We start from the raw sequence: 144,179 nt of genomic DNA, 5'->3' as shown, positions 1-144,179 counted from the left end.
CTCTGAGCTGTAGACAGGAGGTGATTGGACAACAAAAGTGAGTGAGGAAGTTGTCCAGCTGCTAAGTCCTCCTTTCTCATTTAGTTTCATTGACAACTCAAGTTATTTTCTCAATAGCTATTGGACTGGTACATCAGGAGCCAATCTGAGACATGGGATTCTTTATGCCAAGTTCTCAGCATCCATTTGGTAGGAATTTAGAGGTGTTATCTTGGTTTCAATGTCCATTGGCAATTGGAGTGTTAGCAGAGCCCATTAATTGGAGGATATGAAGCACACATTCTGGTTTAGTCTCACTAGAGCCTATGCATCATCTTCATAAGGGTCTTAAAAAAAAAAAAAAGAATGACTCATGCAGCCTGAAGGTATCAAATTTCTTTTTTGTGACTGAGCTCTCTGAGAAGCTGACAGAGAAACCCAGTTCATGAGACAATACAAAGAAACTGTATTAAGCAAGAATAAATAGAATTCATTTGAAAACTGCACTCTCTATCCAAAGTAAAATACTCATGCAGACACATCCTGAGTCTCTTGACCTCTGAGTAACTTATTTTGCTTTGTTTTAAAATTTAAAGAATACACTAAATCACAAAATAATTGCAATATTTGTATTTCTTTCAGTCATTTAATATCTACAGAAGACTTGGGAACGTTGCCCCGTGTGTTCTGAAAACAGAAAATAGTTTTCACAAGAAGAAAATTTCTTTCACAAAAAGTTGCACTGCAAAAGAATATGTGACGGTTGTAAAATATGTATCATTGAGATAATCCTAAATAATGCACTATTTCACACTTTTAATAACATAAAAATAATAAGAAAACACACCTCACTGACTAATTGCTTTATTTCACTAGCTCTGTAATACAAAGTGTTTAATGAAAATATTACTTTTTGCACAACATAGAACACAAAAACAATCAACATCACTCAGCTTAAATCACAAGTCTGTGACCTTTTTATTACTATTTTATGTAATCTGTTCCTTGAATCTTGCAATAATCTGTTCTTATATAATAAATACTTACAGAACATCAACTAGATCATCTTGATATTTGAAATAATAGAAATGCATTGAAGGTTCATTATCAGTGATCCAATTTCTAAATTTAGTTCAGAAGCAACAGCTGCCTCATTGGGGACATCAATTAACTTGCAGGAAGGCACATGGTTCTTGGAGTTATTGCTCACATTATAGTAACATTTGCTATACCCTAATGGAATCTGTTAACCTCCAAAACACTTGCTGATTTATCCTGGAGTAAAGAACCTCTGGTTTGTGAACTGAGCTGTATGGATCTATTTCCAGATCTGACCTTACATATGGATGTTTTTGTATATAAAAAATACTCTAAAAATATATATCAAAAATACAATAATTTTTTTGTATATAAAAGAGAAAATGCGATTAATATCTAAGTGTTTCAGGTCAAATGAAGCCAGGTTATCTAGTCCTCTGAACTGTGAAATAGGATGCTAGAAGTCCTCCTGAAGGCTGCAGGTAGACAAAAACATCTCAATCTTCAGGAAACTATACTGGGTGATTACCATTAATAAAGAGCAATATCTAAGTCCTGCCAATAACCTAATCTTCTCCAGAGTCTTAGGAAATTAATTTTTTGAGATAAACTGAAGAGGTCATATTTTGGCAATCCTTATCATAAACTCCAAATTGTAGGAAAAAAAAAAATCTTTAGAGTCACTGTTATTGTAAAGAAGGAAAAAACTCATCTGAATATGTGGGTATGCTGATCCTGCTATGATATTAGTGTCTACAAAAGATTCAAGATGATTTTATACCTTTTTTTTTTTTTTTAACGTCATAGCTTGTTCTTCTCAGTATAGTGTTCTCTGACTATCCAAAGCAGGTTTCAGAGGAAGCTGGGGAGAAGAGAAAAAAAATAAAATAAAACATCTTTTTTTTTTTTTTTCCCCAGGGGTAAAAAACAAAAATTAATTTCTGAACGCTTTAGGAAAGCTCCCTCATGCTCACATGCATTAAATTCAAGAGAAACTAGTGTAGTACTTTCTGCATGCTGAGAATAACACAGGCAATTCCTCTTTTTCTCTGGACATCTAGAGGAAAGAGTGAAGATGAGCTTTTTGTGTGGCACCCAGACTTAACTGCTTAGAATAATTATCATGGAATATATATTTCTAATATACACTTCCCTATTCCCTAAGAATAATAATGATAATCCATTTATTTATTTATTTATTTCCACAGAATCTGGAAAACAGCATACCTGTAAAGTATGCAACTGCACGTTATGAAGCGTCCTGGTGAGAGAGAGTGTGTACCACATCAGTTCAGAGTTTTTAACTCTTCTCATTGATACCTTATTTCTAGGCTGTACTAAACTCAGAATTACAAATAAATACTGTGTTTCACATCATCTATATACATTTGGAAATCACTACTTTATTAAGGAAGTTTGCATGTGTTCATACAGTAGAGGTATAGCTTTACAAAATCCTGTTTGATGAGGCAAAAATCTTTAAATGTGAAAATCCTTATTTTTCTTTCAAGTGTTTCGTTATTCCCTTTTGGGGTCTTTCCAAAAGGGTAGAACACATGCATATCTTTTATGAGATGTGATTCCCAAGCCTGAATAATATTTTCATAACATTGTTCTCATTGCTGTCTGTTGAGAAAGGGTAACTATCATATTTCTAACTGATATTCTTTCTTTTATATATCCAAAAATTTCACCTGGCCATTTCACTGCAACATTGCACTCAAAAGTGATGTAGTGATGATTACTCAGGATGACCTATTAATTGCTTTTCTGAATCACTTCTCTACCACCTGGTAGGTATAATCAGCATTCTTTGTTCCAAATATATGCCCTTGTGCTTGGCTCTAGTTCTTTTGGATTAATATTTATTAATTAAGATTTGCTGAACATTTTGAAATTCTTGGAGAAAAGAATTGTATTTACTCCATAGGTTACTCTACAGGACAGTGCATTGCTAAATGTAACTGATATGCTGAATAAAATGGACTTTATAAATTCTAAATATTTCTCTTTTTAACACATTTTTAATATTTTTAACAAATATTTTTTTAAAAGGTTACATCAGGTGGCAACAACTCAATGCAGCTGTATCAATAACGGCATTGCTTTCAAAGTAATGAGACTGAATATTGTAGGTATTTGATGAATATTGATGTTAATACAGTTAAGCAAATTATATGAAAAAAAACGAAAATAATATTATGCTAGGACTTAGTTGTATGACCTTTCACTTGTGTTTTCAGCACCTTGGTTTTCTGATTTCCTTTAATGTAATCAGCTTTATGTACCACTATAGATCAGATCAGATACCTGTAGGCATAACAGGAGGGTCAGTTTATATAGAAAAATATTTATTTTTCAAATTAACAGCAAGACAGATATGATGTTAAAGATGGTTCCAAAACACTTTTTTTTTTTAATCTGGATTTCAAACATAAATTCTGAAGATGAACAATTTTTATTTTTTTTTTAAATTTGATCTGGCATTAAGCACCTGGATATGAAATTCAGCTCTGGATCTGGGAGATGGGATTCCTACCCATAGCTTAAGAGTGTTCTTCAATGGAAATTGGAAGTCCAAGTTTATATAGTTCTGCCTTTTCCTTTACATAAGCACCAGGAAGCAAAATAGTCCTGAAAGTTTTGAAAGGAATATAATTATACATAACTGACTTTAAACATCCAGACTGCTTTCAGTAAATTAGAGGAAAAGTAAAACAATGTTATTTTCATCTTCCTTTTCTTGACACTTCATTTTCTCTGGAGAAAACTCTAAATAAAGTATGTAACTGTGTCTCACTGCTGTCTTTGAGTAATCTTTATGCTCATACTGTTTTTCATCAGGTTGGACTACAAAATAAAAGTTACGTGGGGACATTGACATTTCTAGTACATGGAGAAATAGTTATGCATTTATAGAATTGCATGAATTTTAGTCCCATTAATCTGTTCTAGATACTACTGGATTTCATAATCATGTTTTTAATACTTATTCTCAAGTTTGCTAGTGAATGGGTATGAAATGAAGAACAGAAGAACAAACATCATCCTTCTGAAAAAGCTGAAAATTTAAATCTCAGATGTTATTCAGGAAAAGTTAAATGACAGTCTTTCTCTTCTTGTGACTTGGGACAAATTTTCTTACCAAAATCAAGAAATTAAATATTTTCTGTATGATGAGGCAAGTGAAAAGCAAAATGGTGCTACTAAAACAGAGAACTATATTAGATGCTTTTATTAGAAAATAAAAGACTAAATTACTAAATGGGACAATAGGGAGTAGAAGTAGTTTTTGAGTTTAGGGAATAGTCACTGCCCTTAGTATGGGAAAAACATTGAATTACAAGTGCAGAACTTTTACCCTTCTCTCAGTTCCCTACATGCACCTGAAAAAACAACAATATAATTTTACATTAAAAAATATTGTTTTCAGGTTGTATATATTGTAGTCACCAGTTTGAAATTTCTGTAAACGTCTGTAAAAAAGATCTGATAAAAGTGAAGAAAAAAAAAAAAGGATTAAAGAGAAGGATGGGGAATTGGAAAGAATAAAAGTTGGAAAGAGATCAAGAGATCACTGAAAAAAATCCAGACTTCATGAGCTTTACATTACTAATGACAGCATCAACAACAGTTCGATTTTTAGCCTCCCTCATGTCTGAATATCAAACTAATCTACTCTGAAAAAAAAAAAAAAAAAAGCCTCTGCTTTTTGTTATGACCAATAAATTATTTAGCACTGTGCATCATAATTTTAGATGGGCTTTACATGAGGTGAAAAGTGTCCATTAAAATAGCAAATCTTTTCTCACCGAGAGAATGCCATAGTTGAAATTATGCTCAGTCATTCAGTGAGAACTTTGTCAAACTTCTCCAGCACTTTACTAAGCTTTGCTAGAGATCTTGCTAAAAAATTTGCGAAGAATTTGTATTGTGAAGTTACTGGGACAGTCATGCTTAGACCTACATCTATGCTTACATACTTTGCTCAACGGCACATTTAAATTGATATATCATTATTTCTGTACTCTCATCTTTTTCATATTTCTATTGGACTCATCTCTTGAATTAAATCATGTGTTTTCAATCCTATTAGCTGGTAAATTATCTATCTACAGCTTATGATTTTAAGTATTTTGACAGCTAAAAATAATTGTGTTCATTTCATAAATTTATCACTGCTTTTCAGCCATGTAAGTACATTTCAATTAGCTTTTTATGGAACTGCTGAATTGCAAATCCTTTTCAAATTAAAGGGAATGGTCTACCATTTCAATTCACTCTATAGTGATAATTTCATTGATTTGACTTAATACACATGTAAGCCCAAATGTATTTGCATACAAAATGCCACAAGGCCTGGAGGCCTAATACAAACAATTAGTTCAGTGTTTTTATCTCCTGGTAGCACAGGGCTTCCACACAAGTTATTTTGGCAACCTTATAGTTCAATATGTGTCATGCAAGCGAGAAAGCCCTAAGTACCGAAAAAAAAAATTTTGGATTTTGTCCATACACTCAGCACTGCTGCCCAGTTGTTGATACTGCACATCTCAGGATAACCAACAACAGCATATCATTGACACTGTGGATGGCTTCCATTTAAATCCCTTCATTTGGATTTTATTAGAATGGTACTGAGAACAGGAAAGTGGTTTAGCGTAAGGAGCATTAGTGCCTGGATTTTTTAGCCACAGAAGTGATATTAACTCTAATGGGAACTGCAAATCCCTTGCATCTTGTTACAAATAGTCTTCAGTGATTTGCAGTGACTGAAAAACATAAGATATGTTTTTCACTCTGTTTTATTTTCAGATTAGAGTGGTTTGGTGTCTGATGGTGATATACAGTCAGTGAACACACTCTGCAAGCAGTCATCATGCTCAGCTTCATCAGAGCTTTGCCATGAACATTAACCCTGCTCCTGGAGCATGCTCAGCTGGGTTAGATGCACAGGGCTATTCCGCACATCTGTTATCTGACGACATGCAAGAGACTCTGACAGGTTTGGGGAACGTAGATCACTTGGCTAGTGCCATAAAGAAGTCTTGGGGTCACAATGGGGAAGGGAAGGTTTGAACTGAAAACGTGAGTGAGGGATACCAAACATTCACCCAGGGCTCTGATGATAGGAGCAGTGTCTACAGAAATATTTCTGCTGATTATATTCAGCTGACATCTGGATTCTGTTTTTAGCACAAAGATTTATTTCTTGTGTGACCTTGGAAAAGACATCTCAGATAAACTTGCTGCCCCATTGAAGCTGACTGTAAAATATCCAGTCATTTCAATGTATTATAGTGTGAATATGGAGTGCTATAGACTGACTTGGTTAGTACACGTGAAGTACAAATATAACTCCAGGGAGCAAAATAGTGCTAGTATGGCACTAATGTAGTATTATAAATGTTGACAAATAAAATAACTTTAGTTGGTGAGTAGAAGCTCTGAATGATTAATATTTTTGTTCATTTCATAACAGCTGGCATTTCTCCAATACTCTTTCCTCAATAGCCCTTGTATGAATCTATTGTCACTACATTAAAATAATTATCCATAACTGAGCCATTTTGGCATGCAGAATAATGCAATATGCATTTAAAATGCAAGCTAATTAAAAAACATTTTGTACCTGTAAGGTTTGCTCAGTGACATTTCCATAGTGGAGATCTTCATGTTGTTTTAATCACAAATGATGATCACTACAACTCCAGAGAGAGAACCAGCTGGCTGGGAAAGCACATGGAGCTACATGGCAAGAGAAAGTACTTGCCAAACTGCACAAAATCCTTGGTAGGAAAGCAGAAAGGGGAAGAAGAGAAATACATAGAAGGTTAAAAGTGACAGATAGAATAAAAATAAATGGATAAGCTTGATGGTAGCAGTGAAAACCAGTTATGGCTTTAACATGAAAATTATGAGACTATGAAAAATAAGGGCAGCTGCCTCATAACACAAGGTATGGTGGGCTTGGTGGTGGAGTCACATTTCTTGATTTCCTTGTATCTCGTTCTAGTTCAGGTAGTCCACAAAAATCTGTGTATTTGTTAGATATAGATAAGGTGCAGTGTTGAACAGTGTCTTTTACAACTACAAAAACAAATACAGTTTACCATTTTTACCTACTTTTTTTTTTTTTGGAAACAAGTCAAAGAGCAAATACAGTACTCTGTATCTGATTTCCCTACTGAAAACAGCCCTGTAGTCTGCTTGTCTGCTTTTCTGAATTAAGCTCATAAAATACTCTCTTTTCCTCTGTTTTGAAAAATTCATTCATTCTCTGAAAACCCGCTGGAGAAAGCAGGCTTTCATACAAGAGCTGCTCAGACAGACTGTGATTTCCAGTAGATAGAACAGTGTTAGCCCAAGAAAAAAAAGAGCACAATTTGGCATTTTGAACAACATTTTTCACAGAAATATATGCACACACAACCATCAAACAAAATTTTGAATTCCCCCAAATTAGAACATGAGATAATTTGTGTCTTGACCTTAATCCACCTGAGGGATTTTATTCCATTTCTGTTTCTGAAACATCATTTCTGACCCTTTTGACAATGGTGCTGTCTTTCTTTTCTGCCTCCCTTACACAGCGTCCCCAAGGGGAAAAAAAAAAAAAAGCAAACGAAGAAAACAAAACAAATAAATGAAAGAAAGAGAGAAAGAGAGAAAGAGAGAAAGAGAGAGAGAGGAAAGAAGGAAAGAAGGAAAGAAAGAAAAAGAAAAAGAAAGAAAGAAAGAAAGAAAGAAAGAAAGAAAGAAAGAAAGAAAGAAAGAAAGAAAGAAAGAAAGAAAAAGAAAGAAAAGAAAGAAAGAAAAAGAAAAAGAAAGAAGGAAAGAGAGTAAACCCTAATCAAACAATTACTCTTTTTTTTTCTTTACACATGAATCTTGTGTTTTAGGATGATACATAGCAACAAATAATTGGACTTTTTCATTCTTCCCCCCCCCCAAAAAAAAGAACAAAAAAAAAACAAAAAACACACACACACAAAGCTCTCAAAAAATAAAAATACAATTAAATAGTAGTGTACTAGAATTAAGTGAGCAGTTAAGTTTAAAAAAAAAAAAAAGAAAGGAAAAAAAAAAGGGATATTACCTTACCCACTAGACAGAACATCTGCTCACGATTTCTTTGGAAGGTCAAATTCTGAGTTAAGTACTGTGAAAGACTGTTTATATCATGCTAGCTAGCCACATGTGCATCTAAAGAAGTAAGCATAATCAAATCTCATGCCTTAACAAACAGATTGCATATAAAGTTGGGATATAATTTTATAGGTGAAATATTTCAATCTGCTGTAGTAGGTATAAGCAAAACCAGAAGTATTAATGTACTGTTACAAGTTATGGATCCTCTGCTTGGCCTTCATGCATTGTTAATGCACTGTGTTTATTATATATCCCATTAAATTTTATAAACAAATCCTTTTGTTTCCCTTGTTAAAAGGAAGTAAGTCCATCATTAGCTTAATTAAATATACGTTTATTGCTGTTTGTCTATAGCTAAGTTAATGAAACATTTGGCAATGGAAATTCTGTGATGACATTGAAATGATCACTCACTACTGGGAAACTTTAAGACAGAAAAATAAAACAGAAAAATATCCATCTCAACAGTTCTGTTACACATACTTGCTGGTATCTTTCCACTTCTGAAACATTGCTGGCAATTTCCTTGCCAATCACTTAGCATTTCACAGTTTCAAGTAAACTTTTCTATATTTACCTTGGGATTCTTTACATATTGAAGCATAATAATGAAGACAAATCATTTAAAAATATTTATACTAACAGTCCTTGTCAGACATCATAAAATTTTGATTCTCTGATATATAATAGTAATATCAGTCTTTGTATTACACAACCATTTGTTCCAAAAAAACCAAGAACATATTATCTGAAAACAGATAATATGAAGTGGTTTTTTTTTTTGTTTTTTTGTTGTTGTTTTTCTTTGTTTGTTTGTTTTCCCCAAAGAATCATAGAATCATTGAATGGTATGGGTTGGAAGCAATTTTAAAGATCATCAAGTTCCAACCCCCATGCCATGGGCATGGACACCTCCCACTAAATCAGGTAAATCAGGTTGCTCAAAGCCCCATCCAACCCGGCCTTGAACACTTCCAGGGATGCGGCAACCACAGCTTCTCTGGGCAAACTGTTCCAGTGCCTCACCACCCTCACAGTAAAGAATTTCTTATCTAATCTATCTATCTCTTATCTATCTATCTTATCTATCTATCTTATCTATCTATCTATCTTTCTTATCTAATCTAAATCTACCCGTCTAGTTTAAAGCTGTTACTCCTTGTGCTATCACTACATTCCCTGATGAAGAGTCTCTCCCTAGCTTTCCAGTAGGACCACTTTAGCTATTGGAAGTCTGCTATAAGGAGTCCATGGAGCCTTCTTTTCTCTTCTTAAAGAAAAAAAAATTCAATAAACTCAATAAACATATTTTCAGTTTTATCAGTTTACAGCCAATAGCTCAGTTTCTTAATATTTTTTTTTTTTTTAAAACCACCAAAATTATCTGCTTTAATTTAAAGATTATTTCTTCTGGTCTCTCAATCATCTTCTGCTTCGACATCAAACTGGAGAGTGCAAGGAGTATGTAGCACTGAGACCCAGGGCTGGTTTGGGAGATGATGCTCGCTGAATTTTACTGAAATGATGAATTACTGACATTAGAGAAAACACAAACACCCACTAACTAACAAATAATTTCATGAAATGATATCAAGCATGTGATGTGTTCATCTTTGCGCTTGAAGACAGAAACAGGCTAATGTGAAACTGGAGTTTTTGTAAAAATACATCTCCCAGGCATCTTTTTGCAGTTACTGCAGTAGAAAATCTACAAATGTCAATACCAGAAAACTGATCAGAACAAACCAGATGTTCTCCATTCATCTGGTTATTGGTTTTGCATTGTACTCTGTGAGATCTTTGGAAAAAAAAATGACATTATAAAATTTAAAAGTAATTGAGGACAAATATGCTAGGATTCAGGATTTTTGCTTCCCTGAGACCTGTGTGCAGTTTAATAAATGAAATACCACTCCTACATTATTATTAACATACAATATAACCACATTATTTATATTGGTTATTAATAGATAATTTATGAAAATGTGTAACAAGTCATTATTAATGAACCATGTATGTGCGTCTGTATTTATACATGCATATCTTTTTGGAATTCTACTTCCAATAAATGTGGTATAACTAGTATTTGTTGCTGTTGCAGTTAAAGCCTGTTATTTATTTATTCATCTCCCTATCATGTCTCCATCTATTGTTCACCCCACAGCATATTTCAAGGCAGTTTGTATCTCTTGCTAATTTCAGTTTTATCTGCTTGTCTTTGGCTGTCTGATCTGAGTATTTTATTTTTAATTGCAGTTAAATGGCTCTTTTCTCAAATCCAGTATAATATGCAGTATGATGAATAAGTAGTAGTAGTAAAGTAGTACACTGATGGTAGTGGTCCTGCTGAAAGATTTTGTAGGATTTGTTTTATGGGGTAAAGACTTTTCTAATTATATTTCAAAAAAAAAAACATGGAAAATACAATATTAATATTTAGATGTGGTATTTAAATTATGTGAGTTTTCAACTTTATTTTTTTTCCTCCAAAGATTAAATGTCTATTTGAGATTTTCCACGCATTTTTTTATTTTGCTCCTGTAAAATACAGTTGAACTTCTCTTCATGGAGATGACACTGTTTTTAAAATGTTATTAATTTCTATGATCATTAAAGCATAAAATTAAAGATATAAAGTATAGCTTATCAACAGCCACACTGCTCAGTTTAAGTAACGCACTCTTAAATCTTCCCCAAATTCTTCTTAAAGATTTTAATTTAATTTCAGCTTTTCCCAGACTGCTACTTGAATTGATTTTCTAAACAGATCAGCTTCTTCAAAATGTCTCCCCCTCCTAAACTAAGCACTATATACTTTGTATTGAGAGCTACAGTACAATAATATTTCTTAATTGGATCAGAATCTCTCTTAATCCAATAAATGGATTCTAAAGACAAGGAGGGATCCTGGGTCCCATTACAGCTGCTTAAAGACCAGTTCAAATGGAGGTGATCTCTACCAGTTTGATGTGTCATCAATAAAACATTCATTCTTATTTATAAATGAAGAATATTCAACTATTCATATTTCAAAACAATAATTCATTGCTAAATCTATATCTGTATTATCTGGTTGTATTATTTTTTTTCCAAGACATTAAATAATCTTACTTTATCTTTTAACTGCCCCGTTGTTATGTTCATCTCATCACATATTGTGATTTCTGTCTGTAGTTCAAATATAGGTGTTAATTTTCTTAAACTATTAAACAAAGAAAAGCACTTTTGAAAACATGGTTCCATCTGGAGTAAATATAATAACAAAATAACACAACAAATCTAATTTTCAATACAGATATTCAGGATGTATAGTTAGTATAATTGCAAGGAATAGCAAGTATAAATTGAGAAGGATGTCCTGTTTGACAGTTACCTGAAAAATTATTTTCTTTTTAAGGAGAACAGTAAAAAAGTAATAGCTTTAATAACTGGGTAACTACTTTCAATTATTTGATAAATATCAATAATATGCTAATAATTTTCAAAATATATATTGGACAATACCGAATCATATCTCAAAACTTCTTTCTACCATCCTATGAAACAAAGCCAGTTTTGTAGTGTGCCATTTGCAATTTCTCTTTTTCAGTTTAAACGGGCGAGCTTTTCTGCCTACCAATGGACACTATCATACTTCTAAGACAAAAGGTAGTCTGGGAAATGCATTGCATAAACACAGCATTGCAGCTGTCAATTTTGTTTTATAAAATTTCAGGTTGCTTCTTATGGACATTCATCGTGGAGAGACAGGGAAAGCTGCAGTTAGTTTCATGAAACATTATTGTAATAACAGCAATGCAGGATGCTATTAAGGCGCTATGCTATTAATGTTAAAATGTTGTACATCATTTACAAGTGGGAAGGTAAATAAGGAATAATTCTTGCTGAGGACTATCAATGAGTAGTAATAATACTGGCATTCTGAAGTGGTACAGTGATTTTAGTCAATTGCAGATACAACTTCATTCTCTATGATGTATAGAATATTGTTTATTTTGTTTTGCTTTTGAATGCACAACACATGCTGCTAAGGAAGCTTGCATGGGTGTCCTACTCTTCATCTGTGTATTGAAAGAAATAGAATACCAAATATTTCTCTGCAGAAAACACTTGGAATGTGTTTTCGATCAGACTGTTGAGATACAATCCCTCCAGCTATTTTGAAGAACAAGGCTTCAAGAAAGACCCTAAGCCCAATAAAAGTAGTTTACTCAGCAAGGAAGCATCTAGAAAATTTACTGAGATGAGTGTTCCATGTTTTCAGTACACTGTATGACATGTTCAAAAGAGTCCTCTGAGAATGAGCATCTTGAACAAGACAAAATTTTGAACTTCTTTGATGGTACACAATGAATGGAAATTACTTCAAAGAAAAAAATTGCCAAATGAAAATCAGCTTTGGCTTGTAGCTATAATTGCCTTTAAGGAAGACACCAGTGCAAATGTGGTAAGGCTTTCTACCTGGTCAGTGAGACCCCCTGCGTCTCATAGAGTTATGAGAAAAACTAGAGATGAGTCTTCAGTTAAAAAAAATCTAAACCATTAACAACAATGTAACATTGTTCAGTTCCTAACTTTTCTTAGGAAACTCCAACAAGCGTGAAAAACGTGATGAATGTTCCAGTGAGAAACACATTTATCTTCAACATTTTTTGTCATCCAATTAATGTATAAATTGTACATTCTTATACAATCCTAGAAAAAAATGAAGTAACCAGCAGAATTCTTTCACTTTTGTCATATTTGCTTGTCTGTCCTTGCTACCTGTCTGTTCAATAAATATCCAGTAATAAAGCTACTGGTACTGTCTCCCTTTTATATGGCCTATGCATAGAATTTGCTCTTTCTGGCAACTTCGGATTTATTGCATTTAAGCTTAAAAAGTAACATATAATGTAGTTTGGAAAATACTTTACTTTCTTAGATGAGAATAGAAAATGAATAGTTAGACTTTCAGAACCTGATTTCTCTAAGGATGAGACAGATATCCATAAAAGACAGTCAGTGTCTAGTTTTCAGTTACATATATGTTCATAAATATTCTGATAAAAGTAGTCCTCACCTAGTAGTCATCACTACACAAAGAATGTATCTTTTTTTAAAAAATAACTATTCAAAGTGTATATATTTTAACTTTAAAATATGCACCCATGAGAAAATAAAAGCACACTCTTCTTACTGTGACAGGGATTTAAAAAGCATGCTATTCTTCTGTGATCATACTTTAAGTACTACACAACATTTGAAAACATCACATTCAAATTTATTTTAAAGGACGCAATCTTATATGGAATTTATCTCATCTGGTTAAGTCTTTTTTTCTAGCAGATTTTCACTCAACCTCTTGAAAATTCCACTGCTATAAAATATCTGTATTTCAGCTTTAAATATCCACAGAAGAATATCTGTATTTATTGTGACTTGTTTACAGTACAAATATTTTTACTTGAGCGAGACAATTCATGATGTTTAATACTAAATGAAAACAAATCTTAACAGGATTAAGGCCTTGGCTATCACAAAGTGATCCCACAGATATTGGAATAGCTCTCTGTTGTGCCATTTCAAATTTTGGTGTTAACATAGTGACTGGATTAAACATATATGAAATAATAATAATAACAATAACTATAATAACAATAATAGTAATAGTAATAATAATAATAATAATAAAGTAATTAATATACTGGTGGATAAAGATCAGACTTTATATGTAGGATAAATTGCACTGATATGCAGAGGTAGGTATTATGGATATTAGCTATGATGATCAGTCAGATAAGGTTGACGCCTTAATATATTTTCCCATTTAGATGCTGAGAAAACATTAGGTATAGATAAAGATAAGGACAGTAAAGGTAGTTCACTTTGAGATGTTTCTACTCAATGAATATGGTTCTAAGTATGTATTATGTACAAAACTTATACTGTTAAAAAACAGATTCCTTAGAAATGTTCACTTAGTGTTATATAAATACTCAAGGAAACACACAATTTATTTATATTTGCCATCTCAATCTCAGTTTTGGTACAGAGGATAAAATATATAGATATGTAGATAGCATCTGTGTGCTACCAGAAAGAACAGCCACTAGCTGTTTCCTAATATTGTTCACTTTGATGAATGCATTGAGGGAAGGATGCTCTATTGTTAGAAGACAAATTCTCCTAATGCTCTAATAGAGAATGAAAGGAGATTGCTGAGCTTTGTCTTTCCATTCAAATAGGAAACAAAAACTACCAAGAGTTTGCAAGCTGATAGTTACTGAACTGCAATCCGAACTTTAGCCATGTTTCCAGATAGTCCTCTGCAGCAAATCTCCAACATTACGTTTATGCCACAAAAAGGTTGACTTCCCCTCCACAGAGGATAAGGATAACATAATGGCTTGAGAAAGGGCATGTTAAGGGAGAATGGGGGAGAATAGTTTTCATTCTTTTTATCAGCTTCTGAATCCTAGTTGTATTTACAGATAAGTTCAGCAAGGAAATCCCTAGATTTTTATGTTGAGATCAGCAGGTAATTGTCTTTCTCTGACCAGTGTCTCAGAAAAACAACAAACAACAACAACAAAAAACTTCAGAGGCATCATTCAGAGTTCAGACCACCTAGCAGTTACACTGGTGTGTTTTGTATCTGCCAGTACTAGCTGACACGAATGTGCTATGTGTATATATCCAAAAATAGCTGCTGGGGATTTATATTTGCACTGAGTTTCCTTAACTCCCTGGCTGGAATTTTGAAAGCCAGCTTTATCCTGCAAGAGACTGATTGCTTTGCAAGGCAAAGCTGGTCTTTCATATGTATGTGTATATGTACTGTGTATGTCTTCAGACATTCTACAGTAACAGTGTTTTCCTCTCCATTTCTCTGGAAAATGAAAAATGATGTAAGCCTAATCCAATGGTGTCACATATCTGGCTAGAAATTTGTATTCTTTCCTATTGTTGTATTAATTTCATTAATCTCTGCAGGTTTGTGCCAAATAATTGCTAAGAATACATTAACAATGGCCTTACTTATTTATACTGCACCAGTGCAGAAAATATAAAAGCTGAGGGAGTTTTTAACCCACATCACTTTTTGATGATGTGGGTAAAGTTGTCAAGCAATGGCAAAGGGGGAGTTCAGAAATCGGATGCAGCCAGCAAGGAAGTAGCATTGTAACAGTTCTGTGGACTTATAAGTTAAAAGACATGAGACCAACACTGTTTCCTTCAGACATAGTAGAATGAATTAATGACGGAGTTAACATGGGAACTGAATGTGAAATGGCCATGGTTTGGCAACCCATGCTCAATAAAACACCCAGGGAACTGTTCCAGCCTTGTTGATGCGGAAAATACATAGAAATATCTTTGAGGTGTTCTCCACCTTAGAAACAAGGGTAGATTTCATGACAAAAAGAGGAGTGTCCTTACATGGGGAAAAGTAGAATTATGCAGAATTTTTAGGATCAAAGCATCCCTTAAATTTGAACAAAGCAGCATTTACTAGAACTGAGAGGTAAAGATGTTATAATGGGTGACATGAATGACTGAATTTGTCTGGACTAAAGAAATGAAACTATGCATAATACAATTAGGGTAGATGTTGCAAGAACACCTGAGCACTGGATACCTCCAAAAGCATAACAATTGTGAATGTGTAGAATTCTCTCTTCATGCTTACTTCCACAGCAAGAATTTTTCATTTTCTGCGTCACTTGTTATTGCATCTGTAGGAGGACCAGTTTTACATTTTCTTTGTATTTCTCTCAAGTTTTTAAACAACACCTTTAAAATACCAATTCAGGTCCTGACATCAGCACAAAGATTAAGAAGGACAAATTCTATCTAACAAAGGGTATGAGATTTCAGAAAGCCTCAGCAAATTTTGTGTAGCATGTAGTCAAATTGTTTTTGGTATGGCAGGCTTTTCTCTTTTTAGGTGGTATTCATTTTAACATTTATTTTTGTTTTACAGTACTCTGTATTTTTAGGTGTTAAGTTCAGACATTAGTCTTTCACCAAGGTTTTTTGATGTGGCTACACTTAAGCACATCCGAGTGATTATTTACAGTTTTTAGTAAAGCCCAAACCTTTGGAGGTATGCTCTAAAATGGGAAAACAACTTTAATATGTCCCTTTTGACCAGAACTTTGGAAATAAAATTTGGGTTGTAAAAAATCATTCGAACCATTGCAATTTTGCAGTATTTTACCCAAAGTACTGTGCTCTTACTGGTACAAAACTGTAAAATTCTTGCATTAGACTTTTGAGAATTAATATTGAAAGTGCAATCAAAACAGCTTTGAACAAACTATTTACAGCAATTCCGGTACATGTAAAGTTAACCATAGGTTATCTTTAAACCTTGCTTTTCTATCTTGCTTTTACTTTGTTGATAAATCCAGCCTCCAACAAGCAGCTGAAAAGAACTGGGAAAAGTATATTGAAATGATATCACTAGTACTTACTGCTGCATTTTTTTGAGAATCTCATTCGCACACATGCAACTTCTGTGGATCTGTTATCAGTAACTTTGCTACTAAATTGAAGTTTACAAGAATAGATCTTTATTGTTTGTGCTTCTTGACCCCTTCTGGCCTGTACAGCTTGTAAAGCGAAAGAAAGATTGCCCTGCTCTTATAAACAGTATTTATATTGAGTTTATTTTACATTTTTCTACATCTTAGCTCAGAGCACTACTATCTAAAGTGCACATATTTGTGAATGTGTGAAGTTTATTATTAAGATATAGAGCTATTTATATACTGGTTCTCTCACTTTATTTCTAAAGCTTAAATTTTGAATCAACTTCTATCTCACAAAATTATGCTGTTAAACACTACATACGTTCTTATCATTCACCCAGAGCATTTATTTACCAGATAAATTTTTTCTAACATCTGAAATTAGACATAACACACTGAGACTTATGCAAGATGCAAACATATTTTTCTGCAAAGATAATCTATATTTATGCAAATAAAATGATTTGAGTATGACAAGTTTAATCACTTTATATGAAAATGTGTTCATGCAACAGCATAATATCCTTTAAGAATAGCACTATTTCTTAGAATTAACAAATAAAATAAAAATGAAAATGGTGTTGAGTTTAAAGTTTTGTAGTATAATATTAAAGCATAAGTTTGTGTGATTTTACTAAACCAGTGCAACCTTGTAAGGCAAGAAAAAAATATGTGCGTTCCAGTGACTTTGTAAGAGGGTCTTAACTTAACAGTTCATAGTAACTGGTGAACATGATTTTGTCCTTCTTTATTTTATTTTATTTTATTTTATTTTATTTTATTTTATTTTATTTTATTTTATTTTATTTTATTTTATTTTATTTTATTTTATTTTATTTTTTCTTTATGATATCGGTATCTTAAAAAAGTCACTGGACAGACTCCCATAAAGATCCATTTTCTATCTCTGTCTCATAACTTCTGATGTCTGACCTTGACACCTAAGTACAGTCAGACAGGACAGCCTTTAGAATAATGCTGTTCTTAGTGGGAGGACAGAAACATGGGACTGCACGAGTTATTTTATATATATTTATATATATATATATAAATATATATATATATTTAGTCAACCGACTCAGGCTAAGCAAGTGCAAGAAATTCAAAATATTTTTCAGTTAGAGAGAATATCCAAAGCAGATAGACAAGAACCTCTTCAGGAAAGCTGGAGAGCTCTGTGATCCTCCCATTCAGCTGTCATTGTGCAAAGATGCGGAACGAGGGTACATTAAGCACTGACATGAGGAGACATTTTTAAAAAAGCACCAAATGAATATCTAGATTTAACACTGGATCATGTCCAATTATTATCATGGTTCACTTATAGGCATGGTCTGGCTTGCCTCTTTTTCATCTCACATTCCTGGCTGCCTTTCAATCTCTCTCAATGAAGATTCCCGTGAAGTAAGTGTAGAGGTACATGAACATCCCAATCTGACATCAAAATAGGAAACGACAAAAAAATCACACTGCAGAGAGAGAGCAAAAACCGGAAGGACAGATGTCACTAATGCCAGAGGCAATACTTCTTCATGCAAGTTAAATCCTTTTCATAGTGTCAGCTTGACTGTAAAACACAAAGACATTGAGTAGGGCAATCTGGGAAGAAAAAAAAATCAGGAAAATAAATCACTTTTATATGATTTGGTTACTAGTTTGAAGATGCAGAAGTGAATGAGTAAGTTGTATAATGCTGGCTAAAAATTGCTTTTATGTATATTTTTGTTTGAGTGAGAAGGTGTATTTCAGAAAAATTGTCATTTTAATTTTCAACGTGCTTGTGATGGAAAACTATACCACATCTCAATAGTGTGCATTGGGATGTAATTTGAATCCTTTGAGTTTTTCTAAGAAAAACAAGAAATGATAGGCAGACACCCTCAAAATCAAGTAGTTTGGGCAGTCAGATCTCTTTTACCTGGACAGTTGAAATGATAGGTTCAAAATCACTCTGTAAGCTGGGAAGAAACATGCAAAGTCTTTCTGCTTGTGTTGTTTGTCAGAACTGTAAGGGATATAAAATCACAGAATATCTTGACTTGGAAGGGTCCCACAAGGGTCAACAAGTTCAACTCCTGGCTCCACACAGGACCACACAAAAAATCAAACCGTATCTCTGAGAGCATTGTCCAAACACTTCTTGAACTCCCACAGGCCTGGTGTTGTGACCACTTCGCAGGGAGCCTGTTCCAGTGCCCAAGGGCGCTCTTGGGATGCTAGGAACCTCTTCCTGACATCCAGTCTGAACCTTCCCTGTTGCAGCTTCATTCCATTCCCTTGGGTCCTCTCTGTTACCAGAGAGCAGAGCTCAGCGCCTGTCCCTCCGCTCCCCTTGTGCGGAAGCTGCAGGCAGCCATGAGGCCTCCCCTCAGTCTCCTCTTCTCTAGGCTGAACAATCCAAGTGCTTTCAGCCACTCATCATATTTCTTGCCCTCTAGACCTTCACCATCTTTGTAGCCCTTCTTTGGACACTCTCTATTAGTTTTCTGTCCTTATACTGTGGTGCCCAAAACTGCACATAGTACTCACGGTGAGACTGCACCAGTGCAGAGTAGAGCTGGACAATCACTTCCCTCAAGTGGCTGGCAGTGCCGTGCCTGATGCACTCTGGGATAGTGTTGGCCTTTTTGGCTGCCAGGGCACGCTGCTGACTCATGCTCAACTTTCTGTCAACCAAAACCCCCAGATCCCTTTCCACAGGGCTGCTCTCCAGCCTCTCACTCATCAACCCCTCCAGGGCTTCCCCTATCCAGAACTTGATCTTTTTAAACGTAATATTGCTGGTGATTTCCCAGCTCTCTAATTTATCAAGATCTCTCCACAGGGCCTCTCTACCCTAGATGGAACCAACAGCTTCTCCCAATTTAGCGTCATCCACAAACTTACTCAGTATACCTTCAAGTTCTATATCCAAGTCATTTATGAAAAGATTGAAGAGAACTGGCCCTAAAATGGAGTCCTAGGGAACCCCACGAGTGAGTGGACACTAGCCTGATGTAACCCCATTTTCTATAACTCTTTGAGCCTGACTTGTCAGCCAATTATTCACCCATCATATTATGTTTTTATATAGCTTTATGCTGGACATTTTATCCAGAATGATATTTTGAGAAACAGTATAGAAAGCTTTACTGAAATCGAAAAAGATGATATCAAATGGCTTCCCTTGGTCAACTAGATGGGTGACCCTGTCATAAAAGAAGTTTGTTAAGCAGGACCTTCCCCTCTTGAACCCATGTTGTCTGTGACCAGTGACCGCATTGTCCTTCACGGGTTTTTCAGTAACTCTCAGAATAATGTTATCCATAATTTTACTTGTAAATTACTTATTTGAAAATGAGTAATTACCTTGATATATTCCCTTTCTAAGGACATCTGCACTAAGCAGGCATCCAGAACTTTCCCTGGATGCAAATACCAAATGTTAGACAAGACAAATACCAAATATTAGATATGTATAGTAAGAAAAAAATTAATCTCTTAAAAATTAATATGTTCTGGTAATTAGCCATTCAAAAATCTTTATTGCTGAAGGAGATATTTTTTCCTTTTCTGATTAATGGGTTACATAAATATTTAAATATATCTTTTATTTATTTATTTATTTATTTAGCAAGAATTTTAAGATAATGTCATTGTGTATGAATAAAATATGTAGTTCATCTTCTGAAATATTTTATCACACCTCTAACTTGTGTGGTTATTCTAGATTTCACCACATAAAAATGTTCTATATTGCATTGCTGCAACATTTTGTACATCTTAACTTGTAAAAATACATCGTATTCTTTAAAAAGTCTAGTATTTAGTGATTGTTTTTTTGCTGCACCTCACCAGCACAACACAATTCAATCTCTCAGATGTCATGACTCTTCCAGTTTTTGAATGACATCTTTATTTTCCTTGAACATCAATCACCAGCATTTCAGAGAGTAAAACCTTCTGACCAAGCTGTCAGTCATATGTTTAACATTTCAGACCTGGGGCCTGAGAGGTACTGATCCCAGTGACAGAGGGTCATCCAGTACTTCACATCTCACTTGGCAGATAGTTTTCAGAGCGTCATGGGGAAACCTGAAGAAGCCTATTTTACTAGGCTACTAAGAGATTATTTTACAAGAAACATGTGATGCTCAGCAGATTCAGTAATACTAAGCCAGTGATTTGTGACTCCACATGCTGAATAGAGCCCATAGCACTAGTGGCAGGTGGAGAAGCTCAGCTGCAAATCTCACCATAAGAAAAGATTCTTTGCCACCACTACTAACCAACTAGAGTATCTCCATTAAGGTTGTCTGATACCACAACTGTGTGGTGAGGCATGTCCTGAAAGAGGTGGACAGGAGCTTGGCACAGGTCTTTTCTCTCCTGATCAGGTTGGAAGGTAGAGAGTTGAGTAAAATCAGAAAAAACGTGGTCATTTTGTTGTGTACATAAGGGACTAAATTTCTTTCCACATCAGCTGAGCATCCTTTGCTTGAGTAACAAGTTTAAAAATATATCATGTTAAAAATGGACTGAAAACCATATGGAAATTTGAAAGGAACTATTTTTTATGGTCAAATCATGGTCTTTGTGAAGTTATGGCTGAGTAAGTTAATTAGGTAACTGTAAATCATTTGTCTTTCACGTAGTATGTGTTTTTATTTAAAGTAGGTAGAACAGCTTATAGTTATTTCTATAAATAAAGCAAAAGGAAATATTTTGCAGAAGCAAAGACTGTTTTTGACATTTAGTGCAAGTGTTTCAGATTGTTTCTTTTAGCAATATATTGTTGCTGAAATGAGATAATTTGGCACCGACAAAGAGTGCTTTTGACTCAAGATGTAGGTTGAGGAATTTTGAAAGTAAACTCTTCTGCCTCTAATATAAGTAGGAAAATTCAGACATGATTTGAACTTGAATTTGTAACAGCTAAAATGACCACTAATTCTTATAGAAATTAATTTAAAACTTTATTTGCTGGTAACAAACTGCATAATTTCATGTAGTGTATGAAATAGAAATGAAAAAAAAATCTGAATTTTATTGTTGGTACATATAGAAGATTTTGTGGTGTTGCTGTTTTTCTTTTTTTGATAATATTTTCATGTAATCCACATGAACCCATTAGACTCATGTTTTTTTTCACAACCTCTGCTAAAGTAACAAGTCCTGGTACAGCTGTGCACATTCTAGCATCTGCATAAGGAAAGAGAGAAAAATAAATAGCCTTTGGTGAGTTAGAGGGTACAGTCTCCTCTGCCAGAGGATACATGCAGAAGTGAAGTGATCCAGGTTTCTGTCTTCTCTATGAGATATACCATTTCCAGGATGATAAAGCAAGCAGCAGTCACAACAGCAACTTAAAATGGGTATACCCATTGGCTCTTTTTCAATTTCTGTTTAGCTAGGCCTTTCTACCAGACTGCTTAGGGAGATGTCTATTCAAGACCCATGCCAGTTTGCTACCACTCAAAGTAATGAAATTAAAATACAGTCCTTGGCAATAACATTGTCACAAAGCCAGGAATAAATAATGACATCTTTTAGGCACAAAAGGTGAAATAAATAAATAAATAAATAAATAAATAAATAAATAAAACCAGAGCAAATATTTTCTGCTTTCAATAAGAAAAATATTTTGCAGGGAATTAACTATATTTTCTGAATCACTATCTCTCATAGCTTGGCTACCTTTAAGAAACAGAGCTCCATGCTTCAGTGAAACCAGGCACAACATTTCACAGTATGGTAAATTCTTAGGAATATTTTAACAGAAAATTCTGTTACTTTGCACACGTGAATTTGTTTAATCTCTGAGGACTGAAAATGATAACCTATTGATCGTTTCACATTGTTTCTCTTAAAAATGATGGATCTTGCCTGACTTGTCTCACCTGACTTGCCTGAGCTGGCTTACCAGGATTGTGAAGGGGACACCCAGCCAGCTCCTCCACAGAGCTGTACACCCAGAAAAGTAGCATAGCTCTGAGCCTACTTTATTTCTTTTCCTCAGAGAAGACTCTAGAAAGGAGTCATTATGGTGCTTCAGCTAAAGGACACAAACATCTTTGCACCAGCAGACAGCCATATGTTTTTATCTAAGTTCTTGAAAGCACAATGGTAACATGAAGCTAAATTTGTTCACCTACATCACATAATCTTTACTTTCAGTATCATTCCCCCTCGAGCAGACAGTTAAGTCAAAGAGCTCTATTCTGGTCTGCAAAACTATTTTATTGCTAAGTGCCAGATTTCTGGAGCAACAAGATGTCTATGCAACAAACACTTAGCATAACAACACAAAAATAACTGATTTATTATTCACATGTAAATATTTGCACAACATTCAAATATACTACGCGTGTGTATATTTCCAAAAATCTAGTCCTGAAACCATCCATATTTTAAAAGGAAACTTCTCCCAGATATTCTAATGTAATTTCCAGGCAATGGAAATGCTAACTGTATTGGGCAGCTTTCCCAGCCCTGGAGAAGAAAAATTGTTTCTTAGTGAACCTTTTTAATTCCTTAACATTGATTCATTTATCTCTGGAAGTCCACTGTTCTCTGCTGGTCCAAGCTCCCAACCCTCTTGTTGTCCACCTCAAATGTGGAAGGTGAAAAGGTTCCAAGAGCAGATATGTATTTTATATAGCTGTCTTTCCCTGACTTCAGAGACTTCTGCATCCTTAAAGACATTAACATATGACCCGTACTGCTTTGTCTTTTGTTAAGACAGTTACGTGAAGAAACCTCAAAAAGAGAAGGGAGGGAGAATGGAAAGGTGCAAAGGAGTGAAGAATTTGGACTACATATACATCACTGAATGCACATAGTTCAAATGTTGTTTTCAGCTCTGTTATCCTCAAATAAAAGCTTTTCTAGAATCTTTGGTTTTACCAGAATAACATCACATTATGGAATTAATGGACATCAGCATGACAACATGAGTATTTTTATTTATCTTATTTTTTCTCATGTCTTATTTGATGTTGAGTTCAACAAAAATATTTGAGGTAGCACAGTAAAGTCTGCTTTGCAGTAAAAACTGGAAAATATCAGAGTAAACATGGTCTGCTGCTATAGATATTGTTTGAACTCAAGTAGCTACTAACATTTCTAGCGTCCTCCTTGTATTCTTTGCTGCACGAACATCCTGAAAGGATTTATATTCTATGTAAAGATCGCAGATGGCTGTATAGGAATAGAAGATAAAATCTGGAGGAAAAAAAGGAAGAAAAGCAAACACAAAGTCAAAGATGTTATTAAATATAGTTTCTGACAGTAACATAAGGTTGTCCTTTTTGTAACTGTTTCTTCCATTTTGATATATGTGCAACAAAAAGTTGTTCTGAATTGGTAATAGGATTTATTATTATTATTATTAATGCAGCATTCATGATCATACAGTGGTGGGGAGCACCTGGCAAGAGAAAGAACACTACAACCCACTGCAGAATCAAAAGAAATGAAGAAGGGAAGTACGGCTTAATGAAGAGTTTTGTTAGGGAAGGAAAGTCGTTATATTAGTAGTTTAATTAATGCAAGAATTCACAGAAACCTTATCTCATCAGAAAAGGAGAAATAAAAGCTTTAAGAGATGAAACTCTTCATCTCTTTTATTTATCTTTAATTAGATTTTGTCACTGTTGTTTTCCTTCTTGTCCTAGCTGCATGGGAGATTTACCAATATGCTAGAAATCTTTAAGCAACAGATGAGTGTCTGAATTGATGCTTACTGTCCAAAATTCTGGGAATAACTCTGTCTTTTTCCATGTTCATGCCCTAGAATAATCTAAACAGAGATTTCCACTTCCACTCTGCCCTAGTGAGGCCCCACTTGGAGTACTGCATCCAGGTCTGGAGCCCCCAGCACAAAAAGTATGTTGATCTGTTAGAGTGGGTCAAGAGGAGGACCACAAAGATGATCAAGGGGCTGGAACACCTCTCCTACAAAGAAAGGCTTACAGAGCTGGGTCTGTTCAGCCTACGGAAGAGAAGGCTCTGGGGTGACCTCATTGCAACCTTTCAGTACTTGAAGGGGACTTAAAAAAGATGGAGAGCAACTCTTTGCTCAACCAGATAACGACAGGATGAGGTGGAAAGGTTTTAAACTAAAAGAGGGGAAATTTAGATTAGAGATTACAAGGAAATTCTTCTCTGTAAGAATGGTGAGGCACAGGAACAGGTTGCCCAAAGAAGCTGTGGTTGTCCCTTTCTTGGAGGTGTTCAAGGCTGCATCGGATGGCACCTTGGGCAACTTGATCTAGTGGGTGGCATCCATGCCTATGGCAGGGAGGTTGGAACTGGATGGCTCCTTCCAAACCAAGCTGTTCTATGATTCTATGATTCTATAATAATGTACCTAGCAATCCTAGCATATTTTTCTAGGTTTTGCGTTTAAGATTCTTTTTTTTTTTTTCTTTTTTTTTCCCCTGGATCATTGTCTTGGTGTAGGAAACCATCGTTGTTCTTCTGCTATAAATTTACTAAGACTGAAGAGTGTGAGAAGTTTTTAAAATAGCTTCAAGTGACTATTTTTATTCATGCTTTAGGATGGTTTTCAAGATTACTTTGTTAAGATGACAGACTGAACTCTCCTTGAGTTGGCCTAACTCAGTGCTTGGCTCTCTAAAGCCTTTTCCTAACTACAGAAATCTCATTCTCCATTAATGACATTGTGTTTCCACATCTGTGTTTAAAGCAATATTCTTGGTTTATAACCAAAAGGTAGTGTAATAGTCCTAACCAATTCATATGTAAAGCATTACGGTAGAGATAAGAGAAAGTCTATCGTCTGCCTTTACTCATCCTCAGCGTCACTCAGAATCATGGTTGCTTTCATGATGAGGTGTCCAGAAATAACAGACTGACCTAGACTCTATCCTGTGGTGTTTGGGGCTGGATTATTTTTCAGTGTGCTCTTTCTGCTCCACGTACCATGCAAACAGCTGTTCCACTGAAGTCTGAGTAATGGCCAGATAGCTTGAAAACAACTAGGGAATAGAGGTGAAGGGACAAAATTCAGGAATATGGGTAGAAGCAAACAGAGAACAGAAAGAAAAAGGCTATGCTAAAATAGATATGGATGAAATAAGTAACACTCAGGAAGAGACAAGGTATAAAAAACAGCAAAAAAGATAAAAAAAGTCAGAGAAAATGGGAAAATCTAGCCAAAAATCTACTCAATAAATAAACTAAAATTAAAAAAAAAAAGAAAAAGGCAGAAAAACAAAAGACTACACAAAAATAAGAATAAACCTCTTACCTTCATATAAAAGTAGCAAAAGTATAATTTAAATAGCTATTTATTATTTGACTTTATTGAGATTCTTTGGAGCTGATGTACCAGTTTTGTCAATATAGAATAGAACTAAATAGAATAGAACAGAACAGAACAGAATAGAATGTGTTATAACTGTAGTTTTAATAATCTTAATCCATGTAATCCTAGTTTAATCCAATACAGGATTCAGATGTATAATTCACTTAACTAATTCAAGAGAAAATCACATCTTCTGTATAAAGCCTATTTATGTACTCAGGAATCAGATTGCACATTTAAATAACTAGAAAGATAGACTACGTTATTGAGGGAACTGGAGCAAAAGGCTGAACGTGAATAAATTAGAATCATTATTATGGTTGAAAAAGATCATCTGGTCCAACCATCGATAAATAATAAAAAACATGAACAAGAACTGAAGATTTTTATTTTTTTTTCAGTAAAACTATTCAAGAAGGTATTTCTCCCAGTAACTCAAGTCACTTGAGTCTAAATTGGCAGAATTGTTGTGAATTAAATGCAAACTCTATACATGTAAACTCAATAAACAGAAGGGAAGTAAATACAGTGCCTTTAAGTGCTTTGCAGGAAAATGTGCAGACTGAAGTTTTTAATCAAAATTCAACACTAGAGAAAGGACTAATTAAGCTACTCAACCTATTATAAGACATTAGGCTTTGTCTAAATTATACTTAGTTTCATATTAGTCTTGAAACATTTAGTTATAGTATGATAAAACACAGGGTATCTATAGGGCTAGATCTTAGGTTTCATAGAACAATAGAGTTCTGGTTGGAAAGAAATAAATTTCCTCTTTTAAAACTTAATCTTTTCTGGTCCAAAATATAAAATAATATTGAAATAGCTTCCACCAAATGAAGAAAACACAGGAAAGTATAGAACTCTGCCAGGAATTCACAGTGTCTGGATCTCACCTCTCATGTAACAAGAGAATACTTACCTTAGGGAAGCTAATTTTTCCTTATGAAATTGGGCTATAATTGTAAGAGCCAAAAATGTAAAATAAGTGTGACAATTCCCAGTAACTGAAGAAATTATAGAAAATCACATTGCCAGGATCAGACAGACATGGAGGCTGTCGTGTTTTTCCTTTTTTTTTTTTTTTTTCATAACTAGCAACCTCACTAAAACAGTACTATTATTCAGTGATCTTAAGTAACAATGTTTTCAAATGAATTTTGCTAATCTAAAATGAACTTGATAATGTGTGTTAAACTCGGTGATTTAGATACACAGGAAAGACACCAGGTGACTTGCCTTAAATACACTAGTGATAGAAAACTAGATGTCTCTTTTTCTCTTTTAGCAAAGGATTAATTCTGGTACTGTTAAACAGCCTTATACAGATTTCAACATCTCACAGTATATTTTGAACAGTTTGTTGGGGTCTTCATTACAAGGCCATTAGAAAGACATATTAAACAGATAGGTTGGCAACATATTATATCCTTTAAGAAATAAAACAAAAAACAAAAACACACATTAGAGTTAAATAGGTACGGTTTTATTGAAAGACTTCTGAATGACATTGAATATTACTTTCTTCTCATGTATAGAGATTTTAATATATTAATCAAAATCTTAATTACATGCTCTGTAATTAGGTTCACCTTAAAAAGAAAGCCCACTTGATCCTTTTTTTTTTTTTTTTTTTTATCTGACTTGTCCATTGCCCCAGAATATTTTAACCTTCATCACATATCTTATGAAGGGCACAGGTGTGTACAGTAATTAAAATGTGGTACTAAAAGATCTTCAGTGACTGAACCATGACAGAACACTACTGTATATATATGAACACCTAGTTCAAGGAGAGGTTTGTAAAACATCATTTCTTTAAAACAGCAACTGGAACATACAATCATGGTGATATTATCAGCTTTCTATTTGTCCCTGGAAAGCTATGATGCTATGGTTCATCTCCCTACAAGTTAATTCTTTAAGATAGCCAGAGTCCGTAGGAGGACTTGAGTTTGGGGAAGGGAGGAATCCAACAGTAAATTCAGGTTTAAAGAAATTATATGACCTACAAATGATGTTACTACTAAATAAAAATTATGTCTGTTTTTCAAAACATGTAAAAGTCCAGGAGTCCTACCATACTTGCAAGCTGGTATTTAAGTCACATATGCTCCTTCTTTGGCAATACATGTTTAAAACAAATTACGGAAGTCTTCTGGTAAGAAATTACCTTATACCAATAAAACATAATTCTTATTAATTACATTTCAGTTTATGAGAAAATTTCTAAGACCTGTAAAATATAAACTCCATGACAGCTAAGCTTACACAAACCCCAGTAATAATAAAAAAAAATAGTTCCTTTTCAATTTAGATAGTTTAGTCATTACTTTTCTTGTCTTTCTGTGCTTTCCTAAAATTTCAGGATCACTGCTAGACAACACAGACACAGTTCATAAGCTGTGATTGTCAGATTTGTCAGTCAGTGCATCTCTTCTAATTTCGTTTGTTGTTCAGCAAATCCTGATACTCTCTTGCAGAAATGCAGCAATTTTTATGCCACTTCAAACTAAATTCTGTCTTATGGAATAGCATAAGTGACTTCTGTGAAAGCTTCTATTGACTTTTTATTGAATATGCATGGAAAGTGACCATAAGGGCAATTCATTTAGATTATTAAACAAAACAAAACAAAACAAAACAACAACAAAAAAACTTTTTCTCACTTGTGCAATGTATTTCTGAAATAAAAATATATTTAATGATAAAAATGGAATGAAAAGATGAAATCAAAGCTTTATTTTCTTCTTTTGAAAAAATGTTAATTTAATAGGCGCATATTATTTAACTTCTGTTAGATCTTCTCCAAAATATAATTTTGATGTTTATTTTCTATTCGTTTGAAAAAAATACGAGTGGAATATTACAATAACATTTTTATGTTTTGTTTGAATCATAATTTATTAGCAATCAACAATTACAATTAAAGATATTATTGAATTTCAAAACTTTGTGCAATTAAAAATGTTCTGGTAAAAATTTTCTTGTTAGTTTTTTGGCTATGTGTTGTGGCTCAGTTTAAAGAGGGAAAATACACAAATACAAGAGCTTAGGCGTTGTCTTCAATTTTTTTTTTTTAATTGTTAAATAATATCTTAAAATTACGTTTTGGTCACTAGTAAGGTTTTCTTTTTTTTCTTTTTTTTTTTCTTTTTTTTTTCCAGAACTGCTTAAGATCAAACAATTGCGTATTGCTAGGTTTCCCAGCAACAAAATCTACTCTGCTACGAACATGCCTTTTAGCAATAGAGTTCAAAATATCAAGTCAAATGCCACAAATTGGTGTCAAAACTTTACATCTTATCATCTGCTTGTTAATAAGTCCATCCAGACAGCAGATGATAGTCTAAACATTAATAATTCATTTTTTGTTCTGCTTCATAATTCAATTCATCTTCACAGTAGACATCACAGAGATCTTTATTGTATTTTCTTGAAATGTGGAAAAGATGGAATAAATAAAGGATTTAAACTATCATGTCTAAGGAAAATACAGAGACTGAAATATTGTTCTAGAACATAAATTTAAACTCTCTGAAAGTTTCTGTAAACTCTCTTTCCGAACCTGATGTCAGGACAAGAGGAAGAGAAAAAAAAAAGAATATTATTTGTAACCTTTTTAGTTTCCTTCTGCTGGGAGCTGAAAGTACAGAAGTAATTTACCTGTCTTACTTTTACATAATTAAATGATGATGAAGCAGCATTCCTGATCAGGTCTTGTCTTGAACAGCTTTTATGATTTCATGGCATTATGCGGAGTTTAGTAAAATATTCCTGCAAGTTGTGCTCTCAGAAGCTGGTGCTTAACTGGACTTTAGTTTTAAATTAGCTAGAGGCCTTTAGGCACAAAGCCTAACTATTTTAATGATTCTTTTTTTCTTTTTGAAGATCAAGATCAAGTAAAACTTTTTGTTCAGACAAAATCCCACTAGTGACCAAAACTAATTTTATGACATTAAAAAGTGCATTCTAAATCCACTTATTAGACTTACAGCTTCTCTTGTCAAGTGTCCTTAGCAAATAGTATCTCTAAGCAAAAAGCTCATACAAAATGAACTGATCCAAAGATGGAGACATTTCTTCTACTAATGAGAACCCAAGGCACCATTTAAGTTTAGGAAACCATCACATGGTTTAAAACTATCATTTTAAGCATGAATAGAAAAGTGTTTTAAACCAATCTATTTCACTGTAATATCAACTTTTTCCCTGTCCTCCTGACAATATTTACATTAAAATTTAAGCTTTATATATCTTACTTTTGCACAGGGTAGAAGTCTTTAATGTTGATCTTGTCAGTTTTCTGGAATTTCACTGGATGGCTTTGCTAACCTTCCCTTCTGCCGTCCTGTCAAACTTTTAAAAGGAATTAAATTGCTGGCATAGTAAAATACAGAATACCTGAAAGGTTAATGCAGTACAGCAAGTGCATAATATATTGTACTTGAAAAGTTTAATGTCCTATTCACAGAACAAGAATTGTAACAAGGACAAAGAATGACAAATAATTAATCAGTTCTCATGATGATGCTCATAATAAGAGCAGAAATGGTTGCTGAAAACATAATACTTTCAAAGGGCTCATTTAAAATTGCAATCCTAAGCTCCTCCTTGTATTGTGGAAGAGTAGATGATGGTCATTATCAAACGAAAACAGAAAAAAAAAAAAAAAAAAAAAAGGAAAAACTCAGTGCTTTGAAAAGTATTCATTATAAGTTATGAATCATTCTAAGAGCTTGGCTATTGTGGCAGAACTTTATTTTTATAAGAAACTTACCTTTTGGTAGGTTTTATTATAGCTTAGCATTGATGGATCCTATGCATCTTACTCTGAAAAAGAAAACAGACAATGTCCATTTTAAAACAGAAAAGTAAAATAAAAGTTAGAATTTTCTGTCTTTGTTTCTAAATTTGAGTAGATGATGGTGTAAACCCTATATATGAAAACTGGTAAAAATATGATGTTTTATGGGGTGCTTGCTTTTTCTCTCCAAAATGAGCAGAACCTCTTTGAAACTTTGGATGCATTTGAAACAACACCAGAAGTCCAAATGCAGGAGGGAGAAAAAATGTTATCCCATTAATTGTAGAGGAGTAACATCATTTTACACACAAAGCTGACCACAAATAAAAAAATTATATTAGAATCTTAGAATTACTTCCAAAAGATCTTTTACTCCTGGTCAAAGTGTTTAGTCCCTCTAAACAGTCCCTCAGTAGTAGTTGCTTTTTCTGAACCTGAAGGCACTACCAAATCTTAATGATACAATCCATTTTTCTTTAATCTTTGTTCCTAAATTGTCAAGTCTAAAACTGGGAACTAATATCAAAATTAAAAAAAAAAAAAAAAGGCTTTATCTTTTCCAACTCATTCACTGAATTGAACCTTCTTTGAAAGGCAGCAACTTATCTGTACCTATATTCAGTGGAAAACCGCAGTGCATATGAAAAATCAGTCACTGGTTTGGTTCAGCCATGAAAAATCTTCCATCACAACTGCTTATGGTATTCCACTCCCAGTGGAGAAATAAACAAAACTGATAGTCTATTCAAGGATGTATATTCAGCATGCCGATGTAGTTTGTGGTTTCCTGAACATCCTTTTCATCAATAATGAAAAATGAAATAACAAGAATTTATCTAGCTTTTACAGTGTTTTTTTTTGTTTTTGTTTTTGTTTTTTTTTAATCAATGTTGTGTACCTCTTGCCTATACTGAAGAAAGGACCAAAATAAATTTTGGGTTTCTAGACCTCTGACTTAAATTTCTAGCAACCTGCTACTCCGAAGGTTAAAGAATATACTTAAATAAGGAATGAAGAAGAATGATGGCTTTTTCACATCTCTGGCCTTGAGTGGGAAAAGGATATAATTATACAAGTGGAAATAAGAAATCAGAACAAATGTAATTTGCCTGTCTTGCCTCTCAATTTCTATTGCAAAACAGCTTTAGCTGCCTTGAGGCAAGTGAGAAGATCCAAGCAATTAACTGTCCCTGCAAGACAAGGGAAGGCAGAACATCTTGTTTTTCAGTAAAACTGAAGAAGTAAGTTTCTCTAAATTTACAGTTTTATGCAAAAATAGCTTAAAGCTGTAAACAAGGTTGAGTATTGCATTTGTCATAAATGCTTACTAGTAGTATTTAGCAAAGCCAAATCTGATCTCTGGATTTAAGGGTATTAGGTTCTGCTGGAGATAGCAAAAGAAGAAGTTCTCTAGTCAAAATAGCATGTACAGAAACCTTGCTATGTCTTTGTAAATGAGATTAATAAAAACCTACCCTGCTTTCCAAAATTATGTAACTCTATATAATTGCATATATCTCTTTCTACAGTGTTGGCCATAAAGTCTATCTAGAGAGTTCCTAGAGTCATTTCGACTCTTTGTAGCAAAGTCAACTTAAACATTTCTTGCAGCTTACCATGTCATTTTACACAGAAAAAGACATGACGCACTCTGGGGACACCAGTGATGCTTAATGACTTATGAAATGGGAGATCTACAGTATTGGTTGGCCACATGGTATAAACTTCTCCTGTAGTGTTGGTGTGATACACCAATAAATTAGGATCACTTGTTAAGATTCTGTAAATCTGTAATATCTTGAAAAAAAGCAAAGAACAGGTAAAGTATGTCTTCAGATTACAAGTTATAATCCAAAACTTCAAGAATTTGAGAATGCAAAAAAGCTTTTTGTCCCTATATTTGATGAATAAATTGAAGTATAACTACTGGAGGAGTTAAATTTGTATAATTTTCCCTGCAGTACTGCTGCAATGCTTCCCACATACACTTTGACTAGTTTGGTGAAGGAATTGTATCAAATGAGTATAAAGTCATCATCAGATGGATGTACTGTTCACTGAGTAAAAAGCTGGCTGGATGTTAATCTGCCTGAGGATAGGAAGGCTGTGCAGAGGGATCTGGATAGTCCAGATCTGTCTAGAATACCATCCAATTGTATGGTATTCAACAAGGTTAAATGCCAGGTGTTACATTTGGGACATAACAACCTAATGGAGCAATATAGGCTCAGGGAAGAGTGGCTGGAAAGTTCAACTAAAATGACTATCTTTTGTCTTCTTTTTATGAATTATGATTTTCAGATCAAAATTTTATATTGAAAATGAAGAGATATATATATATTGAGTTACAGTAAAACTATCTTTAATACAAAAGATTTCATTGTGACACTATTGGACAGGTGCTGGAGTAGAAAATGCAATGGTTCAGTTGTAATTCATGTTCTGAGCCAGTTTTTTCCAGGGTGTAGATTAATAACAGTCTTGGGGAAAGTACTTTTTGTTTTGAAGTAAAGAGAAATAACAGCAAAAAGTAGTGTCTTATTTGAAAGCAAGTTCTTAAGAAAATGAAGGATCCAAAGGCATTTGTGACGCAAATTCCACAAATTCTGAGGGAGAAAGAAAAGGGGTTAGACAAAAGGGTAAAGATAACAATAGTCTTTTCTTATTAAAAATCTTTAGGAAACTTGAATCATAGCCAAGATTTGGAAAAAAAAAAAAAAAAAAGAGCTGGAGGGGGCCACTGGAGGTAATCTGGTCCAACACTCTGGTCATCGAGGACTAACTAGAAAGTGGGACCAGGTAGAGATAGCACAACCTCTTTGGGCACTTGCTCCGTGGCTTGACTCTCCTCATGGTGCAGCCACTCTCTTACAGAGACAGGCTCTTGTAGGTGCAGATATGATAAGAGGCAACAGTCACAAATTGCACTGGGAGAAGTTTGGGTGGGCCCATGCGAACCTCATGAAGTTCAACAAGGCCAAGTGCAAGGTCCTGCACCTGTACTGGGGCAATCTCAAACACAAATACAGGCTGGCTGAAGAATGCATTGACGGCAACCCTGAGAAGGACTTGGGAGGGTTGGCTGATGAAAAACTCAACGTGAGCTGGGAATGTGTTCTTGCAGTCCAGAAAGCCAACCGTGTCCTGGGCTGCATCAAAAGAAGTGTGGCGAAAAGGTCGAGGGAGGTGAATGTCCCCCTGTACTCTGCTGTCATCAGACACCACCTAGAGTACTGAGTTCAGCTCTGGGGCCCCCAACATAAGAAAGACATAGACCTGTTGGAGTGAGTCCAGAGGGGGGGTATGAGGATGATCAGAGGGCTGGAGCACTTCTCCTGTGAAGACAGGCTGAGGGAGTTGGGGTTGTTCACACTGGAGAAGAGAAAACTCTGGCTCCCCAGAGGCCGAAAGGGGGCCTACAGGATAGCTGTTATTAAAAGGTTCCCAGGCACAGCAAAGCAAGATGATAAAGAGTAGAGCAAACAGCAGAAGGTAAAGCCACTAACAAGCACTGGACTCCAACATACAGTAAGGCAAGCAAGCCCTGTGGCAAGCACAGGAGCCTTCCAGTTAGCAACAGCTGTAACATCTATAAATTTGGTCTAGCAAACTCCACACTGCAATCAAACCTGTCACCATCTCGAACCCTTTGGGCCTCATATTCAGTGCCAAAAAGGACTGTTGTGGTTTAGCCCCAGCAGGTAGCTCAACACCGCACAGCTGCTCACTCACTCTTCCCAGGTAGGAAGGGCAAGAAAATTGGAAAGGTAAAAGTGTAAGAACTCATGGGTTGAAATAAAGACAGTTCACTAGGGAAAGCAAAAGTCTCACGTGCAAGTAAAGCAAAACAAGGAATTCATTTGCTATGTCCTATTGACAGACAGGTGCTAAGCCACTTCCAGGAATGCAGGGCTCATCACATGTAATGGTTTCTAAAAAACATTTGTTTTACACTACAAAGAAATGCCATTAAACCTACATGCCTCTATGAAACCTGTGAAGGTTTGTTGTTGTTGTTGTTTGTTTGTTTGTTTGTTGTTTGTTTGTTTTCCTGTTTTTTCTGGCTGTACCAATATGGCCAATCCAGAAAGCCTACAATTTAAGAAAGAATTCTGGCAAATTTCATATTGGAGATGATGATCTTAGAACGGAGTAGAACTGTGAACTGTATTTAATTGTCTCATTTATTTTACTGGAGGCTTTACACAAAGATTAAAGGGAGAACTTGCACTACCTTGTTGCTGCATTCTGCAGCTTTTACTGAGAAGCTATTCCCTACCTTACCACAATTGATATACTTGCCTTTCGTTTACTTTTCCCAAACCACTTTGCCTGTTTAAACCCAATCTTGCCTGTGTCTATTGTTGCTGCTTTCATTTCCCACTTGCCTCTTTCTTTTCCTACTGCCTTCATTTCTGCCCATTGAAATGATCAGCATTTTAATAGTCTGTATTGATACTGCAATGTTATCTTTGGGTTCTAAGCTCTTATACCACTGAGATTAATGGGGTAAAGGTGAGCTTGTTGTTTAACTGTTAGACCATGTTTGTATTTGCAAGCACTGCATGAAAGAAGATGTTAGAAATTAAGTTATTTGGGACAATACGAACAAATTCTTTTGTCAACATAAGTATACTATTGGAATATATTTTTGACACTTGCCAATTCTGCCAGCTGATAGCTGACAGAATCATTAATAAACAACATCTGTAGAAAAATGAAATTCTCAGTAATTGACTAATTTTTTCTTAAAGACACTATTTTCTCTATTTGATGGAACCACCAAACAACATTACAGCCTGAAAAAGTGGTACAAATATTTTAGACTCCCTTTAGACTCCCTTATTTTTCACTGTTTTTCTCCAGAAATCAATTTAAAACTAAAGATTTCAGGTGAATAATCCATGTGACTAACTCTGAGAAGATTGTCTTCATTATTTTGCTGTGGAGCCAGATGATTTTCTATTCCCATTTCCTAGGGTCTGCTTGAGTCCTTGCCCTAAAATTAAATGTTACTTCAACAATCTACTTTCTGAAATACTCTTTCTAATAATTCCATACACACACTCAGTTTATACTCATATCTAGCAGTACTGTGCATTTGTATTTAGTATGTACATAGGATTAAATGTAGTTTATTCCAAATTTTGCCAAACTATGTGCTGTGTTATTCATGACCATCAATGTTAAGTGCTGTTTTCTGGTAACATTGACCTTGGTGTGAAAAGCATCACATTTTCTCAAAGTAACAAGTAAACTTTCATCTAAATTCTAGGGCCAGTCTTGGGGGAAAATAACAGGTATGTTTTTCATTGAAATAAAACTTTTTGTTGTATATATGCTTCAGCTCATTTTCATTTAATGTTCTCAAAAAGAACTGACTCGTTTTTAGCCACATTTCTCCTATTGACACTAAAGGGAGTTGTGCAACTACTGAAGTTTACAACCCATTAAATACCCAAATGAAAATGTAAAACGCTTTGGTTTCCTACTGCTGTACCTCAATTCAATAAAATTTGCTGAACTTTTGCTGCACTGATGACAGTGAGAGTTTTGCCACTGGTGTCAAAGAGGTCTAAATTTTACTCAGTATATCAATTACCTTTGCAGAAACAGTTACTCTGTTTTTGGCAAGCTCTTTAGTTCTTTAGAAAGAAATGAACTGGACATGTAGACCTTTGAGCCAGGAAGACCATGCACTAACCCTGTTGCATGGTAGGCAAACTTAGCCTTACTTTGGTCAGAATGCTTTCAGCATCAGTTTGTGCTTACCTTACTGAAGACGTAGTGAGACCACTGGGCAAAACGGGTGAAAACAAAAGTGGCCATGCTGGACAGAAATACTCAGTGTTTCCATGGTGCCATGTTACTTACGATACTAAGATGGAGTTGCTATACATTCCCAATAGGGGGGTATTCTTGCTTTAATTGTCCTTTCTCTGGTTGCACTCCACAAATTGATGAAAAGTATTGTTAAAGATGAGGTAAAATCTTGACATTGTCCTAAATGCTCACCAATGCTTGCTGATCAAAAGAAGATAGAATATTCTTATATATGTTTTTGAATTTATTTATTTATTTAATCTCTGCCTTACTCTTTTCTTTGTCCCATTTAAAGGTATTTGCATTCAGATAGGTAGTAAGGACAATATGTTCTCACGCATACCTGTGATCTTCTCTGTTTATCAGTATCAGCAATAATACCCTACCAAGCTAAAAGAATGGAGTGATTATTTTTCCATTTTGACATTACATCCCGCCAAATAGAGAGAAGTTGAATAGAAGAGAGTTACTGTTATACTTTATTCACCAGAAGGGCATAAGTCATTTTTGTTGGTATAGCCATATTATAATTGAAGACTAGAAAACAATTTCTTTTTAAATAATTATGAACTCAGCTTAAATCATTTCAGGTTCAAGAGGAAGATGCATTTTAGAACAATGAAGCATGCATTTGTTAAGTAAAGATGACTGTCATATAAGATACATCTTAAAATGCACTTATTATCATAGTTTTCAACACAAAAATATGTCTTTTATCACCTTTTCTCCTTTTAAAAGACAGGACTTGCTTCATACATTGATATATAAAAAGAGACACCAACAGAGACAATGTTTAAATTTCAGTAAATATTACATGACAGATGTAATAAGTAAAAAAGACTTCTCTCTTTTCCTCAATAGTGATAACAATAGCTCCCAAACCATCCTCCAGTTTGTCTATGTATACACATAACTAGTGAAATTCAAAGGTTAGAGATTAGATGAATCCCAAATGAAATCATAAAATAAAAAAAAAAAAAAAGGAAAAAAAAAAGTGAGTTTTACACAGTGGCATCTTGATTATCCTAGAAGACATAGACATTAAATGTTGATTGATCTTACAGTGGGTGGAAGTAGAAAGGAAAAGCTGCAAGTGACATAATAGCTAAGTAACTTTCCAAATTTATAAATCAGCTTTACAGATAGTTTACTCTCCTAGCCAATTTAAGCAGTGATTGTTTGATGACTTACTGGTATTTTTTGTCTCTTTCTCTCTAATACTTGAAAACATTTATCTTTAGATTGCATTAATTCCTTTATTATTATTATTTTCTGTGCTTTTATTCTCCTGGAACAAAGATAAATTTTAGGTGAAACAAGAAGAGAATCCTGGAAATGGTTAGAAATATAACCCAGAGGATTCATTTTACTCATGAACTAGAAATAAGTATTAAAATATTTTCTGCTGTGATACCCATGATACTTGGTGTTCACAGTGAGGAATCTTCTTTTTAATCTGAAGTAACATTTTGAAAGATCTTTTCCTAAAGGAAATCTGAGAATTCATTTTGTTGCGTGCTAGGTCACAGTACTGGGTGAACACTCAGCCTTTCATTGCAGTGCCAGAGGAATGCAAGAAAAAAATCTAACCTGAAACCTTTTCTATTGCAGGCAGGCTTATTGATTTTGCTTCTAAATAGGCCTGGTGATCCATGGAAAATACACATATTTTATCTTTCACATTCTCCATCTGTACTATGGTGAAATGTCAGCTGCAGAAAACTTCACAATACACCACATCTTCAAAATAAATAAATAAATAAATAAGTAGACACTTTTTTTTTTTTTTTTTAATTTCTGAATTACAGTGTTTGCTCAAAGGTAGAGAATTAAAGTACCTCTAAGCCACTGGCCACCACAGAGTGTGGACAGATCAGGGATTAGCACTGAGCTGTGGCATCTCCATGATTTTTAATGCCTTCTCCCAGTCCAAGGCCATGAGCATGGAGAGACCAGATACAGGTCAGGTGCTCTGTCCCACACTAAAATGTGAGTAAAGAGTTAGGATGTCTAACATTATCACATTACTGAAACCAGACATGAGATTTGTAGAGAGGTAGATGAAAGAGGGCAATTGATTCTGATTTTGGTTAAGGACAGCCCTGGAACTGTCCCTGTGAGGAAACCAAACCAAACCAAACCAAACCAAACCAAACCAAACCAAACCAAACAAAAACTGAAGGTAAAGTTTATGTGCTCTTCAGAGTTGTGGACTCCCTGTGCCTCTATGTCTATACGTCTGTTCTCTGATATAGAAATAAGACATGCTAGGTTGCTGTTACTGAGTGAAAAATTAAACCAAGACAGGTTTTAAAACATTATACAAAATATACACTACAAGATCCCACAGAGAAGTAAAGAATAAATCTTCAATTGTATGCAAACTTTTGTACAAATGTAGATATTTTCTGTCTGTGTAGCACCTCTAATCATCATGCAGTCACCAGCCAAGGCAATCTCAGAAATTTTTCAGTGGAACTGAACTGAAGATAGTATTAATTGTTGCCTGTTGTTGGCTTCTTATTATTTAGGGCAGAAAGCAACTATGCATTGTAATATAATGAACATATTTCAAATCCATTGCTTTTCTCTAACAGGCAGACAATAGATTTAATGTGGTTTCCATTCATTTTAAGTGAATTCTGTGTAGTTAGCTAAAATTAAGTATTTATATCACAATACCTGAATAGCTGTATTTTTAAAACCTACTCTGCATATATGGAGTATATTTGAACTATTTAGTAATATAAAGTTATCAATTTTCTATGTTCTTTCAGTCTTTTTAAAAGTTAAATATGCATACATATACCTATATACACCTTCCCATACTTACAAAAACTCATAATGTACAATCATATGGCATAGAACATATGCAACTGTGGGTACACAGGTAATATATACACACACAGAATCCAATGCATACTAAGTAATTATTTATGTATTTCTATGATGCATATTTACTACTTTGTACAAGTATAAGCATATATGACAACTGCACATCTATCTGTACATATTTAGAAAGATTTTATCAATCTGTAAATCCACAGCCACATAACAGTTGTCTAATATTAAAGAAACATTTGTAACAATAAGAAAACAGTCTGATTGTATTTCCCAAGCCCTTTGGACTATTTCACTTGGACTTTGCCACACAGTAATTAAGTGGCAGTCTGGGATTACCATTTAGGTTTTGGTGCTAAGAATGTGTAAGAATATGACCGAGCTTGTCACTTACTACACTATTCTGAATCTCTTAAAACAGACAAGTTATTCGGTAGTCTAGGCTTGTATCTTCTTATCACAATTTATGGGAACACATACATACTGTTTTAAAAGATGAAATAAAAATAGTAACATTACTAACATTTTATATCCTTCTTGTCTCTTTTGCTCTTTTTATTTCCTTTTCTTTTCTTTTTTCTCCTTCTGGAAAAATATTCTGACTCATTGCCAAACATCTTATGTTTGTTTATGCTTTTATTTATTTTTATTATCCTTCAATTTGCCTCTGTGAGTGAGAGTTTGTATGGTTTCAGAAAAAGGATGAGAGAGCACGGTTGAGGAAATAAGGCCCATTCTGCAAATAATGAAAGGTATAACCACTCCTTCCCCACACAGGAGCAAATTCATCAGTTTTGACTAAAATACAGTGACAATTCTGTCCCTTCCATGGTGCCAAGGTCAGGCAGTGTTTCACAGAGGAATCATAGTTGTTGAAAAAACAGTTCCATTGTCACTAATTTGGTTTGGCTATCAGGAACAACATTAGAAACTGAGCTTTCCTGAAAGTGGCTGTGCTTAGCAACTAACTATTAAACTGTATGGCCTGCATTTTCCACATGCCTTTCATATTTTTCCTATTTAATATGTTCTACAGCTCGGAAAAATCTCATCTTCTCAGCTCACAGCTACAAGCTACTAGTCTGGAACCAAGATTAAATCTAAAAAATGTTAAATATAATGAAAAAGATCAGAGGAGGAGACTGGATGGCTTAGTGGGATGGAAATGTTTTATGAAGTCTTTCACCTTTAACTCACTGTTCTGAATCATCTGCAGTCAGTAGTCACTGAGACTTTTGAGCATTTGTTAGTTGTTAAGTGACCTATGCTAAATAAGTTGTTAGTCTCAGCTGAGTTCCTCAAGACTGGTGTCCATACCATAGAAAAACATAACATCTGACATTGATATAATTTTATATCATCATTAGTAAATTATATTAGTATTATACTAGTAAAGAATGTAAAGGTTGAAGAATTATGTATATTTCCCTAAAAGAAACTTATATTTCCATTTCACTAGGACATTATTAATGATTGCAAATTACTGATGTTATTGTGCAGACATTTTCTGCCCTTAACAAATTAAGTTAAAAAGAGCTGGCAGCCATTTTCTGAATTCAAAAAAAAATTCAAGAACTATATCAGATGATGATGACTGTTTATTTGTTTTCCTCTGACTCCCTAAGCAGTTTTGAACAATACACAGAAATAGAGGTAGGCATTGTCCAGAATCTCTGGAAAAGAGATTTAGTATAATTTACCAATGATTATAATGATTCACAGCATTTATTTCAGAAAAAAGACTTGGTGATCTGAAATGTTTTCTGACTTAGCTATTCTAATTTCAAACTTTACAAGATAAGAAATATTATTGTTCTAAATGGGAAAACAGATTCTTCAGTAGATATGAAATGTTTTCATCCTTTAACTAGGTTAAAAAAAAAATTAACCAGAAAGTAGTAGAAATGTCTCTTGACTCTACAGAATTTTCCACTGCATTTAGTTAAGTTAAGGAACAGGAAAGAAGACTGATGCCTGCATGACAATTTTTTAGCACTTTCAGAAACTTACCAAATATCCAAGGCATGCAAAGATTACTCCTTCCTTCCTTCCTGCCTCCTTTACTCCCTTCATTCTTTCTCTATATATATACTAATGCCAGGACTTCTGTCCCTGTTCTTCCTCACACTATCTTCCTTTCTCTTTTGGTAGTTCTCCAAAGATGTCAAAATGAATCAATTTCTAAACTTTACAAACAAATAAAAATTTACAAGGGAGTTAATACAATTCTCTGCTATATGCCCAGGTAAATCTCTTTATTTACTCTGAGATTTTAAGAGGAAGTGTTTAGCAAATCTGTAGCATAAAAACAGGAAACATTTTATCAGGCAGATATTAGTGTAGTTTCATCAAAAGGATAATAGAGACATTTTTTTTTTCTCCTTATTTTAACAAAAAACAAATTTGCTGTGTGCATTCATCCACTTTAAAGTCTATTTGTTTCAGTAATTGAAACAGATCTCTGGATGTTATGATAAGCCCAGAGGCCCTCTTAAGGAAATTAACCTTTAAATTGCAGTTCTGTCATGTTTTGCTGTCATATCTGGTGTGTCAAAACAAGTTAGAAAATATTGTTATTGTTGTTGTTGTTGTTGTTATTATTAATAATTATAATAATTATTAATAATAATATTATTATTAATGGACAAGAAGAGGCTGAAGGTCAGGAAGCCAAAAGTACTGGAAGCAACTGCAAAAAGAATTTAATGCATGTATGAAGTTAAATTAAATACACCCCGTAAAATATGTATATTTATATACTTTTTTTTTTTTGGAACATATAATGTAAAAACTTATCATGTTGGTGAAAAAATGTAAAAGATAGTGTTTTACACATCAACATGTGTTGATATCTCTAATATGTATCCAGAAGAAAGGCTTTCCCATTTTCCTGGGGAAAATGTCTTCAAGAAGTGGCTATCAATTATACCTATAGAGATCAGATTTAAAAAAAAAAAAAAAAAAAAAAAAAAACTTCATGTCTAAAATAAATACATAAAAAAATTATTCACAAACGTTAAGGAAATACTGCACATCTCTATCACACAATCTATCATTCACAATTTGTTAAAGCAAGACTGATATCTGAGTTATGCAAAATCCTCATGTGGTCTGTAAAAACAGCACTGGGGATAGCATCAGTTTTCGAAGGCAACATCATTTCAGAAGTTAAAATCCAATCTTTCTTTTCTCCTCTTTTCCCTTTCTCTTTTCTCCCTTCTATTTTCCTCCCTTTCCTGTTTCCTTCTGTCTTTGCTTTCCCTTTTTCCCTTTTCTTCACGCATTCAACTCATTAGTTGACAGGAGAATAGCTCCCTGTATTTTGCATCTCTTTCATAAGATTAGCACCCCCTTGTTGGCTTCTCCTGAACATTAAGTGTTTGTTCTGTGTGTTTGTTTGTTGTTGTTGTTTTGATTTTATCTTGTTTTGATTTTGTTTGTTTGTTGTAGGAGAACTGTAGTGTTTTATCTCCAGCACTACCAATTTTATTATTTCTCTCTTGTGTTTCAAGTTATTTTCTGGTCTATTGTTAAAAAGATAAAGGGGTTGACCTTAAGAAAAAGTAAGAAGTAGAAAAATAGAAAACACCCATTGAAGAATTAGCTCTGGTGGACCTTGCACAGTAGCAGTAGGAAATAAGTCACATATAATGAAATATAAAAAGAAGGTCAGGAGTTTTTCCTACCCCCGAAGATTAATATGTAGGAGAGCATTAAGACAGCCAGGACAGCTCCTTTTCTTGCTGAGTTGGTGTTATTGGTTGACTTCTTTTCTTGCTGGTCTTTAATCTTTTCTTTCTTGCAGATTGCATACTTTTTTCTACTACAGATAATAAATATAATTATGCAATATAGAATATACATACTCTAACCAGGTCCTTGCAAAAATTCTGATCTAAGAGCTTCTGAAAAATCTGTAATTTACAAGAAACTCTTTTTACAAAGGAGAATAAACAGGATGACTCATCATAAATGCTAGAGTACAATTCATTCCCGTACTTCAACAAATGCAGGGCAGTTTAGAGAATATATAAACTAAGCTAAAGGATCAGTTGTATCAGCTTTTAATGCCAAGGCTGGTCTGGAACACAGAGTGGAATATGGAATATTAAAGTTATTTGCATCTATATTAATCCTTGGTCTATGTGTTACTGTATATTCCCTGAAGAAATCAAGGGTAAATGAAATAATTTGCCCAGAAGTTTATACGTTCACATTTGTGCATGTGATATTTTTCAGTCTATTAAATTCTCTTGCGTGTTTCTTTCTTCAAACTTATCATTTGTAGAAAATATTTGACTAAGCTTCATTAAGTAGAATATTCAAGAATCAATTAACATGACAGTTAACATGACAATAACTTGTGAAATGAAGCAGAAACATCCTTTTTGAATGAAAAAGATGATCAACTCTAACAGTCAACTCACACTATTTCAACTCACACTATTTCTTATTCCTTGTATTTTACATTGTCTCATCACTTCCATTCCTCTTGTGTTACTGAAGGATTCAGAGATTATCTCAGTATTGTGATCTGGAATATTCAAAGAAAATGCATGATGCTTTGCATGCAGAAAACAGAATATTGCTGACAGGTTGTAGGTATTTATGTGATGCTGTGCTAAGAACTAACATTGAGCATCTATCTATAAGTAAAATAAGCCATAAAAACTGATAATTTATATCACAATATTTTAACATTATAATATCATCTTGTGATGTAGAAATAGACTGTTACATATTTAGATTGTGTTATGTGCATTTAGCTTTTAATCTTCACATGACAGCTGACATATCAGAGCCATCCATACCCCTGTGACAAAGAAAAAATTGAAATTCTAGTTAAGTGCTGGGTGAACACTTCCATGTGGCCTGACTCCAATATCAGCACTTCATTTTAATGATAACGGCAGCTCTGGTGTTCATTCTAAAATCCTTAAATGTACTTAACAACCTGTTTATGCTTGGAGTGTATTGAGTTTATGGGGACAGCCAATTGAAACAGATAAGTGTATTATGTAAAACCATATTCTGAACTGCTTATTCTAGTGGTTAGTATGCATCCGGAGTAAATCCATAGACTGTTATTCTCGGGTTTCATGCATTTTAAATAAAGCAGATTTATTTTAATTTAGAAGCAGACAACTATGTGGGAAATAGAAAGGTTTTGAAAGCACAGTTGTAGAATAAGCATTGTTTGAAAAGGTATAGTCATCTTAAAATCATCATTAATATTTAATGTGTCCAAATTTCTCTTGCATGCAGGTTGTCTGCTGTTTCAGCCATGGATCAGCAGCTGCAGTTATTAAGGCTCTCTACTCATTCATATATTAAAACTTGGTTTAACACAATAGCACTATTTCCCCTGTTATTCAACAAAACACTTTCTGGAATGACATCAAAGAATCAAAGTCTGGCTTATTCTGAATATGTATGTGTGTAGCAATGCATCTGTTTTCTTTTTGTCACCTGTAGCACTTCAAAATAGTCTACCACTATTGCATTTGCAAATGCTATTTTAAAATGGCCAGTCCCTATTAAAGGCACCGTCAGTCTCATTTTTCTATATGTGAAATCATTTCTAGATGATTTATAATAATATTTGGAATCTCATAAAAGAAATTGTTTTTCTGTGTAAATGATTTCTTTACACAAGACATTTACTACACCTGGATTTCTCTAGCAGATACATTCAGCTCTTCCGATAGCATTTTTTAACAGTAAAAAAATAGATATACATTTACCAAAAGAATATTGTGAAGAGATATAAGGAAAGGGACTGGTAATATCTGTAATACTATTTTCCTAGTTCAAGTGCCTTTAATTGTGGGGAAAAAAAAAATAGTTTTTAAGACATTTGGACTCAAGCAGGAGGTTTCAGACTACATTTTATTATCAAGTCCAGAGTTGTACTTCTTGATGTGAGCAGCAGACTGATTAAAAACCAACAAGCAAGCAAACAAACAAACATACAAACAAAAATAAAAACTTGCATTGGTACAAAGAAACAAGTCTCCCATCTCTCGCTTTCATCACTCTGTCCAAATCTTACTACTTCTATCATTTATATATGTGTCCAGATAAAGTAAGTTTAAGTTACTAGCACTTTAAAGCTGGAATCAAATATTATGCTCGTTAAACCCTGTTATAAAACAAAACCACTAATCTTTTGTCAATATATCCTGTCCTGAAGCCAGTAGAAGGAATTTTATTGACTAGATTTTTTTATTTTTTTTTTAAGGAAGCAGATTTATGACCTTCAATAAGAGCACAGAGAAGTCTGAAGAAATTATAGATGCAGGTATGTTACCTGGGGCATATTTACATGGTAAATATCTGCACAAAAACAATCATGTGAGCTAAACAAGCAGTAAGTAGAGAGAATCATGAGAACACAACTTTTGATTCACAACTTCTGCTTCCCTTTCACAAGAGAACTAACATGACAAAACTAAAACTCTCTTTCTCACTCTCTCTTTCTCTGTTTGATTTTATGGTACAGAAGCTGTGACTTTTACCCCTTAGGCACAAAACAGTTTTGATACACAAGAGAAAATACAAATGCTGAAAGGGAAGACCATCAAGTTCCCTTTCATTAAGAAACTGGCATGCATACCATGCAAATCTCCTGCAGGTTTGAACACATCTTGTTCTCAATGGGGAGAAAGTGTGCAAGCTCCTTTGAATGAAAAAAAAAACAAAAACGAAAAAGAAAAAAAAAAGAAAATCAGAAAATCTGAGTGTAATGATGTAATGATGGGTAGCAGAGACAGCTCATCAGCAGCCATAAATTACAAGACAAACTCAAAAATTTAAATCAGCCTGACTACTTTCCCTTCTAACTAGGATTGGTGCTACTCACTACCCAACTCCACAATACCAGAAATAAAAATAATAATAATAATAAAAATACTTTTACTCCCCCAGTTATGTATCCATAGCTTTTATTTGCAAATCATCCATGGATTTCAGTAAGGTTACTGTTATCAGGATTAAGAGAAACACAACCTGTTCCAAAGCTAAAAGCAAAAAACAAGCCCTTTTAAAACAAAAATCCTTTATGCACTCGACTGAAGTAAATTCTGATTCCACTTTCAGGTTCATAAAATAATTCAGTGGACAAATTCTGGAATTCAGCTTCAAGTAAAATCATTGTGTGGAATCAACAAATTTTAACAGATTTTTGTAAAACCAGATACTGTTATTTTGATTATCAGATGTACTTAATTTAAAATCCTGACTTCTTTTAAACAAACAAAAAAAATCAACACAACAACATCAACAGAACACTCTTAATACCCTATGATTTGGGAGGGATCAGCTAAGGATAAAAGTTTCAAGAAGGTTTGGGACCAAAGCTCTTTAATGTTCAATGTTTTCCAAATGTCACAGATTTTAGGAAACGTTTTATGAACTCACAACATGAGTTTGAATTTTGTGAATCTTTTCCTACATGAATAATACCCTTGTTGTGTTCCAGGGATATTGAATTGAAAAACACGCTGTACACCCAGGAAAATACATGTTATGCAAACAATGAAGAATACCAAGAAAGAAAACTTTGCATACTGTTGTTCTTCCCTCCTGAAACATAAATAATCCCAGGCTATTCACCAGTTACCTTAGAGATGAACTAGCCACTAAACCGACAGGGAAATTAATTATCCTCTTGTAGGAAGAAAGCACCGGGGGGAAATGTACTACAGCATCTGGAGTGGTGAGACAAGTTTCCTACCTGCTGCATTAAAAGAAAACAAAACAATTTTCTAGGTTTTACTATTCGAGTATGGGATGCCATATTTTCTTCATACAGTAAGGCCAGGGAACAACAACTGGCTTCACACAGGAGACTTTCTGTGGCTGATTCAAGCCAAACACCTGTAGTAGGATAGCACCTACAACACTGTTCTGGTGCAGTATGAAAGTAGAGTCCAAAGAAGAGAATATCTTGCTGGTCCAGAGTATATTTTCCTACCTTGATATTGAAAAAGCTAGCTTGAGTTTATGAATTACAGAAGGGAAGGAATGATTTGGCTCTTTACCAGTGACAAAGCAAACAAAACACTGACAAAAAGAATCTAAACCTGGTAGAAATTACTGACATGAATCAACTGCTGCTCAGCAGTCAATTAAAGTTACTTCTGTAACTTTAACCAAATGCTGAGAAACATAATATTGGACTTGGCCAAAGTTATTTCTCCATCCTTAGTTTGCATAGAAGTAACCTTGCATTCTTGAAGGTAGGGCACACCATGGGCAAGCAGGCCTTGATTCAAAATTGCACATAAATATATTTGTACAGGAACACAACATCAGACAAACTATCTATATCTATTAGTACCATTATAATGTTCTAGGTTAAAATTAAATTATAATTTAGAAAATTATGTGTATCTTCTAGTTTTCTCTGATTTTTGATGTTGTTCCTACAGAATCCTGCAGTTCATGAGAATTTTTCCTTCAATTCTTAACCTTTGTTGTGAACACTAAATTACTGTGTGGAAATCTAGTGATTTAAATCAAGAAAACAGGCAGAAGCCAGACTGACCTTTTCCCTCCAATGTAAAATGAATACATCCTTAAGAATCTCAAGTTGTTCACTGAGATAGGAGAAACACTGAAGGATGTAATTGCTTGAGCCCTTGACTGCATTTCTAATTTCTCGCACAAGCTCTTCAACTTTCCTAAACAGTCAAGAACCAAGCTGCAACTTGAGCACCCAGCAATTGTTCTGCCTTAAAACCTAGAAAAAATAGGTGTTTGCTTAGTGCAATATACCACTGAGAAGGCATCATACACACATATAATACTGTGCCACCACCACCCCTTCCTTATTTTTGTGATTCAGGAAGATATGGAGAGTGGGTAATTTGAAGACAGGCAAACAGTAGTAGTGTTGAGCTAGAAGAGATGTGTGGCCAAAGGTTATTTTTAGGGATCATCTTTTCCTTAGCATCATCAGTCACTGCCATTCCCCTTATCTTCTCCAACCACAGCAGGAGTGATGGGTCTGATTCCCAACCTTATAGTGCAACTTGGCAATGGCCCAGATTGTTTTGTCTGTAAGACAGAAATTTGTGGTTCAGGAATAAAAGAAAGAAGGGTAGCTTTCTGCATATTGTTGGAAAAGCATGTGGATTCGGAAAAAAAAGGATCTTGCACCTGGAGATCAGACAGGTGTAGCAGGGGAACATAAGAAGGTTACTGGGGAGAGGATATAAAAAGGTCTCCAGTTACTCTGTACTCCAAATTTCAAATTTCTTTTCTTTTCTTTTCTTTTCTTTTCTTTTCTTTTCTTTTCTTTTTCTTTTCTTTTCTTTTCTTTTCTTTTCTTTTCTTTTCTTTTCTTTTCTTTTCTTTTCTTTTCTTTTCTTTTCTTTTCTTTTCTTTTCTTTTCTTTTCTTTTCTTTTCTTTTCTTTTCTTTTCTTTTCTTTTCTTTTCTTTTCTTTTTTTCTTTTCTTTTCTTTTCTTTTCTTCCCTTCCCTTCCCTTCCCTTCCCTTCCCTTCCCTTCCCTTCCCTTCCCTTCCCTTCCCTTCCCTTCCCTTCCCTTCCCTTCCCTTCCCTTCCCTTCCCTTTCCCTTCCCGTTCCCTTCCCTTCCCGTTCCCTTTCCCTTTATTTCCTTTCCTTTTTTTCTTTCATTTTCTTTCTTTTCTCTTCTTTTCTTTTTTCTTTTCTTTTCTTCTCTTTTCTTTCTTTTCTTTTCTTTTCTTTTCTTTTCTTTTCTTTTCTTTTCTTTTCTTTTCTTTTCTTTTCTTTTCTTTTCTTTTCTTTTCTTTTCTTTTCTTTTCTTTTCTTTTCTTTTCTTTTCTTTTCTTTCCTTTCCTTTCCTTTCCTTTCCTTTCCTTTCCTTTCCTTTCCTTTCCTTTCCTTTCCTTTCCTTTCCTTTCCTTTCCTTTCCTTTCCTTTCCTTTCCTTTCCTTTCCTTTCCTTTCCTTTCCTTTTCCTTTTCTTTTCCTTTCCTTTTCCTTTTCTTTTCCTTTTCTTCTTTTCTTTCTTTTTCTTCTTTTTCTTTCTTTTTCTTTCTTTTTTTTCTACCTTTATTCTCTTAAATTACTGATTTCTCCCAGTCCCCCGTTTCAGTCTTCAAAAACCCAGCACTTTCTTCTCCCATCAGTCTCCACTGACTTCTTCCAGTCCCTTGCTATCTCCACACTGACTCCTTTGAGTCTGCTTAGAGTCAATCTCCCATTTTCCATCTCAAACCACCTACTCTAACAAAATTATTTTTTATTATCCTATGGACACATTGTTTTATCTTGACTTTTGGAATAGTAGAATTCAACTTTGGTTACTGTTGAGAACCTTGAGGCCTTCTTTAGTTAGAAAATACCAAATGCCACATAAGACTTTAACTTCTAAGAGTATACGGTGGCAGAGAAAAAGGAAAATTCATCAAGATATAGATAAGTAACTCAAAATGGTTAGGGATGCCATGCAAGTGGATCTGGAATTCCTTGTGCAGGGAAGATGAATTTTCATCTTTGACAGTATCAGAGCAGTTAAGTTTACCAGGGAAGAATTTATGAAAATGAGTTATAAGGCTGTGAGATCATAGAAACATAGAATGGCTTGAGTTGGAAGGTACCTTAAAGATCATCTGACACCAACCCCCCTGCCATAGGCAGGGATGCCACCCAATAGATCAGGTTGGGCAAGGCCCCATCTAGCCTGGTCTTGAACAACTCCAGGGATGGGGCATCCACAACTTCTCCTGGCAACCTGTTCCAGTTCCTCACTACCCTTACAGTGAAGAACCTCCTCCTAATGTCTAGTCTAAATCTATCCTCTTTTAGTTTAAGACCATTCTCCCTTGTCCTATCATTATCTATACGAGTAAAGAGTCTTTCTCCATCTTTTTTTTTATAAGACTCTAACAGGTTCACATCTTTCTTGTGCTGGGGTCCCCAAACTTGGATGCAGTACTCCAGGTGGGGCCTCACAAGGGCATAGCAGATGGGGACAATCACCTCCCTTGACCTGCTGGTAACACCTCTTTTGATGTAGCCCAGGATGCAGTTGGCCTTCTGGGCTGCAAGTACACATTGCTGGTTCATGTCGAGCCTTTCATCCGCCAGAAACTCCAAATCCTTCTCCACAGGGCTGCTCTCAGTGAACTCTTCTCCCAGTCCATACTCCTGCCTGGGATTGCCCCAGCCCAGTGCAGCACCTTGCACTTGGACTTGTTGAACCCCATGTGGCTCACATGGGCCCATGTCTTCAGACTGTCCAGGTCCCTTTGAATGACATCTCTTCCTTCTTTGGTACCAACCACCACTCAGCTTGGTATCATCTGCAAACTTGCTGAGGGTGCATTCAATCCCATTGTCTATGTCATGAATTAAGATATTGAAAATCTCCGGCACCAAAACAGACCCCTGAGGGACACCGCTCATCACTGACCTCCACCTGGACATAGAACCATTGACCACTACTCTCTGGACGCGGCCATTGAGCCAATTCCTTATCCTGGACGGTCCACCCTTCAAATCTGTATCTTTCCAATGTGGAGATTAGGATGTGTGGTGGTTTTACCTTGCTAGGCAGCTGAACTCCACCACAACTGCTCTTTCACTCCCCCTCTTCAGGAAGAGGAGAGGAAGAAGAAAAGGAAAGAAACATCTCATGCAACATGTCTACACGAAGTTGTGTTCAAGTAGCTGAGCCAAGATACAGCAAATAGGAACTGACAGTCTGATTGAAAGTTAGCTAACGTTGAGCCTACCCAGATAAGTTTCTCTGAAGTTCTGTAAGTAAATTACCTTGGATTTTCTCATTTGCTTGTGTTATTGCACACATGCTCTAAATGTTCTGAATATATTTTCTAAATACATGTTCTACATCTTCTGGAAACTAATCAGTCTTTTGTCTTAGAGTACCATGAAAAATAAAGAACATGGTCTTTGACCTAAAAGATAATTTTGCCTATTCAGTGTGAATATGAAATAGCTTAAGTTCCTCGCTGTTTTGTTTGTTGTTTTGTTTGTTGTGTTGTTTTGTTTTTAATCCAGTGTTCCAAATGAAACACTGTAAAATAAACTTTAATCTCAGACTCATGGAAAACATTTTTTACAGTTCAGAATATAGAGTACATACTGATGAAGTGACCATTCTTCATTGCTTTGAATTGCTGAAGGGAATAGAAATAAAATGAGAAGACATTCTATGGTTTTATTGTAATTGCAACTCAAGATGGTCTTACCACAATCAAAATAAGGCCAATATGATGGAATTTCTAGATAGGCAATATTGAAAACATATTTCAAGCCTCATTTTATGTCAAGGTACAAAAATCAGATTTCAGATCAATGGCATAATAAAACAGTACAATGTAGCTTATGAAAGCTAACTTTGTTCCAACACAAGAATTCATCATGATAAACATATCTCTCATTTCCACATGTCATCCATTTTTAAAACCAATAAATCATTTAAATATGGATTTAACTAGTCCTACAAGCAGTTATAGCAACATGCACTGCACTGAAGAACTTTAACAATAATGCACTTATCTGAATTTTGAATTATAAAAAATTGATTAAAAGGGTAAGTTATGCTCACACAATTACTGTGCACAAACACAACTGATAGCAAAACAACTGGTCTTCTTCTAACTGGCATTTTTATCTTCTAGATACTTGAAGTTGATAGATACTCTGTTTTTATAGGAAGGGGTGAATAATTCAGGTTAAATTCTCCCCATATAAGCAAAAGAATCTGAGAGCTGAAAGCAGGTATCTGTAAACTGGATTGGATTGCAACCAGAACACTGCAGGCTGAGCTGCAGGTACTGCCGAGACTTGTTGCATCCTCAGCACAGTTTGGGGCCCTGTGAGGAATGGCAGGAATGTTGGTGGCCTGGCCTTTAATAAGCACAGACAAACACCCAGCGGAAGGGACTTAAATACCTCGCAAAAGCCCCTGCACAAAAACATGGGGCGGCTGCTGGACTGATCTATGGTTTTTGTTTGTGGTTTTTTTTTTTCCTTTTGGTTCTCATAAAGGGCTTGGAGGAGGGGGAAAGAGCTCTGGAGGAAATGAAAAAGAGTGAGGTGTTGGACAAGCTAAAAGCTCATATAATTTTCATTCTTGATAATAAGTCGAAGGCAAAGTCAGAAGGATTGCAAGTCCCAGCAAACACAAGCAGATTCTGATTTCATTACTAAGCTTTGCATAGCCTTGATAAGGAAGGTGATTAGAGAGGGAGTCAGCAGAAAATTCACTTTATGAATTCTTATTTCAAAACTTTTATTCATTTACCCTAGCAAATAGCATTGTTATATGTAGTTCTAAGAGAAGCTCCTTAGAAGTTCTCCAAACCCATATCAGAATTACACTAACATTTTAGAATACTGTGACAGTGAATCTAAAGTGGAAACATTTTTATACTGATTTAATATAAATACTTAATAATTTGGCAATACACTAGCTGTATTTAATTTATTTTTAATTTTGCAATGATTGCACTTTTAACTATTTAACATGCTATTTTTACATTAAAATGAGGAATTCAGTCTAAGCATTATAAACAGCACTGTAGACAGTATTCATCACTGTAAGAGCTAGTGGAAAAAATCCCACAATCTCTCTAGTTGTTATAATAATGATGTTAGTTTCCTGTTCACTACAAGGGTAATTAATGAAGAATTTGGCTGAACTGCACATACCAGGCAGCTAAGGTAATACTTCATGTACACATTTCACTACTGCATAACATACAATGCAGGGTTTGTTTTCTTATTTCTTACTTTGAAAATCAATCAGGTTACTAGGCAACTAAAATATTGAGCTATAACTATTAGTACTTTGCTGAATCTGTGTGTAATTTCATTAATTCTTCTGCTAGTGCTGTCCATCTGATATAGTGATAATTTCATTATGGTCTCTGAATATGTTTCATGCATAACAAATGAACGATCAATTAAACATGATTTTTTTTTATTATTTTTGTCCCATTTGTCCCTAAACTTTATTAACGTTCTACATGACATTCTCTCTTTCCTTCATATTTTAAGTAATCAATGGTCTTTTAATAAAAATCACCTTTCCCTAACCCAGAACAAGCTGACAAATTAAAAAAGAAAATACTATCTGTTATTCACATGATACTCTGAATGGCTTCCAGATCTGCGATGTGCTCAGAGATGCAGGACTACAAGAATCTGGATTTTGGTTTGTTTCTAGTATCTGGTTACATACCTAGCATAACCACCTACTTAAAATGCTAAGACTGACTATTATGGAAAAAAACTTTTTAAAGGGGGACTAGCAAAAACTCTGTCTGATTCTGGTCAAAAGCAAATATGAGTGACTTGGGTCTTTCTGTTCAAATGAGCTCATACCTGATTTTCATCTCATGTAAAGAATTTCTATTTTTATTTTCTGTTGTGCAGCAGCAAGGATCCTCCTTACACACTCATGTTACAGCAAGTGGTCCCTGCTGTAAAGGAGAGGTCCAGAAAGTATTTTCTTTGCACACCTATAGACTGCTTGATATGATTAGCAAATACTTCACACTTTAACCCTCTAGAGTAAAATGTCAGAGATAGTCACATACTGAGACTGGTAAATTTAGAAACTAGACAGATTCCACTTCAACAACCTGATAATCTCTGTAATATCATTTATATATACAAGGAGGAGACAAAAAAAAAAAAAAAATCATGCAAGCCTGCAAGCCTATGCCTTTGGCATGGAATACAGTTACAGAAAAATTCCTGTTCAGTATTCTGGACCCCCTTTTTTTTTTTTTTTTTCCTTTAAAAATACACTATTAATAAGCAAAGCTGCCAATTAGTTTAGGTATCTGACACCAGCCTGGACTTAAGACAAACTAACTTGTCTCCAAATACAGTCACGCACAGGATCCAATCAACCATCTTCTCAGATACAATTGAGAAAGCAAGGACCATATACAATGTTCTAAAAGGAAACAAGGTCTACTTACAAGTGACTTATTAACACTTATAGTTAAAAACACTTATTAATTAATTAAAAGTAGATCTACTAGGGGCCAGAACACATCATAAGCACATGCAATGCAGATAAATCCAAATAGACTGCCTATCAGAGGAATTCATTCAAAGTATTGAAATAATAATTAAGGTTGTGTAATGTTTAAATTCAGTCATGCATGTACATTTCCAGTACAACCAATATAAAATATTTACATCTAGACAAGAAAGAAAAACATAAGCAAATCTTCTAAGTGCATAAGAGTCATTACTCTGTTTCTATGTGACTTTCTAGTTTGTCTGATGCATACTCTGGTCCAAGTTCCATGAGTTGTAAAACCCTGGTCTTCAAGAGCTTCTTTTCATTTTTTTCCCCAGTTCTTTTCAAACTGTTTAGGATGGGTGAAACACAGAGCATGCCTTGCATGAAAGAGAATTATGTTGCTGGAACAAGTTATTCATTTTAGACCACAGTTAAATAGACAGATAAACACCATATCTAGCTTCTTCAATAACGTAATGCAGAGTTGTTTTTAAGGACTTGTTGGTGATGAGATTGCTTTGCAAATACATATGTTCTGTCGTTGTGCCAAAACTAGCAGCTCATTTCATTTTCAACTCTTCTCCACTGTAAATGCACACGTTTACAGGCTCTTCTAAGTGGTCTGTGAACTATCAGTCCCACATCAAGCAACCCCACTTCACATAAAATTATTCCATTTGCTTGTAACAGAGTACGCGCCATGCCCAGCCATGGTGGAACACCCCCTTTCCTCTTTATTTTCCTTTCCAAAATCTCCCTTTTCCACCATCTCCAGATGGAAGGAAGGTTTTGCCCTGAGCAAATGGAGCAGCTGCTGTACAGAAAAGTTGGAAAGTGATGAGTCAGTGTTTGGCAGCAGCATCCTGCTCCTTGCTGTTACCCAGCACAGGCAGCTACGGCTTCTCTGCTAGGCAGCAAGCATTCATCATGCAGAAAGACTTCTTTTGGGTGGAGATGTGAGGGACACTGTGTTGCAAGAGGTATTCAAAGGTAATCATTACTATATCGTTGTACCAGCTATATTATCTATAAAGACCTCAATGGAGAGGAGTCAACTTTAGCCTTCAGACCAAATATTTCTTGAGGGACATTCTCTCCCATGGCTGTGATTATCAAAAGGGAGCTGAATAATGCATCAATTCTTTCACTTCCTAGTGTTTTTTTGTTTGTTTTTGTTTTTAAATGAAAGTAACCTGACTTTAGTTCACCATTTTATTTCAGAAATTAACTAAAGCTCTTCATAAGCTGCTGGTAAATGCAGTTTCCTTGCACTGTCTGTACTACTACCTTCGGAAAAGCTCTTTGACTCATTGTTTAAAGAAAGAGAAGATAACATATTTTCATTTTATTCTGGTCTAATTTAATATAGTATGCTTTAGTACTGTTTGCTTTCATCACTAATTTAGTATTTAAGGAAAAGAAGAGGGAATAGTTTGTTTACTGTGTTTTGCTTTTCTGCTGAAACCAGGATGTGAAGAAAATATTATCTATGTGAACGCATTTCATGTTTAAAGGAGAAGAGGTGAAAAGTCCATTATATTAGCCAAACAAAATGGACAAAGTGGCATACTGCAACAGGAGAAGCCTGGCAACTTAGAACTCTGCACTGCTTTGTCTGTTCTGTGTTGGTTAAAACATGCAGCTGGTAGATGGGATCAGAGAAAGGAAGACTGGCCATGTATATGGTATAAGGGGTAACAATCCCCCACCACAAGAAAATTAAGAGGACTAAAGAAATTTTGTTCTTTAGATCTGTTAATTGTGGAAAGGGAGGTTTGGAAAGTCTAATCAGAAAGCTTGATTAAGTTAAAAATTGAAGTTATTCCTTGCATGTTCAAAATTCCCACTGACTTTAATGGGATCTTTGCATGAGTAAGGGCTGCAAACTGAGACGTGAATTTTCATGCTCAGAGTAAACTTAGGAGAGTGAAGGAGGGCAGGAGGTGCTCCAAGCAGGGAGCAGAAGTTCCCCTGTGGCCTGTGGAGATGCCCCTGGTGGAGCAGGCTGTCCCCCAGCGCCCATGGGTCCCACATGGAGCACATCTCCACGCTGCAGCCCGTGAAGGAGCCCTCAGTGGAGCAGGTGGATGTGGCCTGGAGGAGGCTGTGGCCCATGGAGAGCCCCCGCAGGAGCAGGCCCCAGGCTGGAGCTGCAGCCTGTGGAGAGGAGCCCAAGCAGTAGCAGGGGGTCTGGGGGGAGCTGCCGCCCACCCGTGGGGGACCTGTGCTGGAGCAGTTTGCTCCTGGGGGATGAACTCCATGTTACAGAGCCATGTTGGAGCAGTTCCTGAAGAGCAGCTGCCTGTGGGAAGCCCCTGCAGGCTCAGTTTGGGAAGGACAGCATCCTGTGGGAGGGACCCCACGTGGAGCAGGGACAGAGAGTGACCGTGAAGGAGCAGTGGAAATGAACCTTTAGGGAGTGACCACAGCCCCTATTCCCTGTTCCCCTGTGCTGCTCACATGGAGGACGTAGAAGGAGGTGGAGGGGAGGGGGGGGGTGGGGGTGGGGGCGGGGGAGCAGGTGTTTGTTTTTAGTTTGTTTTTAGTTTCTTGCTGCTCTAGCTTGTTAGTAATATGTAATAAATTACATTAATCTCTCTTTGGTGACTCTGTTTTGAGATCTTCCTGTCCTTATCTCAACCCATGAGCCCTTTTTCATCATATTTTCTCCCCCTCTTCCTTTCAGGAGAGGGAGTAAGAAAGTGGTGTGGTGGAGTTTATCTGCCCACCAGGGTGAAACCACCACACTCCAATATACAATTTTAATCCATTTATAATCTCTTTTGTAATATGTGTGGCTAGCAAAGCTTTAACTGCATATATTACACCAATTTGAAAAAAGCAGTATAAATTCACAGTATCTTTTTAATGCTTTCAGCTGTAATAATTTTGAATGCAATACAATGTCACATATGGGAATAAATTATTCATTCTCTTTTCCATCCAGATTCCCACTCCTAAAGGTCCTGGAAGGCTGCTATTTTTGCTGTATTCTTCCAAGAGTTAAATGGAAGATCGGAAGATGTTCCAAACAGATTAAATGCAAATGAGATAGAGGAATACTGCAGGGAATTAATTAATTTTTCCAGGGGGGAAAATTCCTGTGTCTTTCATATCCACATTATTCTACTTGCTATCAGCAGTATTCTGGGATCCACAGACTAGAAGGACTACAATTTCTTCACACTCCTTAATCTTATTTTTACACCCTTTAGCAATAAGTTTTATGTACTATGTATTAAACACTGCACTCGCTTATAGGAAGACAATCATACCTATATATTCATGTTTATTTATTTTTTTCCTGCTACTGGGGGTGTTTGTTTTATTTGTAGCTCACATATATGTAAAATTCTTCTTGCAGTACCAAACCCTGGTTTTATCATTTTTCAACTCCAGTTGCATTCTTAGTTTCAGTAGTATTTTTTCACACAGCTCACCTATTTGATCACAGCATTTGAAAATATCTACCAACTAGTGTAGCCAATTTGCTAAGTTAACCAACAAGCATTTTTCCAAAAGATTCTCCTAAACTTGATTAAACAGAGAAAAATACAATGGATGTTTTAAATGATATTATTTTTGCATTATTAGTAATCTGCTAACTTATAAATTTTTCCTAAAGACAAATAAAGACTCTCTCCATCTTTCAAAATAATTTCTATAAGTTTAAGGACTGAACTTTTAAATACAAGGATGAAAACTGAATAACAGAAGTATGTGATCATATTATGTAAATCTAAGATTATACAAGTTATTAATTTAAATTAATAATTATAATTAATTAATTATAATTAATTAAATTATTAATTATATTAAACAAATTTTATTTTATGATCAAGATAAAGGTCTAATTAAAAAAAAAAAAAAGATTTTTGCAAGGTTCTGATTGTAGGCCTGTTGGCTAGGGCTTGGTTTTATGCTACCCCAGCACAGAGCAGCCTGAAATGCATTGTGTGCAAGCCTTTGCAGGATTCTCACGAGTAACTTGAGCAGTTGTCGAAACTGCAAAATGCAGCAGCCATAGCTAGGCCAGCAGCATGTCACCTGTGAAAGCTAAAGCCTCTGTAGAGCTGACTGCTTCAGCCAGGGAGCCAGGGACTCTGCTACTTGGCTAACGCTGAATAAAATGATGAAGCCAAAAAAAAGAGTGAGTAGATACGCTTATTAACATGACCTGACACTGCGTTATAAAATGCTGATTTTGGTACTTTTCAATTTGCCAATTGGTAGATACTTGGTCTCAAATGTGCCTTAGTTGCTGCTTAAAGGTGACTAAAATATGGTAGGATTTTTTTGTTGTTGTTGTTGTTTTTTCAAAACTTTCCTGTCATTTCTGACAAAGAATCAAGACATTGTTTTGCTCATGATAATAAATCAAAAGGGAGAGGGAAGGGAGGAAGATGATAAGGGAAGAAATTTAAATAGTTAATATAATTTGAAGCTGCAGACTGATATTTGGCAGCTGGGGATAACAATGTGGGATGAAAATTAAAATTTGGCATTTGATGCCACTGTAAATTAAAGGTTCTGGAAAAAAAAATTGTGCTCTGCAGAGATTTTGTATATCTTAAGCACAGAATATTAATCAGAAAAGGAGTGGAGGGGTTCCACTTTGGACTAAGTAACATTGTTGTATATGCAGATCTGTAATATTTTAAACCAAAGTCACAAGATAAGAAAGCAGGCAGAGTCTGTTGAGCACAGCAGCATGAACACCTATTAGAGTCGCTCAGGGACAAAGGACAGATCTGTGGGGAGTGGGTGCAGTGGGAAAGGGATTCAAACGGCTCAGGCAGTGGGAAACTGGGATTCTGCAATGTAGACAAAGGGGAAAAGTTGGGATTTGTATTGGGGAATTTGTCAGAGGTACATAAGGAATAAAGATTGTGATTGATAGATATCATAGATAGAATGGGGCTTAGATGAGAACCCAAGACTTTGGAAGAGAATAAGATCAACAAATAAAGTGTTTGAGGAACTGGCAGAAGAACCTGTGGCAATAAAAACATACTGTCTCCCTGAACTTGGAAAGGATCCCAAAAGTCTTGAACCACTCCATTACTATATTAGCTCAAGTATCAGTGGTCTGTATATTAGTATTATTAATAAATGTATGGGAGGCTTTTTTAGTGGCATGTTACAGTTAGTCATGTTATAAATCCGTATTTGGTAATACTTCATTAGAAATTGGTTGAGCAACCTTAATTGTGCAATCCTTATGTGCACATAGTATGGAAAAAAAAAAAAAAAAGTTACATAGTAGCATGAAATTTTTCCTTCAGGAAGTATACCTGTGTCAGTACCTGAGATGGGATGCTTCTGGATCTGAAACAAGATTGTGCAATAAAGATTACTGTGGCCTGGATCCTCCACTTGCTGCAGAAATTGGTAAATGTAATGTGACTGAAGCAAAGACTGTAAAAAAAAAAAAAAAAAAAAAAAAGTGTTTTAATGATTAACTCAGACAATGCCACTTCGGAGAATAAGGTAAGCCTCTGTTAACCTTTCACAGGTGGCCATAAACTATGTTTTTCTCAGTTTCTGGTTGCCTGACTTGAGACAGTGGCCTGCTTTGCAGAAGTACTCTTGAGCTCCCTCAGTGGCAGAAGAGGTAACATGAGAAGATATTTGAGTATAGCAGATGCTATGTAATGCCAGCTTCTGTAAAAAAAATGTGTCCTGTTTATCTTAAACAAGGACAGTTGAAACATCAGTCTTTAATGAATCTCTCAGTCCATCAGCCCTTTTCCTGTCTATGCTGGGCCCAGGCATGTAGCTGGAGTAACATAACTGTGGAGAACTCAGAAATCAATTTTAGTCTTTGTAGGTATTTTATAGTATGATTATCACAAAGAACATCAAATACAGTGGCTAAGGTATATCTGTTTTTCTTCCTCTATCTTCTTCCTAGAAGGGGAAATGTCCAATGTCTTTTATTCTGAAATTTTAAACCTGACTGAGTGTTCATATGCATTTATTTGCTCCAGAGAAGACATGATCAAAGAGCAGAAAGTGTGGAGCTAGAGATGATTTTGCATTCTTCAGTTTGTGCACAGTCTAACACAGATCTTAGGACATCTGTACCCAGTGCAGAAAAGGTTTTGTAATCTACAGAGAATTGGCTCAATTTGAAGCAACTATATTTCTCCTCTTGTCCATATCTTCACCTAGAAGTTCACAGTGTATTTTAAAAGTACTGTATATGTGGTGGTGTGCATGAAGACCTCATCTCCATTTTCCCTTTTGCTCTCTGGGTAGAATTCACAGGCTGTACAGCCCATGTGGACAGGTTTCTTTCCCATATAAGTCTGAGCACTGAAGAATAAGGAGATTTAGCTTGATGCTGAAAATCATTTATATTCTGTGTCCCATCTGCAAACCAAAGCAAAGGACTGCATGTGTGGGAGGGCAGTGCAAAGGGATAGCTCAGCAAGCTGAACTTCTGAAGAAATGTGCTGGATGAGCCTTTATAAATTTAAAAAACTTTAAGGCCACATCCACAACACTGCTACAGTTCATCTGGAAGAGACAGAAGATGACTATTGCAGGGCAGGGAAAATGCTAAACTATGTAATCTTTAGTAATGTTCTGCAGGAATTAACAACAAAAAAAAAAAGGTAAAGCAGCAAAGATCAATGGATTACTCTGGAAGCTGGTGCTAGAAGGAAAGTTTGGACAGGGTTGTCATTTGGAAAATATATTCTGGGTAGATTGTTTTTTTCTGTTGGTATTATCTTTCTTAAGCTATGGCCAACACTAGCGATAACTGGATCATGAGACTAAAAAGCACTGAGAATCTTGGAGTAACTTATTTTAACATCGATCATATGTTTTAATAGAGTGAAGTAGAGTTTTAATAAAGCTACAAGAAACAAAAAGAAATAAGGTAAATAAGAATTCAGACGATGGGTAAAGGAACACTACAGACTAGAGAAAATATAAGAAAAAAATATTTTTCACATTTCAAATACAGTAATGAAAATAGTTGTCAAATAATTAATTGTTACCCTTAGAAACTAAAGTAGTTGTCAAATAGTTAAAAGTTAAAAATTAAGTCTAAAAATATTAAGTCTAAAATAAAGTTAAATATAAAGTTAATAAAGTTAAAATTAAATCTTTTGTGGTTATATTATTGGATATTGCTACAAACAAGTAAAATATTTAAGTTCCATCTTAAGAAATGCAAACAACGTTGAAATACTTAAAATATTGATACGGTGTGAAGTTGGATAGCAAATAGACAACGGGAGTACAGAGAACAAGAAAAAACGAGAGGTACATATTTCTCAATAGTAGGCATTTTTTCAAATCAAAATGAAAAGTAAGGGTGTGAGAGTAATGTTGCACATTTAGAATGTGGCAACTTTAAAGTGAGCAAGAATAACTTAGATGAATTATCATTTTGATTTTTTAGAAAGGATGGAAACAATTTTTACATGTATTGGAAGGGAAAGGGGGAAACTGAATGGGGTCCACTACAGAATTACAGACACATATTTGCATATAGAAAGACATCTGGAAATACTACCAGAAACTCTGGCGCTAAGAGAGTCTTTAACTTCCCACATACATACTGGAGAACAAATGCTACAAAAGAAGTTAAGGTAGCCTTAGACTCAGTAAACAGCAGGTTTATTTGCCAGATAGAATCGCATGCGAGATAGAATAACCTTATTATTGCAGGCTATGTTTATTTGACTTTGGTAAGTAGCAAGCATGTTGCATAAAAGCTAGCTGTAGAAAATGACCTTGTAATGTATTACTATGTGATAATTTGCTTTAGATTAAATAGAAAGAAAAACAAAAACTAGTCTTTAAGCTTCTGATTCCAAAGTAAAGTCTTGAGTAAAATAATTTCATATTTAGTCAAGTTAACCAGAAAGAGAAAATCAGTTCCTCATTCACAGTTGATTATAGAAAGAACCTGGATATTTTTAAACGGAAAAAGTGCAGAAACAACATGGAACAGATTAAAATAAAGATGAATGAATGCATAAATAAATAAATAAAGACTTGGAATAGCAAACTGCATAACTAAATAAATAAAGACCAGGAATAACCAAAAGGAATAGAAAGCCTAAAGGAACAGAAAATGGAGCTGTTCAGAAAACTGATTTCAAGCTCAGTAGTTTTTGGGTTGGGAAGGTCTGTCCAAAGTCAAAATTAGGTAGACCTTACCAAAAAAAAAAGGGGGGGGGGCGGGGATTGAAGTGAAAACACTATGTGACAAGAATGGGGATAAATACTAAGAAATGTCCACCTGTGGCTTTATGCTGAACTTCAATTTTCTGTGACATTAAAGGGAAAATATGGGATACAAACTATCAACCGATACAAAGAAAAAAACATTAAAGTACTTCAGGTATGAAAATTGACAGAGATTATGACCAGTTCAGACCAGTCTTGGCACAGTGGCAGAAGAAATAAATACACCAAGTATCAAGAAGAAAAAAAGAGAAAACTATTAAATATTACGTTTATTAAAAGGAAAAAAAAAATAAAAAGTGATCCATACAACTATGACTGTGGTCAGAGCTATGTTTTACAACACAAAAGAATGAAGGTACAGAGGTAAAAAGAAAATGTGATATAATGAAACCTAAATTTGACAAAGACAGATTGTGCCAGGCTAACCTGATATCCTTCTCTGAGGAGATAATTGCTTTTCTAGACAAGGGAAATAGGTATAACGTAGACGTAATCTACTTGGAAGCCAGGAAAACATTTGGTATTTAATAGGAAATTATTAGTCAAACTAGAGAAGACGATGATTAGGGAAGGAACTGAGAAGTGGATAGAGAAGCTGGAGGGTCAGTGACAACAGCATGACGCAGAACAGCTGCAGTGCAACATATGAAAGTCAGTCATGAGTTGGTATATTTTCAGTTGAGATTTTGCCTTAAAAGTGAGAAAATATTGGTGAAATTTGCTGATGGCATGTCTGAGAATGCTAAATAAGAAATGGGTGTCAAATACAAGAAGACTGTATTTCCAGATGAATTTTGGAAAGAAATCTGAAGATTTGAACAATTATCTGAACTGAACCTACGAAGATTTTGATTTTGGATTGACATGAATGGGTCCATTTTGTCTGTCACCCCCACTAACAGTGACAAAATTGCACATATAGCCAACTAACTGTACAATAGCAGATGTATAAGTTCTGTGACAAATAATGTCATAAAATAACTAAGTGAAGACATTACCAGTTATACTTCAGTCCAATTAAGTTTAATTAGGTGCTCTTTACTCTTTGTTATTGTTTGCATTTGTTCTGGTACATCCCATAAGTCAGAACTCCTACAAATGAAAATATTGTGTTGTGGGTTTTTTTGGTTCCTAAGTGTATTAAATTTCTACATTTTTAGCTTCCAAAGATTCTAACTCTCAGTACAAATGCATTACAAATATTTAAGAACATTTCCAATTTGTAAAAAAAAAAAAGAAAAAAAAAGTAAAACCATTCAGCTGGCAAGCAATCCATTGTGTAAGTCACTTTTGGTCATTTCAGTGGTATTTTTATATATACATCTCTCTGTCTTTAAATGAGATAATACTTTTCTGTAGTAAAATGGCCATTATCAAGTAATACAACCTATTCTTTAGAAGCAAGCACATTTCTTTGATATAGAAGATAAGACACATGCTTATAGATTTTGTGGAGCTCTAATGTAACTAACTAAGCCTCATAAACAGGTCACTCATTTATATAAACTGTATTAGTGAGGTCCAAAACACCCTAGTAAAGCTAGATGCCTAGTTAATTTTAATGAGTATTAGGCTTCCAACTCCCTTAGGCAGCTTTCAAAATGTCAGCCTATAATTACAAACAGCTTGGACTGATGCCCATTGAATTTAATGGAAAGTATCCCATTGATTTCAATGAGCTTTTGGATCATTGACTTTACTGTTTGCACAAATATTTCTAAAGGATTTGGATAGTAAATACCATATACTTTAGAAACACTCCATTGTAAAGAATATCTTCACATTTCTGTGTATTGCACTATTTACAAAATACAGTAAAAAATGTAAGACAATGTCAAGTCATACAATTTTAGAAGTGTTATAAACTTTAGTGGGAAATATAACATTAAAAGCAAATTAAAGTAATTCCACTACAGAGCTGGTCAGGACTACTTTGCAAAATCATTTCAGCTGAAAAAAAAATAAAGCAAATGAACCAAAAGAGAAACTTTTTGCAAAGAATGGCTGACTTTGAGGAATGTAACTGTCAGTAAGGTATGTTTTTATTAAATTTTGAAATGGTCAGGATAGTACCTGTAAACATTGGTGAAGTAATAAATACTGGCTTTGATTTCTTTTACATGGAACTTAAAGATAATTATAGAAACACAGATAATTCAAAAGAGTGTTTTGAAATTATTGAAAGGAAACTTCTTTCCTTTCCTTTCCTTTCCTTTCCTTTCCTTTCCTTTCCTTTCCTTTCCTTTCCTTTCCTTTCCTTTCCTTTCCTTTCCTTTCCTTTCCTTTCCTTTCCTTTCCTTTCCTTTCCTTTCCTTTCCTTTCCTTTCCTTTCCTTTCCTTTCCTTTCCTTTCCTTTCCTTTCCTTTCCTTTCCTTTCCTTTCCTTTTTCCTTTCCTTTCCTTTCCTTTCCTTTCCTTTCCTTTCCTTTCCTTTCCTTTCCTTTTCCTTTCCTTTCCTTTCCTTTCCTTTCCTTTCCTTTCCTTTCCTTTCCTTTCCTTTCCTTTCCTTTCCTTTCCTTTCCTTTCCTTTCCTTTCCTTTCCCTTTCCTTTCCTTTCCTTTCCTTTCCTTCCCTTCCCTTCCCTTCCCTTCCCTTCCCTTCCCTTCCCTTCCCTTCCCTTCCCTTCCCTTCCCTTCCCTTCCCTTCCCTTCCCTTCCCTTCCCTTCCCTTCCCTTCCCTTCCCTTCCCTTCCCTTCCCTTCCCTTCCCTTCCCTTCCCTTCCCTTCCCTTCCCTTCCCTTCCCTTCCCTTCCCTTCCCTTCCCTTCCCTTCCCTTCCCTTCCCTTCCCTTCCCTTCCCTTCCCTTCCCTTCCCTTCCCTTCCCTTCCCTTCCCTCCCCTCCCCTCCCCTCCCCTCCCCTCCCCTCCCCTCCCCTCCCCTCCCCTCCCCTTCCCCTTCCCCTTCCCCTTCCCCTTCCCCTTCCCCTTTCCCCTTCCCCTTTCCCCTTCCCCCCCTTCCCCTTCCCCTTCCCCTTCCCCTTCCCCTTCCCCTTCCCCTTCCCCTTCCCCTTCCCCTTCCCCTTCCCCTTCCCCTTCCCCTTCCCCTTCCCCTTCCCCTTCCCCTTTCCCTTTCCTTTTTCTTTTCTGGACTGAAAGTATTTTCCTATCTTTGACTTGATAAAAATGTGTAAAGCTTCAGCTATGCATGGCAGAGGAAAAGTTTCCCTGTATAGCATTTTTCAAAATTTTGGCTGTATCTATCTATTACTAAGCAATATTTTAGCAGTTTACAAGTTTGCCTTTTAATCCCTAGATATTCAGGTATCATTTTGCTACAGACACACTAAAAGCCTTAGGTATGAATTGTTGGCAAAGTCACAGATAATGCAAACAAAGGTGATTATACTGTGGAGCTCCTCATGAGACAGCAATCCAAGCAGGTGGCTTAGCCCCAGGAACACAAAATGGGAGCACAACACCTGGTTTATCACTGTGCTATATTAAAATGCTGGTAGCCAAATGCAGAGACCCAAACAAGGAGTTCAAAGGCAGGAGGGGGTTTCACATAATTTTGAAGGAGAGAGAGGAACAAAAAAGCAGGAGACAGTGAAAACAGAACAAGAATTACTTAAATACAGTTGATATTGAAATAAACTGCAAAAGATGAATCATAAATCTCATGCAGTCACTGTGAAACAGCACTCACAGTTGGAAATTAGTTGAAATGTAGTATGGTGCAGCAGAGGGGAGTTAAGGAGAAGCTGTCTTCTGGTGCTCTCCCTCTGAAAGTGGTAATTCTGAGATCAATCCTAAGGAAAAAAGTAACTCAGACAAATGTTGACATCTCTTCTAAAGCTCAGCGTTATAATTAGCTCTGCCTTGTAATTAGTTTATACAGACACACACAGACAAAACTGCATCAAAACAAAATAATTGTGATGAGGCAACTGACAAACCTGGGAGGTTCAACCAGTGACTGTCATTTAACACAGCCATAAGAGACCCTGAAGCTATATTTCTTCCCCACACAAAGTGAAATGCAGATCTGCCAAGAAACTGAAACTCTGGTCTGGAATCATGTTGGGAAGGGAGGACAGAAGTCATGTACACAAAATGAGTGCACTAAATAAGATTTAAAGTTGCTCTTCAGGTATCACTGAATCCCAGTGTGGGTGTGGGGCAGACTATTCACTATGAGCAGGACTAAGTGAAGCCTAAGCATCTATGAATTCATAACTTAAAGAAAAAGGACACACTACACTCTGTAATTTTCTTTCTGCAGTTTTCTTTCAAGAATGATGAAACTGAAAAAGATCAGATGAGGTGTTTCTCTTCTCCTGTGCCTAACCTGCTATCCCTTTTTTGTTTGTTTTATTAAAAAAAAAAAAAAAATCTTAACAGCTATACCCAACAAATGTCCTAAATTTTGTGAGCTCAGAAGTTTAAGAAACTGAAGAAATCATCTTTTTGAAAGTGATATTGCAAGCCAAAGATTTGTTTTTAAGTAGCAATGGAAAAATAAGAAATTTCTGCTCTTTGAAAACAAAACAGAACAAAAGCCAAAGACTTGCTTCATAAAAGGAAAGCAAACTAAAACAAGAAACTTAAAGCAAACTAAACAAGAAAGGTTGCAACCCACCTCATAGGTAATTTTTTTAACAGTTCAGAGCAGTGATCGTCTTTTCTGCTGGGCAGACAGAAAATGGTAAGTTGTTTGTTTGTTTGTTTGTTTGTTTGAGACTTTGTGATATTACATCAGTACAAACAATGCATATTAACAGGGAATTCAAAGCTAATATTGAGCTAAAGGATGATTTGATAGAGGATAGCAGCTGGACAACGTCATGGTCGTTCAATAACATGCAATTGCTTCACAATCTTGGCACTTCCATAAGGAACAGCATTAGCATTTTAAATTGGATCAGGCTTGTGCTTTTGAAATGAAGCTCCTTAATTCTCCCCACATACAGCATTTAGCTGTGTGTCGTGGAGCAGTATAGGAGTGCAGGAGTTGATAAAGCTGAACCAAAAGCTTCTCCCCGGGAGGGTGCACAGTGTGTTAAAACAGCGAGTGGGTGTTCAGTCCTTGTGAGCAGGATAGAGCCTGCCCAAATGTTACCAAAATGCAGGCAGTTGGATGACTGATCCACTACATCAAATGTTTTGGTCCTCTGACTGGCTCCTATTATTTCACTTTACTTAGTGAAATCCGTTAGAAAAATCCATAGCTGTAGAAATCCATTGATACAACCATTAAACTAATCATGTTATTCAGCAAAGAATAGATGCAGATTATTGCTTTATTCTGTGCAAACTTCAGTGTTATCTTTCTGTCTTGCACAGAGATGCTGGAGGTATTTGTGTGTGTGTTTTTTCACAATGTTTTTGCCATTGCCTCTTAGTAAGAATAATACAGTAAGAAACAATAACCTAAGCTTAAGTTATTGCTTTTTATGGTTCACATGAAACAAATCGATAGCAGATTAACTCTGAACATTTGGCAAGTCAAATACAAATTAACTGAATTTGGAATATTTATCTTATTTGATTGTCTAAGTACTGTTCTTGTTTGTCTTTACCAGCTGTGAAACAAGAAAGTCATTTTGTCTACACTTGTGTCTGTGAGAGAGGAAGAGCAAGATGAGTCTTCCAAATGAGTGTTTTCAGTTCTTTAGGTAAGGACAAGAGAAACACCAAACTTGATCTCACCATAATGGATCTCAACAGTTTTAACCTAATCACAATAAATCACAACTAGACAAATGATGACAGTTGATTAGATATTTTTTTTTTTTTCAGGGGGAAAGTAGCATGTTCTCATAATTATATCTTTGCAGTAGACTGTCAATTTTGTCTTATTTTGTTTTAGAAAATCAAAACAATAAAAAACAGATGTTCCAAACATCATAAAATGGATTTTTTCTATTTCTCTTGAAAACCCCTGCTTGAAAATTTATTGTAGGTGTTAATAATATAGGTAAAATACCCAAATCAGTGATAAAATATTCATTTACAGAAAAAAATGTAGCAGCTGGTTCACATAGAAGATACTTTTTTTTTTTTTAATTCTTCATTAAGAATAAAGTACGAATTGTTTCAGTCTTATTCCAGTTTGGAATGAAACTACATACCAAAATAATGGAATTTTCCACAGTGCAGAAATACTGATTTCCTTTACAGGCATGTAAAAATGCAGTTTTCGTTGCAGTCATATATTTTAATTGTTATCCATTTAAAAGTGCATTGTTTTGAGATACTTACATGAGAAATTTATTCTGTGCCAAATTATTATTTAATGTTTATGTATCAGCCTATTCGTTCTACATACAAACTAGCAGCTGACCATCATGACTTCTAGTGAATTCATTCATTCCAAATTTTTGCTGTTCATTTTGGTCACGGGCTAGAAATTTAGCTAGGGTATAGTATTTTTTTTGCAGTTTTTCACTTCACTATATTGCTTTCTACCTACTGAGGAGGTACTCGGCATAGTTCAATAATTGAAAGCTTAACATTTTCATAAAATGAAAGTGATTAAACTGGATATCTTAACATGCAGAAGGACAAATACAGCCATGGACTAATAATTTTTTTGTCTGTGTTCACTGAAAAATCATAATGTATATTAAAATCAACTAATTCACAGAATCTCAGAATGGTTGAGGCAGGAAGGGACTTATGGATATCATCTGGTCCAACTCCACTATTCAAACAAGGCCACCTAACTGTGTCCAGGTGACTTTTGAAGATCAAAATGTGCTTTTTTTTTTTTTTCTGACTTTTATTTTTAATTTTAATTTAATTTTATTTTTTTAACATCTATTCCATCTTTTGTTTGTGTGATGACACCCATTATGGCTTCAAGACTGCATCATTAGTAATTTTAAGTAGCCTGATCTCTTCTCAGCTCCCTCTCCTAAATTTACAGAATCACAGAATCATCTAGGTTGGAAGAGACCTCCAAGATCACTGAGTCCAAGCTCTGACCTAACACTAACAAGTCCTCCACTAAACCACTAAACCACATCACTAAGCTCTACATCTAAATGTCTTTTAAAGACCTCCAGGGATGGTGACTCAACCACTTCCCTGGGCAGCCCATTCCAATGCCTAACAACCCTTTCAGTAAAGAAGTTCTTCCCAATATCCAACCTAAACCTCCCCTGGCGCAACTTTAGCCCATTCCCCCTCATCCTGTCACCAGGCATGTGGGAGAATAGACCAACCCCCACCTTTAAGCACAAGTTCCACCATTGTACAGGTGTTCCTCATTGTTCAGACTCTATTTATCCCAAAAGTTTTCTTCTAATCCAAAACATTAAAATCCCTTCTGCCTTACCAGGATTTTCTCTCCCTTGGATACTAGGACCATGAAGAAAACACCATAGTGATTCAACTTTCTCACTCTTATCAAAAGGTATATTATATTTTTCCCAAGATCTGGTCTTTTTTCTGGTATTAGTAACTATATGTGTATAATCACTATATCTTCTCAAGTACTCCCCAGAGATTAACTAGATTCCTCAAGAGCTTTTGCTTGTAACAGATGCATCATTATGTGCATAAGCCTCTATGCAGCCCTCACTGGCCTTTTACAGTCTGTTCTTCATATACCTTGTAGACACTCCTCTGGGCTGGCTTTTTCTGTCATTGCATATATTAAGATCTTGACATCTCTATCAGATACTACTGCTTTTTATACTTTTTGTATATTGCATATCAAGAATCAAACTGTCTGGATGTTTTACAAAATGTTTGTGTGCATTCTGTGTACATTAGCTGGCTGTGAACATGCTAACCGATATCATATTTAAGAATTGCAGTCTTGATTTGTCTTTTAATACTCTGCTAGAATTGACTTTGCTTTACTTTTTAATATGTGCTTTTGCTTCATATTTACTATGAGCTGATTTCATTTGTCATTTCCCTGTGTAACATTAAATGCCAAAATCATCCCTGATGATTTTACAGAAGAAATGAATCTGCTTTTTCTCTGTATGTGTAGGTAACATAGTTTAATTGATTAATTATTTAAAAGCCCCCACATTTTTCTAGACAATGTGCTGCCCTTAAACTTTAAAGTGTGATTTTATAGATTTAGACTTCTTTAGGGGAATGGCTTTTATCTTTCTGAAGAAAATTCCATGCTCAGAAATTAATGTCCTTAGCTAAATTATGAAACATTTCTGTTAGTTATTCCTAAGACTAATAATCTATTCCTAGGATTCCTGGACCATATGTATTACCCAGTATTGCTAACACCAAACCAACTAGAGCTTACTTATTTGTCTTTCTTATGAGCTCACTTTAATATAAGTCAAAATAAATATGGATAACAAGAAAAAATTCTCTTTCTTATTGCCATTTCACTGGTGGAAACTTTGCATCTACTTATTAAGTTACAACAAGGAATTTAGACAGCTCAGTGGGATATAAAACACAACTAGTGCTGTAATACAGTAATAGCATATATATCACCAAAGGACCAACATTTTCTGACTGAACAAATTACTGAACTACCCTTCAAATGCGGTATTTTATTTAGAACTATTTTTTTACTCTGTTTTGTAGATTAAATACACCTTATATCATTATCCTCATACATAATGACTATACCCATACAGTGTCTTTATTATTTTTGAGAATACTGCTTTCTATGAATATTTGCCGTACAAAATAGCAATAATTTTCCAAACGTGAAAAATGTGATATCTGCTTCTACTTGATTTTAAATGGTGACGGTAGATACAGAAAACTGCTTCAGTAACTAAGTTCCTATTCCAAAATAACTGAAAAGCAATGACAATCAAGCTCCAAGGCATGACATCTGTTAACAACTTGGATTCTGCACCACTGAGTTTCAAAGAGAAATAAAGGACAGAAGTTGTTCTAATAACACTGTATTGTGACCATGATGACAACAAATATAAGACACATTTCAGTGCTCTGTACAAACTTGGTTTAACAGTCCTACTAAACCAGCTGTTTCATGTACTGAAAATAATGAAATTTCCCTGTGTAGTTTGCAATTCTTCATAGACTATACAAACTAAATACTAATCTGGATTTACAGTTCCTGTTTTACAAAAGTAAATCAGGGAATATGGACCATTTTGTGTAACCAACTTTCAGAATGAAAAAGTATTTGAGAAAACACCATGTACTCTCAGTGAAAGTACTTTCATTGTACTCTCATCTTCCAGTCATGCAACACTGCTAGGCCATATTTCTCAAGGGGGAACCCACACCAATCTCTTAAATGATGGACTTTTATTTTAAGTAAATCCAAATGACCTGGGATACATACAACCCTGGAGTAGTGAGGAGAAGAAGAAGTTAGGTATGATGTTAATTTTTCAGCAGAGGAATTTTCTATATTGCTTGTTAAAAATATGTTCTCCCTCAAAGACTGCATAGATGCATCTGCTGAGCATATTCTGTTTAATAAAGCCAACTAATCTTGCTGTGGTAATTTAAGATGATCCACTTCAAATAATATAGTAAATCCTTTGGGCAGAGGTTGCTGCCCCAAGAACAGAGCAGAGGAACTGAACATGTTCATGTGCTCAGCTGCTTTGGAAACACTTCTCACATCACATCTCAAAGGGGTAGTGCAGGCAAATTTGTTATTAAGAGACAAGCTTTTGCATTGAGATTGTATTGAGAAGTGTGAGACATATATTCCAGTCTGGTAACTCTTTTGTGCCTGACTGGTGTATCTGCAGTGGCAAAACCTGAGATGGCAACTACCTGACCTTTAGGTCAGCTTAAGATTCATGGAGTCTGTCCATCAAAGCCTTTACTTTCAGCAATGCAACAATTAAGTGTTCTATGCTTCACTGGAGCTAAAACATCAAGTCTGTATACAAGACAGCTAGGAGAGAATTTTGAAGGGAGCTATATCCAATTCATCAACGAGGAAGAGAAGAGACAGTTTTCACTCCATCAATTTCTGAAGAACCCAGCAAGTATGAGAGTCACTCTACTTCAAGCATATGTGGAGTCCCCCCTAACAGAAGTAGCTCAGCAGTGCAGTACGTCAGAAAGCACTTGTGAACGTGACCTAAAAGAGAAAAGTAGAAGTCTTGAGAATTTTGAGGACATTACTCTAACTGCCAGTACTTTGCATTAAAATTTGAAAATTTACATTTTGAGTGCAGGAGACTTTACAAAACCTTTTATTCACCCTTTATCATTAGAAGTTCTGGAAAATAACTTCTAGATCAAATTATTTCAGAGTCTGATGTCTACCTCTGTAAAGTACTAAGACAATTCCTTGTGAAAAACAAACAAGCAAACAAACAAACAAACAAAACCCCACTCTCTTATATCTTAAATAAAAGGTAGGCAGAGGGGCTGGGGGAGGGGGGCGAATAATACCATAGAAATATATGTCAACAGTGAAACTGAGCATTTCAAATTAATTGAGCACTGTAACTCATTATGGTTCTTTTGAAAATCTCAACTATAAAATTAAGCATTATGAAAAGTTTCATATACTAGATTTCTTGCATTTTCTTCATACCATCAAATAGACTTCTTTGTATATAAAACTATATATATAAAAAAAAAAACTCTTAAAAAAAAGAGTAAATTGAATGTGCTTTCTGTTTAAGAAATCAACCACTCAGAATATCAGACTGAAGTACAAAACAGTTTGAAAATTAGTAGAAACACTGACAGCGTTTGATAATCTGTCACATATTCAATGAGGCAGTGGAAGGATCAAGCACATGCTTTGAGACAGAAATAGTGGAGTTAGGTATGGGTAACACAAATGTAGAGCTAGCCATATTTTGATAAGTCACACTGGTCTATGTAGACACACTTTAACTGTTTTTAATGTCAACTGAATCCAGACTTTGCCACATTCACAAAGACTTAGCTCCTGGTAGCCCTGAGTTCCTTAAGTTCCTCTCAAGTGTCTCTATACCTGGACTTTGGGTGCACAGGATTTGCACTAGCTCCAGAGTCCAATCAGGTCTTACACTGAAGATCTCGTAAGTCTCCCTGATTCCAAGCTGCTTCTGTGAAAACTCACTTGAAAATTTCTGACAGCACCTTTCTCACATCTTTTAGTAACCTTAAAATCCAATGCATTCATCATCTGATTCATCCTAATTTTTGATTATCCTCAATAAGTAGCAGTCTGTGTGCATGTGTACTCAAATGCATACTTTTCCCAATAAAATCACTTAAATTTGTATCTTGATTAAAAGATTTTAAAAAATAAAATATTTTAAAATATATCATTCAGAATATTCAGTTTAGCATTCTTTTCCATCATCACAATTCATTTGCTACATTCTGAAAGTTAATACTAGCTATTTTCTAGGGGCAATTGTGTCTTTTTAGACCCCTTACAAGAGAAAACCCTGAGCCAAGAAGAAAAAATAAGGCAATAACATACTCTTTTCTGAATGGGAACAGGATAGAATGCAAATAATGTGGTAAGCAATTAACGGTCAAAGGGACAAAGTGATAAGAAATTTTTGACACTGTGAATTAAGGGTTAACAATTAAATTGCTTCTCATAATGTCATTGAAAATAAATCCGGTAACATTTATAAATCAAATTCATGTAGGTAAAAAGACTAATCTACTAATTTCAGAGAAAGTAGGATAAACTCCAGAAATTTGAAAAATCCATATATGTATAACAGGAAGTTGATAATTAATGTAAGCTTCATTACATTATTTACTGTAATATTTACTGTATTTACCATACCCCGGTGCTTCCAAACAATTATTGCTCCCAGCAGGTTGGAAGTACAGGGTCAGCCTATACACACTGCAGTATGGTAAATACTGAGCATATTGATTTAAAAGAGCTATCTTTTGGCACTCTCTTAGAGCTAATTTAAAATAAAAGGCTAGTTCTGCTCTCAGTTACTTAGCTGTAAATCAGAGGAGTATCATGGCCCTGAGGTGCTCTTAAAACTTGAACTAACTTATGTCATCCTCAGATTTGTTTTTGAATTTATCTGAGGAATTTTTCTTATGAGTGGAGGAAATCAGTTTTCAAAATAAAGTAACATATTCTGTGAAATGCAGTTAATGTGCATTTCCCTTATTAAGAAATTAGTAGTTAAAAGAGCTCCTGTTTACATAAAAGATTCCAGTCCAGTACAAAAATGTTATTTGTTTTACTTTCAATAGTGCCTTTGACTTTGATTGGAATAATCCCATAAATGGAGTGACGAGTGAAGTAGGAATGTATAAGTGTATTCCTGGGTTTCAGTTTTAGCCAAAACTCATTAAAATCAGATGAAACTTTTTCACTGAGGCAAAGAGATTTTGGGCCTAGGTCCACTTACGGCAACAAGTATTTTAACCGTCAAGAGAAAGATAAACATAAGATGTACTAAAATCACTTAAAACTGAAATCTTCAAGTTGCCTGGCTACCTGCATTTTGAACTGATTTCCAACATAGTTAATGTAAGTTTTGCAAAGATTAATTTATTTTTTTTTTTAAGATCATATTGCTAGTTGTATGACAAATCAGATATGCAGAATCTCTGTGTTTCAGACTACAGGAAGACAGAAAGAAAATTAGAGATGGCTTGTAGCATGTAGTCAGCATACTCTTAATAGAAACTAATATTTCAGTTGCTGAGATTAATGTACTCATTCTTTTATATTTTGTTTTGGATACTGATAAAGTGCCCTAGGCCTGGAAGATCTGACAATGAAGGGAGAGAAAGTACAGAATAACTACTTACCCAGATGGAATACCATTTCATCATTTCTTCCTCACAGGAAAAGTCAAAGGCAAAATAAAACTCTGCCACTGAACAAACTGATCAATGTATTTGTGTGTCCACAGCATAGCACTTAGTGCTATAAATGTCAGCACAGGGGACTTTTTTTTTTTTTTTTATCTTGTTTCTTTCTGTTTCAGAGTCAGAGACAAATCAGACCACTCTCTGAGATAAATTTACCGAACAGAGGAAAAATTTCAGACATACCAATCTTAGAAGTTCACAAAGCTGGAATGTAGTCACAGTATTTATTTTGTGAATGAATGAATTATTTATTTATTTATTTATTTATTTATTAATCTAAGGTCAAGCCGCCTGTTATCTACTGGATCAAATACCGCTGGTATTTATGGTAGACTTTCTTCCCAGTCCTACTGGACAAGACTTTGTTCCTCTAACAAATGTGCTATTGTGTGGCACCTGCTGAATTTCTATACATTCTATAGGTACTGTCCTGATTCCTGTTTCCATCTGCTTTTCCACAAGCATTCATTTTTACAAAATGCACTGCAGAATCCAGAATTTCTTGAAACTATGGAGTGTACAGGGAATTTTCAGATGGCTGCAGATGTACTCTATTCATTTTGCCAGACCCAGCAAACCAATTAAAATTGCCTTGAAATAAAAATCATACAAGAACAGATGGGCACCATTCATATTGTTTTCCTACTTATGAAGAAGTGTGGGAAAGCACTTAGCAAGCAATGAAAACTACTGTGTTAAAATCGATTTGAATAATAGTTATGAAATAGCTTTTCATATTTGCATGAGCTAAAATTCCCACACTTGACAATTTACATTCAAAATACAAGCCATTTCCAGGATGTATATGGCTCATAGAGAATAAGCACAGACACACAGTAATCTGCAAATGATATGATTTACAGTGGCTGCATCTTATAGAAAATATTATCTGACCACTGGGACTTTTGCCATTTTATTGCTCAGATTACTCTCATATCATATAACTTCTGCAGAAAGAAATAAGATTTTCTATTGGGGACAAATATGTTATTCACTTATTTAAATTTATTGGCAGTGTATGCACACATTTTGTCAATAGGAAATTGTAAGGCTTGTGGGTGTTTTTTGTTTGTTTGTTTGTTTAAAGTGGTGTTAAACTAGGTGTCATCTGTCATCTGCTGACAACTTCTGCTTTCTGCTTCAGATTAATTATTTACACTTGTAACCTTTCTTATCTGAATGAACATTTTTGCCTAGAAGTTGTGTCCTGTTCTTTTCTGGCATAATCCTGGGCTTTTTCATGATGCATATAAACAACAATAAAAATAATGGAAACTGCATTTACTGTTTGAAAGAGTTGTGAATTTCAGTATCCAGGCTGCATTTAATGGAGGATTATTGAATTTCTGAGACTTGTAGAGTTCTTTCAATGTATGGTTTGGTAAGGACAACTTGGTACTATAGATACTTGTGATTCCCATTTCATAGCTATGGAATAATAAAAGCCAGAAAATATTGACACAATCCATATGCTTGAATATTGAAATAATTACAAGACATACATTTCTTATATACTTCCCATTTGGTTGTTACAAATTGAATGGAAACATGTACCTAAGTTCTAAGTCATTTTTATCCTTGAATAGTTGCAACTCTGGACTGTGTTGCAAATATTTTTAATATCTATGAATCTTAAAACCCCGTCATCCTTTTCTTTCCTTTCCAGTCACATCTATTTTATCCATAGCTTTACACTGCGATGTTGCAATGATAAATCTGTAGATTAACCCTAGTACCTGTGAAGGACAGTATTGATCTCAATAGTTCTACTTGCCTGGGAATCTGTCTGCTGATACATTATTATGGAGCTAGTACCATTAACTGCCTGAATAGATGTCACTAACTAATTATTAACTAGTCATTAACTAGCTAATGACATTAATATATGTCATTAACTAGTTCTATTAACAGCCTGAATGATTCCATGAATTACATTTTACTATGAATTACCGGTGTAATAATGATAACCTATGGGCCCTATAAATTACAACTATTTTAAAGGTATCATTTAAGAAATAATGCCTTTAATCAAAGAGATGGTCATTATCAGAGTTATAAAAATGACCCTAGACCATCACTAGTAAGTAAGTTTACTCCTTTTCCAGAAATTTTGTTCCTAACAAAATTCACTGCTGTAGAAAGATACAAAAACAACAGTGTTTTAAGAAGTATTAATAAGGAGAAAGCATGTCAAAAATATAGAACTGTAGTGTTTCAGAGGCTAGACAAACACTAGCTAATGGGGTATGGGGCAAAATAATCTGCAAATCTGGACTGGAATGAAACTCCAATATAAGATGAAAATATTCTCATTATTTCTACAAAGATTACATAATATTAAACCACACTTAGTGATAAGAGTTAATAAAGAATTAGGTATGCTTGTGATTTCTGTTCTTTTCTTGTTACATCAGTGAACTGGCACCTTCCTCTAATTTCATTTTTATGAAATCATAAAATTTCAATTTTATGAAATGATTAATTGCTGGGTGTAATGGAAGCAGTGGGCACTTGCAAATGAAATGGTGTGTGTTTAAAAGAGCAAATCCCTCTTCTGGTAGGCAGAAACTGTAGTGTAGTCTGAATAAAAAAAAAAAAAGTGTATCCAGAAATCAAAACATTCCTTAATTGTTTATTTATGATACAAATGTTAATTGCCTTATGCCTTACATGGACTGTACAATTGGACTAGTTAATTGGGCTGAGAAATGGCTAGCTCTGAAGGTGCAAGTTTAGGATAATTAAAATGCTTGCACCATGTTAACAGAACTCTCCTGTAGTGTGTGCTTAGAGGATATTGCCTTTTTTTTTTTTTTTCTTTTTTCCTCTCTCTCTCTCTCCTGTTAAAAATATGTGGTTTCTACTATAAATGAAGAAATCCAAGGACAGAGCTTTGGCTACGTACTGATATCATGTGAGACAGATTTTCATGTGGATTTGAATGCATTGTGGGGAATGAAAGGACTACAACAGTCTGAATGACTTACAGTGATCCATTCAAAGCCTTATTTGCATCTGCCAGTACTAAACCAGACAGCAGGAGCCCTTAGTACTGCCAGGAAATAAAGTGCCCTCTAATTGCTTATATGTTGATTGCAAGCTTTTCAGAACAAATCCATTACATAAAATATATCCTAGGTCGCTGAACAGTGCAATGGTCACATACCAAGTTTTAAGAAGGGTAACTGAAAAGAAATCTGGGGGCTTACTGGGCTATCTATGCAGGGGAAAAAAAAAAAAAAAAAAGTGAAGTTTCATTCTCACTTATCCTTATTCACATCAAGGTGGTTTTACTGCACACCAGCAGCATAAAAAGGGATGAACTAGGTGTAAATTACAGTTATAACTACAGTGCAGCAATTCAGTAGTGTCAAAGCATCATAAAAGGCCTTTATTGCAGGCAAGATTTTGAAGACTGCTGGTTGTACCTGAACAGACCTGAAACTGCTGCAAAACAGAACTCAGGGAGACTATGCAAGCCACTTACCAGGCAGCACTCCACTAGTGCTGTTTGCAGTAACTCACCTCCTGCTTGCTGTTGTAAGTTTGTTCAGAGCCAATACAAGCTGCATTATCCAAGCTATAACCAAATTATGCTCAAAAGCAGGTTTGACCTAAATATGTATAAGGACCAGGTCCATTAAGTGACAAAAAACAATTGAGCTGGAGAGGCATGAAGGAGAAACTTGGAATGAAGAGAACAACAACAAAAACCTTGAGACCAAAAAATAAATGGAAAAAGATTAAAAATAAAACTCAAAAAGAAAATAAAGTAAATGAGGGAAGTGCTTTGATGAAGAAGATCTGTGGGAAGGTCAACTGTTTCCCATAGGACTTTCTATACCTGATGGGTTCACCTTGATTAACGGGGGGATGCCATTCGTTCTCTGGGAGTTTATTTCTCTCAGAGACTGAATGTGAATCCCTTAGAGAGATAACATGGCGTAAGGAATTTAATTAGAATATTTAAAACTTTTCCTGTCCATGTGTTTCCACAAGACAGAGCATTCAGAAATATTCTGGTTGAACATAAATCAAAAAGTATCTTCCTTCTGGAAAGGACAGAGAGAGAATCTCGATATATAAGTTGCTGGGAAAACTACATATTCTCCTGTCACATTAAGACAAACTCATTGTGTTTGTATGTTTTTGTTCTTTCCTGCTGCTGAAGGACACAGTTACATAGCATTTTCTGCTTCATTTAGTGTCATTTAGTTTTCTCAAAAGACAGAACATCATGAGGAACCACTGTGTCCAGCATGCACTTTTGTACATAGCAATATTCCATGCACAAAATTATGCATTTGCAGATTTGATGTCCTGACTGTATTCAGAAAAATCACTTTCTCAGTTTTCTTTTCATGTGTGTGACTGGTCTTGGAAACTGAGATAATGTTCACATTTTAATTTGCCACTTTTGATCAAAGCAAGTTACTGGTAGGCCAATATGTACAGAATATTTTCTGGACCCTGTTCTTGTCAGTATAAATCATCTGGTGATCATCCAAAGCTTAATATTGTTAAGAGTATTGACTCCTGACTGTATTAACCTGCAAACTTCCCCTCAGCTCCTAACTTAGTAAAAATTGGAAATACGTTACACCATTTCATTAGTTTCTATAGGCTATCATTCCTTTTCGGCATCCATGTACAGTCTTGTTGGATCACTTTTTCAGGTACATGGTGCATGCATTTATTAAGATTGTTTTGTATTTCCCATCTCTTCATCACACATATTAGAAATGGTCACTTTGTTGTGAATTCTCTTTGTCCTGCAGGCAAGCTTTCTCCTCCTAGGAGAATCAAAACATGGAAGAAAGGATGCTGCTTGATTGCATTTTTCCAACATAGCATTGCAATCAGGTTAGTTTTTTTGTTTGTTTGTTTGTTTGGAAAGACATATGCTCTCTAGAGTGGGACCCTAAAAATAGACTCTGGTGATATTGCCAAATATATAAGTATGCCAAATATAAGTATGAAGTATTAATAATGAAGTTCAGGACTAGGAGGTGGTTCCCCTTGTACTCAAGTTTCAGAACCATTTAGTTAAACTCCCTCCCACACAAACATACACACACACACTTGTTCTCTCTGGAGTGCTTCAGTAGAAAGGCATGTACTTTATGTACAGTGTCAGTGCAGCATTCACATTCTGTTTATATTACTCATTTAGACAAAGTCTCCATTTACTTTCTAGATTTGCGGCAGCTACACACCTGTCTCTGTGCTTGGGAGGTGTGAGCTATTCATTTTCCACAGAAGCCCCATAAAGTCTATAAAAGCCCCACAGTCTATAAAAGTTGTACAGATAAAGATTTCAAATCATAATGCACATATGGGTATTCCAGAAAGACTGAGTTTTCTGCACTATAGGTTCAATTCAAAGGAAAAATAATTGCTTCCATAAGAAAATGCTAACCAAAAGCTTCATCTAAGTTTACAGAGATACCATCCTGATTAAAAAATAAAAATAAATAAATAGAAATTACCCTGCAATCTACGGTCAGGTAGAGAATATCTTTGATGCTTGTTTATAATTTTTTCTACCTACCTGAATGTCTGTGTGGTGCAACTTAGCAGTTTACCACTCAGCCAATTCTATCTCAGATTTTCTCGCCTAGAGATAGTAACCTAGAGCAGGGAATGTTGCTTTTACTCACTCTTAAATATAAAAAAGGAGAAGAAAGAGGTACATTCAAGGCCTCTGTCCTCAAGGGCAGAATTTAAATGAAGGACACATTTAAAATAATGGTGAGGGCTTTTCCTGTTTATTTCATACCAGCATCTATTTGTGAAATAAAATGCAAATTGAGCTAGAAATAGTGGATTATTAGCTACTATATCTTTAAAATACTGAAATTAGAAATACTTAATTAGAAATGTAACTGACAATTTCAAATAGATATAAATCCTGTATTTTAAAGTAATAGCTAGACCCCACACTTTTTGCATACTGTTTTAGAAATGCTCATACTGTAGAGTTTAGAGAAAGGGTTGGCAAGAACTTGTGACAACAAGGTACCTCTTCTTAAACAGATATTCTTTTTTAATGGGGAAATCATCACTGTTCTTTGGTTTTCTGAAGTAGTTGCTTACAGGTAACTGTGTGAGATTTCATTGCATTAACTAATTATCCTGTTTCAATGCAGTCAGCTATGGAAATTAATTATACATTTTCATCAAGGAACTTCTTATTTAATATTTAGTTCCAGTGAATCTAAACAAATAATCTGTGTGGAAAAACTCTGATTTCTTCTATCATATCACTATTCTGCTGTTTTTCTCATTGTGCAACAAAAATAAAAAGAGCAAAAGTAAATTCTCTGATTTCTTAGCGCTGGGTACGTTAATTTACACTTTGCTGCATGAACTGCAGTGCACCCCCAGTAACAGTCCTGTGTCTCATTATTTCCACTATCTAGCATTCATTTAGACTTCACAACATAGCATACAAAGATTATAATAGTAATTTTTAAATGAAACCCCAAGGCAACTTTAATTTTAAACAGCATTAATTTTCATGGTGAAAGACTTCAGTGGTTTGTCTTATGCAAGGATGTTGATATTAAATTTGGTATTTAATAAAGACTGATGAACAAATGGAGGGAAGTTTGTCAATGATGTTTTGTCAGTTTTGCTTCCTTTCCTTGCAAGTTAATGACATTTGCTTCATAGAATGTTTCTAATGATGCAAAAGAGATCTGGCATTGCACAAGATGCTATTGCAGTCCTAGTTCAGCAGCATTAGGTAACCATACAAGTGTGGTACATTAGGAAGAGATAAGCAAGACCTATTGGACTAAAATAAAAAGTTATCTGTTTGTTAAATAAAATGAAAGGCCGTCTATGTGCACATTCTCTCCTTCCTTTACCTCTTGCCTCTCCCCCCCCCCCTTTTTTTTTTCCGGGGGGGGAGGGAAATGAGTCACACTTCAGGAAAACCTTCACATTTCAGAGGTAGCACAAAATGAATAAATAAATAAATAAATATTTAGGAACAACATAACAGCAATGCACTCTATATCAGCTGAACATGAAAGACCACAAAGTGTGCCAATGATTTTTCTATTGTAGTTATGATAACCACAGAATATGAAATTAAAATTAAAATCACACAATCATGGAGAAAACAAACAAAAACAAACAAACAAATAATAATAAAAAAAACTTTGGCTTGTTTGGTTTATGTCTTTGCCAAGATCAAGGATACACAAACTGTTGTTGATGTAAGTTCGCTTTAGCTGGGCCAAAAGTAAATAAATAAATAAACTAACTGTATTTAGGTTTTGTATCCAAAAGGTCTTACTGCGTGTACTTTCAAATCAACTATCAACAGGGAAAAAAGGATAACTCTTCCCATGTGAACTTAATCCTAGACAGTTATACACTTAATCCTAGACATCCTCACATGATTTTTTTCCTTGATTGTATCCTGTTTTGGCCATAACTCTGCAGAGAACACTTGTGAGCCTCTGATCCTGTCAAAAACAGACTAAAAACAACTCTCTAATTGTTAACATTGGACAGACTGAAAACTTATTTTGGAGCTCACTTGACTGATCTTCAATGAGATTACTATTCTATCTGCATATAGTGTACATACTTTGATTGTCATTTCTTTCCTCCAGGAAGGTAAGATGAGAAAATATCATAGCAAGCCTTTGAGACTGTATTATAAAGGAAATGTTTCAGAAATAATCACCTTAGTTCAGCTCTTCTTTCAGGAGGGCCTACTAGGCACCATCTCTAGTGTTAGATTCATAAAAAAATAGATGACAAGGTATTGTAAATACAACAAATTATATTAGAAGATCATATTTTGGTCCTTAAAGAATAATTTTCTCACTGACACATGGCAGAAGTTTCACCAACGACAGTAGGAAGTATACACCATATCGGTGCCTGGAATGTGTCTCACTACTAGCATAATATTTGCTTTCACACTGCATGCCAAAACTGGGAAAATACTACAATTTTTCCTACAAGGTTTTATTATATGCTGACCCTTCATTTTTATTTAAATTAACTTTGTTACTCTGATCATATGAACTGCTCCTATAATGTCCATATTATATAATTTCTTTAAAGAGATAGTCACATATTTCTCCCTAGTAAATTCAGAAACCTTGTAAATAAGCTACAATATGATGGTTTCCTTCTGCAAGAGTCAGTTTATGACAAGATCATAAAATTAGAATAAACTGAACCTCTTATCTTTCATCTGAAATGACAGAAAAATTGATGCTTCTTTTCCCATCCTTAATTGTATAATGTCAACTCAATAATTATGTGATACACTAATTGTTTTCAGGCCATTCCAGAATGAAAATGTTCAAGCAGTTAGGAAAATAGATTCATTTCCCTCTTTTTAGACTGTTCTCATCCTACTAGAACCCCGTACATTTTGTGAATGTAAGATAATTCCTGCACGTGAGCCACAGATAGTGGCTATGCACTAGACGTGTGGAAAGAAGGTAATGCTTTAAGCTCTTGGGTGGCAGAGATTAACCAGACAGTTCTTATACAATGTACTGCTATCGAGATAAAATGTCACAGGACTGTTGCACAACTTCTGAGTAACAGGACATTAAGTTATGCAGATACATTACATAAAGAAAAAAAAAAAGATAGATGAAAAGAAGTTTTAAAAGAGGAATTCAAACCTTTTTCCTATCTGTATGAAAAAGAAACTCCCTGATACTGAGGTTATTCATTACAGAAGGACAGAAGCAATTTGCTCAACTATAGCTTAGGTAGTGTCAGCAGTTTCATTATAAAACCATTTCTAAGAGGGCTAAAGCCTGACTGTAATAATTTTTTTCAGGGCTGAACCATTTCCTTAAAGGTCTCTCCATGAGCATCAAAAAATATCATAGACTTATGTATACTTATTTCTCTCCTTTTCTAGTTCAGGAAAAAAAAAAAAAAAAAACACTTTTAATGATAACATTTCACAGCATTTAGAGAATTTCCTACATTCATTCTTTTAAATTTGTTTCAGCTGACACAAGTTTTTTTCCTTATTGAGCTGCCCAATGGCTTCATTTTTTCAGAACTATTTAGAAATAAGGAACAGCTGAACTATCCTTTACCCAATTCTCCTCCTTCACCTTCTTCACAGAACCTCTAACTTTAGACTCCCGTAAGCAGGTAGATTACAATGTCTTTTTAACTCTGTGCTTTGGTGTGGTCACACACCTTCTGCTCCTAAAGATTCAAAAGCAGCTGAGATTATTTCTGTAGTTTCATTGGGTTATACTCAATGTTACAACTGCAAAACCCTCCATCACATTATTTTGCCCGCTCTCTGCTATGCCACGATATCTAAAAGATAGTAGAGGCTAGCAGTAGTAAAATGAGATTGTTATTCCGTCAGGTTAACATCTGAAGTTCTTAAAAATGTTTTTGTTGTTGTTTCATTTTGGTTTTGTTTGTTTGTTTGTTTTTCTTAGAACATCTTTTTGGACCTAGAGTAATGTAGAATTCTGCATACCTAGAAAAGCTATTCTTAAGCTTCCTATCTTTCCCTTTTCTTTATTCTACAGCTTTTATCCAAAATCTTCCCCAGACAATTTTGTCAAGTGAATTTGCCTTGCTTGTTTAAAGAAACATCACACACAGTTTTAACATGCTTTTAGGTAAGTGTGTACTCCACGTCTATCTACAGGTAACTATCTGTTTTTCAGCTCAGGGAGATTTATTCAAATATTCTATTTTTCCACTGCTTTGCAGAAAAGTAGCCATAATAAAGTATGGCAGTTTCACAAAATACTACCAAAAGAAAGCCATCAATGTAAAGGATAGTTTAAAAAAAAATTCTGTCAGCATAGCAGCCCACTGGACTATTGCTTTATCTTGTTATAGCTCCTGTGACACCTGAGTTCTGCATTACATTACTGATGATTAAATTTTCCTACAGCAAATTTTCCATTTCTTCTGAAATCTTCCTCTCTTTTTGGCTTTGCATACTTTCTTTCTACTTTTATATATTTGTCAGCTAATGGAAATTGAGATTATGTGCATTAATAGGACACATAGTTTGATGATGTTAAAAGTGTAGGTATTGCTTTCTGGAACTTTGAATTAAAAATTTTCTATAGCAATTACTTTCAACAGATTATTACTTTAACTTGTATAACAGTTAAACAGATTTAAAATTAATTAGTTCCCAAGCAGCTTGGAAATTAGTGTGAGATATTTCAGTGAAATAAAATGTCACAGAAACATGATCTATTTAAGCAGAGACATTCTAGCTAAAGTTATTTAAACTGCAGAACCACTCAGTATCACTTTGTAATATAGTACAGCAGAACATTTTGTGCACTCTTTCATAAAAATGTTAACATTAGAAATAAATTTCATAACTAGAAATAGCCCATGCAGAAATTATTGGTCATTTGTGTCATTTCATAGGATTGGACAGTGCAGAATGGTAGATGAAAACTTCAGATTATTTACCACATGCTTTTTATTTGAAATTAGTGTAAGAGTAGTATACGTAATATATTCCTTCCTCAAATACCCACAGAGCAGCAGGGAGTGTGTACTAAAACACCAGACGTACTGAGAACTAGTGAGTGTACTGCAGAATCTTCTGAGTATGTTGACCCCAAACTTCTTTTCCAATGAATTAGACCTCACTTCTGTTTGTTTCAAACCCCCTGAGGTCCACATATCCTTCAAAAATTAGTTTTCCTTGGTTTGCAAACTGAATTCTTCCAAAAGGTCATTAAAAAAAATGTTTTGCTTCTTTCTGCAGTTAAAAAAAGAAAAAAGAAAATCCTATTCTGTGCCTCAGAAGTGTAGCAAAATTTGAGAGGAGAATAATAAGTCCTCCCCTTTCCTGATCCCTTTCCTGATTTTAATTGATGGCATTTCAAAACTAAACTCCAGCGGCATGAACTGTGTCAGTTGCTGATGCATTGAAGAGCAGTTTGGCTAGTATGCAGATTACCGACACTGCATTAAGCTCCCTTAGCAGTGCCAAGTATAGCATTAGAAAATTCCAGCGTGGGACCATATTGTGTTTCCATACTTATGCTTTCTGGGAGCTGAAGGCCAGGTGGGTTTTTGTTTGCTTGTTAATATATATATATATACATATATATATAAAATATTTTTCCATAAAGGTAGAGCTTATGAGTCATTACAAAACTGTGTGTGACACTTATGTGTGATTTTTCAAGTGGTTGTAAATGGGTTATCTGGTTAACAGCAGAAACAGAGTATCTTGGTGCAATTATTCAGCCAATTGGGTATATGTGCATTTCAAAGAGGGATAATGCTGTAGATTTCATTGAGTTTTGCTTCCCTGCCATGGACCTGTTCTGCAGCCATTGTCCATGGAGGTGCATTCCCCTAAGGTTAGCTGGTTTTCATAGCAAGCCCTGCACAATCGAAGCAGCTGTCTCCAGCTATGTATATTGAAAACTTGCAAAACTTGCAAAACTGTGAATATCAAGTGATTTCAAAACATTAGTACAGGCTCAGGTTAAGTGCCCCCCTTTGATGAACACAGTCTGGGATTCAAGCTTAGGAGAGAATACAAAAGAGCCTGATTACTTATACTCTGCATACAGATACTGTGTGCAGACCAGATTCACTGTATCTGTTATTTCTGACAGCATGTCCCAGTGGTAACTCCATGCCGTGTTCCTTTACCTTACTTTGTATTTCTTCTTGGAAAAACATTAACTTCTTTAACTCCTTGCTCCAGCTTTTGCTCAGAGATAGTTAAGCTTGCTATAGTACATACTTAAAAAGCAAATAACAAGTATTGTTTTGCTTGTTAGAGTGTTAGCTTATTTTTATTATAAGCACAAGACAGAAGGGAGACTAATGATTGCTGATCATTATGCACAGAGGAAAGGATGCTGTGAGTGCTTCCAAAGTTTATCATACTAGAACATTGAACATTATCACACTAACATTTTAGCATGTTATTCATGGCAAACTTTTTCATTGACACACAAATGCAATCTTCCCAATCTACTGGATACATGACAGCCACAATAGTTTGCTGAAATACCGCTGAAACTACTTCTTTTCTCTTTTCTGTGACAGTTATGTCATTGTCTGATTTCATTATAGGAAAGTACAATTGTGTCTCTTTGAAATAGTGGTATTCATCTTTACAGTTCAAGTACTTATTTTTACTGTCTGATTTTTACGTGAAGATTTTATTAAAAATATAGCATGTGCCCAACCTACAGAAGAAGAAAAAAAAATCTGTGTAATTGACTATTAATATAAGATGAGAAAGGGACTTCTCTCATTTAAAATCCAACTTACTCTGACTAATACTAATTCAGACTATGGGAAGGGTCAATGGAAAGTCACTATCTTAATTTGTAGGAGTCAAGACATAAAATTAAAAAAAAAAAAAAAGTAAAGTATAGTTCAAAGAAATAATAATTTTAGGTAATTCACAGAACAAATGAGCCCCTAGCAAAAATGCAACATGCTCAGACTCCTCTATGCCAATTGTATTGTAAGTATTTTGCAGGTATTATTAATTACTGTTAAAAATAAATAAATAAATAAATAAGTAGATCCTAAACCAACAAAAGCTGTAAATGAACAACAGATTTGGTATTCTTTCAACTATTTCTCTTTCAAGTTTCCATTGTCCCTTCATAGTCAATCATTCTGTGCATAACTTTACTAAAACTCTAGAGAAAAAAATAAAAGTGGCTATAAAGTGGGGAACAGCTGGGTTAGGTAGCAACAGGTAATGACACGGAATAGAAGAAGAGTAGGATTAGAAAATGGAGATTGTTGTGCATATCAACAATGGATGAAAAATTGCCTTCACATGTGAATAAAAGAGGCGCAATGGTTTACACAAAGTTAAGCCTTAGGAAATACTTTGCTTTACTCAGCATGGGGAAGACTTAAACTGAATGACTGTGATGACTTTTGAGTGATGCAAAAAGTAAAGAGGAGAGAAGAAGTTTGGAAAACATGACCTGTGTTAAAGATACTATTTTAAAAAGGGTCTTAATTAGTCCAAGAAGACTAAGAAGGGTGTACCAATATTTGAGTACTTAAAAGCCCAATGTTCATTGCCCTTTCTTGCCCAAGGGCAAGAAAGAAGATCCTGGCAATTACAGGCCTGTCGGTCTCACTTCAGTGCCTGGTAAAACTATGGAGAAGATTATTCTAAGAGTTATTGAAAAACACCTAAAGGACAATGCAGTTATTGGTCAGAGTTCACTAGGGGAATGTCATATCTAACAAACAATTTCCTTCTACAAGATCACCCAGTTAGCTGGCCAAAGGAAGCCAGTTTTACTCTTTATGGATTCATCTTTCTGGAGTACGATCTTTCTGTAATCTTTCTGTATTTCAGTAAAGCTTTTGATACTGTTTCTCACAGTATCCTTCTGGACAAAATGACCAGAACACAGTTAGATAAAAACATAATAAGATGGGTGAACAATTGGCTGATGGGTCAGGCCCAGAGGGTTCTTTTAAATGGGGTTACATCTGGCTGGTGACCTGTCACTAGTGGGGTTCCCCAGAGCTCCATTTTAGGATCAGTCCTCTTCAATGTTTTCATAAACAATTTGGATGAAGGACTTGAAGGCTTGAAGGTCTTTTGAGAATGTTCGTGGACAATACCAGATTGGGTGCAGCTGTTGACTCCATCGAGGTCAGTGAGACCTTGCAGAGAGATCTGGACAAATTAGAGAGCTGGCCAATCACCAACAATACAAAGTTTAACAAGTGTAAGTGCCAGCTACTACACTTGGGAAGGGTCAAGCCTGGTTATACATACAGTCTAGGAAGTGAGATGCTGGAGAGCAGCCCTGCAGAAGAGGATCTGGGGGTTTTGGTCAACAGCAAGCTGAACATGAGAAAGCAGTACGCTTTGCTGTCCAGGAAAGCCAACCGTATCCTGGGGTACATCAAGAATGGCATTGCTAGCCAGTCAAGGGAAATGATTGTCCCACTGTACTCTGCACTTGTGTGGCCTCGCCTTGATTACTGTGTGCAGTTTGGGGTGCCACAGTATAAGAAAGATATAAAGCTGGTAGTGAGTATCCAAAGGAGGGCAACTAAGATGGTAAAAGGTCTAGAGTGGAAGATGTATGAGGAGCAGTTGAAGTCACTTGGATTGTTCAGCCTGGAGAAGAGGAGATCGAAGGGAGACCTCATCGCAGTCTAAAACTTCCTCACAAGGGGGAGCGGAGAGGCAGGCACTGATCTTTTTTCTCTAGTGACCTATGATAAGACCTAAGGGAATGGCTTGAAGCTGTGACGGGAGATTTAGACTGGATATCAGGAAAAGGTTCTTTTCTGAGAGGGTGGTCGGGCACTGGAATGGGCTCCCAAAGAAGTGGTCATGGCATCGAGCCTGCCAGAGTTCAAGAAGTGTTTGGACAATGCTCTCAGACACATGATCTGGTTGGTTTATTTGTTTGGATTTGGGGGGGTGGAGTGGTCCTTATGATTCTATGATTAGCTATCTGGTCTGCCTGTCTGATGAAAGGGATAAGAATTAGTAGTCTTAATCTGATAAACAAGGTCAATCACTGGAGATCTTTTAAACAGATAGGAGAAGCAAATCTTAACTTAGTTGTCTGGGAGCACTTGCAGAGTCCATTGTTCATGGGACTCATTTTCAACTTTGTAACAAGAAATTTCATCTCTTTAATGAAGGCTGAGATTTATACCTAATTACAAGTCTGCAGGAGCAAGAGTTTTAAGAGAAATATCCCAAAACACAGAACAATCATAATGTCTGGAACTTTTTTTTTTTTTTTTCTAATAAGAATAATACAAAGCTGTAGAGAATCCCTCTTATCAAACCTCTGTTGGTTTAAGTTGATATTTTTCCACATACTAAAGTCACATGAATCTGATTGTCATCTACACTTAAGGCTCCTTTTACACCTTTTAAGTGTGTACAAGGGCCTAGAGGTGAGTAGAGATTTATTTTATGAGCAGTTTAATATCTCATTTCTATGTCAGCATAAGATAAAGTATTTAAAAGTGGAAGTTCAATTCCCAAAGAAGGAAATAAACTATTCTTAGCACTCATATTATCCTTTACTTGTTCCATTGGCTTGGGGAAAATTTGGAGAGGAAATTTGTGGGTCTATGCTACTAGTTTTCCTATTGAGAGATGGTTTGTCCTAAACGGCTTTCAGATATTTTTATTTCTTTAAGATTTATCCAAATATAGGTGAGATAGGTGAGATGATTACATTTTTTTTCCCCTGTGATTCTCTGCAGCCTCTCTGAATAGTTGGGTTGTTTTTGTTTGTTTGTGTACTTGTTTGTTTGTTTCAAATGTGGATTCATCTCTGCTGTTTCTCAATGTTTTCTTGATGGTCATACTATCTTATAAATAATATATCATAAGATGCATGTATTGCATGAACATCTTAAGTGCTATATCTTTTTCCTTGTTTTTCAGTTTTCCATAGGGATTTGAAAAATAAGTATGCTGTATTAACAGTATAGATGACAGACTAGACATTTAGCATCCTTTTTCTAAATATTCATGCTTTCATTTTCTTTATTTCCTTTGATTCTATTTCTGGATTTATAGCATAATAAGTGAATGCTCTGGATGAAATGTTTAATTACTTTTAGTTTGAACTCACTCATGGTACCATGAAGTCCTGTTGTGAGTATCCAAAATATTTGAAGATGCTAAGATGAAAGTATTCATTATTAATACACATTTTCTTTTAGTATCAGTTTTGATTGACAGTAGTTATTACATCCAGTCATGGAAAATTAGAATTAATTACAGTTTTATCTCCTGTAAAGCTAGTGTTTTGTTTCCCAGGTTTAGCTAAGCACTTCAAACTATATTTTCTGTTCCATTTATGAATGAAAAAGTTCTTCAAAACAATGAAACACATCCCTTTTCTGGCTTTCATAAGGCGGTTTAAAGCCCATGACACTGTGAAGACTACAGAGCTGCCCTCTCAAAGAGAGATGACAAATTGAGTTAATTACAACACACGTCAGTAGTTGAAATGATTTATGGCATGAACAATGATCAGTTGGTTATACACTGTAGAGTGGAGGTTATGCAAGACTGCTTCATATGAATGCAAGCAAATTATATTCACAATTTCAGAAATGAAGTTGGTCATAATAACTTTGTAGGCCAGTTGATATGGTAATATAGGTAATATAATATTAAATACTTAACATACTGTTCCTGCAAGTATCATGCCTATTTAGATAAAATAAATAGGAATCAGAGGGACGTAGCTAGGCTACCACACGTTTTAAGGATGTTTTCAAGTTTCAAATATGTGTGCTTACTGTGCTTCATTCCAGAGTGTGCTTAATGTGCTTCATTCCAGTGCAAGCAACCAACATTCAGTATATTTTGATTGTATTAAAATATATTTTAATGTAAAAATGTATTAAAAATTAATAAGCAAATATGTTATTCATTTATTCTTTTTTTTTTTCTTATACTGAGGAATTTTTTCAAAGGGGAAACATCTTGCTTGACAGGCATTTTGATGGCATTAATGGCCTTCTATTTGAAAAGAGGAAAAGTTATTTGAAGTGGGTTTGAAGCTATTGTCTGTGCTGTTGTTTGAGGTTAATCTTATTTCCTTGAAGACAAAACATGTTAAAACTACATACATAAAGGAAAAAGAAGGAACTAGAATGACATAAATTGTAGCTCTGTTTCTTTGCTGACTTCCTTACAGCCTTGCTGCTAAAAGAAAACAGAATCAAAGCATTGTCAAAGCATATCAACTGCTCAGAGGCCTGGCACATTTGTATCAACATCAGACTGCCTAAAGCATTGTTTTTAGTTACATTTTAACTCCATCTTACAGAGGTGCTGCAGAAGTAAGGTGTTGGCTAGTCTAGTAAGTTATTTCTAACAGCAGGCAACAAAGGTAAAGATGGGAGGAAAGAAAAAAAAAAGAGAGAAAAAAAAAGACAAAAGTGACAAAAAGAAAGTAAAAGGAAGATGAGGAATAGGGATGTAAGCAAACACAAAAAGTTTTGTGTTGTACATTCATGTCCAAAATTGTTCCTCAGAGAAGAGGAGGAATCTTTCATTCAGTCCAGTCAGAATACCTTGAAAAAAGTGGATGATAAATGCTCAGTTACAGTCAGATGGATACCAGTGCCCCACGCAATTGAGGGCATGACAGCTATAACAAGAAACTCATTGTTTCAATTCACTTCAACTTCCAGTACCAATATCACATTACGAGCCTCAAGCTGCAAGATCTCTCCTATTATTTTATCTGTCACTTGGATGTAATTTACAGCATCTAATGCCCACCTAACCACCAGGATCTAGGACATATGAAATGACATAAAGTATCCAGTTCTCTCTCCAGAAAGGTTTTCTGCAGGTCCTGTATCAACTGATGTGGCACTGTAGTATCAGACAGCAATAAAATGGCACTAGATGCCTGTGTTTTGATACCTGAATGTCTCACGTAATTTCCATTCTTTCACGGGTCTTAGTGTCCATTGCATTTTTCTTCAGTAGAGTCAGGTTTTCCATCCCCATTTTCTGCTGAATTCTTCAAACAGCATTTTATAAGAAGGTGAGGTGGGCCTTCACTAGAGTGAAAGCTACTAAGTGCAAGCCTGTGACAGACCTTCACCTGCAGGGTATATTGCACTTCACAGATATACCTCAAGTTTCATCCCTGGAAGTGGTAATACATGATCAGGAATTTTGCCAACTATTCTAAGAACTCAAAAAGAGAGAAATGTGATGAATAAGATGAGGATTTTTATTTTCATTTTTTTTCCCAAAGACTTTAATAAACTGAAACTGATTAATCTTTTTGCTTAACCGAATGGAAATGTACAGTTTGGATGGCTTTAGCTGACATTAAATGTGATTTCTGCCCTTTTCTTAATCTTACAGAAATCTCTTCAAACACTGTTTTGGGAGAGGAAGTTAAAAGAAAAGAGCAGAGAAATAAAAATCTACCTCATCTATAACCTGAAAGAAATAAAATTTGTTTCAGTTTTATCAGCTGGGCCCTCTTTCTTTATGGATATTGGAGTAGAAAAAGAGGAGATGACAGCAATTCTGGAGTTACTAGCTAGATACTTACAGGAAGTATTCATGCTCTACTGAGAATAGCCCATGCAAAGGAAGTTTTGACCTTAACATTTCTTTTATTAAAATGTAATGAATATTGATAGGAATGAAAATTATGCTCATTTTTATAGGTTTCAAGATACGATGTAGTATTCCTTTTTCCCCCAGTGCCAGGAACAGTTAGAATAAAGAAGCAACAAAAAATGATCTCTCCAATACCCAAATCCCAGTTGCCCCTTATTTTCAAAAAAGGCTTTAGATGGCCATTAACATTTCATAAAATTCACCATTAACATTTCACAAAACTCACCTTCTATGCTGAGATAATTTATTTCTTGTTAGGATGGCAATTCATTCTAATTAAGATAAACTGTTTCCAATTAATTGAAACCTGGCATTTGTAGACTGAATTCTAAATGTGTGCAGAGAACACAGGAATCACAGACAGATAAATGTTATTGATTTAATAAGTGTCTGATTTAAATTCCTGGATATGCATTACTCTTATGCTTATTCCAGTAATAGGGTCTCAGATATTAGTAAGAAGTTAAAATCACTTGCTAACCCTTAGGGTGGTTGAAAACTAGGATTAGTGGGACTACACCCACTAAGTTAAAAATGCACTAGGTAGTACCTAAACATGTCTGAGGAAGGGTTATTTTGAGTTGATAGTGACTATTTAACTCAAAAAGAGAAAGGGGATGGTGGAAAAAGAGTCACAATAGGTGGGTGGAGCTGATGCTAAAGTAGCTTCGTACAATCTGCCCTTTGACCATTTGAAGCTTAATGTGATATTTCAAGCTTGTTCTTCTCCTTTCCTTCTATCAAGTTGCCCAGTCTCCTAATTTATTCTACTCTTTTTCTCAAATTCCATCTATTTAACAAAAGAAACTGAAGTTCATAAATCCTAACCCATAAAAAAAATACTGTTCAGGACACCCAAAGAGACTGACCTTTCTGTTGAGAAAACAAAGACTAATCATTATTTACCTTGTATATATTATTGTATCAACAAAAAAGTGTGCATTCTTTAAAATCCTACAGCTCTTTCTTTCTTCAGTGTCTTCCTCAGGGCTACTATTTTTCTCACAAGGCAAAGAGACAGGAATTAATCTGTAGCTTGCTTGTTAACTTATTCAAAAGCAGAAAAAGAAACAAGAAATGCTTAGCAACCGAAGTCATACACAGTGAGACTCTGACTCATGAAAATATATACCACAACCACAGTCTTCACCATTTTCCTCCCACTGAAGGTACTAGTATCCCATTTCATATTTTTCTGGAATAATTTCTGCTTTCAAACACTGCCATCACAGATGAGTCTGGAAATACATTTTATATGTTTAAGTTTTATATATATTTAGTCATCTAAATGACAAATAGTTGTTCTAGTGATATTCTGTTATCATAAAACACCTTACAGCAGCATTCAGCACCTCTTTATCTGTTATTCTTACTACTTTTACCTCTAGTTGACCTGGTAAGTTAAAAATCTCAAATTGTGTCAGCCGTCCAAAAATTCAGATTGATAGGTCCAAGCAACCACAAGGGAAAAATGAGCTTGATTTCAAAAGTGAAAAGTTAAAGAAGAGTATTTGCTTGCCTCCAACACAGTTCCCTCCCTTGGTCTCTCCCAAGGCATGCAAGAGATGATAAATCCACAATGGTATTTAGGGTTCTCTTTGAACTTGGACTGAAGTCTGTAAATACCATTTCTCTGCTGTAGTACCTAGTTTTATCAGTAGTCTGCATAAACCCTAGAAAATTCTGAGGCTACCAGACTGGCCCTGCACACAGTGACCTCCAAGGCAAGTTGTATGTTTTAGGACTTACATACTTTAAGCACAGGCAGTTGCCTAGTGGGACCTTCTTAGGCTTCAGGTCCTCCTCTGCCTTCCTCCCTGCTCCCTCCGTGTAGAGGTAGAATGGGAGGCAAAGATCATGTAACAAAACTCCAAGAAGTGTACTTCACACAGCACAAGGGAATATTGCTGTAATGTCTGACTATCACAGTGACTGTTAAATTATATATGCATTCGGGGGTGGCTTTTGAGTGGGTTTCAAATTACAGAGTCGGCACGGGGAGGGTTACTCATGAGTACAGTAATAATTCAAGATCAACCCTAGAATAAGAAATTTGAAACTGGTGTATTTCATAAGAAAATGGTGATTTTTTTTTCTTTTGTTGGGGGTAGGAGGGATACAGTTAATAAATTAGTAGGAGACTGTTCTTTTAGATGAGTAGCAGGATTGATGGTGTGGGTCCAATGGAGCCACTGAGCTCTGATATTACAAAAGATTCCTTCTCCCACTTTCCTTTGTTATAGAGGTTCAAGGAAAGGATGCAACCACAATCTACTTCACTTCAAGTGAATTTGAGCTCATAGCATTTAGTTTGACATGTTCTACATGCCATATGGGTTTCTTCATTTAACTCTTCTCTAAAGTGCTTCCTTTCCAAGAATGTACTGTAAGGTCACTCACTTGGCCTAGGTCACTTCAGCTCTTTCATTCTGTGTAATTGCTTGTTTTCTTGTACAGTCACAAAAATAGTTCTTTTAGAAGTCAAGATAATCATGAATGAGGAAGAAAAACTAAAGAAATTCTTGCTTGAACAGAGAAGTACTTACAGTGTTTTAAGCTGTTACTACAAATAGAAATGAGCTCAGTTGTGCTGGTAGTTAATGTTCATCATGACGGCTTTCAGAAAGAACTGCATTTCTTTACGGGAGTAGTCTAGTAATCCTTCTGTGTGCAGCCCCTCCCCCCACTTATTAATGGAACATTGCCTGAATAACATCTCCAACATCTAGCCCTCTATTTCCAACAGGAAAATCAATTAAAACACCACAAAGATACATGATACACAATGTTTCTCTAAAAACATAGCAGATGAATAAATAATCCAAAGCATATTTGAAGGGTACTTACACTAGTAACTGGGGATTACAGTTCAACTACATGTGCCATAAGTTATTTATTATAATGTATTACAATGTGGAACAAATATGTATTTATTTCAGACACCTATTTACAAAGGAGATAAATGCAGACAAAGAAAACTTTTATTACACCAATATGCAATAAGGTAAGGTCTTTCATAAAACAAATACAAAACCAGTTCCCCTAATCAAGTTCCACTGGAGAAATAAGAGAATGTTTCTAATATCTTACCTTGAATATACTGAAAATCTTTCATCTCACAGCACAGAAGTGTTCCTCTTTGTGGTATGTACCACTTAGGCAAATTTAAAACAAAACAAAACAGTAAACTATCAATTTTCTGAAGAAGTGCAGGGTTTTTTGTTTGTTTGTTTTTTGTTTGTTTGTTTTTCATCAAAAGTGAAAATGACAGACTTTCAGTGAAATGAAAGACTGCTAAAACAGACTAATCCATTTAGGGATCAGTACAGGCTTCCTGAAGTTCAGTCAGGATTTCTGTTAGTGTGTCAAAGTATGCACCCTATTGAACAGAAGACATTTATGTGGGAAACGGTGGAAAAATGAGAATCTAATCACATTTTTCTGGCATCATCTGTACCTAGCATTCATTCAGTAATGAACTATCAGACGAATTCATGCAGGAGTGTAAGAGGTTTCCATTAAACCCTTGGGCCTCTTTACATTGAAGAAAATCTCACATTTTTTTGCAGATGGCAAAATAGTTGTTCTTACTTTGTATTCATGGTTTGATTTAACATATATATATATATATAAAATAAAATAAAATAAAATAAAATAAAATAAAATAAAATAAAATAAAATAAAATAAAATAAATAATAAAGGACAGAAATACCAAACTGAAAGAGCAATTTGCAGATCTACAGCTAGACATTTTAAATTCTCAAGCATTCAGGGAAAGAGTATGCCTTTAGCTTAATGGTTCAAGACACTGGAGTGTGCATAGTCAGGACCAAGTCCAATTGCAATTTCTGCACTTACAGGATGCAGCCTGAGAGTTATGGGGTCATTTGCCTCAGAACGAGTCATAAGGAACTTAAGGTCGCCCTTTAGCCTTTGTCTCCTAGTTAGCTGAATATCTGTCTGCAGGTGTGAAAGGTTACTTTCCTCTGTGGAGGTGACATAAGAGCATCAGTCCTGAGAAAAACTAAGGGATTTTGTGGCATGATCCTGAATGTCCTATGAGACCCTCAAGCTCCTGTGAATACTGCTGGGGGCAGTGGGAGACTACAGATTGGTTTGTTGTCACCAACTTGAATCAGCAACAGTCAAGTCCTCAGTCTTTAGACTTTTTCTATAATTTTGTTGTAATCCTAAAATCCACTTATTAATGGCTTTGTAAATTAAACATACAGTTAATGTCACAGCAGAAGATGGAGCATTTAGTAAGCTAAATGTAACAAAATCAATACATTAATCTTTGAAATACAGTCATCTGATTGTTTAAAAAAAAAAAAGGTAATATATTTTTATGGATTCAAAAGTACTGTCATATTTTTCATCTTTAGCAGACTTCCAGATGCAAGAACTACGTAATGATAAATCCATGTTTTAAGATATTACATATTACATACACAATTTTCATTTAAAACAAACATATCGTTAAGTGATACTTTAAACTATATAGCAAATACAAACGATAGAAAAGACATAAAATCCTACTGTTTTCTCTGGCTCAAAAGAATGTTTTCCTATAAATGTATTAGCAGTGAAATAAATAGTTGCTTAAAACAGAAACATAGGAGGACCGTAGAATTCTGGTTAGTCTGAGAAACGATTGCTGTGAAAGAGTACTACCCTTCTTAGATAAGATCTAAATTATTTCTGCCAGCTATGTTTTAATCTCCTTGAGATAAGTAGTAAACTGGTAAAAGCAGAGCTAAAATTATAACCCAGGCCTAAAGGGGACAAAATAATTATTGAAGAAGTTGGTTTCATGTTTCTTGAGCTATCATAATCTATTCTTAATTTTAAAAATTTCAGCACTTCTAAATATCAATTCTATCTTCACTCTTTTGTTATGCAAATTTGGATTTTATACAACATTTTACTCTGGAGTAAAACATACATAATACTATAAAACTAAAACTTATAGCTCAGAGGTATTAAATACTGAAATAGGTAGGTACCCCAAGTCTCTAGAGTGTATGAATTGAAACTCCATGAGCAGACATTTTATACCAGAAGAAAGATATTCACTATTTTCTGCGTGATCATTTATCAGCAGTACCACTCCGGCTATTAAAGAAAGAAAATACTGTACATTAATTAACACAATTATTTTAATAGAATAAGCATTCATATCAGCTGAAGACAAATCTCATCAAAATATCTTTAAGAACAGACAACTTAAATACATTGGCTTCTCGGCACATCACTAAGGATTATTCATACGCTTTGCATGCCTTTCTACCTTAAAATAAACAGGACGAACTGTGTTTGAGAGTTTGCAGTGTATCAAACTACCATTCTCAATCAGAAGATTGATTCCTTATATTTCCATACAGATTTGCTAATAAAGACATGTACTATAGGGATATTAATCCTGATTCTGTCTAATTATGACAATTCTGAACAAAACTTTGTGTCATTATTGGGGCTGATTCTTTTTTAACAAACTTACAGGAGATGAAACATTGTGTTGTTCACAGACCTGAAAATGACACAAGGTTCTCAAATTAGCTATGGTCACTTGGCACATCTTTAGAGGTGACTATTGCAATTTTCAGTGCTCAGGTCCCTGGCAGCAAATGACGAAGAAAAGCAACCTAGAACATTTATCATTATAAAACAATACTGAGACAGCTTTTCCAAAGGTGTGTTTTTATTAATGGAGGGTCAAGGCAATAAAGAATAATCAGAATTCGGCAGACACTGAAGTATAGGTAGAACCTTGCAGATGCATGTTTATTATTTACTAAAATTTATTTTTTAAGGTCACTCTGTGGAAAAAAAATAGAATAAAAAGTACTTTGGGGAGGTATCTGTTCAGTAATATTTGTGTTGTCTAAGAAGCAGAGGTGATATTCTTATGAAGTATTATTGTGCTAGTACTCATGCTTTTTGCCTCACTAGAACTGCAGTCTCCAGAAGACACATTTGAGAGGGGCAAAATGTGTTGAAGTTATCATCTTTCATTGTAAAACTAACAAGAATCAGCAGTAGGGAAGAATTAATTAATCTGTTCTACTTCCATTGCTAGTGTAGGATTACTCTCAACAAATCTGCCAAAACCTCTCTCGCCAATCTATGGGATGGTGCCTTAGAGAATAATAAGGAACAGTTTTATCTCATACAGCCTTTATCAATACTGCAGTAGAATCTGGCCAAAAATAAATAAATAAATAAAATAAAAAAGAGAGAGAAGTTTTATGTATATTCAAGTTATATATATATAACTTATTTGTTTTAGACGTAGGTCCAGCATGGAAAACTAAGGGAAACTTTGGCAGGCTCCGTAGTGAAATTTTCAGGTACTATCTCTAGGTCTAAAAATGTTTTGAAATATTGGTAACCTGCTCTTGTGCTAGAGCCACCAAGAACATTTTGCTATTTTAAACCAGTTAGAATTTAATGTCCCAGCTGTGCATACAAAGAAGTGTGTGTGTATCAAACCCTTTGGTGAACTGCAAAATATACAGTAATCCTTGCTTTCACTGTAATTGTGCTATGTTTTCTCAGAAAAAAAAAAAAAAATGTCCTTTGAATATATGTTAATATATTGAATATATGAATATATGTCAACATTCTTTCCTTGAAAAAGACTGATGTGTAAGTTTCAAAAAATGTTTTTGCCTGAGCTGGCCTCTTTCTGCATACACTATTAATTGGAAACAAAGAATGCAAAATCTAAACTATGTAATTTACCTTTAAATCATTTCTTATAAATCTGTTTTTCAACTGAGAAGAAAATAATTTCTTCATAATTGCTCTTATGTAAACGTTTTTCTTTATTTTTAATGTAATATACATAACATAGCAGTTGAAGAAAAAATTGTGACAACCTATTAGTAGTTTCTATTGCTATTTTGGGGCAGATGAAGCCACATTAGTCTTTTCCCTAGTGATAATAAATCCAACATTTGAAGTAATTCACCAGAACAGCCTTGATTTTTATCTTTTTTTAACTTAGTTCATCAGGTTTTTAAATGCACAAACAATAAAACCCAAAACAATTATCTTAAATATTCCACCTTGAAATGAAACAATTAATTTCTGGAATACCATTAATAATGAATATTTCTGGGATAATAAAAACAATCTACAGATTTTTTTTCTCAGTCATGTAGTGCTAAAACTAGAAAGCACTAAACAAGCAGGTCTTATAAGTGATGAATATTGCAAAGAAAATATGGTGTTTAGATTTCCTGACATCAATTTTTGCCAGTGGCAACAAGCAAAAAATAAATAAAACTCTCTTAGATTAAAAATGCTAGGTTTCTAACAAAATTTTGGGGGGATTTGTTTGTTTGTTTGTTTGTTTTGTAACAAAGTATTTGCAAACGTATTCTATATAATATAGTAAGTACTCGTGAGTTTTATTCTATTTGCTAGTAGATAAAATAAGCAAATAATTATAGTTAAAAGCATACTACTATTTTTTCCAGGATTATGCATTTTTGTTAAAAATTTAAAAATGTAATACAAACTGGTACATTTTTAGATTGCATTCATTTCAAAGTGAGTTTAAGATGGAATGGTTGATCTTTAACCATCAAACTACCCCTTGATCTTTTCTCCAACGTTCTATTCCAAAACACCTCCATTTTCTAATTAGAAAATGAATGCTGCTGAGTTCTGCAGAAGTTTGTGCTGTAATTCCAAATAGATTAAATAACTATTTAATCTAGTAGAAATTCAATATAACATTAATAATTATCATGAATTCTACTGACAGGCAGTTTAATTCAAAATGAAAATGCAAAATATAGTGCACATCCTACAGAAAAATGTAGGGTTTCTTATGATATCTGAGGTATAGAGAATATACCTCAGAGAATATTCACTATAGAGAAATAAGGGGTATAAACTTGTTCCCAGGAGAAGTAGCTAAAAGAATGTAATAACCAGCAGCAGTACAAGCAAAAATGTTCAGATGCTAACTTATCCATAATTACCCAAACAGAATTTTTACAGGCATCAAAGGCCTTCTGTCTGCCAGACCTGAGAAATGTGTCTTGGACAATAGGTTATCGTGTATCCAGAGTGATATTTTGTTAGTACATACATTAATCACTAAAAATGTTGGTGATTGCTGCTGACACTGCAAATGCTGAAAGAGGAACACAGTTCATTCAGAACAAAGATACAATTATGGTACATACTAGATTGAAATATCTATAATTTACAGATTAATTCTGAAAATATTAAATGTTTTAAGCACTCAAACTCTGTGGTTCAGTTATATTGAATTATTATATGTTCAAACTGGAACTAAAATTGACTAAATATCAGATTCAGTTTGCTAGTTTTCAAGTTATCATGAAAACCTTAGAAATAGTTTGACCAAGTGAACAAAAACCATATGCTTGTTATACCTGTGAGCACGGTCAATGTGAAAGAGATGCTGTTAGAAACCAGAGCTTAATTGGACACTTGGTACATTTTACAAGACTCTGCTAATATTTCCCTTGGAAACCTAATTATTTTGGTGCCTATATGACAAAAGATTTTTCTAGTTTCTATTTGTTCATGAAACATCTAGCAAGATGGTGATTCGATAAAGATACTTCAATAAAGTCAGTTTTTCTAGGGTAATTTTTGAGGAAGGTGGTATTAGGGTTTGGAAATAGCCAGCTTGAGTGTGAAGTGTGCCCAGAACTTGCTGTTAATGTGATTTAAAACCAAAGCAAATCCTGCAAACTAACATATCATATATCTGCAAAGTGTTAAAAGTACTGTATTCATTGTAAAATAAACAAGTTTAATTTTATATTGAAATTATTTTAAATACAAACAATTTGCAAAACACCTAAAAATGATTAATGAATGAATAAATTCACTGTCTTTCTATGAATTTTAGAGGTCCATTTTTGGGAGGAAAGAATATTTAAACTTCTTATTTCCTCAATGTTTAACTAGTACTTCTACTTGCCTAGCTAGTGCAAACAGATCACGGAAGCACCATGAGCAAAAATAGGCAGGGCATTCTCTTGTGAGACAAATGCACTGGTCTAGTACAAACATCCTGCAAATCCCACACGTTGCTTTTCATAGAATCATAGAATCATTAAAGTTCAAAAAGACCTCCAAAATCATCTGGTCCAACCATCCCCTGATTTCCTGAGACTTCAGACCAGCAGGATACATTTTCTTAGCTCTCCGCTAAACTAATGCTAACATCCTTCCCTCAAAATTAGAAGTCAGAACTTTTCATTTTCAATTCTATTCTATCTTAGCACAATATGAAACCAGCTAGTGAACTTGAGTTTGAATATTTGTGTTTGTTGAGTATTTTTGCCTGTGCTTATGAAGATAAGAGAAGGATAGTACTTTGATTATTTCAGATATTTTATGGATACTTAGATGCTAGTACTTTTCACCTCTAGACCCTTACATATTTTATTTTTTTGGTAACTTACCTTTTGGTGTCTCTATGGGATTTGCATGCAAATAATGTACAAGTTACCTTCATTTTGCTGCAAATACTTTAACCACATGAAATTCTCACAAGACTGCAAGACCTAAAGCACCTTATTAAACTGTGGCAAGCACTAAAAATGTTCATGACCCAAGTCCATGATTAATGTAGTGTTAATGCTTACAAGCTCTATTCTCCGGTATTTTTCAGTACTTATTTTTTCAAATTCAAAAGGATATTCAAGCAAAAAATGACATGCATTGAAGGCTGGCAAAATATGTTCATACAGTCAAAACTGATTAAAGAAAAATGAAAAGGTTGTTCATAGGTATTAAGAGTTCTGTTTTGTTTCTTTTGCCCCCAATATTTATATGACAAGCTACTGACAAATATTATGGCACACTCATGGAAATGATCATGCAAATAAAAGAGTTCGGAAAAGAAATTCCTCGCATCTTTCCCATCCAACTCTTCCAGTGAGTGTTGTGTCTTCTACTGTGTGTATCACTATTGTGTGGTGTGAGGTGTGCATTCAACTCTAAATAGAACAAATATTTAGGCAGTTTACATACTGACTGATAATTAGAACATTAAATCATCCCAGTCTGTATACGTAGTCCCAAATAAATTCTGCTTATTTCTTTGACTAAACATTACATGGCATGGAGTAAAAACTCCATACTTGTTTTGATCCATACAAGTACATATCCATTTGATTGATCCATACAAGTACGGATCAATATCATCTGATGAGCAAATAGCATCTAACGTGGCCAAGACCAGAAGTTCATACAAATGGCACACAAAAATTTTGTACCTAAGCAGATAATGCTTCTTGGAATTAAGAAGTAATATTTATTTATTTATTTATTTTACAGATTGCTAGGTGGCATTGCTAGCTTGTTGAGGGACATGATTGTCCCACTCTGCTTTGCACTGGTGTGGCCTCACCATACTGCATGTAGTTTTGGACACTACAAAGTAAGGAGGACATAAAACTGTTAGAGAGTGTTCAAAGGAGGGCAACAAATATAGTGAAAGCAAGAGAGCAAGATTTATGTGGAGCAGCTGAAGTCACTTGGATTGTTGAGCCTACAGAAAAGGAAACTAAAGGGTGACCTCATGGTGGCCTACATCTTCCTCGCAAGGGGAGCGGAGGGGCAGATGTGGATCTCTTCTCTCTGGTGACAGCAACAGAACCTGAGGGAATGACATGGTTCAGATTGGATATTAGGAAAAGGTTCTTCACCAAGAGGGCAGTTGGGCACGGGAACAGGCTTTGAAGGGAAGTGGTTGTGGCCCCAAGCTTGCTGGAGTTCAAGAAGCATTTGGACAACACTCTTAGAAATATGGTTTGGTTTTTGGGTGGTACTGTGTGGAGCCAGGAGACAGAGTCGATGATCCTTGTAGGTCCCTTCCAAGTCAGGATATTCTCTGATTCTCTGATTCTATTTTAATCTTTGCAGATGTAACTGCAAAGTATGAAATTACTTTTTGATTATTTTATTTATTTATTTTCATTTTTGCTGTTGACAACCTAAATTTTTTTTTTTTTTTCAGATGCTGCAATGAAGATTATGTAGAATCCCTAACTCAACTCAAGCATATTGAGAACTGCTTATTACTTCCCAGGTTTGCTATCCTGCAGGTCCAGACAACTCCTACTGGCTGCTACTGGCATACTAAGTAGTTGAGGATGTAACTACTCAATGACTGATCTCAAAGAATTGCTGGAAAACCTGTTTCTTTCACATCTTTTCATGCAGAAAAGTTATTTAACTTTTCTCAGCTATATAACTTATCCTGACACTGAATTTATTACACATTTCTTTACTAAAGGTGGCTGCAAAAGGCGTAATGTACATGGGTGGTACACCAGCTGACAGTGGAGCCTATAGGTTCAGTAGTTTGAATCTAGAAGTTGGTTTACCTAAGTTTCAATAAGATATTTAATACTGACAACAAGTTATTAATTGCAATGAAGGAAATATGGATTAATTCAAAAGAAAAGAAATAAGATATCTAGAAAACTGATAGATGAATAGAGTAGATAGCTTTGAAATTAAAATTATTGGATTGCAGAGAGGCTTCCAGAGAAGTTCCCCCAAATTTATTTTAGGATTAGTTTTATCTAGTATCTTGCAACAAAGAGAGAGAAAAAAGATCTAGTGGCATTTCTTAATGACATAAAGTTTCAAAGATAATCAAAAAAATGTACAAAGACCTACTAAATGATCTAAGGACCATGATCAAAAATTATGATTTTGTATTAGTTACTTAGCAAGAAATGTGGCTATAAACACTAATTTTAAATAACAAGACATCTTGGTATAGTAGGCAATTATAAGATTATTTTCTCCCCCAATTGTGATAAAACCATGAAGAAAAAAAATAAATTAATTCAATATAGATACAGTAAACAAAGTTGTAAATAACATCTCATGTTTTAAAGCACATCCAATACTAATAATGCTCTTATCTCCTCATAGATTGCTGCCAGCTTTATTTCTGCAGTCATACATATTCTTCAACCCATGATAAAATTTGGTTTGGCGTATTACCCTAAGAGTGACAGTTCCTCAAGCTGCACTTTGTATGGCTATGTGGGAAAGCGAGAATATACTGTCCATTCCTATACCTATGAGCACTTTTACTTAATTCATTATTTGTTTTAATTTTCTATATACTGTTGTACAGCTCGAATGCATTCTTCTATGTGAATTATCTTTCTGAGAAGAGTATGCATTACTTTTATTTGAAGTTTTCTTTGTCTGCAAGAATTACTTTTATTTTTTTCTGTAACAGTCTGTGTTCTCTTTGCTTATTGTTAACATGGTATTAGTTTTTTACCTACATCTGATTAATTTGACTCATCTCTTGGCATTTGTGATTTTTCGTATTTTCCTAACTTCATGTTGCTTTACAAAATAAATCATTCTGTTGAATATTTGTTTTCAAAACCAATTAGAAACAGATTTAAACAGAATTTAAACAGAATTAAAGCTAAATGGGGCAAATATCTATGTATTTTCTAATAAAATTAACACCTTAACGTTGTTCATAGATCAAAAATGGGTCCAAGAAAATTTATCATCATCATCGATGCCCTGGACAATGGGACAGAATTAACCCTTAACAATTTGCAAATGATACCAAACTGCAGGGAGCAATTTTCTCACTACACCATAGGGTTATCATTCATGTAAAAAGCTAGAGGACAGAGCTGTATGAAACTTGATAAAATGAATATAAGAGAAATGGGAAGTGTTGCACCAGGGATGGAACAACCCTAGAAAGCAGACTGGGCTGCAAACGGACTGACTGTGGAGCAGCTTTGCAGAAAAGGGTCTTGGGCATCTGGAAGGAAAAAATAATGACCATACAGTCAGCAGTGTGCTCCTACATTATATCAATATGTATTATTGTATTCAATTATATATTACACTCAATTAATATAATAGCAAATTACTTGATTTTCTTCCTATTTTCTTAGGGATGAAAACTTCAAAACATCTCAGGGAACTCTAGGCTGGTTGATATTAGAACTGTCACACTGAAATCCAGGAAATTCTGCCAGTTCGCATCAGCTCAAAGTTTGTTCAAATGAGAAACTCCTGCCTGCTGATAGCAATTTTCAACTGGGAATAGAGAACTAAATCCTAATTCATGCTGATTTCAGTTGTTTCCATGTAATTCTGCTCTGATTTTCAAGATCTCTTAATTTCCTTCATTCTCTCTGCTGCATTTCCACAGGCAGAAATTAGGCTGATCTGGAGTTTACCATCTCCAGTGGATCAAACTGCCAAAGCTTCGTTTCTGTATTCAACATGATTCTCAAACTGATGCCTTGAAATATTATGACACTACTGTTTTTTTCTTTTTTGGGAAGTCAATGAGGAGTCTCAATCCAGGAGTACTGAGGTAATCCCCCTTAAGCCCACCTTCTCTGTTTCCCCTGATATCTACCAAATTGTGTTGGCCCTTTCTTACTACAACTAACACTAAGACAGGTAATAGCAGTCAGCAATCAACTGTAATTATACTGTGACTGTAGCCCATATAAACTACTTCTAATCCAATATCTTGAATCATAAAGCTCATACTGTATCTTAGAGGATCTTTATCAGTGGAAATCAAAGTCCATTGGGTCAGCCCTTCAGTCAGTAATTTCAGTGAGAATTCCTTTTGAGACTTCATTCTCTCACCAGTCCAGCTCTTTTATTTTGTGCACTTTATACCCCAGACTCCAGAAAGTCACAAAACCTACCTACTAGCTTTCTGGTAGCAATATATAAGCTGGTGTCACTCCAGGAGAAGGTAGTGCTACAGTCTGATCCCACTGACTCTAAAGGTTAATTTTATTTCTTGAAATCTCATATATCTAGGCTAAGGTTTTGTGTGTGTGTGTTTTTTTTTTTGTTTTGTTTTGTTTTGTTTTTCCTAATTTGTCATTTGTTTTGCTTTATTGTTGGTTTAATTTCCACCTTCCACTCACTACTTACAGGAGGTAAATCTTTTATTCTTAGGGGCCACATCAACACTCCAGTAATATTACATAAATATATTTCATGTTCAGTTTAAATTTATGCGACTTTAAAAATAAAATGAAATAAAATAATATAATAAAATAAAAATAAAATAAAATAAATAAAATAATAAAAATAAAATAAAATAAAATAAAATAATGAAATAATGAAATGAAATGAAATGAAATGAAATGAAATATAATATAATATAACATAACATAATATAATATAATATAATATAATATAATATAATATAATATAAAATATAAAATAAAAATTTTGATTGCCCAGAAGCAAAAGAAAAATCAGGGAATAAATTAGCCTTTACACATATTACTGTCCTAACTCCACAACACAGAAGCAGTTTTTGAAGGTTAACACAGCTGACAAAAGTGATTAAGAAAACTACCTGATCGTATTGAAACAGGAGCACAGAGCACTCTCAGTGCACTGTAGTCATTATTTTATGTTTCAGCATATCAAAACCCTGAAAAACCTACTTTATGAGTTATCATATATCACTATTAATTAGGGGAAAGATTAAACTCTTACCTGCAGAGAGTGTTAAAAGGCAGAAAATATATCATGGTTTCATACAGTTTGCAAGGCTCACCAGACATAGAACGGAGTGTAAAGTATCTGCTGCAAATCATTTAAAAATAATTGGGCTTAAAAAATTATCTCTTAGTTTCAACTCCTGGGAAGAAATCACAGGTATGGCACTTCATAAACACAGGAAATAATTTTTCATACATTTATATCCAGTCAAAGTAAAGGAATTTTTTCATTCCAGAAGAGAGCCCCTTTTTTTTTTTTTTTTTTTTTTTTTTAAATTCTATAGAAAAATACACAAAGATGCATTGTGATAGCTGTGGTGATATAATGATGGCTGCAATAAATTTCATCATAGTCTATTGATTTTATATTTCCAGAAGTTGTAGAGACATAAATTCAAATACATATAAAACAAAATCCTTCCTTCTTGTAGTGTTTTTTTCCATTTTCTCTCCTGAGCAAAAGTTGTTAAATAGGCATCATGGAAGACGTTTAGAAGCATGAGACTGTAAGAGCAGCAAAAGCTTATCTACCTGTAACAAAAAGAGGCCAGAAGAGGACACCTGTGGGAGAGTTAGGATACATATGATGGTTCCCCCAGAACCGTGGACCCTCTCAGATTTGAGTCTTTTCCATCTTCCTCAGCCAGATGTATTCAGATTGTTTCTCTGAACTCAGTAGCTTTCAGGTGATTTGTTTTTCATACATTTGTCTAGCGCTCCCAACTAAACCTCAAGATATTTTTTTGAGAAGAGTCCAATAGCTTAACTATCTTTTGTATAAAAGACCATCTCTTTTTGTATTTTTTTTTTAACCGCCAACAGCTGACGTTGCCTTGTAGACTTTGGTGCTGTAATTGTCTCTGATCTTCAGGCCCCAAAGGCCTGACTGTATATTCAGAGTAATTACAGTTTCACCTAAAATATTTTAATTACTTTATACAGTTATTATAGTCAATATCTTACTTAGGATTTTTGTGTCTGCAGAGTGCTGCAGACTGGTGAGACTTCACCAGTTCTCAGGAGTTTCAAGGCTGTGTGAACACTTTATGCAGATGCAAAGAGGAGAAAAATGGACATCTGTAATTACAGATATTCAAAAAATAAATTTATTTTTGAAATTGCTTTGTTTCTCTCTAATTCCATCTATCTCCTTTACTTTCAGCTTCACTTGAAAACTGAAATCCAAAGTCAGGATGTCAGTGAAAGAATAGATCCTTTTCAATGTTCACTAGGAAATAGGATTTCAATAATGACATTCCAAAATATCCAACCTTTTTGTTTATGAATGTAATACACCAGTACGCCTCAACATAGACTTGGAGAAATTTTTGGGAAAAGAGATGCTATTTCTCTACCCACATGATTTGTGATAACACTGCCAGCTGGGGTGTTGCTTAATGGCAACTCATACTCTTGATTCTGAGCCACAATATGTTTGATCTTCATAATATTTTAAGACATATATATGAATTATATAGTAACTGTAACCCTTCCTTTCTAAATTACTTTCCTCAGTTTTTGACATTCTAAAAAACACTCTGTGAACAGAATATACACAACTGAAGCATGCAGAGATATTTCTACTAATATACGCAAGAAGCCACTGGAACTAGCAAGCTCTTAAGCTAGGCTTAACAGTGATATGTTCATCATCCTTGATAAGTCTCTGCAGGCCAGGCAGCCAGAGCCATGTGAGAAGGTCAGGCTCTCCAAGCTCCTGTCTCCTGATTCTCCTTTTTTTTTTTTCTTTCTTTTCTTGGTATTTTCACAAATTTTCACATCAATATTTCTTACTGTGAAACTTTAAGTTGCTGATACCATCTCAGTAATCTCACTTCTGTTTGTGCTTTTACTTGTTCTACATATCTTCCATTCATAGATTTTCTCACAAGTTAACAACAATTTTCTAAGTAAAACTGATTCAAGGTCATACAGCCATGCAGAACCAAACAAGAGTATAAATTGCAGACATGTAAGCCCCAGGGAGGAGGGTTACAAAAAAATGGGACACCTCTGACCCTGTTTTCTGAAAGGAGACATTTCCAACTCTGTGATCAATATGTAAATTATAGATAATTTTGAATAATACACCCTCTTTTTTTTGTGTTTTTTGTTTTTGTTGATGTTGCTGCTGTTGTTTTTTGTTTGTTTGTTTGTTCTTTAAAAATAAATCGGAGATGTAATGGCAGAATTCTGCACAGAATTGAAAAAAATATATATTTTATGGTGTTCTTAGTAGGATATAGTCTAGACAAAAAGTCTAAATGTATTTTTAACAAAGCTTTAGAGGGAAACAAGGATTTCAAATTCAACTTCTAGAGAACTAAAAATAGTAATTCAAATGCACTCTCATTCACAGACTAAATGAATAAGATTGTAGTGATTCTGTGGATTAAGATTTATTGGTTCTGCTAATGGTGCATGAAATCACAGATTGACAAAAAAATCCAAATGGAAGCAAATGGAAGCTTGGTTATTGAGGGAATGAGAAAAGACAGCATTGGTCAGCAGTCCTGGGACATTCTGGCTGACAATAACATTTTAGTTATGGGCCTTTGGTGACAGATCTAAATTCCTTTGAGCCTACTGAGGAATTTTGTTTGAAGAAAAATGAGGTTGCATGACAATTACCCAATTCTTTGACCAACTTCATTCCTTCTTTTGGAATGGAAAAGTATACATTCTTACTGGTACACTGGACACTACTTTCTTGCATCTTTGACGGAGGCCAACAGTATTGATAATTACTAGTCTGGACAGTAATTATTAAAGTTTACTTGTCTCTTTAATTCCAAACAAGTTGCTTTCCACAATTTGAAAACTCAATAAACTAACTAACTAAATAAATAATCTTATCTTCCCCATCTTATGCAACAATGCATTGAAAAACATGATAGTTCTAGTTTTTTAAACAAATTCTCCTGCTTTCTTTCAGCATTGAATTCTGATCTCTCAAAATTTATCCTTAAGATTTTAAGTTTGTGTCCTTCAGATCAGATGTTATCCATGCAAACTATTCCTTAGAATTGTCATGTTTATAAGCAGAGGTAATATATTTCTAGGTACAGGTATATAACTTCTCCTTACAATTATTTTTTTTTCTCAGAAATAAATCTCTAGCACATATCAGCAAAGGTTTATGACATCCTTTTGAGCAATGATCTGCACCTGGCTTCCTTTTTGAATAGAGTCAGGTCATCTTCCGGACATTTCCTGTTCTTTTGCAGTATTTTTCTCCCCCAAACAGTATTTAAATAATAATGTTAAGCTTGTATAATCCTACTGTACTGCAAGAGAAATAAAAATGTATAAAATGGAACCTGTCTTTCATAGGAACCTAAATGTAGATTGGATGTTCAGATCTCTGCCCCTCCAGGACTTGCCTGTCTTTCTCAATCCATCCATATGAAAGCAAGAGATTCAGACTACCTAGCTAAATATGACTACTTTACAGAAGTCCACCTAAGGGCTAGGCTCCTGTTGTAGTCAAGGGCAAGTTAGAGGCAATTCATCTGAAGTATCTTAAACATTTGTATGGGATGAATCTCATTTAATGAGCACCTAATTGTTTCCATTGCCTATGCAGAAAGACAGGTCTAAGATACAGACACTTAGAGATATATAAACTAAAGTAATGAATACTTATCTAAACTAATATAATAAATATTTATATAAATTATATGACACATTTCAGATTCCTTTGACATGTTTAATTTCTCATCATATGTCCCCTTTTTGTAATTTTATTACAGAAATGTTAGTTTGATGTCTTTAAACAGCCATGCTTGGTACAAAAAATAGGGTATTATTTCCTCTCTCCTTCCTAGTCTACAGAACTTTTTAGAAAATTTATATACTCAGCAAATTTCCAGTTCAGACATGCTTTCTAAGTTAATTACTTAGTACGTGCTTAAGTATAACTGAACTCTGTGCAGTTAACAATAGTCTTGAATAAAAACAGTTAGTATAGGACTATGTTTCCCATTAACACCTGAGAGGGTGTCATGATAATCGTCTATTGACAGGAAACTAAAAAGGGATTTTAAGAATTTCAATTTCAGTGGAAAGTCTTCTGGATTGATTTTAAAGCACTTAGAAAAAAAATACTAACAACAAAGTAAATAATCTGTTACAAATATAAAATGTCATGACTACAACAAAAAAAGCTAGTATTTTTTTATTTTATATCTGATTTTCACAGAGCGTGCAGGATCACATCTGAGGCTGATGCACATACACATCAGGAAATGAGCATTCACGGAGAAAAGGAAGATATTTAAAAAGTGATTGGGTCTTTCAGAGAATTAAAATCCAACTGCCAGTTCAGATAGCACTAGAAGTTTAAAAATAAAATTTCATGTTCTCACACTTCTTCAAAGTATGCTTTTGTCACAGCTCAAGAGGTTGAGACGATAACATCAGGGAAAGCCTGGTAACTACAATACAGTTTGAGTGATTCTTGCTTCAGTTTTAAATTTACTCCTGGTCATCTGAGTTAACAGCTGTTTTCTGCTTGTGGACATATTGTACCTTTGGGGCTGCATGCAACTCCAAACTGGGTGGAATCAGATCAATGTATTAAGTCCACTGTCAAATGAAAAATTAATGTATGTGAAATTGTGAGAAATGGGGTTTCATTGTCTAAACTAATTGCTCTGAAAGGCTATGCTATAATGAATAGCTATCCTAAGTGTGTGGCTAATGAAACTGGAAGTTCTTGAAAAAAAACATCATTCCAAAATAATAATAATAATAATAATTTAAAAATCATGAGAACTGTTAATGGTTGTGCTAAAATACATAGTAGTTTTACTAGTTGAATTGAACGATGTATTAACAAAATATTTGCGTGTTATGAAAAGCATTGGCAATACTATAAAAAACGTAGTGTTCTGTCTTGCCCTACCACTACCTTCACTCCCATTAAAAAGTGCTTTTATACACCTTAGAATTCACATGCTCCCAATTTCTAAGCAAGTAGATTAGTCATTTGTGAGCTGGAAATTGATGGTGCTGCACCCTGGTAATTACCATGACAATGTTGCTGAATACCTATCATAGTGGAAATGCAGAAAGGTTATTTGATTTGATCTCAGGAGCTGAGAGCGTGTTTATTCACATACTGTCAAACAACAATGAAGGGCTGATTGCTGCTTTGATGCACTTTCTCTCCTTTGTTCCTTTTCCTTTTCCCCTTGTCCTTCTTTTCCGTATTATTCCCATTGCAAATAGACAACCAAAAAACAAACCATCTCAACACATAGACTCTAAATGCATGAATGCATGTTTAGTAGCTCAGTTCTGCCTCTAAATAGGTAGAAGAAATGCTGTTTCATCGTGTATTTCTATTTCCAAAAGAGTCAGTAGGACACTTTCCAAAATGGTGAGCATTTTGGTTGTTATTCTGTGGGAAAACTATAAAAATATATACTCTTGTTGGGAACCAGGATACATTAAATTGCATAGCCCACTCTGCTGCCCCAGTTGTTTACTGGTTCTGAGATAAGTTCAGGTATTTGTGAATATACTCTAGTGCAGAGCAAAGACATTTGGCATCCACATAATGAATACATTGTTAGCTATTCTGCAGTCTTTCTTTGTCTGCTCATACTATTCTAGTTATATGAGAAACCTTTTCCAATGGAAGGTTTCATACCTACAAAGGTCAGACAACGGTAACATACTCCCAGTAAAATAAATAAATAAATAAATAAATAAGTAGCTAAGTAGAAAAATAATTTTCAGGAAGATTAAACTATTGTTTGTTTTTTCAGGATCATACCCTGTTCAGTGAGTTTCCATAGACTTTTACGAGGATGAATTTTCTCTCGTTATCACTCTGCTACTTACACTACGTATAATGGTATGTTGCACATATGAAAGCAGTTATTTTAAGAAATCAAATCATACATGCATGCACACACATACATGTATATGTACAAACTTTTTTTTTTTTAAAGCTATCCCCAAATTGTAATGCTAGCTTTTTTCTCACCTGAAAATCAGATAAGGCATGTTTTACATAAACATGCTGTTTAATGTACATTTATGTGTCTTAGTATTGAAAGTTGTTTTATACATGACATTGATCAATGATTTAGAATACCTGTTCTCTAATGCTGAGCCTGGGAGTGCACAAATTAACTAGCACCTTTATTTCTAAGTGATAATTTCATATAACTAAATATAAATTCTTGCACAGCCTCCTAATTATAAGCACCATAGCTACCTAAATATAAATATATATACATGAATTTCATCTGAGCACATAAGCACTTAGCTCTTGCATAAGCTCCATCATAATTCACAATTCAAGTGGAAGAGGACTAAATTATACCTACATTCATTGTAGCTACAATCTAGTAGTAAAGCTAAAACCATTAATAGGCCGTGAGTTTTCTTTGAATCACAGCAGTTGCATCAATCTCACTCAAAAACTTCCTGGGGGAAAATGATTCTGAGACTCAGATTCATTACTCTCCTTAGTACCAGAGGATTTAAAAGCATAAAAGAATGCAACATAACTACAGAATAACCTGGATTGAGGACAGGCTCCACTCAAACAGGCAATTCTCAGTCAGGAGCTTGGACTTGTACACCTAATGTAGGGATCCATTCCCATATGAAAAAACTTAAATGCTTTCCTGAAACCAGTGAATTTGCTCTTACGACCTGAGAGATGGGCAGGAGATGTCACAGTGATAACTAACTCTGGTAGATAATTCATTTTGGGATATGTGAAAATAAAAATCTAATTTTAAAACAGAAAGGTAAGGTCAAGGTTCCACAGTTTGTACAGGTGTGGATGCCAGCAACTTGAGGAAAGGTTTAGCTATGCAGTTCAGTGTGATGGGATCTATGCTAGTAAAAAGTAGACTCAGAACTCTCATTACTGGAAAAATACTTTTGAAAACGTGTCAAAAATATGCCAAAAAAAAGAACTTTTTTTATTTAATGTTCAGCAGATTCTTGAATACCTTGAATTCAAGGTGTTGAACAGAAAAAAAAAAAAAGAAAAAAAAAAGAAAAAAAAAGAGCAACATATCTATGTTCAGAATAATATAGTATTTGCTGTATTAAGTATATAAATACAGTTTCATTATGTTGCCTTTTTGGTGGTAATCCAGAATAATTTATAATACATTTGCTTTTACACCAAAAGGGACATAAATTATATTTATTTATTTATTTATTTATATACATATTCATTGTTTCATTTCTAAAAAGATTGTGAGATGGTGATACTTTCAATGTTTACACAGGAGCTCTTCATCCATAGAGCAATAATTCTCTCTTATCTATCCAGGTGCTACTATAATTTTATGAAGATTCTAGTTTAGTTTCATCTACTTTGTTTTGAGATATCAAATTAAAGCTTTATTTCTTATAATTCTACCAAAATAAAAGAAATAGAAGATAACTCCAGATCTCACCAAAATAATAATAATAAAAATAAAATAGGATAAACTCCTCCTCCCTACCCCCACCTTCTGTTTTCCTGTCATTTATTTAGAACTGAAGTCCTTGCAAAACTGAGAGTCATGGATGCATTATGCTAAACTCAGTTGCAAAACACATTTCTTCTTACTCTATCCTATATCCTAAGCTTACATTTGAGAAAGAACAGGAAATTTAATTAAATATGCTTTGAGACTCTCATCTACAACGTCAGCCCAGGATGATGATAAATGTGAGTGGCTTGCCAGCAGTATGGCTACTCCTTTAATCTCTCTCTGTTTTTCAGTTGCCAAGAAAAGAGTCCTCAATTTAGTGTTTATAGACACCATGCTCAGTGTATGTAGACATTTTACATTTGAAAGGCTTGAAATGGTAAGACAAATGATGAAAATATGTACTGAAACACTATTAATACAAAACAATGACAGATACATTACATTGTTCTACTCTACAAATGAAAAATTATACACATAGGTAATCTAGATGAAACAGATCTGTTCCCTTGAATGTATATTCCTGTGTTTTCTTGAGGGAAAGTCCTCACCAAAAGTAGTAGTGAAGTTAGTAGAAAAGTTATCTGATACCATTTCAAAAGAAGGTGCTTTCTCTACAGTTATGAGTTTGGGAGTATGGTGTTTATTCTAAGTTTTTTTGGTTGGTTGTCTTTGTTTTTGTGCAGACAGTTAATTTTACATTTTGTATGGTTTTTAACAATTTGAACAACATGTATTTCAAATGTAGATGACCTTCACTCACTCCATTTGGACCAATGTTAAAACTTCCTAGTGTTTTAACAAAGATTGTTCTATCATCTCAAATCAGAGGTAGGATTTCACCGGTAAAGTTATTCTACATGACTGTGTGTCCATACGAGACATATAGATGACTTGTTTATCTATAACAACAAGACACAGGATCTGTTGATTGAGACAGCCTTTTCTATCATCATGTATATCACTCTGTAGGAACACTGAGTGTTCACCTTGAACAGTTTATAGTTAAATAACTCAGTCCAACACAATCAACTTACACATGTGGGTAGAGCATCTGAATCAATGAGACACATACATGGTAAACTTACCCGTTAGGAATAATTTGGCTGCTATTGTGTCATTCACAGATGTATATTTACAGCATGTGTAATACCTGCCAGGGAAATGTTTAATGTAATAGCAAATGCAGGAACTACAGTGACAAAAAAAAAATAAAATAAAATAAAAAAATAAAGAGACATTTTGAAGAAAACAGTAATAACTATTATGTAACCTAGGTACAGCATCTGTTCATATACGTATAAATCTATTTCAATTATTGTATTTGGATCTGTTGCTCTGATAGTTTAATACGGAACTGTTTAACACAGCTGTCATCATAAAACCTTTGAGGATTAGATGCTGTTACTAATGCTGAAATGAAGACAAGATTGGACATGTCCTCAGTTCTTGAAGGTTAGCATGCTCCTAAGCACAGGAACAGATGATGTCAAAGGGAATAAATTTTCATGACCAAATACCTAGATACAAAGATATCTGAATGTGAAAATATAAGCCAAAGTTATTTATTCAAGAACTCTACATGAATTTTTACCCATATTCATTAATTTCATGACCAGGAGTGTTCATGGCCCCAAGACTGCTGGAGTTCAAGTGTTTGGACAATGCTTTCAGACATGGTTTGGTTTTAAGTAGTCCTGTGCGGAGCCAGCATTACAGCGTCCCAGGTGCAGAACCCAGCATTTACCTTACCTTACCAGAACTCATGCCATCCACAAGACCCCTCATCTCTCCAGAAAATCAACAGCACCTCCTAGTTTAGTATCATCAGCAAACTTACTGAGGATGAATTCCACTCCTGCATACAGATTATTGATACAAATGTTGAATGGAACTGGCCCTAGAACTTAGCCATCAAGAACACACTAGAACACACTGGCCCACCAGTCAGTTGTAGCCCCATTTGCTACAACACTTTTAGCTCTGCCATCAAGCGAGTTAATCACCCAGTTTAACATGAACCTGTTTGTCTCACATTTGGATATTTTGTCCAGAAGGATACCACGAGGAACGGTATCAAAGGCCTTAGTGAAATCCAGAAAGATTACATCTGCCTCTTTCCCTTCATCCACCAAGTGGGTGACCTTATAGAAGATGAAATTACTAAGGCAGGATTTTCCCTTGATGAACATTTGTTGACTATGCCTGATAATAGCTTTGTTTTTTAAATGTGTTTCAATATCCTCTAGGACAATCTTCTCCATGACTTTTCCAGGGACTGAGGTTACACTAACAGGTCTGTAGTTTTCTTAGTCTTCTCTCATGCCCTTTTTTAGATGGGTATAATGTTGTCTGTCTTCCAGTCATCGGGGACCTCCCCACATTCCCACAACTAAATTGTTGAGAGGGGTCCAACTATAACATCTGCTAATTCCTTCAGTGCTCTGGGGTGAATCCCATCAGTCTCCATGGATTTACAAATGTTGAGCTGATACAATTCCCTTACAATTTTAGTGACCACAGATGAAAAGTCACTGCTCTCCCAGTCATGATCCTTCATGTCTTTCTTCTCCTGCTGTCAGATAAGGCATGAATGACTCTTCAGAACAGATGAATCATTCTCTTTCTGCTCTTATGACCAAGAAGGAATCCAAACAGCCATTGTAAATTAAACGCCTCATTTTTAGATGATATAATCAAGAACTAATTTAAGAGAAGGTCTGTCTATTGATGTAAATGGGCTTTAGGTACATCCTTCTAATCACCGAAGGCAAAAACTGGACCTTTTCATTAATCTCCATTTAACTATTTAACAGTGTGCAGGAGGAATTTCATACTAAAATGTTTATTCTTCCATAATCTTATATTATTAATGCTACATGTATTATTTAATATCACTTTTAACACACATACAACACAAAACTTAAATATGAATATTTCCTTCATTTGGTAATTATACACATCCTCAAAATACCAAAAAATGCTATCATATTAATTCTTATAATATGCATATTTCATTTTTAAGAAATCTTATCTTTTACATAGTTAATCTTCACAAAATTATTATAAAAAACAGTATTGCAATCAGTGTTATGGTATATTATATCTGCACAGTGGCGCTGTTTTAAGAATACACTGCTGATTTACAACCATGACAGTCTTAAAAATTTTTATGCATAAATTCTTCCTCAGCCCACCAATTTTTTTGTTTTGTTGTTGTATTTTATATACAAGAAATGTACATCTTATACATCTTATTACATCTTATTACATCTTTCTAATAATATTCTGGAGGCTGAAATTGGAATTCAGGTATATTAAGGAAAAGCATGACTTAAATATATATATATGTGTGTGTGTAAAAACAGTGTATAGAAATTGATAGTACCATGTGAGCCTGTAATCAATATTACTGTAAGTTATCTGTGAGATGTGGGAAAAAATATTTCTGTCACTACAGTTTTCATCATGGCTCAACTAATCTGAACTAACAATTTTTATACATATACATTCACTGAAATCCAGTCAAGCCTAGTTCAAAAGTTGTCATAATTCAATAGCAAAAACTGTAATATCCTAGGGCACCAAAAAAAAAAAAAAAAAAAAGGAAGCCTGTGTCAAAATACATGAAAAATAAGCTGGTTATTACTTCTAAAAAATGTAAGCAAAATAAACGAGGTTATTTTACATTAACTTTGCAAAAAGTACCATGAGTTTTTTACTAAAAGTAAAAGATTTTCCATGGTATGCTTCAGTCAAAAATTGTAGTTTCTGTCCCACCACCCTGCAACTTCAATTACAGAATCACAGAATGATTGAGATTGGAAGGGACTTCTGGAGGTCTTCTGATCCAACACCCTTGCTCAAGCAGGGCCACTTAAAGAGAGTTGCTCAGGACCATGACCAGACAGCTTTTGAATATCTTCCAGGAGGAAGATGTTTCTGGGCAACCTGTGTCAGTGCTCAATCAACCTCTAAGTGAGGAAGTGTGTCCTCATGTTCAGGTGGAACATCCTGCGTTCGTTTGCAACCACTGCTTCTTGCCCTGCCACTGGGTATCATTGAAAAGATCTCGTCTCTGTCTTCTTTATGTCTTCCCATCAGGTATTTGTACACATTGATGAGAACCCCCTGGAGCTTTCTCTTCTTCAGTTTGTACAGTCCCAGTTCTCTCCTCAAATGAGAGTTACTCTAGTCTCTCAACCATCTTCATGGCCCTTCACTGGACTGTCTCCAGTATGTCCATGCTTCTCTTATACTAGAGAGTCCAGAACATGACACAGCACTCCAACCAGGCAGCCCCCATCATAGAGTGATTATTGTTCTCCAAGTCCTGTAGTCACCTTTGATATTCTGCAGGTTGCTCCTGATGGTATCATTACTGCCCACATGGAAGAATAAGAGGGGGTAATAGTCAGAGTGTCAGTCAAGCTTCACCAGTCTTTTCACAGCATCCTGGATCTGAGCCCCTGGGAAGCAGTAATCTTCTGTAGGTGACAGGTCAGATTGGGTGCCGCCATCCCCACCCCAATAGGGAGTTGTCCATTACTCTCAGTCAGCGTTTCCTCCTGATGCTCCTATGCTACACAGCTTCCTGCTATACATAGGTCTCCACAAATATGTTGCATATCAATAGCAATGCTGTCTGCCACTACTGGCTAATGAGAGTTGCTGTACATAACTAACTTACATTAGGTAATACGGCAGTAGACCATATCATTCTCATGATATTCTCACTACTTTATAATTTTAAATATATGCTAAACTCCACTGAGAGAAAAACAAACAGTCAAAAAACAACAGACCCATTTTTAAACTCACCCATTTTACAGGCAGGCTCCATTTGCAGGCAGGGAGAACGAAAATAATACCTGAAGCTTCAGTTCAGAGGATTTAGTTAAGTACACATCAACTGAAAACTAGAATTCTTTCAGTTTCCAAATCAGTAATGTCCCTACCTATAAGGCTACAGAATAAAATACAAAGAGTGTTAAATATACTAAGCATTTTACCAATTTTCAGACTTTTTTATTTAACAAATGTTAAACAACATATTGAATGACTTATTGACAAGTATTTCTATATTTATGTATTCCAATTGAAGTGTGATGTTGTTTATCCATTTATCCAGTGATAAACTGGATCTTGAGACGTATCTCCCCACTATGCTAAATACTTTCCAAGCAGAATAGATGAGTTCCCTACTTTCCATAGTTAAAAAGTCACTGTATTTATACCAAGTGGAATATGAATGAAGAAACAAAGCAATAGTTCCAACATCAATTTATTTTTTGCTCCACTTCCCTTGACATCCTCTTTGCTGATCTTCCAGCCCACAGTGTCTCTTTCCATTCTAAATATGCAGACAAATCCTCATGGGCACACTTGTGTTCAAGTTTCAAAAAGAATAAGGATCACACATATCAGTGCTCTATATATGGAAATATTTCTTGTCACAGAAAATGGATCTTTTCACTGTTTGACTGTCAACCTCTTCCTGATCAAACCAGACAACACCAGCTTCTGCTGCTTTTCCAGACTCTTGGCAGGCTCTCCTCACATCTGCACATCTTGCATTTACAAGTACACAGATTCCAAACTGTCAGTGGATGGAAATAATTTTGAAATCCAGAGTGAATACAAATGGATTCCCTGTAAAAGCCTTTTATTTCTGTGTCAAGTGGTAGAGTTGCTAGCACAGAAGCTTCCATTTTACACTTTCCCATTTCCAACAACATCACAGAAGGCTGGAAATATCCCAACAGCAAATGAAGTTAGGAATTTTTTAATCTCTTTTTGCATCAAATAAGCAAGTTTTAAAAAAAATGTTTTTCCCTTAGGATACTTTATTACATACAAATAAGTTTAAGAGGGAGAAAAATCTCTTGCACTGTTTTTTCTTCCCTCTTTTTCAAAGGAAATATTTTTTAAAAATTTCTAGCTTATTTATAGTACGCTGTCATATGGGAATGCTTTCGGTAGCTACGGATTACAGTATACAGTGTTGGCAATGAAACACAATCCATCTACTCCTTATTATATCTCACTCTTCCAAAAAAAGTTACAGTGTTAAAGTTCAGTATTAGTTTGGTTTGGAACTCATTAGCCTGAACTGGTTGTTTATTCTGGATGCTGCAAAACTGTGATCTCACGTTTGTGATGTGAGATTGACATCTTGACAACTGAGCAGAATTTCATAACATTTCCACCACAGTTGGGCTTTTTAAATAAAACCAGATTGTCTTTAGAATAAATTTATTTGGGGCAAAATTTAAGAGTTTCCATTTTTTTCCACACAGGAGTAAGTAAAATTTTCAGACTTTAAAATACTACCTTAAAAAATACTAAAAGAACAATAGAAAAATGAAACCCAAAATAATAAGAGGAGAGAAATATTTTCTGGTTTTACCAACACCAGGAAACACACAATATTCAGCTTTTTTTTTTTTTTTTTTGTAAGAGTTTGACCAAAAGCAGTCTAAGAGAGGAAAAAGCCACTGCTGCTGGATCCTTTGGAATGCAGCCCTGCAAATACCTGAATGCATGAGCGGAGGTCTTCTCAATCCATGCCTGGCCAAAAGCAGCCGACCAGGGAGTCAGATGCAATGGAGACCAGAAGCAAGTAAAACCACAGATCTGGTATTATATTGACTCTGACCTCAGCAAAAAAACCTGGCTAATTTGTTAGCTGTGATGTAGCCTGGAATGAAATGCCAAACTGTGTGTACCATAAGTATGCAAATCCCTTGGAAAACTATCACAGAGATAGATATGTCAGCAACACATCCCAGATGAAGACAGCTTTTCTAGCCATTATGTATTTTGCTGCAGGAAAAATAAGTGCTTTCATTAATGAGAAGGCATTACAGGACTGTGAGAAAAAGTGTCAACAAAACTCAACTGGCTTTTGCTTAAAGCCTTGAGAGAGACAACTGTTAGCCAAGCCCTCACCCGAGGCTGAACTACTGGATGTTGCCTGCATGAAAAAAGGCTGCTTGACCTACTTTTGTTTTCTGGATGGATAATAGAGGTTTCTGTCTGCTGAAGGCTGTTGCACTTCCAAAATAGTAAGAATAAATTGACTTATTCTAAAAATAGCTATGCCAAATCTGTTCTGGATGATGAAGATTAACTTACAATATACCCTAAGAGAATTATGAATTTTCCATTGACCGCTGACTAGGTACAAGTCACTTAGCCACAACATAGCATAAGGTGAGCATGAACAATAAGAACAACATATTTATTAAACCTTATAGAAACTGCAAGTTGAGTGTTTGATGCTGTTTTCTGTTTTCAGTTTTCATGGGTAAGTGGCACTGAGTGGTGGGAGCCTCCTGTGCATGTGGCCTCTAAAAAAGAGTTCAGTTGTAAAATACTTCATTTATGACTTGGACTCTGCTACTATTCTTAACTGTCCTCCACATTCCCTATAAAGTTTTCTTTTTGCATAATAAACATTTTTGACATATTAACTCAGAGGTCATGGTACAATAGTGACGGCATAACAGAACAGACAAGCCATATGCTTAAGAGCATGACAACATTCAGGTGTTTCTTTCTCCATTAAAACATCAAGACAAGAGTATGATAGTTTCAAGATTATTTAACAGTCTCTCACATGCCATGATGCTTGCTGAAGGAAATAATACTGCTCAAAGCTCAGCATCTCACTGAGATGCCCAATGGGGGACAAACTGATGTACCACTAGATGACAGATGAATTCCTGTAAGCACTGAAAGAAAAACTACAAAATCAGATTTCAACTTCCACCCAAAACAGAAAAAGTTCATCTGGAAATCATATTGTCATTTATATTGTTTAATATACTGTATTGTTTAATAATTTCTGCAATACTATTCCTTGGAGGCTCCATTAATAAGCTGGTAATGATTTCTGGGATGGGGTGGAGGGGGAAAAGAGTGAAAAAGGGGTTAGGCTGGAAAAAAAGAAAGGAGAACATGGAGAAAATAATAACAGCATTATTTTATCCAGCGCGTACTAGTTTATCACATGCCTAGGTTTAGATAAGAAATTTTCTATAATAAATAAATATTTATAATAAAGAAATATATCTATAATAAAGAAATATATCTACAATAAATATATATATATAGAGAGAGAATATTTATAATAAATATCTAATATAATAAATAAAGAAGGAAGGCAGGAAGGCAGGAAGGCAGGAAGGCAGGAAGGCAGGAAGGAAGGAAGGAAGGAAGGAAGGAAGGAAGGAAGGGAGACTACCAGAAATAAAACTGTGAAGTGTCCTTCTTTGGCCATGAGTTTTAATCTACTTTTTCTGACTCTGTCATTGTACTTGAAGCCTCCTGATACAGCAGGAGAAGTGCAGACTTATTATTAGATTCAGCATTCATTGAGGCTAAACCCCAAATCTTTTAGGTGGTTAAGTCAAAAAAAAGCCTCTGTAAAGTAAAGTTCTTTCCTCTGCTGGTCAATCTGTGCTTCATTATCTTATTTGACATTGCAAAATCAGTAGATGATGTGGAAGTGTTTTGGGGATAACTGTGCTGTTACACAAGCACAGATTTCTATCCACTGATAGAGATCTAAGAGTAGTTTTGTTGAAGTTAATCAGCATTAGAAGATAAAAGAATGAGTTGAATGAGTTTATAATTAATTCACTGCAATCTCTGGACTTGAGTCTATTCATTTACCTCAGCCATGAACAGAGGCCATGATTAATCTAGAAATTCAGAGTTTTATCTAGCTCTTAGTCAGAGCTTTACTGTATTGTTTCTCCTAACTTTAAAAGTATAGTATGGAAAAATCAGAAAAGCATAGCTATCTGCAACATCAAAAGATGCTGCAAGGCCTCTGAATCTACTGCTACAGCTTTCAGTAGATGAGAGCAACTTCCAATTCACAACTAAAAAGACATTCTCTTCAATGTACACTTCATGGGATTCTTGTATATAAAAATAAAACTTTAATTGCTACAAATTTTGTCTGCAAGACTCTCCCAATTCAGAAGACAAAAGAGAAGTTAGGATTGAAATGTGAGCCCAGATCCATCAACCTTACGCTACTGGACCAAAATAGGTCACATTTATTATTATTATTATTATTATTATTATTATTATTATTATTGTTATTGTTATTGTTATTGTTTATCATCATCATCATCATCATCATCATCATCATCATCATCATCATTACTATTATTATAGGCATGGACGTTTTTTTTCCCCTCAGACACTTTGCTTCTCAAAAACTTGAATTGTAAAATGGTAATATAGTTCTTCCTTGCCAAGGGATCTGGAACATTATATCACAATTAAAGAATACAATAAAACCATAAGGCAATAAAAATGCCATATAAGCTTCTATAAACTAAACTAACAAGCAATAAAGCAAATAGAGTTTAAGTGCAAGAAAGGTTTTTTGCTGCCAATAGAAGAATTGTATGGAAAAGTATATATAGCCATTTGCATGTTCATACTGTTAAAATAGTGAATGCTTTATAAAGAGTAATACTGCTGTTCAATTTGGTGTTTGAGATCAGCACAATGGAAGAATTTTTGAAGTACAGGTAACTAATACAACTGCCCTTAGGCAGTGAAAATATTTCCAGAGAAGTGTAATGATTCTGTTAGAAGACAAACTGATTCTTTTGCTTAAAACATCAGGAAACCACTATATCAGAGCATGGAGCTAGGATTACATAAATACTTTAGAAATCCCATTTAAAAAAGAAAGCAAGCACACACACACAAAAAAAAATATATATATAATAAATAAATATAAGAAAGCACACTTCAACGATCCTTTAAGTCTTAAAAAACTCTCCCATTTGGTGCATTTGTACCAATGCTAATATTTCTGCTTCTCTTTCTCCTCCATTCTCTTTGGCTTATGAAACAGGGATAAGCAGGTAGGCTGCCTTTCTTGATGCCTGCATTTCATGGTGGCAGTAAACTGAAGCCAATGTCGAGATTTATTAATGGTTGTCACCAGCTCAAGGGTGACAATGGTCCGGGCTGAGTTGGCAGAGCCCCCAAGCTCAAATCAACTCCCTGATGTGCTTCCAGGTCTCTCATCACAGGCAGGCTGCTGGCACCAGCAGCAAAGTGGCCCTGTGTGCTATAAATTGACACATTTGACTGAGAATAGGCTACAGAGCACAAAGAAATGAAGGCAAGGGACATCAAATGGATTTTTTGTTATTGGTTAATACTGCCCTTTCGGCTTTGATAAAGATTTATGCATCTGCATAGGTCATTGCTTTGCCATATAGTAAAAATGGTGTGTAATTTATTCTTCAGCTCTTCCCCTTGTATTTACTTATATACTGAAGGATAGTGGTTACTTAAAAGTACACAAATAGTACACAAATAATGCCTAAGATTCAAACTAATGTTCAGTATTAATGGTGTTTCAATTATTTTTTTGTTTGTTTTCTTAAAGGGATCATCTAAAAATATTGTCAACAATGAAATAGAATAAGAACTAAAAATACATAAAATTATTTGAAAACATAAAAACACATGGGAGAATATCTATGTGCTTGAGGATAGTAGTTTTATTAGGTTTGTTCGAAAAACGTCAAATTAAGATTCTGTTTCTCTAGGCTGTTGCTCACTTATATTTAAAGGTCTAATTAATACATCTGTTAATATGGCCAGTCTTCTGAATTTGTTTCATATTATTAGTGATTTCAACATCTTAATATTATAGGTGTTCTGTTATTTATGTTGGTTTTATACCTTATGAGCAGAAAGGACTTTACAATAGTTTACCCCAGCTTTATTAGGTGGATGCACAGTACTTCAACAAGGGGAGCGAATGTTGCTTTTTGTGCCTGGGACACCCCTGTGCAGCTTGTTTTCCCTTTAGAGGCACAGACCATCCTTGTAAGTAAGGTAGGAACTTTATACACTGGAGTAAGATAAGGTATTACTTTTAGGAGCTGAAAACATCTGCAAGTAAACTTGCCTAACTGCCACATAATATCAAAAAAGAAGCCATTTTTCTTTTTCCTTCCTATCTTTGTTGATGGTGAAAATGTGCAGAAGCTGCATGCTTTGACAGAAAAACTCTAAATACCCCCACCTGGGCAAGGGTCTGGGCAAGGACTATAGGTAGCCAACACTTCTCAGTGTTACAGACTGCCAAAACTTGGTGAAAACTAAAGTGTTGAGAAAACGACCTTCACACCAACAGAAGTAGCTTTGAGATGTTTTAAGTTCCATGCCAATTTATGCAGGTTCAAAGGTTTTCTGTTTGCATCCATAACCACCTTTTTGGAGCAAAACCAGCCTCACTCCAAGCAGCATGGCACTGTGCTATGTATTTGTTCTGTGACTCTGCATGTGCTTTTGCTTACATGCTCACAGGCATACTTCCATACATAATGTTACCTTAACAGCAAATTATCTTGCAAAGAAAACTCATGAACATATACAGCGACTAACTGAAGATGAGCACATCTAATTATGCCAGTAGGAGCTGATATTTAACAAACTGATCATGATAGCAATCCTGTATTTCCAATAATAGTGCTGCTAGAGCATCCTGGGTATCCTTAGGATAGCTGACTGCCTTCCTCAAGTAGTCTCACACAGATGCTGCGGAAAAGAACAGAGAGACTGGAATATGAGTGGTCTTGTTAAAAAGGATAAATTATCTTTTTTTTTTTTTTTAACTGAATCTTCAGCAGTTTGGTATGTAATACTAAAGTATGAAACCACAAGGAGTATTGAAAGATAGCCTTGGTGCAGTGTCTTCAGGAATGCAAGTACATTTTTCTGATATGATTGAGGAATACGCAGACTACTAAGTTACCCTCAGGTATAGCAGTATGAATATTAACTCATGCCAGCTGCTGTTGTTTTGGCGTACATGCTCCTACCTGATGGTGACTGAGAAACGCTCCCAGGCAACTTAAGCCTAGGTAACAACAGAGAGCTAAAAATCCTTGCATTTATCATACAGGTTAAGTGAAAGAAGTTCACACTGAAGCTTGTCTTTCACAGGCTAATTCATTTGCTTACATCCCTTCAATGCTTTTAAAATGTTATGGCTATTTTAAGATATGAGCATGTCTTCACTGTAGTGAATACATTTGTGAAAGATGAAATTCAGACGCCTAAAGGCTATCTGAGTTTGACAGACAAATCATGGACCTGGATCTGTTTTGAGCAGAGATTAATTGCTGCTGACTTCATTTAATTTTTCAAAAATCACACCAACTTCACTCACAGCATCTGGAGATCACCAACAAAATAATTTCAACAGCACCGTTTGACAGTTCATTAGATGTATTCCCAACTGTTGGGTTGACTTTATCAAGCTTGCAAAGTTTATTAATAGTTGTTATGATACAAAGCAGAAGACTTCTGCCTAAAGAACTTTTCAAAATTCAGCCACATAACAAGCATTTCAGCTAGAAGTTCAAGAAGTCTTCATAAATTCCTGAATGGGGTGATAAGAGGCCATGTTTCTGGCCTATAAATTGTTTTTATTACTGGTTCTGTTGCTTGTAGTGTGTGTGTATGTGTGAATGTTTTAATTTAGCCTCACCATTTGGAAGATTCATGCAAAATACAAAACAATCACAGAATATCCCAAGCTGGAAGCAACCCACAAGGATCATCAAGTCCAACTCCTGGCTCCACACAAGACCACCCAAAAATCAAACCGTATTTCTGTGAGTGTTGTCCAAATGCGTCTTGAACTCCAGCCGGCTTGGGGCCATGACCACTTCCCTGCAAAGCTTGTTCCAGTGCCCGACCACCCTCTCAGTGAAGAACGTTTTGCTAATAACCAACCTGAACCTCCTTTGATGCCACTCTATGCCATTCCCTCGGGTCCTGTCGCTGTCCCCAGAGGGCAGAGCTCAGCACCTGCCCCTCTGCTCCCCTCGTGAGGAAGCTGCAGGCTGCCATGAGGCCTCCCCTCAGCCTCTTCTACTCGGGGCTGAACAAACCAAGGGACCTCAGCTGCTCCTCATATGTCTTGCCCTCTAGACACTTCACCATATTTGTAGCCCTCCTTTGGACACTCTCTGATACCTCTATGGCTTTCTTATTCTGTGACATCCAAAACTGCACACAGCAGTCAAGGTGAGGCAGCAGCACCACAGAGCAGAGTGGGACATCACTTCCCTCAACCAGCCTGATGCAACCCAGGATACAGTTGGCCCTTTTGGCTGCCAAGGCATACTGATCACTCATATTCAACATGCCATCAATCAAAACCCCCAGATCCCTTTCTGCAGGACTGCTCTCCAGCCTTTCACCCCCCCCTCCCCCCCCCATGTATGTACTTCTATGCCCTCAATGTACGTACTCAGAGTACAAAAAGTACTTTTTTTTTTTTTTTTTACTTTACACCAAAAAGAGTACAAAAGAGGCTCTGAGGGAAGACTGAGGGAAGAAAAATATTTCTGTTGAACACAAAGAGAATAAAGCAACTTCTTGTTTTCATGGACTTGCACTTAAAAACAACTTGACGATTTAAGTGATTATATCTGAACAGTTGGAGAGAAAATCCATCAAGTTTTTTACCTTCCCTTTTCTTTATTCCCTTCTAAGGACACTTAAACTAATTTAAACAGAAATTTGTTTTAAATAGAAATGGCATGCCAATTAGGTTTTGAGAAAATAATATAATAGCATTAACACGTGGGTGAAAATTTATTAGAGTAATTGTAGTTTAACATGAGACACAGTGTGTTTACATTAGTGATTGCCAAAACTGGTTGAAAAATGATAGAATATTCTCAAAGCACACACCCCCCCTCCTTTTTTTCTCCCCATTATTTTTCAAAGCCTATTTAATTTATTTAATTTTGGACAAAGTTTGATGAATGCTGCAGACTTTCTGTAAAAGGACAGAGCTTTTGGTTTACAGAGACTAACCCTTAGCTCAAGTCTTTCAGGTTGAAAGGTATTGAGTTTGGGAGAGTATCATGGGAAATAACAGTATATATTTGAGCTGTTCTTATATTTGTTCAGCACTAACATAAGTTTATCATCAGCATCATCTAGCACAGCTATTTTATATTCTTGTGAATGACTCTCAGAGCAAGCAATAAAAGATGGGAAAAAATGTTCAGAAAAATAAAAGCTGGAGTAATTACCATGAAGAAAATAAGGAGAGAAGAAAGTGACAATGAAATATGTTAGTGAGTTGGATATTGAGTGGAAAATTCATAAGCATGAATGGAAGAATTCACTGTACTCTTGAAGAAAGAATAGTTAATCATAAGAAGTTAGATTTCATAGTTGGAATATTGGGAAGAAGTGGTATCTGATGGAAATATTGGAGAGAATAAAGGAAATTGGGGAAAGGAAAAGCAAAAAAGAGTAAAGCCTATTCAGCAAGGAGATCATAAGAATGTGCAAGCATGGAACAGTTCGGATCAAAAGACTTTGTCTTTTGATAGCAGCCTTAAGAGGCCACTAAAGATTTATGTGAGAATGAAGGGATAAATAACGAGTACTTGGAATTGTACTCTTGCTCTGTTCTGATATTTTCAGTATCCTTTCATACCTAAATAAATAAATAAATAAATAAATTACAGATTTCTTCACTCCTGTCCTGAAGCCATTATGATTTGATTTAGGAAAAATAGAAAATAAATCATAATATATGACCAACAAAATCTCATTGCTCTTGCAACATTTCTTCACCCAGTGTGATTAATAACATACAGTGTCTATTTCTCTCCAGAAGTATTAAAACTGAGGGAAGTGAAATCAATTTCCTTTTTCCAGTATCCCATTTTCTGTAAGGAACTATAAAAATTTAGACTTAATAAGAGCCCAAAGCATGGTGATTAAAGAACATCTTATTTTTCTAAGCAGTCCCTGGAGAGACAGAAGATAGTAACGTGTAAGACTCTGGTACTGCAAGTGCTGTAGATTTTCTGTGGATAAGATGTCTTTCTCCAGGGCTTTCACATTGGCACATTTCATAAGGAATTCAAATCTTATAATGGAAGTATAATTTGCCTATAATATGTTAGTCATATTATCCAAAATACTTTAATACCTTCCACAGTATTATTTTATGCCTTAACATTGTTAACACTGGTGCATGCGACTATTTGTTGTATGATGTTACCATGGTCCTTTGTTAACATGTTTCTTAAATTCCTCTCAGTGATTACCTTAACTCACTAAGGTAATAGGAGTTGTCAAAGAGTTTAGGTATTATTCAGCTGCCATTTTTTCCTGATACTGAAACTTATACATGGAAGGTTGGTGTGAGTCAAGTCTTTCTATTTTTTCTTTGCAGGTGGGTACTATCATGATAAAATTATCTTTGGCACTTATATCGGCTATAAATATAGCAATATCTTTTGGGTTTTATTGATTATGAGAATTCGGTCTGTATGTGAGTTTACTTTTCACTTGTTTATTTTCAGTTTTTCTGTGGGCTTTGATGCTTCCGAAGTTCTTCAGATTGCACAGTCCACTTCTAGATTTTTCAAAAAATCTTGCTATTTGCATATATGAAATTGCTATCAAAAGTCACTGAAAGTACCTTGTAATCCCTTATAAGAGCATATTTCATATTTCAAGAGCAAGTAGCTGACTAAAATGCAGGTATATTATCTATATAGTCATCAACAGATGACTAGATACATGAAGAATGCAACAAACTATCTATTGATCATTTGGTTATGAATGAGATTACAGTATCAACCCCACTCTAAGGACTTGTTATATATTCCAGTTTCTCTAACTTTTTGTGTTGCTAGATTTGTATATTATGATTTACTAGCAACTCTACAAAAGTGCAAGAGTCACTGATATCTTTATAGTACTGATATCTTTATAAATCTGATAAGTACTGATATCTTTATAGTCCTTGATATCTTTATAGTACTGAGGCAACTTGTTCTCCTTGATGAGGTGCTGTCCTTGATGAGCTTGTGACAGAATTCTCTTGGCACCTGTCTGACATGCCTCTACACTTTGTGTTAATTACAATGAAAGGTCTAATATTTCTGATTTTGCCATTTAACCATAAATGGTGTGCTTAATTGTTCCAATGTGATCATTCAGTAACCTTGCACATTGGACCAGCTGCTGCACTATTATTATTATTGTTCAATATCATTATTAATATTATCATTTATCATTATTATCTATTATTATTATTAAAATATATTATTTTCCAGGTGCATCACTTACTAAGAAAATTCGGGGGGGGGGGGGAGAGGGGGAGTGCAGGAAAGGAGGTCTCTGTTTTCTAAGGCTTTGAAACAAGAAAAATCAAGCAAATTCACACAAGAAAAACAATTTGTATACCTTAACAGAATAGAAGATTACTTGGAGACAGGAGAAGATTATCATCCCTTGTTCTAACCCCACTAACATAGAACAGTAAAATTTGAGTGAACAGTCAACAACTTGGTGGACAGTCCCAACTATTCTTTGTTTTGCTATATGTACCAGGCAGGCACATATTTTTTGTCATTTTTGTCTGGAAGTAAATTTATAGTTTGCATTGTAGGTCAGGCTCAAGAATGCACTTGAAGTGAAAGGACTTACTTTGACTCATGTTGTGGTGCAGTTTTGAAACATTCAGACTAGATTTGGTGGATCTGAAGAATTCCCCTCAAAATATGGATGATATGGATATCAGGACTGTAAGCACCAATTGTTTCACCCTACAAATCCATTCTGATGTCTCCACACTACTTCTTTAACTCGGTACAACCTGAGTTTTGAGTTTTTTCATGGGAAGAAAAACATGATTTCTCCCTGCTCAGAACTGAAAGATGTGAGAAACATATCCTTGTTCTTCACCTAGTTTCCGTCTTCATGCCTTATCTAAATGAAAATGTGATGCTTTAAATAAGAAGATGCAACAGTTGTGAGGATTGGGGGGGGTCATAGCGGGTGGAGAAAATTAGAAGGCTTAGCAGAGATACAAGAAATTGCAACATTATTTCTGAATACAAATCGATGACAGCTACCATTAATTTCTGTTAAATCTTGGATTTCCTTTACAGGAAGAGAACATTTAGAGATGGAGTGACACTTAAAATATACAATAAGAAATTCAAAGTTTAAAAATGAATTCAACCTGCTGTATACATAGGCCCACGGTCATCTTTGCACAGAGAACTTCTCCAGAAACTTTGGCAGACGTATCCAATTCCTCTTACTTCAAGTGATGATTCTTCTTTTCTTGCTAGAACTTATTTTAAGCTCTCATTTGAGATTTTCATCTTAGATCTTCTGCAGCTTTGTCTCCTAATATGACAGGGTTTTGACAGTTACCAATTACATACTCACATAAGCAGTGAGTCAGATGCTCAACTGTCCCACCATATTTTAGAAAGAACTTTGAAACAAAGGGATCCTTTGTCATTTCTGGAAACACCAGCCAGGTTCCCTGATCTTTACAACAGTATTTTTAGTCAGTCCTCTTTAGAATGGATTTATGTCTGAATGGTAGTCAGTATCACAAAGTTGGAAAATAAACAAAAAAAAAATGCAAAAATAAAGTGGAAAAACTAAAATTAGTAAGTTAAAATATTGAAACAGAGCCACATTCTTCTTACAAGACTAAAATATATATGCCTGCAATGAAGTCTTCAAAAATTCAGTCTATGGTATCATCAGTTGCACAAATTAGTTCTTGAGAAATAATGAAACATATCTTCAAGCTAAATGCCATGTACAGGATATTATCAGACATTGCAAATACTAATTGCATTTGGAAGCTTGAATAAAATTACCTAAGAAGATATGATATAAAAACCATCACAGTACTGTAGTAATGTACTATTTCCTTTTCTATGAGTTAGAAAACCAACATCAATAGCAGATAATTTGTGATAGAACTTTTTTGATTGTTTGTTTTGTTTTGTTTTGTTTTCCTGGAAGAGACAGAAAGACAGTCTGTGATGCCACCAAGAACGTTGTCCCACTGATTTTTATTTTTTTTTAATAATTAGCAGTTAATTAAATATTTAAAAAAAAAAGATGGAAATGAACATGTTTAAGAGTTGATTGTTAATGCTTCTTGAAATGTAAACATACTAACAAAAACCAAAACAAACAAACAAAGAAACATATACCAATGTTTAGAACAGGACAGTCACAGGTCTATAGATAGGTAAAGCAACCCAGAAAAGGAGGTTGTAGAGGCAAAAAATGGTTGCAGACCCATACTTTACCATCAGCGAAAGAATATTTCAGCACATAATTGTAGGACCGTTAATTTTGTTCAAGCAAATATCAGCCATAGAAACACATTTCAGGCCTTCATTTTCCAATTTAAGGTTATGTTCTCTCTTTAATTGGTTTCAAGTTGTGTGCAGAAGCCCAGATTAAGGAAGCCAGATTTCTGTAGGTTAGAAAAGCCTATACTCCTTTTACCAGGTATGCATCCCTGTATTGTAAATGTGCCTAACAGAATCAGGTTTTGAGAATCCAAGCAGCTCTTAAAAATACTCCCGAGAAATGTGAAGTATTCTTCCCAAATAAACATGGTGTTAAACTCCAAGAACATGTAGCCAGATTTCTTGGTAACATCACCCTATCAGCAGGATCTACAAAACCCGAAGAGGCTGGTCAGATATTCCCAATTTTGTAAGGTTCATATTAATTGTCCTTTCTGTACCCAGGACAATTTTTATATTCTAAAACCTAAAGGGAAAATAGTAAATGTTGTGGGTAAAGCTCATATTTTTGCATACAAAAGAAATAAAATTTTTATTTCCTGTATTAGAAGTTAAACTTCTCTTGTTAACCAGTAGGGGACCCAGCTAAAATGTATGGCAGTAAGAAAAGTACGTATATAGGATTATATTCTGTTTTAAACCACCAGTAAAATTAAATCCTGATCATTCACTTCTGGAAAGATGAATCAGCTGAAGTTGAAAGATGTACTTTCATCTTTCTGGACAGCAATACTTCCTGAACAGTATTGTATTATAGTCTAGTTAAAAGCTCTTCAACTTCACACATTCATAAATTAAATCTGTGTTGTGCCAAGCAGCTCATGTCTTATTACATGATACCTGAAAGAAGCAACATGCATACAAATTAACATTCAACAGTAGTACGACAAAAGTGCCTTTCTCACACATATTCCTTAATAAGGTATAATGCATTCAGTGAAGTATTATCACCCTTCTAGGAATGATATATTAATCAATTCTTAAGGCTAGATTAATTTAAAAAGGTATGATATAACATTTCCTTCTTGCCCATGCTGCTATTCCGTCTTAAATAAGAGGGCTCTGCTGTTTCCACTGGAAGCTGCTGTGAAGATGTTTTCAAAACTTATTACTTGGACCATGTTATTAGTGTGTGAACACTTCGCCACTGACTCTTACTCCTTTATCATATTGAGCTTAAACCTTCTCAACTTCACTCTCAATGATTCTCATAGTTATCTCACCTACTTCCTCTCATTCAGGTTGGGAAGACTGACTATTGTTTCTGACTGACGTGAGGTTTCATCATCTCTCAAGCACCTCACAGATTCTCAAAGCCGTTTTGCATTTCCTCATGCTGACCCTTCTACAGAGATGCAGTATATAATTGTGTGCAAACTTTTACCTCTTTCTACATTGCCAAATCCCCAAAATATATCTTTAACAAATCTGACAGCTGTGAATCTTCTACTAATCATATAAATAATACTTCTAGTGTTTCCCCTTGCTCTTGCAAGTTTATCCTTATCAAACCTTTTGTTCAAAACATATACTTCTTCAGGCAGAAACTGTCATATTTGCCAGTGTCTGCAGTTGGAGTTGTCTTGAACTCACACAAGGACTAGCAAATGCCAAAGAATTAACAAACTGTAGAGTAACCCTTGTAAAGGGCAAATATTCTGTTGTGACCAAAGCAGGGCCAAGTTGAAAAAGCAGGTTTGAATGTAAGGGAAATTCCCCAGCATTATCATCTCTTGAAGAAAGTTATAAATATCCCAGCACTTTAGAGGCCAACTCTATCAGCAGCATTGACATTAAAATGTTCCAGACAATAGATTTTAGAATATAAAAAATCTCCTGTACCAACTAAGATTCAAACTCAGTAGAAATAACCCCTCTCATGAAAATAATGGCAATGTATTTTGTGTTCTGCCTTATGTTGTTAGAACAGTAGACTGCACTCAGAAAGGAAGCATTTATCAAGCAATCTTTTTTCTAACGATGGAGGTTTACATCCAAAAGCAGATCCTGACAGACTACAAGTACTTGATTAGAAAGGAGGAACAGGACAGGAGATCTTCGGTTAGAAAACATTATAGATTAATTGGATTGCTGAAAGTATTGATTTATCTTACTTTATTACAATTGCATACTATATGGTGGATAGTTGCATCTACATGGTAAAGTAGTAATGTAGTTTCTATTATTTGTTTGTTTATTATTGTTTTTATTTTTAATTATGATTATTATTTTTTTCCTAGTATTTTGATTGAACTGTAAAAATAATAAATATGTAATACCAAAAAAAATTTTTTTTTTTAATAGAATGATATGTTTTGTAGAGTTAACATCTCTTGTTTGTGCAAGGCATTGACAGGGTAAGTAATGACAGTTGCTCAGAGAATCTTTGCAGTATTAAATTACTAATCTGATTCTTTGACACAGTACACAGTAGGCAGAGATTCTTTTGATTTGACAAAGCGTGGAGCTTTTGATACAGCAACTAATTAAGGATTCAGAAGCAAGTTAAAAAGTGAACAATAGAACTCTCTAAGATTTTTACAGTACTAACTGTAAAATCACTTTCAGATAAGTACAACATGTTTCACATTAAAAAAATAATAATGCACTCTCATTTAAAACTGTGTTTAGATGCTCCCCAGTTACAGATATGCTCAATCACATACTTAAATGCTTTTCTAAAGCTGAATCCAAGTGACTCCCATGCCGTGGAAAACCCCTTCAGGAGCAGGAGTACTGAATTTAGACTCCCAAAATCACATTAAACACCAGATGAAAGGTATTATTTTATGAGAACAAACACCTTTTCTTTTTTTTTTTTTTTTTTGGGTCATTTTCTTGGAGACAGTGTTAAGTTGCTTTTATGTCAGATTTCTTGAAGATTTATTTCAAGCAGAGTTGGCTGGTAGTTTACCATTCCCTGTATATTGACATTCCAATACCAAAAAGAGAGAAAATAAAGTTGCTAGGTGACAGCAGCATATTTACTAGAACTCTGCAAGAACTCGGAACACTGCACAAAATTTCCTATTTTCTCCTCTACTTGTAATCAGTGTTTGCAGATATGCAAAGTTTGAAAATGTAGAAAGTTACATGCGATATAAATTTTCTAATGACATTTATTCAGGAGAATAAGTGGAAAATTGTATATGTTTTTAAAAAGGGAGGTACAGATGCCAGAAAGCTGGTTAGGTATGTAACAAGTAACACAGGAGTTAAAGATAATGCAGCTGGTGAGAGGGGCAAGTGATCAGCCTGGAAGCCTGTTTGATCATGGAGCAAGACAACTTGAGAGCCTGTTAGGTGGAAAGAGTGGTAGTGACTTTGAAGTTAGCTATTTTAGAAATTTGTGATGCCAGTGAATTTGTGATTCCAGTTTCTCGAGACAAGTTGTCCTAGGACTCATAAGTACCCCTTTGGAAAACTGTGGAAAATCACATTGTCTGTAGAAATGCATTAATATTTTGTGGTTCAAATCATAAAGAACATTTTCAAATGTTTTCCTCAAAAAAGAATAAATATGGTTGGTTTTAGGTCAGTCTACTTTTTCATGTTAAAAGACAGAAAGGTCTTGGAACAATGGAATCAGTTCCTAACTTATTAATTTTTAAGATAGCTTAGGATCACCTGTGATACTGTCAAAAGACAGGATCAGTAGCCTAACTATTAAGTGATTTCTCTGATTAATTAAGGAAAAATACATTAATAATCTTATCAAACTTAGAGGAGAGTTCATTTTAGCTTTGTCTTGAGTCTGAAAGAGTTTCTAATGTTTTTCCTGAAGGGAAAAGGATAAAATATGAAATGAAATGTCTGAAGCATGCTTTGTGTAGCACTAGTCCAATGTGTTTATGGAAATTTCTGTGACTTATTTGCCTCCAAATATAACAATTATCAAACTGAAAAGAAGCAGAATGGATGTAAATACATACTCCTTTTAAGCAAGCATACAGAGGACTAGACAGGAACAATTTACAGAAAAGAACACTGTTTGCCTTTTTTATTGCTTGCAAAAATGCCAAGAGAGTTTCAAAGTAATAGCATTTACTAAGAAAAGGGAGAGAGAGATGGAGAGAGAGAGAGAATAGGAAACAAAATAAATGTATTGCCTCAAAAAATGTCCAATGTAAAAATTCTTCACCTTTTCATCCTGACACGTGAGACTTCTGTAAGCTTTAGCACTATGAAACTTGAGATTATTTATATATTTATTTATTTACAAAAGCTAGGGTGCTTTTGAGCTTTTGAAAGTTGTATGAAAAGGTGAAAAGTTTGTTGAGGTTGTTAGTGTTTTTTTTGTTGTTGTTGTTGTTAAAATGGATTTCACTTTTCACATCCAGCAAAGATATACCTCACCATGTATATATTTCAGGTTATTTTTCATGGAAATGTCTGCAATGTTGAATTATTTATTTTTTGTCATGTCTCAGTGTTCTCTTTGCTACTTCTTAGACCAAAATTTCATTCTTCGTTCAAATGTTCATTCTTGTATATGAAGTGATATGAACAGGATTGCTACATTTAGATAGCCTGGAAAGGAAAAAAAAAAAAAAAAAAAAGAGAGAGAGAGAGAGAAAGAGAGAGAGAGAGAAAGAGAGAGAGAGAAAATGAAAAATTTCCATTCAAGACATCTTTGTTTACTAAAAAATACTTTAGGTTCCCCTTTAAAAATTCCAATACATTTCTTATTGTGGTTTGCAAGTTGTGGATTTTGGAGGAACTGAAGTTTCAATAGATTGCAAAACACATTTCTTATGATGTTGCCAACAAATATTGAACTTTCTTACCTGAAAAAGATAAAACTTTCTGAGATTTACCTTGCTTTTAACACAGAAGTAGCTCATGTTTACTGAAAACAGAGTCTAAATAAAGTAATGTGATATGCGCTGCCAAGGAAACGGCAGGAGTAATACAGACGTTCCACTTGGGACCATAAAATATCCTTCAAGTAACAAGCAGACCTTTGGCTCAGATTTCTAAACCTGTTTGAATGGTTCCCAGCTCTAGTATCTATACTGGCTAATTGTCCAGATACAGTGAGCTTCAGCCACCTTGCTGTGTACTTCCCACCCCTCCATATAATGAGAGCCTGCAGGCCCCAATCTCTTCCTGTGACAGTCAGCATCCATCTCCCTGTCCACAGTTCACATTCTTATATCACCTCCTCCTCCTGTCCTCAGCCTTTTGTCCCTCTCATGTCCGGGATCCTGAGCACAGACAGGTTCCTTATTCCCCAAGACCAAAGGAACCTATGATACACACAGCCCAGTTTGGCTTGTGGCAGCAAGCAGCTGCAGCAAGCAAGGCTCAAAGCCAGGAGCTGTGGCCATACCTCACGTCCTTTGATCTCCCTGGCTTTCTGTGGTCTCCTCTACCAGACAGAGCTGGCTGGTAGCTCTCACAATCTGCCTGCCAGCTGCACCTGGTGCATCAAGGCGGCATGTGGAGATGCTGCTGTGCTGCAGTGCAGATGGGGAAGAGGGTCTGCCAGCCAGGCCTCCCCGTTGAGGAGCCTGGAAGAGCCCGTTTCGTGGGCTGCCGCTTTGAACTCCCATCTCACTGCTGCCTCCCACATCTGGAGCCTCAGGTGAAGGAAGATGAAAGCAGGCGGGGGAGTGTTGAGGCTTGTGAGGCACGCTGGGAATGCTCCCAGTCTGTGAGGAAGGCTCAGGACTTGGCCATCCCCCAATCTAGATTATTACAGCTCACGGTTAGAGGAGATATTCCTTGACTGTGTGCATTGCACATTACCAGGCATGTATTTGATGTATGCTGGAGTGTTTGCACATAAACAGAATGTTGCTAATTGGTGTTTGCATTAACTATTACAGACAGTGATAATATTTAAGTATAAAGCCAGTATCGATCTGAGTATTTTTCAGATACTGATTATGCCCAAACACTGTAAAATTCAAATGCATTTAATATTTCCAAAACTTACTCGATAATTTACCTATTGTATGTTCCCATTGACTTCAACAAGGTTTGGATCAAGCCATTAATATATAAAGAGAAAGAAAAAAGGAGGGAAATTTCCAACAAAAAATGCCTTGCAATTCTGCTACGGGTTTGTAGTAAATCTATTAAAAGAAAGGGCAAGTCAATGTGAAATGCACCACCTGTCTCGTTATGCTGAAGACTTGACTGCTTTCTCCATCTCATGCAAGCTTATAAGCATGAACGTTAAGCTCATTGTGTTCAGCAAAACTTAAGCACTTGATGAACCAGCTTTTCTAAGCAAGGATGAATTTCTGAAGGAAACCTTCAGGCACCCATTGTACTTTAGAATTAAAGCATAAATTATAAAGTGTGCTTTTTCCTTTTTTTCTGACTTGTAAATATTATTGTCTTTATGGGCTGTGATGTTGTAATGTTTGCTGAATATTAGTGGTAGAGGAAGCACAGAAAACAGTTTTTGCAAATATATTATTGTGTAAAACGTAGTCTCCCCAGTCTTTTTAGAATAACAAACAACTATACATAATTAATAGTAATTTTGATAGAAGAAGTGACACTATCACCATATTCATAAATACCCACAAGGCGAGGAGTGTCCCGGAGGGAGATAACTTTCTTTCAATGGTGTGATAAAATTTTCTCATCACAGACAGTATTTATTGCCTTTGTCTCTTGAGAGATGATTAAAACAGGAGAAGAGCAAACAAGCAGACACAAAGCATCCCTGCTGTGCTCGTTTCGTAAGCTTGCTTCCATTAATTTAAAATACAGTGTATTAATACAGGATCCAAGAATGATTATTTTTCCAAGTTCTGCTTTCTTATTGTTTGTTGTAGCTCTTTTGAGCAAGTTGATTAAAGAAACAAACAAAACCCTAATCTCTTTTAGAAAGCCCTAAACTACGATCACTCACAATAAGCTACCTACAACCTCTTCGATTATAACATGGTGCCTTTTGGCCCACTTTCATGCCCCTTTGTGAGTGAAAACTGAAGGGAAGCCCAATGCATTCCCCTTTCTTAAAAGCTAATCCAGCAGAAACTATAAATAAACAAACAAATAACAAACAAACAAATAAATAAATAAAATTACAATGACATATTTTATACATTATTTATTTAGTTTGTTATAAAAAAAAAAGAGGTATGGTCCTTTATAAAGTGAACAACAGGCCTTTTTTAATATATTGTTAGTTTTCAGAAGGGCAGGTGACAAAGTTCACTTAAGAAAAATCCTAGCTCATAATGTGTGTGTTGATCAGTATCTAGCCATACAATATCATCATCTAATAACCTGCTGTGAATGACTGGGATGTTGCAAATCTACAAAGTAAAAACAAGTCAGCAAAATGATGTCAGAGAATGGCCATAAAATGGAAAAGCCATGAAAAAGAAAATCATAATACTTACAATTAGAAATGTATCTAGACTACAGACTCTAATTTTTATTTAAGTTTGGGTTTACATTAAAGTTTTGAACCCAATATGCAAGCTTCAAGGACCTTGGATTCTGGGGTTTGGTTCAGACTTTTAATTTTGAATTATTTTTTGGATGAACATTTCTCATGTGCTTATGTCCTTACAACATAAAATAAACTAGTCTTATACTGTATTTTGACGCTGCTGGTCGGATGCAGTTACACCACAAACATTTACAATGTTTGGAGACATATTCAGTGATCTTTTCTATCTCATTCTACAATTAAACAATCGTTATGTAAGCAGGCAATCGATATGTACACTGTATCATCAATCAGCTAGGTAACAGTGACATAAATCTGTCTATCCCATGTGGGTAGGTGGCATATTCTATCTGCTATTTTTGAATTGCTCCTGGTTTTTTCCTGGAAAATGTTGTCAGGATGTGGATTTGATTTGAGATGAGCAAGACCAGCAGTAGTCTCGTTGGTGGCTGGTCATTAATGTGTTTCCTATGGATCAATTCTACAGCTGGTTCCCTTCAGCATTTGTATCAATGTATGCAGGAGTGGGATGCATGCTTAGCAAGTCTGCTGATGATACTAAACTGGGAGGTGCTGTTGACTCCCTGGAGGAACAAGAGGCCTTGTAAATGGATCTAGATAGACTGGAGCTTCAGGCAGTCATCATCAACATCATGAAACAATGGTTCAACAAAGGTCAATGCTGTGTTCTTCTCCTGGGATGGAGTAATGCCAACCACAGGTACAGACTGGGAGAACAGTGGCTGGGGATGCTGGCTGACAACAGGCTCAACGTGAGTCAGCACTGTGCCCAGGCAGCCAAGAGGGCAAACTGCATTTTGGGATGCATTAAACATAGCAAAACCAGACAGTCAAAAGAAGTGATTCTTCTCCTATTGGTGAGGCATTGGTGTGGCCTCACCCTGAATACTGTGTGCAGTTCTGCTATACAAAAAAGATGTTAGGATCCTTGAAAACATCCAGTGGAGAGCAATAAAGCTGGCAAAAGGGTTGGAAGGCAAGTCCTATGAGGAGAGCTTGTTTATAAAAAGCCTTTACAAAGAGGACTTTATAAAAAAAGAAGTCTCAGAATACTTTTAGTACACCCAAAGTTCACTTCAAACTATATTCCTTATATAAGTATATTAAAAATATGCTACTTGATTGTGAGAACTTTCATGCCAAGTTCCAATACAGAGAGAATTTTAAAGCTAAGTTATAATCCCCTGAAAATATAAGTTCAGAATGGAAATGCTGACAGACTTCTAACTCTGCCCACTGCGGTAGTGTTGGCATGATTTGCTACGCTACATAAAGGACACTTTAGATTTTGACATTTTCCTCTTGTAAAGACAACGGGGCCCATTTCAAGAAGGTGGGTCATTTGAATAAAAATAGATTTGTTCTTATGGTATTATACCCTGAAATTAAATTCCGTTTATTCAGCTATCCATTTCTTCCTTGTAATCATGTTAGACTTCTCTGTGAGGACTATATTTTGCCTGTTGAAGCTGGCAAGAAGCAGAGCAAAGGCTTTACCTAGTGGGACAGAATACTGGGGATAATCAGGAGTACCAATGCATTTCCTAAGACATGAATTTACTATGTGATCCCAAAGACAAGCCATTGTTCCTTTTCCAACTAGTCTGAGAAAATAGCTTGCAGCTTTTTTTTTTTTTTTTTTTATAAATTGTTTGAGCATAGAGGGAAGCAATCATGTCATGTTTTACCCTTTTTCTTAGCAAAAGAATCATGCATAAGGAGTTGTGTAATCTTTGATAACAAAAACGACATTTCACTAACAATAAGTTTAACTCATTGCAAGAATGTTCACCAAATTCCTGTTTTTTAGAGTTTTCTTTTTTTTTCTATTTTTATTTTTTATTTACATGAAGTATTCATAGTAGGCTCACAGGGGTTTAATGTGCAAGCCCTATAAATTTTCAGTTTCACACTGTTTCCATTAATCTAAGAATCTATTTAATAGCTAAACTGTATAGCTAGTTCCTAACTATAGTTGTTATCAATTTTAATCTTCTGGAGTATTGTGTGCTACATATACCAGCATTAGAGACAATAAATCAAAATAGAATACCCTGGAATGTAATTTTCCAAACCACTTATTAAAACCTGCTTTATTAAATACGTAGGAGATATAATTTCTATAGACTCAGACTGACATTCTAATAAGTAATTCTAACCTTTCCTGTTTATCCACAGATTAATCTTTACATTTTTCCATATGATGACTACAAATATTTTAGATTTTATGGAACAGATGCATATTATACCAGTCTCTTTGATCAGTGTGGGAGCCTAGGAAAGATTTTCATCATCAGTCATATAGCTACATGTTTAACCATCATATACATACACATTGCTTATAAATATAAAGATATTCATTTACTATATGATAAAAAGATGGCTTTAATTTAGATGACAGAAAGGTTTCTGTACATATCTTTTATCACCCAACACTTAGCAGCTTGCAAATCAGACTTGTAAGATTTATTTGTGATAAATGAATTTACTGTAATACATCACCAAATGTGTAATCAGTGATGGAGCTATGTGACATTTTCAGATGTGTTTGCCATGGGTCTCCAATTGAAATTAATAGATGTTTTATCAATGAGATTAATAATTTTTTTAACACTAAAGTTGATAGAAGCATAGGTAGATAGGCCGGTGCTGGAGACTTTTAAAAATGCTTTCCTACATTTCTTGACTTACTAATAGGTCAGCAGTCATTACTAATAGGTCGGCAGCCAGACAAAATAGGAGAGAGAAAGCTTCTGTCATGCACCTCTGTGTTTGAAATACTTCTGAACTAAGAGTATTTGCACTGAGCTGTACCTATGGGAATGACTAGTGTTGTAGTCTTATTTAAACAAACATCATACAATATTCAACAATTCTTATTTTCCTCAGCCAAAAGCTTTTTTGGCATCCAGAGCCAGTAGCATATTTCTTCTGACCAGTTCTGTATCTCTTTCATTATGTCAAATGTCGTCAGCTGGTCAGTTCTTAATCCTTTAGCTATAAGATCTGTTTGATTTGTGTTAATGAGCACTTT

Source organism: Anser cygnoides, chromosome 4 (genome assembly GCF_040182565.1).
Source record: "Anser cygnoides isolate HZ-2024a breed goose chromosome 4, Taihu_goose_T2T_genome, whole genome shotgun sequence".
NCBI classification, from domain to species: Eukaryota; Metazoa; Chordata; class Aves; order Anseriformes; family Anatidae; genus Anser; species Anser cygnoides.
The sequence above is the reverse complement of the archived record's forward strand: the minus strand, read 5'-3'. Positions refer to the sequence as shown.